The sequence below is a fragment of the Pan troglodytes genome, chromosome 22 (assembly GCF_028858775.2).
Source record: "Pan troglodytes isolate AG18354 chromosome 22, NHGRI_mPanTro3-v2.0_pri, whole genome shotgun sequence".
NCBI classification, from domain to species: Eukaryota; Metazoa; Chordata; class Mammalia; order Primates; family Hominidae; genus Pan; species Pan troglodytes.
The window spans coordinates 41,839,425-41,983,554 of NC_072420.2; the positions used below are offsets into that span (position 1 = coordinate 41,839,425).

General features: G+C 45.1%; 1 protein-coding gene and 1 pseudogene across 3 annotated transcripts; one reads left to right on the forward strand and one right to left on the reverse strand.

Moving 5' to 3' along the window:
* The first annotated feature begins 1,022 nt into the window (after positions 1–1,022).
* BACE2 (beta-secretase 2) lies at positions 1,023–110,152 on the forward strand. Of its 3 annotated transcripts, none has more exons than XM_001171642.7 (9): positions 1,023–1,547; positions 59,520–59,608; positions 70,761–70,977; positions 75,075–75,203; positions 76,633–76,767; positions 79,214–79,315; positions 84,310–84,459; positions 90,720–90,888; positions 108,930–110,152. In XM_001171642.7, the coding sequence occupies exons 1-9, from the start codon at positions 1,236–1,238 to the stop codon at positions 109,181–109,183; spliced, it is 1,557 nt and encodes a 518-aa protein (XP_001171642.1). In that variant the 5' UTR covers positions 1,023–1,235; the 3' UTR covers positions 109,184–110,152. The 3 variants fall into 3 exon arrangements, with proteins under 3 accessions (XP_001171642.1, XP_024208154.1, XP_024208153.1); XM_024352385.3 differs by lacking the exon at positions 1,023–1,547 and adding an exon at positions 32,802–44,331; XM_024352386.3 differs by lacking the exon at positions 90,720–90,888.
* LOC129138284 (placenta-specific protein 4-like) lies at positions 11,912–13,325 on the reverse strand (annotated as a pseudogene).
* Positions 110,153–144,130: the final 33,978 nt, after the last annotated feature.

The following is a 144,130-nucleotide window of genomic DNA, read 5'->3' on the forward strand; positions in this document are numbered from 1 at the left end:
AGAAGCGGAGGTGGGGGAGAAGGGCAGGGATCACAGCAGGGGGGACTTGTGGCCCTGATTTGGGATCCTGACAGCAACTTACTAGGTGGCCTGAGGGCTCGGTGCCAGGGGAGACATCGGGTTCCAGTAGCATCTGACCTGCATTAGGGACAGGGGCGCGGCGGAGGGGGCGAAGGGGGCGGGGGTGGGGGGAAGGTGGCTGGGGGGAAGCCCAGGTTCGCAGCTAGCTGGCGGGCAACAGAGGGAGTAAGGGGGGGCAATGAGGCTGGGGCCAGGAGCCAGCAGCAGCCACGCCCCCGACCTCCCCCGATTTTTAGGGAAAATTCTCCAAAGCTCTCGCATCCTCCTCTGCCTCCTTCCACCCTCCACCCTCCCAGCCGCCACTGAGACCTCTTTAAAACCACCCAGGGGCCGCCGGGGGGTGAGGCCGGGGAACGGGCTGGAGTGGGGGCGGGGGTTCGGGGGCAGCGGACGGGAAACGCCTCGAAAGCAGCCAGACCCGGCGACTGAAATGAGGCGGAGGAGCTTGGCGAGGGGAGGCGCAGGCTCGGAAAGGCGCGCGAGGCTCCAGGCTCCTTCCCGATCCACCGCTCTCCTCGCTGACCCCCGAGTCACCCCCGGAAGCTCCCGCCACTGCCGGGCGAATAGACCCCCGCGGACCCCTACGCGCGCGGGGCCGGGGCCCTAGTTCAGGCCCTCGCTGCCCCTTTAAGGGTTCTCGAAACTTTCCCCCCGGTATCAGATGAGCCTCGTCACATCCGTTGGCCGTGGCCGCTGGGGCGCTTTCCGAGGAAATTCGGGACTCGAGTTTCCCGGGGAAGAGGCGCGGCCTGAGCCCGGCGAGGGTGGGGAGGGCAGGCGCAGGTGGACCCCGGCGGCCCCCGAGCCCCGCTGTGACCTTGGCCGCGGGGGAGGGGCTGGGCCGCTGCGGGGCAGCCGCGGCCGCCAGAGGGGGCAGCGGAGAAGAACTTGCCCAACTTGGCGGCGCGGGCTGGGGCGGCTCTGCGCCTCCGCGCCCGCCTCCCCGGCCTCCGCCTCCTCCCCTCCCGCGAGCCTCCTCCCCTCCCGCGAGCCTCCTCCCCTGGGCCCTCCTCCCGTCCTCCCCGCCGCCGCCGGTCCCGGTGCGCGCCCATCCCTGCCCGCAGCCCCGCGCGCCGGCCGAGTCGCTGAGACGCGGCTGCCGGACGGGACGGGACCGGCTAGGCTGGGCGCGCCCCCCGGGCCCCGCCGTGGGCATGGGCGCACTGGCCCGGGCGCTGCTGCTGCCTCTGCTGGCCCAGTGGCTCCTGCGCGCCGCCCCGGAGCTGGCCCCCGCGCCCTTCACGCTGCCCCTCCGGGTGGCCGCGGCCACGAACCGCGTAGTTGCGCCCACCCCGGGACCCGGGACCCCTGCCGAGCGCCACGCCGACGGCTTGGCGCTCGCCCTGGAGCCTGCCCTGGCGTCCCCCGCGGGCGCCGCCAACTTCTTGGCCATGGTAGACAACCTGCAGGGGGACTCTGGCCGCGGCTACTACCTGGAGATGCTGATCGGGACCCCCCCGCAGAAGGTAGGGACCCCCGGCTGCTGCCGCGGGCTTTTCGGGCTCGTTGGAGGGAGGGGGCTGTCCAGAGACGCCTCCACGCGGCTTAGCGTCGCCCCCAAAGCAGCAGCTGTCCCCGCACAGAAGAGCGGGGAACGCAGAGGGGCTCGGGTGGGCCGGGGAGCGGGGGCGCTCGCTCTTGAGTCGCGGAGGACGGCAGCCCCCTCCCGGGGCGCACTGAGGGGTGTGCGCGAGTGTTTCAGAACTTGTGAGCTCCCCCTCCGCGGGGCTGGGCGGGAGAGGAGACCTGGAACTTGCCGCCTCCAATAACGTGATTTCCTTCTTGCGGGCGACACCTACTTCCAGCGGGAGACGGAGCGGTGGGCCTTGGGCGACGGGCTATTATGGGGAAAATCACCTCGTGTTCATACTCTCCCTCCCCCCCGCCCCCCCCACCATGCTGTCTCATTGCTAAAGAGGCTTGTGGCCGGCTTCCAAAGGCGCAGTACCCTTTAAAAAGGATTTATGCATGAGCTCAGCTAAAAGCAACCCGGTTAAGAAGTGGCTCGCTTGCTGCTCTGAGGAAGGAGCAGCGTCTCCCCTGCGCCCGCTTTCCTTTCTCGGAGTTGGTTTGTCAGCTGTGTCCTCGCTCATCCGGCGGCCCTGCCCCTCTGCACGGAGCGATGCATCTACACGCGGGTGTGCAGAGAGTGTGAAATGCAGTCCAGCTACCGGGAAAAAAACAGGGGCTGAGTGAGGTGTCCGGGGACCAAGTGGTATCCCGATTACAACACAAAAATAAAATCAAACAGCTTTCCTTATCTCTTACTCTGATGTTCATTTACTAACACTTTTTGTAGCAAGAAACAAATGTTCCCAAGCACAGTAATCTGAAAAAAAAAAAAAAATCCCAATTGATCTGCTTCCCCTCCTACTTTCCAACTATCTAATCCAAGTGGGATTTGAAGTCCTTTGCTCAATTGAATGCACTATTTGAAGATAGTTTATTTTTATTTTTAACATTGTCATTTGGGTTTTGATTCAGCTATGATTCCCCCATAAATAGAACATACTCATGACTTTTGTATAATTCTCATTAAATTATTCAAGACTTTAAGAGGAAAGACATGCCATGCTAATTCTTTTAAAAAAGGAAACTGCCGAATAACTTCTGTAGTTGTTTAATTAGTTTAGGGGGAAAAAAAAACCTTCAAAAGCGTATATTCAAACTTTGATTCTAGTTGCCTTTCATCTAAGTCATGGGAAGCCACGTGAGTGATCTTTGCCATCTCCAGGAGTGGATGGTTAGAGGGAGGGAATAGGAATCCCCATCAGCTGAGGGAGCTTAACTTGGCTGTAAGATGTGGTCTTGGTGCAGCCAACACGTGGGAACATGCGCCTGGTGCTGAGAACCTTGTAAATATGACAAGATATTGAGGAAGAACCTCTTCTGTGACCTACAGAGAATCTTTTGGAACAGGCCTTGAATGAATCCCCATTGGACATGTGTGCTTTGATGCGAGGGAATTCTCTCTACTAAAAGTAAATGTGGGTGGTCTGAGGGCTATGATAAAAGAAGCCCTGAAACCCTCCCTCCAGAGCAAAGGGGAAAGGGAGAAGCCTGAAGAAGGACTAAAAAATACTTAACTTTGGCAATCAAAAAAAAAAAGCTTTTATAAATAATAACTTGCCTGTTAATTAATTCAATGACCTTTATTTTAAAATGATGAGGTTTAATTAATTTAATTAACAGAAATGTATTGAGTACCTAGGCTCCTGTCTTTACCGTAGCCAAGGCAGTAGTTGGTTCAAGATTACTTCTCAACCATTAGCATGTTTCCAGGGAGGGCTGCTTCTACAGAGACAGATTTAATTTTTACATGTGATGGGGAATGAAATATCCTGTACCTCCCTCCTGGCTTGATTTAGCGATAAGCTGCTTTATAACAAAATCTTTCCGAATGCCTACTGTAAAGTCAGGCTTTCCTGACTACTGCATTAGGATTCACTACCTGCCTGTGTTGCCCTGAAATGTCTCTGACCACCAGCAGGGTGTCAGCAGCCGGCTAGAGGGGGCAGCAGTGAGGTGACTTCTGAACCTGGAGTGAGCTTTCCTGCTCTATTAATGGCCAGGAGTCATGCATTTATTCTCTGCTGATTCTCTGAAGCCTAAAATAAAAATTGCTTAGGTGGAGAGAAAAATGGAATTGTAAATTCAAGCAATAAATAACCAAGAATTTTTCAAGAATTAAGTAATAGTCATAAACAATGTCTGAAAGCTCAGTACGTGACAAGCACTGCGCTCTGTGCTTTAGGTGTGCTTTCCCAGGAATCCCCACCCACCACCCACCACCCCTCGGGGGTCTTATATGCATTTGGGGGTGGGAAAACTGAAGCTCGGAGAGACTGAATGACTTTCCAGGGCAACAGGGCAGGAAAGAGGGAGGGCCAAAAATGGAAGTCAGGGAGCTGAACCTCAGAAGCCAAGTTCTGAACCACCAGGCAGATAACGACTTCCTTCCCTTCATGCCTCCTGATCTCTTTGGTTTTGGCCTCAAACTACCCTTTCTAGCCAGAGAACCCTGAACTTACACCCCAAGGTGTTAGGAACTTATTGTATGACTGCAACTGGACCCTCCGGAACTCCGCGCTGTTCCCCCATCTCCTCTTTCCTTCAGCACTGCTGAATGAGCAATAGGATGAAGGGCTGGATCCAGGTGTGCACGGGAGAGGCCTTGAGAGGAGAGGTTCAACAGGAACCAGAGCCCTCCAGCTCCCCTTCTTTTATGGGAAAGTCAACTGTTGGAAGTGTGCTTGTTCCCCGAAGGCTTTAATCAGGAACTAGAGGTCCATTGTTTAAAGCCCAGTGACTCTGTGAGGAGTCACAGGCATGTGCCCGGAAGCCCGTGTGAGAGCTGCAAGGCGTGTGTGCTGGCAGGCAGGGCCACGTTGGCATGGAGATGACTACCAGGTTTGTGGCTGATCCCATTATGTGGGTTCTTTCGAACTGTAGAACTTTTGAACAGTTCTTTCAACCAGCATCTGCTTGAACCGTGCAATTTGGTCTTATTAATAATAACAGTCTTCTAAAGTAATTATAATTACAGCAATTTCTATTATGAAAAGAGAGACTTTCATGTTAACACAATAGCTCCAGCTGAAGACAGGAAAAGGTGTGCAGCCATATACCTTGTCATAGCTTCAGAAAAAGCCTTTGGGATTCTTTTTCTGAAAGATTTTCTGTCATCTCCACTAAGATAGGTAAAGCAGACAGCAAAACTATTCTCATACCTGAACACTTGAATGTAAAGGGCCACCTAATTATTTTGGCGAATCCTATTTTAATCATGGTGCATTCACTTGATTATCAGCCTCTTAGTACACAATTATTTGGAAGACTTGTATTGAAAATACGGATCGAGCATATGCAATAAGAGTTTGTGTTCTTCAGAAGAAGCCATCCAGGCTCCCCAAATGAAGCTGCCTGTAGGTGAGGCTGAAAACAAGAAGGCAATCCCAGCAAGAAGAAATCTGATGGAGCCACTTGAAATGGTAAACTATTAAAGACAATGAGAAAAAACAATTACTGAGGTTGAAAGAACAAGAAAGTCAAAGCCAGTTTGCCACCAGCTCCTTCGAGTGAGAAGTGGCAGCTTCTGGGCTTCAGAGAAAGAATTCATCAAAGACTGTATTACAGAGGACTGGGAAAGGTGAGCCAAGAAATCAGCTTGAAACAACAAGGAGGGACAGGAGTCTGAGAAATAGTTTATAAGATCAAGAGCTGACCTTGATTTCTTGCTGATGGAGTGTTGGACACTCAAAGGGCACGTGAAGCCCTGTGCGTGGCTCACCTCATTGTATCCTTGCAACATTCTGGAAAATGTGCACAACAATGTGACTTAATTTTCAGACAGGGTAACCGAGGCTTGGAGAGGCAGAGTAGTTTGTCCAGGGCCACACTAGTGAAGGCAAAGCAGGGTGGAGCTGTCAATCTGGGTCAGTCCAGCTCAGTCTTTGCACGTCACTGCCGTTCCTCCTTAGGTGCAGTGTTTTAGTTACAGTAACTTTTTAAGAAGAACTGTCTTCATGCTTCTGGAGATGATGTGGTTTGACAGGAAGCATCCTGGTGTGATTACAGGTCCTGAGCACTGTAGTGTCGCACCTGTGACCAGGAGCAAGTGTAACCTCCCTCATCTTCCCTTTCCTCAGCTGTGGAGAATCTAATTTCTGCATTAATGTCCTGGTCTCAAAACAATAGAAACTTGTTCTCACAATTCTGCAGGCCAGAGTTCAAAAAGCAAGGCGACAGCAGAAACACTGTCCCTCCGGAGGCTCTGGGGGAGGATCCTTCCTTCCCTCTTCTTAGTGTCTGATGGCTGCTGGCATTTCTTGACCCTTGGCCGCATCACTCCAATCTCTCCCCTCCATGTAAGTTTCTGTGGCCAAATTCCTCTCTTCTTATAAGGAGACCAGTCATTAGATTAGGGCCTGCCCTCCTGTAACCTGACCTCATCTTTACTTCATCACATCTGCATAGACCCACTTTCTGAATAAGGTTAAGTTCACAGGTACCGGAGTTACGTCTTCATCATATCTTTTGGGGAACATGATTTAATCCACAACAAGTTCATTCTAAGTTTTTCATTCTATGCATTTTTTTTCTTTGATTCTACCTCACCTTTTAATTGTTAATAATTTCAATTTGGGATTCAAGTGTAATTGTTATCACAGGCAATACACAAATGATGATTTTAGTGCTGTATTAATATGAAGCCTGTAGCAAGAGAGTGCCCTGGGGCTTATGGTGGGAGAAGGAAGACAGCAGTGTTTCTGCTTCCCTTCTGTACTTCTGTATTGTTTTTCCTGCTGGAGAGTAACTGCTTGAAAATTTAAAATGTCAGGCGGGGCGCGGTGGCTCATGCCTGTAATCCCAGCACTTTGGGAGGCTGAGGCGGGCGGGTCACCTGAGGTCAGGAGTTTGACCTGACCCAGCCTGGTCAACATGGTGAAACCCCATCTCTACTAAAAATATGAAAATTAGCCAGGCATGGTGGCTTATGTCTGTAGTCCCAGCTACTCAGGAGGCTGAGGCAGGAGAATTGCTTGAACCTGGGAGGCAAAGGTTGCAGTGAGCTGAGATCGTGTCACTGCACTCCAGCCTGGGCAACAGAACGAGACTCTGTCTTAAACAAAAGAATTTAAAATGTCCCACGTCATGTTGCACTAATTCTAGAATTGCTGAAATTAATGTATAATATGAGAGAAATCCAATGTGTGCAAGATTAGATCAATGATATTTAAATACCTATGAGTAATAAACACTTATGTTGGGATGGATGTAGAAAGCTTCAGTATTTCATGTTTTAAAGACATTATAAGGCAACCCCCTTATCAATCACGATATATTTAATATGAAACAGGTGCTTCCCCCCATACTTCCTGCCATACTCATCCCTGATCTCCTTGTGTGATCTCCTTGTTGTAGGTAGGCTGGCTTCACCTCCCCTTGCCTGCCCATTTTTCCTTTTTCCTCCTGGAATGATCCCAAAAGGATAAGGCTAGCTGTTGTGATGAGTGGCTTTTTTTTTTTTTTTTTAGACAGTCTCACTCTGTTGCCAGGCTGGAATACAGTGGCCCGATCTTGCTCTGTTGCCAGGCTGGAATACAGTGGCCCGATCTTGGCTCACTGCAACCTCCGCCTCCCAGATTCAAGCGATTCTTCTGCCTCAGCCTCCTGAGTAGCTGCGACTACAGGTGTGTGCCACCACAACCAGCTAATTTTTGTGCTTTTAGTAGAGACGGGGTTTCACCATGTTGGCCAGGATGGTCTCGATCTCTTGACCTAGTGATCTGCCCACCTCGGCCTCCCAAAGTGCTGGGATTACAGGCGTGAGCCACCGCGTGGCCAAGTGGCTATTCTTTTGTGGTGGTGGTACGTAGCTGCATTGCTCCCAGGGGTGGAGAGGGAGGAACTTAAAGGTGGTGTTTCTCTCCTTCTCCCTGGTATCTGACAGCATGCCTTGGGATTTATGTAACATCTCATTCATAGACTAGAGCAGGTCAAGCATTGGCCCCTGAATTCAGGGTCTACCTGTGCTGGAGAAGAGGTGGGGGGTTAGTGGGCACTGACTCTTGCCCCAACCCCACACTGGGTACAGCAGGAACGGGGTGGTGGTCCTCCTTGTTGGTGAGTGAGGTCCCTCTCCAGGTGACCTGAGGCTCCTATGACTGACTGTGAGCCTCTGCCTGTCCTTGAGTCCCTTGCTGTGTGTCATGGATCCCTCCTCTGGGTCACCCTGTTTGCCCAGCCTTGGTGAGACACTGGGGTTCATTGTATGTTAAGGTAGCAGATACTACCTGGACAATAGGGCATACCTGTGAGGCAGGTGGGCAGCCTGACACCCCTTCTGTAATTTCCCTGGGTATAAACATGTTTCTGGTGGAACCTGAGGAAGAGAGTGTCACCTCTTCTGGGTGACTTTCCTGGCCTGGCTCCCCTTCATCCTCTCTTGGCCTAGATGTACTATTTTGATATTTGACTATTGCTACTCAATACAAAAAAAAATGGTCACTTTTTTGCTCTTAGAATTCTCAAAAGAAGAGAGAATACTCTGGGAGTGCTGACATTAACCACATAAAGGAAATGAAATGAGTGTGTTTGTTTTGTGCTAATGCTTGCTGTCCAGCCCAGGCCCCGGGTGGGATGTTTTCAGATTTTTATTATATGGCAATCATATACCTGCACCTAGAAATATACAACCTCGGCGCTGCCACTGCAGGAAGACAAAGAGACTGTCTAGAGAGTAACGTGGCGATGCCCTGGGCAGCTCCATCATTCCAGGGAACCATAAAGGGAAGTGGGAATGCACACTCCATCTGTTTCATGCTAGGCTGAAAGTGGCAGGGGGAGAATTTACACCTGGCCTGCGAAGGGCAGCCTCGTGTTCCTACTTCAGAGCCCCAGCTTCTCCAAAGCCAGTGCTTGGGAAATGGCCTTGTTGGCAGCAGGCAGGAGACTGGTGCAGTGTGCCAGCTGTGCAAACCCCCACCAGACTGGTGCAGTGTGCCAGCTGTGCAAACCCCCACCAGACTGGTGCAGTGTGCCAGCTGTGCAAACCCCCACCAGACTGGTGCAGTGTGCCAGCTGTGCAAACCCCCACCAGACTGGTGCAGTGTGCCAGCTGTGCAAACCCCCACCAGCAGCACCCCCACCAGCAGCCAAAGAAAACAATTTCTAAAGCAGCCCCCAGGATTTCATGCCATGGGGGTGGTGAGGGGTAGGAGGAGGTGGAAAGCATTGAATCAGAAAGTTTTCCAGGTACCAGCAATGCCAGGGTTAATATGGTCTGGCTTGCTTTTCAGGTGAGCACCTGTAGCTGGCAGGAAAGTGGCTTCTTGGTGGAGGTGGGCATGAATTCCAGAAGCCTTGGAGAGACATCCAGAGCCCTTCCCACTACATCGTGCTGCCTCCTGGGGAAATTCCTAAGCTTTTTTTGAGTCAGAAAAGCCACTGACAAGCAGACAGAATTGTGTGGCTTGCGCAGTGATTGGAGAGCTAGGTGCTTTGGGTACTAGTCCCAGAGCTGCTACTTGTTGAATGTTGGGTATTGGAGAGAAGTCATTTGACCTGTCTGAGCCTCTGTTTCCTCATCTGTAAATCAGGGAATTTGAACAAGTGACCTCAGATTCCTTCTAGAAGCTCTAACAGTCAATGATATCATCTATTTCATTTGAGAGAATCTCCATAATTTTTTGCCCCCAGACCAATCTGCTTCAGTTTTGTGTGGGTGCAACACCTGGGGTTCTGTTAAAATGCAGAATCGGATTCAGTGACCGAGAGCAGAGCTGAGGGTGGCTGCTGCCAGCTCACAGGTCACACTTGGAGTCGTTGCTTCTTTCCCCAAACCAGCTGCTGATGGTTCCTGGAAAGAGCAGGAATACCTTGCAGAAGGGGCTAGAAATACAGATTCCCATATGCAGTCCAGACTTATTGGGTTAGCCTGTCTGCACCAGGACCTGAGAATCTGCATTTTATTATATCCCTTGAGTCCCCTTTAAGCAGCCACGCTGGCCCCAGCCATTGGACTGTATTTGGAGGCCACTGCAGAGGCCAGATGCTCCCCTGCTCGGCGGTTTCCTGTGCAGAAAGGCTGTGTTCTTTCTTCTTCCTAAATACTCTTCCTAGGTTAAGTGTTTCCTTCTCTTTGCCCATCTAGAAAATCTCCACCTCCAGCAGGTCGTGTTCCAAAAACTCCTCGTGTTGGGCAAGCGGAAAACACGCAGTTTTTTCTAGGGGTCTCATTCTGAGGTGGTGCTGCTGAAAATCTTGGTGCTGAACGTGTGTTTTTGAGATTTCCAGTCTATCACGGGGCCGCAAGGTGTAAATATCAAGAAAAATGAATTACTAGAAAGGCAAAGTGAAAAAGACATACAAAATACAAGTGTCATTCTTTTTATTCTTAGTTTGGACAGATACTCCATTCTTCTACACTGGTCCCACGGTTTCTGAAGCTTCCTGTAATGATCAGTGGTTACCTTGTTGCCCAAGTAACTGCAAATCCCTCCTCTACAAAGTGTGCTTGCTCCAAGGCAGTGCAAACTAGAAGTTGTTACAAATGGTTCCAGTAACAAATTCGTTTGGCGGCCTTTTCCCTTGAATAAGACAGTGGTTATTTTTGCTAAAGCAGAAAGGAAATGTGATACTATTGGGCTGTGTTTTGCCCTCTGGAGTAATCCTGCTTGGGGAAAATGGAGGCTTGTTCCAGAATGCAGAAATCCCTGTTAAATTAGGCAGTCTTGGGCTGGAGGACGTGTGCCTGCCTCCCCAGTGCCTCACAACTCACATCTCTAAAGGCCACTCAGGTGGGACACCATGAAGACATTGAAAATCGGCAGAAGGAAGGCAGGAAGGGGAGAGGATCGAACCTGTCAAAATAGATATTCAGAAAATCTGTGCTCTAAAATAAGGCAGCCCTTCCCTCACAGCACACTTATTCCTAATTTCAACAGGACTCTGAGTCTTGCCCCACAGCGTCACAGCCTACAGCAAATTAGAAACTGGGGTGGGGGGGGGATATTATTCCACCAGTAATACCCTTGGGACGGGGCACACAAGATGTTTGCCCTCCTACCTCTCTGTCACCTTCCCAAGAAAGGGTCAAGATGAAACAGTGTGCGTTTATGGTATTGCGAAAGTTAAGTGAGCTGCGGTGTATTAGAACCTTAGCCTCGCGCAGCGTCAGCCGTGTGGTAAGTGTTCCATAAATCTTCGTTTAGAAAAAGTGGCAAATTCCATGCTGCTAGTAAACAAAGGAGGGAAGACGGACAAAACGGAACAGCAACAACAGAAAACCCAAGAACTAGATGCCTAACAACCTGGGTCTGTATCTTGAAGGAATGTGCATCCTGTCCTCTGATTGCAAAGCCAGGCCTTCTGTGGCCCCACGATGCTGCCTCCTAGCCCTCCTAAGGTGGGAATGGAGCTTTACCCCTTGGTGGCAAACAGACCTGGCTCCATGGATCTCAACCTGGGGTGATTGTGTCCCCACCCCAGGGGACATCTGGCATCCTCTGGGGACATTTTGAGTTCTCACAACTTAGAGGGTGCTACTGGCGTCCTGTGGGTGGAGACTGGAAGTGCTGCTCAGCATTCTTTGCCGTACAGGGCAGCCCCCACAACAAAGAACGTTCTGGTCCAAAATGGCAACCATGCCAAGATTGAGAAATCCTGGTTACTCGACACAGCAGGTCGGCTGGCCTAGGAGTTGCTGCCCAGAGAGGCAAAGGGAGAATGTGCAGTGGAAACAGCTGCCCTGAGCATACAGGGCACGCTGACACCTGCTGATTCCCCCATACTTAAGGTCCTGTATTGTTCCTAACACCACGTGGATCTTCTTGCCAGATGCATTAAAGTGTGAGAAGAGTTAAAAATCACTTATAACTGGAGTGACTGGGGGTTAAAGAGGAGAAAAAATTTGAACCTGACTCAAAGGATGAGCATGTTTTTCTTTCTTTCTTCAGCACATTGGCTGGGTGTGGCAGCTCCATGCCTATAATCCCAGCACTTTGGAAGGCCGAGGTGGGAGGATTGCTTGAGGTTAGGAGTTCAAGATCAGCCTAGGCAACATAGCAAGTCCCCATCTATATATATATATATTTTAATTAGCCAAGCTTGGTGGTGCATGCCTGTAGTCCCAGCTACTCAGGAGGCTGAGGCAGGAGGAGCACTTGAGCTCAGGAGTTCAAGGCTGCAATGAATTACAATTGTGCCACTGCACTCCAGCATATGCAACAGAGCAAGACCTTGTCTCAAAACATATTTATTAAGCACCTACTGCATGTCAGGGCCTTGGTCTAAGCCCTGGTATGCAACAGTCAACTAGACAGAGAGAGTCTTGGCTTTTACAGAACCTCCCCTTATAAGGAAGACAGACTGTCAAGGAAGTAAACAGACTTTTAGAGGAGTGCTGTGAGACAGTGCAGTGTGGGAAGGGGTATGGGTGAAAGAATCCTGCTTTATAAGGGTGGTTATGGAAGACCTCTCTGAGGGTGCAATTTGAGATGAGATTGGCTTGAGGAGGACTGAGCCTTCAGAAGTTAGGGAAAGCGTGTCCCAGGCTGCAGCCAGGGAGGTGAAGACTTGAGGGTGTCAGGGTGAGGAGTGAGGGTGTCAGGGTGAGGAGTGAGGGTGTCCAGGGTGAGGAGTGAGGGTGTCAGGGTGACTGAGGGTGCCAGGGTGAGGAGTGAGGGTGTCAGGGTGACTGAGGGTGCCAGGGTGAGGAGTGAGGGTGTCAGGGTGAGTGAGAGTATCCAGGGTGAGGAGTGAGGGAGTCCAGGGTGAGGAGTGAGGGTGTCCAGGGTGAGGAGTGAGGGTGTCAGGGTGAGTGAGAGTATCCAGGGTGAGGAGTGAGGGTATCCAGGGTGAGTGAGGGTGACAGGGTGAGTGAGGGTGTCCAGGGTGAGTGAGGGTGTCAGGGTGCAGAGTGAGGTGTCCAGGGTGAGGAGTGACGGTGTCTAGGGTGAGTGAGGGTGTCCAGGGTGAGGAGTGAGAGTGTCAGGGTGAGTGAGGGTGTCCAGGGTGAGTGAGGGTGTCAGGGTGCAGAGTGAGGTGTCCAGGGTGAGGAGTGACGGTGTCTGGGGTGAGTGAGGGTGTCCAGGGTGAGGAGTGAGAGTGTCAGGGTGAGTGAGGGTGTCCAGGGTGAGGAGTGAGAGTGTCAGGGTGAGTGAGGGTGTCCAGGGTGAGTGAGGGTGTCAGGGTGCAGAGTGAGGTGTCCAGGGTGAGGAGTGAGAGTGTCAGGGTGAGTGAGGGTGTCCAGGGTGAGTGCACATGTGTGGTGAGGAGGTGTTTGCAGTGCTTCAGGCGCAGCAACTCTTTCATCTAGTTTAAAATTGTGCTCTGAGGTTAGATTTTAGTAGAACAAAGGCCTTACAAAGAATGTGAAAACATTATGCTTCCCTGCTTACAGGCAATTAAAAAGGAGAATCAAGCTGAGGGTGCCTGGTGTGGGGTGGGGTGGAGAAGACCACAGAGACTATTGTGTGTTTTATTCAGCAGTGTCCTGGGCTGCTTTCTCCAGAAATGGCCCTGAGACATGGATGTAAGTGTGGCTAGTTTACTGGGAGATGATCCCAGTGATGCAGGACAGGCGAGCCCTAAGATTGAAGCATAGCCCAGGAGGGTTCTTAGCTTTGCCCAGGAAGGAACTCAAGGGCAAGCCAGTGGTGTTAGCAACTTTTATTGAAGCGGCCGGCTGTGCACAGCAGCAACAGAGGCGCTGCTCCTTGCAAAGCAGGGCTGCCCTACAGGGTGTGCGCCCACAGTAGCAGCTCAGAGGCAGTTCTGCAGTGGTATTTGTATCCACTTTTAATTATATGCAAATGAAGGGGCAGTTTATGCAGACATTTCCAGGGTGAGGGTGGTAACTTCTGGGTTGTTAGGTCGTTGCCATGGAAAGGGCAGTAACTTCTGGGTGCTGCCAGGGCCATGGTGAACTGACTTGACACAGGTCGGTGTGTCCTATGGAAACTAGCATCTGCCCTGGACCTATTTTAGCTAGTGCTCAGTTTGGTCTGAGTGCCTGAGCCCCACTTGCAGAGTTGAGTCCCACCTCCTACCTCATTCCCCCTTCAGAGATTAGATACTCCTCCTTAATCTTAAGGGGGCTGCAGAAGGGCGGAGATCTGTTTTCCGTAACTACTTCCTGCTGAGTTTATGGACGTAGGCCCTGCCTAGCACTGGAGGAGTAAAAATCTCTGGATACCTGATCTAAGGAGCCCAGAGGCAGGACGATTTCATTCTCCGTGTCAGTGGACAGGATGGGCTGGAAGCCTTGTGCCAGCATTGTCTCTGGAACTGTGGTAATCTAGAATACACAAACTTTACTAAGAGGTTAAAGAAGCAAGGACCAAACATTTGTAACAAGACAGTTGTCAAAGGTCCTAGAAGAGGTGAAAAACAGGTGAGACTTGGGAAGGCACTTTTGATGGTTGACCAGATATAGTTGGGGGCAGTGCCCTGGTTATATCTATGTAACTAGGTAGCTTGCTCATAGATCTTTTGAATGTTAACCTCAACCTGTCCAGAGTTAATATATGTGCAGCAGGTTTTATTAAAAACTGCACAAGACTCCACCTTGTTCAGCTAGTAAATAATCCAATGCTAGTCTGTTAACAACAACTACATTTGCCAGAGTCTGGGGAACTCTTGAATTCTCTTTAATGCCTGATCTCCGTTGGTGGCTAAGGATTCTAGGATTTGAGCCAAGTTCTTTAGCGTTAACTCATGGTAGGCAAAGCCACCCCAGGGTGCTGCTAGTCCTATTGCCACCCTGATTCCTGCCAGAATTAGTTTTATTGCTTACTTATTTCTGATATTCTTGGGTCCTAGGGGTTATAGATTGTGACCCCTGGAGGGGTAAGAGTGGCCAACGTTCATTCATGTCAGTTCCGAGTTTTTTAGATACAAGGGAAAGCTATTCCTTAAAGAAGAGGTGACTCCTTAGGGAGTTGGAGTGGTTACAGGGTGTGACTTCTTCCCATTCATAGTCACAAACAAAAATGAACCCAACTGGGGCACCAAGAGAAGCCCTGCGGGGTGCGATGTTTATACTTCATTGCCAGGTTGGGTCTATAGAGATATTTTCCACCTGTTCTCATGGTGGTGGTTGAACAATCTTTGTTTTCTAGAAGAAGGTAGTACTGTCACCTTCCCAGATCAGGCAGTTGTTTTTCCTTTGTATGTTCCCATCCGGGAGAAGGTACCATATATGGTCTTTTCACTCACAAATGGAATCTCATTTACCTCCCCGTGGTCTTGGAAACTTGGCAACTAGAGTTGGACCAGAGCATCGCAGGGAAGCTTCCACTTTTGTGTCATTAATGTGAGAGTGGATGCAAATGTTAGAGTTATGAGTGCACTGGAGATATAGATGCCCAACTTCCCAGATTCCGATAATAGTGGTCAGGGCAGGGGGACAGCAGGGTTCAGGTGGGATCCACTAAGTGGGGAAGAGTTCCACTTCACAATAGGGGTTTGGGTATTTTGGGGTGCTATGGTTAGTTAGGAGGTCTGGGGACATGGTCCTGAGATTTTCCAGATAGGTCAGAAGATGAAACTGTCTATCCTGGGGGTGTTGATGACACATCTGGCAGCCATAAAGATGATTCTATGATGCTATAATTTTTGAAATATTTACTGTAGAATTTTGTCCACCCTCCCTGTCCACATACACACTAGCTTAGGTTAATTAGAAGAGCAAACAGAATTAACAGTGGCATCATGGTATCTGGTTGGGTCTTAGAGTAGCTTCTATACCCAACAAGCCCACAGGAGATGTTTCCCAGGAGGAGGTGGCTGGTTAAAGCCATAGAAAGGAAGTACTACAGTCAGGAAGAAGAGCAAGATTAATGCTCCTATTCCCATCTACAGCATTACATTACCTCTTCTGGCTGAGTGTTGATTATTTTAAATAGGTAGCAGAGGTCTTCCAAAGCTTTACTGATATTGGTTGTGGTTGTAGTGCCCTTCCTTTGTGCCTGTGACTCATAAGAAACAGGTTTAGTCCTGGATCTGTGTGCCCAAGTAGGTGTTCCCTGAAGTTTAACAGCAGTGGGGGTACTTAACAATACCTGATAAGGCCCCTTCCATTTCATTGTAATTGATTCTTGGGGTATCCCTGTCTTTACCCTGTCTTTAAGGTTTTAGCAAGACTAAGTCTCCTGGTTGAACAGGGGAGCTATTTTTTCCTTTGTGGGGAAGGACAGTATTTTATTTTTATATTGGAGGGCCTTTTGAACCTGTCCTAAATTCTAAAGGGGAGGGGGAAGGTTCATATAGGTAATTACTACAAGCCAAGACCACAGCAGCTCAACACATAAAATCCATAGACAAATCAGTTTTACAACCCCATTTCCTGGCTTCTAGTTCTTGGCTTCCATACTGCTCAAAAGGAGTTCAAGGGCCAATGAGTGCCCGCCCACCTCCACACTCATGCACTGTGCAGATGACTTACACAGACCATCTACAACATAGCTGAATTTCCTGACATGTTCTATACTACCTCTTTCTTAAAGTTATTTTACTCTAGGATAGGGAATTTACTATACAGGATTCCTCCACATATTAAATTACTCTTTCTTTATATCCTTCCTTGCAAAACAAAAAATACATTTTCTATTCATAATGTTCTTTACATCTCTCTTTTCTACTCACTGGTTCACTCATGTTTTGAACCTCCCGTTTAGTAACTTCCGGATTAGACAAAAAATTTTTTCTCAATAAAGAATACATTTCTTTAGCACATTTTATGGAAACCTAGGAAGGAAGAAGTCATGAACTTCACACTAGACATTGTTATTCTATAGCTGAGAACCATTCTACCATTTTATGATTTTAAACCACACATTAAGCATATCCCATTTACGTGTATTTAATTATTTCACTTTTAACTTTATCTAGATCACCGAGAACCAAGGTACCATGCAAAGCTGGTCACCATTTAAAGCCATTTTAACCATTTTAAAGCCTATGAACATCAGTGACTTACCTAGGTAAAAATCCTAAAGTTAAATTTTAGAAGATACAGGATTCTCTTCAAACTAATAAGCTTTCAGTAGTCTTATTTGTTGAATGTATGAGTGTTCTTTTATCTATAAGCCAGTTTGACAGCACGCTAGATATAACACACATCACAATACATGTACATATACCCAAAAACATATTAAATAAAATGACGTACACAAGACAACTGGATTCAAGTTATTTACAGAACTGGGACCCATCTACCTGGCCAAATTTTGTTTGCCCCGATAGGTATGGAAAACAGGAAGAGGCAGGACAGGGAATCCCATAGCATCAACTAAAAAGGGGAGGGAGCAAACTGCATTGCTCAAAAGGAGATTCTGGAGTCCCCAAGCCACTGGAGAGCACACTCAGTGGTGGAAATACCAAAGAAAAATGTTCAGGCGGCTGCTTATCTGCCACTGTGGAAAGCTGGCCTCTGGGACAGTAAACTTACTTGAGCTAAGCAGCTCACTGGGGCTAGTAGAAGAAGGTTAGCTCTAGTATTGATGGAAGCTTTTTGTTGTTATTGTTCTCTCTCACCAGAGCAGTCAGGACATTTGCATTGCCAGGGGCCCTTTTGCTTATAGTAGGCGCAGTGATTCTGGCCCAGGGGTCAGCAAGTCAGGCATCAAGTCTTGTCTAGGCATCCCAGATGCTAATTTTGTAACATTTTCTCAAGATGAGTAATCCTGAGGGGCAAGGGGGCTTAAAGTCACTGTTAACAATTGTACTTTTTGGCTATTTCTTTTTACTCCCCTCTTTTGCCCTGTCCCTGTTGTTGTAAACTTTAAAGGCTACGTTTAAGCGTTGTTTCATAGGACTTGAAGGTCCCATTGCTGCTTTTTGTAGATTCCTCCTAATGTCAGGAGAAGATTGAATGAGAAAATGTATACCCAGGAGAGCTTGCCCTTCTGGGGTGTCTGGGCCTGCATTAGTATATTTCCTGAGTGCTTCAACTAAAAGACCCTGAAACAGAGCGGGATTTTCATCTTTTCCCCGAGTTATTTCTTTAACCTTGTCATAATTGACTGGCTTAACCACACACTTTTTCCTCTACTTTTTTTTTCCCCACAGCACAGCAAGCGGATGACAGTATTTGTAAGTCGTGGCGATTTGAAGAACATAGTCAACGTAACAAACTCTTGTATAAGCTTTTCTGGTTTATCTGAAAACTGGCCAATTCTTTCCTTTTATAAGGTCTAATTAGACATGGAAAGTGGCATATGTACTCTTTGAGTGTTCCCTCATTTCCATCAGCTACTTCCCACAATGGACACAGGCTTGACCTTAGGGGCTGATATGGAGCCCCACTCCTGGTGTACTGGTTGGGCTCATTTTCTTGGGCAGCAGAGGGTATAGGCTAGGGCTAGTTGGATAAGGGGGAAAGGTGCCTGATGATATTGGGGTGGAATCTTTCATTAGAGAATTGGCGAGAACCCCCACTCAGGACTGGGGGACTGAAGAGACTCTGGGGAGGCTTATGAACTTTCTATGGGGAGCAGCTAGGTGGGGATCCCTTATGCATGGCATTCTAATGCCTGGAAGTAACGTGATCCAGTATAGAGCCATAAAAGCCTGTACATAAGGGATCTCTTCCCATTTTCCTTCTCTTTTACAAAATAAGCCTAATCGTAAAATATCATTATAGTATATAGAACCATGTTTAGGCCAGATATATTCGTCGTCTAACTTGTATTTAACCCAAATGGTGTTGCAATACAAAATGAGTTTCTTTTTCTTTAAGCCAAATTTGAATTTGCTCCAATAGCTTAAAAGACACCCTAGTGGCGAGTCCCTTGGGATGCTCCTTGTTGTCCCCATGCCTATATTAAGGATCTCTCTACAGAGGGTTTTAATTAGCCCAAGTTTAGCAAAAGCCTAGTTACTCTTCCCTCTTAAATTCCCGTGTTCTTTAAAGGTGTAAATATAGATAGCAAGGTGTTATAAAAATGGATTATGAGCTACAAATGGGCAGTCGAATGTTGAGCCTAAATTCCTTAGAGATCTAGAGTTGGGTGGAGAGGGGGGCTAAACAAATGGAGGAAGGGAAAGGGGTAAACAGCGTTGCCCAAGGGGAGACCCAGAGGCTCTGACTTGCTGAAGAACCTACCCAGTAGTGGAGATACTGAAAAAAATATTGGGCTGGCCACTTGTCTACCACTGTAGGTGGCTGACTGCCAGGCCAGGAGCCTGGGAGCTCCCAGTTCCTTTGACCGAGAGCAGCTTAGGCAAGGGAGTTATAAGACAGTACACAGGAAGGAGCTTGCAACTGGCTATTAGGAAAATAATACTCCTAACTTCAGCGTGGAAAAAGACAAGACCAATATTCGCCTAGCGAAAGGGGTATAACCCACAATCCTAGAGGAAATGTCAGTGCTAAAAACCCCAGAGCATCTGGAGGGTGGCCTATAATACCGATGCTGAGAACCCAAAATGCCTGCGTTTCAGCCAACAAGGATGCCCTCGCCAAAGCAGCTGTGCACAGCAGTGCCAAAAACCCTGGGGTACCCAGTGGGCAGCCAACCCCGTGAACCCAAGACCAGGTTACAGAACGTAGAACAATGTGACAACGTGACTCTGGTATCCCAGAGTCAACACAACAGGGGACCTCTCACAACCAAGTGTCCTGCCTTAAACAATTGCCCAAATACAATTAACAGAAAGACGAAAGCAAACATAAGACTCCAAACAAGACATACATGTTAGGACTGAAAATGAAACCGAAGTGGAGCAATAAAATGGAGTCAGAGGAGAAAGAACCAGGTGAAGGGGTGGCAAGAATGTGCTTCAAGGCACCTAAACCGTGGGGAACTGACCGCTTAGCCAAAGGCTTTTATTTCCTAGCTTACCTGATATTACTGGGGGAGGGTGCAAAGGGGACTCTCACCCATCCACAGAAGACAAAATGGCACCAGCCAGTTTTCCACATGGGACCCAGGCACAGGTCTCTCTAGGTTCCCCAGCTTGGGGGTGCTCAGCTTCTGTGTCGGGGGCTGGCTGGTTAGAGCAGTGGGTCCCACACGAGGCAGCTGTACTATGGACGCTTGGCTGTCCACTCAGTTTCACCACCTGCCAGGGAGAGATGATGGCTGTGAAAAGAGGCACTGGTTAGGGTTAGAGCTCGGTAGTGTTAGCAGCTCTTTATTGGTACTTCCTCAGTGTTACAGATCTTACATCCTCAATCACAGACTGCTTCACCGTCTCTTGCTGTCTTGCCAACTGCTGTCTCTTGTCTCTCACCAATTGCTGCCTCTCTGTCTCTGCTGTCTTGCCTCTCTGCCAATTGCCACCATCTCCGCTGTCCTTATCCCTTTGCTGGTTGCCAGATGATGCAGGACAGGCAAGCCCCAAGACTGGGGCTTAGCCTGGGAGAGTTCTTGGATTTGCCCAAAGATTCAAGGGTGAGCTGGTGGTGTTAGGCAGCAGCTTTCATGGAAGCAGCTGTGCACAGCAGCGCCAGAGATGCCGCTCCTTGCAGATCAGGGCTGCTCCATAGGCTGTGTGCCCTGAGTAGCAGCTCAGAGGCAGTTCTGCAGTCATATTTATACCTACCTTTAACTATATGCAAATTAATGGGCGGTGTATGCAGATACTTCTAGGATGAGGGTGGTAACCTTAGGGCCATTGGGTCATTGCCATGGAAAGGGGTGGTAACTTCTGGGTGTTGCCATGGAAACGGTAAACCGACATGGCATGCTGGTGGGTGTGTCCTATGGAAAACTGCATCTGCCCTGACCTGTTTTAGCTAGTGCTCAGTTTGGTCCTATGTCCAAGCCTTGCCTCTGGAATCAAGTCCCGCCTCCTGCCTCACCAGGAGTCGCAGGTAAGAGTGTGTGTCATGGAGGAGGTTATAAATGTGGGCCACTGAGACCCACTCCCCCCTGGGGAACTCTGAGAGGTGACATCAGATAGATTCAGCTGTGCTGACTAGGGGGCAAGGCAGCTGGGCCTTATCACTCCCTCCTGCCAACCATGGGTGGAGGGCAGCTCACAGGGGGTTCACTCTTCAGCATTTCTGGCTCAATAGCTGGCCAAAGAAGCCATCTGCAGAGAGTCACAGGTGCTTGCATTTAGAGGCTGTAGAGTCAAGTGCCCAGGAAGGGTGTGGCTGGCAGTTTGCTGTAGCTACTGTGTGCCTAGAACAGCCACTGTGTGCTAGAACCATGGCTGGCACAAGTTAGGATGATATTTGAGGAATGAAAGATCGAATATGTTCTACCACTGAACGTATTTGAGAGCATTATTTTGGCCCAGGAATCACAAAACAGAGTTTTAAAACTGTTCTTTAAAATCCTAACCTGCTAGCAGGCTCTAGAATCTAACTCATGAAAGCCTCTATGAGTTTGGAGTGTGCCTGTCATTGCTGTGTAGTTCCTTGAACTTTTATTGGAAGGTGAAGATGTGATGTGTAGATACTGAGCAAGAGAAAATGGTTGGGGGGCAAAGGGTGATCGTGTTTGAGGTTATAAACGACCACAAAACCGCCTTTGAGAGTTGAGTGCTCTGAACGTTAAGAGCTTGCAAACCCTTTAGAATGGCTGGGCTTTGTATGGTTGACTGGCAGCACAACAAAGTTGCAAGCAAGTGTTAAATTCCTGACCCACTACCACTTCCATGTAATCCATCAGGAAGTTTACCAAAGTATAGCTCCCACAGCTTTTGTATATATAAGAATTTACTATGTAGTAGTTCCTTTATATTCTGTATAACATCAGTTCTTAAGTACACACACATTTTAAAAGTACGTAATATTGTTATCATCCTTCCATTAGTCAATATATGTACATTTTGGTTTAACCCTGTAGTCCAGGGGCAACTTCTATGATCCCTCCTTCTTGCTTTTTGCACCCAAATAGGAGAGAAGGCAGTGTCATTCAGAATGGTCGGGCTGCAGGCACCTGTGGGCCGTGTTTATAGAGAGTGGAATCACTCTGTGCCCAGCAGAACCCACGTCTTCCCCTCCATGTCAGAGCTGGTGCTTCACTTGGGGCCTGCTCATCTCTGTCTCCATGGACATATGCCTCATTGCCTGGGTTTATGAATCATGAGGCTAAGTAGAGAATTGAAAACAACTCCCAATATTTGTGTTCAGGCCTAGGGAGAGGCAGGGTGTTCCATGGTTGGCAGGCCTATGCAAACCACCCCAGAGTCCAAGGAAGCTGAGAGGCCGAAGAAGAGGCTGCCAAATCCAGTTTCTCAGAAAGAAATATTTAATAGGGACTTATGAATGGAAGTCATGCCTGTGTCTAGAGTGGTGGCGAGACGAGATGGTGGATTCCCACCCATCACCCCCCAGACCCAGGGCTTACATACCATAGGGAAGGAATGTCTAGGGCAGTCGAAAAGGCAAGAATCCTATGTGAATCTGCCTAAGGGCAGGATTGCCTGAGCTAAGGGCAGGATTTACCAATAAGTACTTTCTCTTACATAAGGAACAATAGATAAGAGAAACCTTAGAAACCTTCCAGGAACTGGGGTCAATCAGAAGTCAACATGGTGGTGGGAATCCAAGGATGGAGTTGCTTTAGCCTCTCCACAGGGTCCTGCTCAACTTCAACCTTAAGCCTCATGTTCCAAGCCAGTGTCAACAGGATTCTTCCTGGGGCCACTGGGTTTTAGCACAGCCAATGGCACATTGGTTACTGTGGTTCCTTAGCCCTGTAATTGCATCAGAGGCCTGCCCAGAAGACTGATTGGAGGCCAGCAGTCTCGCTCCTGTGGCCAGGCAGCATCTTCTTGTGTCCCTCGAGAGTTTTGAAGGTATTTTCACATTATCTTCCCAATGCTGTTGATAAGTCTGATGCAATTGTAATTCCTGATTCACTGTATATGAACTGTTTTCTTTCCCTCCAGAAACATGTGAAGTATTCTTGACCTGGTATTTGGAAATTTCTTGTTGATGTGTCTTAGTCTGGATCTTTTTTAAAAAAAAATGCTGGGCACTTGGTGAATCTTTTCAGTCTAGAAACTCATAACGTTCATGTCTGAGAAATTGTCTAGTAATTGCCTGTTCTCTCTTCTTGGACCTCCCATTATTCAGAAGTTGCACCTTCTAGTCTGGTCTCTCTGCTTCCCTTGTCTGTCTTTTTGGTTCTTCTCTCCATTTTCATTTCTGCCACCCACATTTTAGTTTTCCGGATCACTTTCTTTTTCTCTGAATGCTTCTGTTTTTGTTTGTTTTTCACCTTATTCCTGTTTCAGAGTTGCACATCTTCTTATGTTTCTCTGAGAAAATTATGATTTTGCTTAACATTTGATTTCTGCTTCCTGCTTTTTATCTGTCTCCTCCAAGTTCCTTGTTTCAGTGTGTTTGTCATGGTCTTTGTGTCTCATGCTAGAGGCTTTCCTCACTATCTCATGATTATTGGCTGTCTGTTCATATTTAAAAGAGAAGCATTCAAATTTGATTGGAAGTTAAGGACTATATGGAGACAAGGTATAGAAAATATTTTCATTGTTTTATTAGTCAGGGTTCTGTAGGGGAACAGAATAGGAGATAGATATAGATAATAGAGATAGAGACATAGACATATAGATAAAGGGGAGTTTATTAAGTATTAACTTACACAATCACAAGATCCCACAGTAGGCTGTCTGCAAGTTTGAGGGGCAAGGAGAGCCAGTCTGAGTCTCAAAACTGAAGAATTTGGAGTCCAGTGTTCAAGGGCAGGAAGCGTCCAGTACGGGAGAAAGATGTAGGCTGGGAACCTAGGCCAGTCTCTCCTTTTCACATTTTTCTTCTGCTTTATATTCACTGGCAGCTGATTAGATGGTGCCCTCCAGATTAAGGGTGGGTCTGCCTTCCCCAGCCCACTGCCTCAAATGTTAATCTCTTTTGACAACACCCTCACAGACACACCCAGGATCAATACTTTGTATCCTTCAATCCAATCAAGTTGACACTCAGTATGAACCATCACAAGTCCACCCCTTGTCAACTTGAACCCATACACATCTGAGATCATACATAATCTTCAAATAAAGACAATAATAAGGTCATAATTATGCCTAACATATTACAACTATTCTTTGTACAACCTGAAACACACCAGTCTCCAACCCAAATACTATTACATAAAGTTAACAATACTTAAATGCTGATTTGAAGTCAGTAAATCTTATGTCACATGCTAAAGGAAAAAGGAAATAAAATCAAGATATTTTCTTAGTACAAGTATAAACATGCACAAACATGTTTTTAACAAAACAAGGAAAAAATACTCATGACAATTACAGTCCTCGTTTCTGCAGCTGGTCACGTGGTTGTAGCCGGTATTGATGACTGCCTTCTTCTACTACCCATTCTGTATTCCCTTTGCCTTCAGCAAACACCTTGGCAGGTTGTGATTTTTTTTTCCTGGTGGAGTGACCCAAACCTTCATTCCTGAAGGGTCTGGGCCATTTCTAGTCCTGCCTGGATTGGGCTGTTGTAGTTTCCCATTGATCTTAATCACAGGGCATGGTAATACTAAGAGATGCCCTAATGGATCTCCTGTATTCCATGAGTACTCTTCCTTACCTCCATTGTGGAGTAGTAGACTGATTTCATCTTCATAGTCTGGGTCAATCACCCCGGCCAACCATAACTCCCGTCTTAGTCTGTTGACTTAAAGGTAGGAGGAGCCCAGAGTGTCCAGGTGGCAATCTGAACTTCCAGTTTAATGGGATTGTTGTTGTGTCTCCTGGTGGCAGTGTTCCTCCCTCTGAAACTAAGACCTCTAGACCAACAGAACTTAATGTCATGGGAACAGGAAGCAAAAATTTTGCTACTTAATCACTAGGGGTGATTGTGAGTGGTGCCACTTCCACTTCCACCCCTTGATTCCTGGACCTGTGAATCCTGGCTATGGGAGAAACAGTACCATATATGGGACGCTGATTCAGAGCATACACGGCCTTCTGGAGAACTTTGTCCCAGCCATGCAAAGTATTGTCACCTAGTTGGCATTGTAGTTGTGACTTTAAAAGGCCATTCCAACATTCTGTCAATCCTGCTGCTTCAGGATGATGGGGATAACATGGTGAGACCAGTGAATTCCATGAGAATGAGCCCACTGTCGTACTTCTTTAGCCATAAAGTGAGTGTCTTGGTCAGAGGCAATGCTGTGTGGAATACCATGACGGTGGATAATGTATTCCGTGAACCCATGGATGGTAGTCTTGGCAGAAGCATTGTGTGCAGGATAGGCAAACCCATATCCAGAGTAAGTGTCTATTCCAGTGGGAACAAACCTCTGCCCTTTCCATGATGGAAGAGTTCCAATATAATCAACCTGCTACCAGGTAGCTGGCTGATCACGCCTAGAAATGGTGCCATATTGAGGACTCGGTGTTGGTCTCTGTTGCTGGCAAATTGGGCACTCAGCAGTGGCCATAGCCAGGTCAGCCTTGGTGAGTGGAAGTCCATGTTGCTGAGCCCATGTGTAACCTCCATCCCTGCTACCATGGCCACTTTGTTCATGGACCCATTGGGTGATGACGGGGGTGGCTGGGGAAAGAGGCTGAGTGGTGTCCACAGAAAGGGTCATCCTATTCACTTGATGATTAAAATCCTCCTCTGCTGAGGTCCCCCATTGGTGAGCACTCACATGGGATACAAATATCTTCACAATTTTTGACCACTCAGAGAGGTCCATCCACATCCCTCTTCCCCACATTTCTTTGTCACCAATTTTCCAATCATGCTTCTTCCAATTCCCTGATGATCCAGCCAAACCATTGGCTACGGCCCATGAATCAGTGTATAATCACACATCTGGCCATTTCTCCTTCCATGCAAAGTGCACAACCAGGTGCACTGCTCGAAGTTCTGCCCACTGGGAAGATTTCCCTTCACTGCTGTCCTTCATGGATGCCCTAGAAAGGGGCTGTAGTGCTGCAGCTGTCCACTTTCGGCTGGTGCCTGCATATCGTGCAGAACCATCTGTGAACCAAGTCCTAGTCTTCTCTTCCTCTGTCAGCTGATCATAGGGAACTCCCCATGAAGCCATCAGTGCAGGCTAAGGGAGAGAAGGCAGGGTGGCAGGAGTGGAGACCATGGGCATTTGAACCACTTCCTCATGTAACTTACTTGTGCCTTCAGGATCTGCTCGAGCCCAATCATGTATATACCACTTCCATTTGATGATGGAATGCTGCTGTGCATGACCCACTTTATGGCTAGATGGGTCAGAAAGTACCCAGTTCATGATAGTTCAGGTCACATGGTGACTTGAAACATTCAGTTTCCACTAAAGCCCAGTAACAGGCCAAGAGCTCTCTCTCAGAAGGAGAGTAGTTATTTGAAGAAGATGGCAGGGCCTTGTTCCAATATTCTAGAGGCCTCCACGGTTATTCACCTATGGAGGCCTGCCAATGGCTCCAATCAGCATCCCTATCTGCCACTGACACCTGAAGCACCATTGGATCTGCTGGGTCATATGGCCCAAGTGGCTGAGCAGCTTGCACAGCAGCCTGGACCTGTTGCAGAGCCTTCTCCTGTTCTGGACTCCGCTCAAAATTGGCAGCCTTTCGGGTCACTCGATAAATGGGCTGGAGTAACACACCCAAATGAGGAATGTGTTCCCTCCGAAATCCAAATAGGCATTGTGCTCTTTCTTGGTTGTAGGAGGGACTAAATGCAGCAACTTATTCTTCACCTTAGAAGGAATATCTTGACAAGCCCCACACCACTGGACCCCTAGAAATTTTACTGAGGTAGAAGGTCCCTGAATTTTAGTCATATTTATTTCCCATCTCCTGGCACATAAATGTCTCACCAATAAGTCCAGTGTGTTTGCTACTTCTTGCTCACTGGATCCAATCAGCATAATGTCATCAAACTAATGGACCAGTGTGATATCTCATGGAAACGAAAAGCGATCAAGGTCTCTCCAAATAAGATTATGACATAAAGCCGGAGAGTTTACTGTCCTACCCCTGAGGTAGGACAGTAAAGGTGTATTGCTGGCCTTGCCAGCGGAAGGCAAATTGCTTCTGGTGGGCCTTATGGACAGGAATGGGGAAAAAGTCATTTGCCAAGTCAATGGCTACATACCAGGTACCAGGAGATGTGTTAATTTGCTCAAGCAATGAAACCACATCTGGTACAGCAGCTGCAATTGGAGTCACCACTTGGTTAAGCTTACAGTAACCCACTGTCATTCTCCAAGATCCGTCTGTCTTCTGCGCAGGCCAGGTGGGAGAGTTGAATGGGGATGTTGTGGGAATCACCACCCCTGCATCCTTCAAGTCCATGATGGTGGCACTAATCTCCACAGTCCCTCCAGGGATGTGATACTGTTTTTGATTTACTATTTTTCTAGGTAGAGGCAGCTCTAATGGCTTCCATTTGGCCTTTCTCACCATAATAGTCCACACCCTACCAGTCGGAGCCAGTGTGGGGGTTCTGCCTGCTGCTAAGCATATCTATGCCAATTATGCATTCTGGCACTGGGAAAATGACCACAGGATGAGTCCGAGGACCCACTGGACCCACTGTAAGTTGGACCTGAGCTAAAACTCCTTTAAGTACCTGACTTCCGTAAGCCTCTACTTTACTGGAGGACCACAGTGACATTTTGGGTCCTCTGGAATTAACGTCAGCTCAGAGCCAGTGTCCAGTAGTCCCTGAAATGTCTGATCATCTCCCTTTCCCCAGTGCACAGTTACCCTGATAAAAGGCCAGAGGTCTCTTTGGGGAAGGATGGGAGAAAGATCCACTGCATACATTGTCGGTAATGTAGTGGGGTCCTTCCTCAAGGGGACCCGACCCCCCCTTCATTCAAGGGGTTCTGGGTCTGTAAACTAGCTCAAGTCTGGAAATTGATTGAAGAGCCATGATTCTCTGTTTTTATAATTCAAATTAGTCTTTTGGCCATTTGACCTAGAAGTTTTCTGCTTGTATAAATTAAGTAGGAATGCAGTAGGCTTCCTATCAATTTCACTTCTAGGAACACCATGATTAAATTAATTAACCAGTGCCAGAGCTCTACACGAGCCAGACTGTTCTGATTGCTGCTTTGCCTCTGCTGTCCATTAGGGTAGCTGTGCCCACCTGACCTTATCATATCTAGTTTTTGAAACATGGCAGGGAAAATGATTCCACGTAACCTGACCATATCAGCTGGGTGACTGAATAAAACACCTTCTCAGCTCACTTTCCTCTGGCCTGAAGCTTTTTGCTGTAGCTGCTTTTGCAACAAAGGACACAGTTGTAGGCAGTGGATCCTAAATGGAGGTTTCCTGGGGGACTTTAGGGAAAGCTTATATTTTCCTGATAAAACTGTCAAGTGTGGCCAAGATAATACTTCCCCCTGTTTTCTGACTTTAATGAAAATACAAGGCCCTCAACAGAGATAGCTGACTTCTGACTTTGGGAGAGAGGTCAGGGAACAGCAGTGATGCTGTCGCTGATGTTTTTGAGCTATTGGTCTGATATCACTAGAGGCTTCCTTTACATATTTGAGCCATCCTAGATCTATAATTTTCTGTTTACTTGTAGCCAAAAATATTCTAAATGTTTCACCCTCATACTTTTTGAGAAAAAAATAATAGCTTAATAATAATAAAGTACCTTAAGGCAATTTGCCATTCTTTTCCTTTCTTCAAAATCAGCAAAGCATGGCAGGACACATCTGAAAGTCTGTTTACTGTTGTTTTTGTTGATGTTATTGGCAGGCAGGGCACTTATTTCCAGCAGGGAAGAAGCGGACCCAGTTAAAGGGATCTAGACTCTGGTCGTCAGGAACGGGTCAAGCCCTTCACCATGAGAAGAGCACCAAAGAGAGTTAATATGGGGTTGACCAGAGGTAGGCAAAGGAAGGCCTGTGGGCCAAATCTGGCCAGCTACCTGTTTTTATAAATAAAGTTTTATTGGAACACAACCATGCTGGTTTGTTTCATATTTCCTGAGGCTGTTTTCACACTGCAATGGCAGAGGTGAGTGGTTGACACAGATGCCGTCTCACCAAAGCCTATGATATTTACTGTCTGGCCCTATACAGAAAAAGCTTGCTGACCTCTGGGTTAGACTGTCAGGTGGTAGAGACTAAGGAGGGAGTGACAAGTCCCTGTTGGCCACCTGAGGTTTTGTCTGTATCAGGAAGCTGCAGATGGGAGATGTCCAGGCAGTGGCTCAGAAGAACCCATGGAGGACCCATTAGGGGAAGGGTTGGTATGTGGACACCAGCCACGCCCAGGGTGAACCAGCTGTGCAGTCAAATACAGAACTTCCCGTCCCTTACACCTCCATTCTCTGTGTTTCAATTTTAGTGAAGTCACCCACACCCAGAGTGAACCAACCATGCAGTCAAATACAAAACTTCCTGCCCCTCACACCTCCATTCTCCCTGTTTCAATCCTGGTGAGGTCAGAGGCACAGTCATGAGCAAGGTGGGGAAACAGCAGTAAATCCAACCACAACACCTCTCCTCCCTGACTATAGACCGCCAAGCCTAAATCAGGCCCGTCACGTTGGATGCCAGATAGAAACTTTGATATGAGATAGGACTGGACTCAAAATGCCTAAAATCAAATGTATGACCACAAAGCTTTTTGAAAAATGTAGACTTTGTCCAAGATAGCATTCAAGGGTTGAGAAGTATAACTTACATGGCTTGTTAGAAAGCAGTTGTATGGCAAGAGAGGGTTCTATTAAATGTTATTCCATCATATAATTTCTATGGAGAGGAATTTGGAAATGGCTAGCAAAATTACGTACATTTATCCTTTGACTCAGAAATCCACTTCTGGGCTGGGCACAGTGGTTCATGCCTGTAATCCCAGTACTTTGGGTGGCTGAGGCAGGCAGATCACTTGAGGTCAGGAGTTTGAGACCAGCCTGGCCAACATGGTGAAACCCCGTCTTTACTAAAAAAAAATAAAAATAAAAATAAAAATTAGCCAGGCATGGTGGTCCATGCCTGTAGTCCCGGCTGCTTGGGAGGCTGAGGCATGAGAATTGCTTGAACCTGGGATGCAGAGGTTGCAGTGAGCCGAGATTGCACCAATGCACTCCAGCCTGGGTGACAGAATGAGACTCTATCTCAAAACAAAAAACAAAACCAAAAAAAAAAAAAAAAAAAAAAAAGAGAGAGTGAAATCCACTTCTGGAAGTCTATACAAACATTACACTGGGGAAAAATATGAAAAGCAATTCACAAGGCTATTCACCATGGCACGACTGTCATAGCCAATGATTAGAAATAACCCACATGTGCCTCAAAAGGGGACTGGTTGATTAAACTATGGTAAATCTACACCATTGAACATGATATAAATGATTAAGAATATCTTTAGATACTGCAAGTGAGAACAGCAAGGTAGAGAAACGAGGATAGATGTATACCACTGTTCACCTAAGAAGGTAGCATATGGCACATGGAGGTGTCTTTCCCAAGAAACTGCCCAGGACAAAGGTCTCCAAAGTTAGAGGATGCAGGAAGAAATTAGAATGTCTGAATTTGTTTTGCCTAAAGCAATAAAGAATTTGGCTTTGGTAAGTTGTGATAAACACAGGTAACCTCGTTTGGTTCACCTGCCGGGTGTCCTGGTCTTCGTTGACGGTGACACACTGCAGAGGTCTGGGGTCTAGGGATCGCTGATTCTGCAGCTCAGTGAGCACAACTGGTGCTTCCTCGAATGTTCTTTTGCTTGCACCCTGCTGGTGGCTTCGGTTTCCAGGATTTTGTATGGCATCAGTCTGGTTTGTCTTTTATTTTATCTTATCTTATTTTTTGAGACAGGGTCTCACTCTGTCACTCAGGCTGAGTGCCATGGCACGGTTACTGCTCACCGCAGGTTCAGCCTTTCAGACCCAAGGCATCCTCCCACCTCAGCCTCCCGAGTAGCTGGGACCACAGGTGCATGCCACCACACCTAGCTGGTTTTTAATTTTTTGTAGGGATGGGGTCTCACTATGTTGCCCAGGCTGGTCTTGAACTTCAGAACTCAAGGATCCTCCCACCTTTGCCTCCCGAAGTGCTGTGATTACAGGGATGAGACACTGCACCCAGCCAGCCAGGTTTTGTTTTTTTTTTTTTTTTTTTTAAGAAATACAGTCTCTAAAGATGAGTTACATGATTTTATTTCTCAGAAAGTCACAGTTCCAGATTTGCTGACATTTATGGTGTTAGCAAGTGGCTGGCAGTGGTATGGTACTTAGTAGATATTGAAAAAAATAAACACAAAACAGGTCCCTTTAAGATGATATTTTAATGCTAAGTGAGAAGCGTAACATCTCCTGCTATGGAGAGGTCGTCTGAGGATGATGGCTGTACATGTTTACATCATTAGTTGATTTCTACTACCAAAATGGAGTAAGTTGGCTACCTATAAAACACTTTTGAACCCTTAACTTGGAGACAGAATTTCCTACCTATGTAAAAATCTTTCAAATAATTTTGCTTGTGTTAAAAAAAAAATGGAAATAAGCCATACCTTCCGGTTAGTTTGCTAGTTACTGATTGACATTAGGAAATATGCAAATTGACTATTCCTAATCTCCATTTTACAAATGAGGAAACTGAAGCACAGATCAGCTATATGGCTGAGGTAACATCATTCATGAGGGCAGAGCCAGGATTTGAAAGCAAGTTGGCTGGTCCCCCACTGTGTGCCCTGAACCAGTGTACTAAGCTGCCTCTTGTGTGTTTTATAAATTTCAAAATGTATGTGATGTACAAAGGGAGGATATGCATAAGGGGTAGATATATACACACATAGAAGTTAAATACTCAAAAATACTTATTTTTATTTTTATTTTTGAGACAGAGTCTTACTCTGTGGCCCAGGCTGGAGTGCAGTGGTGCAATCTCGGCTCACTGCAGCCTCTGCCTCCTGGGTTCAAGCAATTCTCGTGCCTCAGCCTCCCGAGTAGCTGGAAATACAGGCACGTGCCACCACACTGAGCTGATTTTTGTATTTTTAGTAGAGGAGGGTTTTGTCATGTTGGCCAGGTTGGTCTTGAGCTCTTGGCCTCAAGTGATCCGCCCACCTCGGCCTCCCAAAGTGCTGGGATTACAGGTGTAAACCACTGTGCCCAGCCCCCAAAATATATATTTTTTGATGGGCCAGTTTATCCCCAAAGTTTCAAAGTCACTTGTCACTGAGAATTCTGAAGCCTTGTGGGGAATGATGGGCCTCGTCTGATTCAAGAGAGATTGCCTGTTTCTGAGTTGAGTCATAGTGTATCTGGGTACTCAGGCTAGATCCTAGAACATCACAGATGCTCAGGAGCGATGCATTCACCTGTCTGTTCCTGCCAGGGCTTTCTAGCTGCCTGCTTTAATAAGCTCCTCTACCAAAGCAGTTCCAGATAGAATTGAACAATCTTTTTAAAGCATAAATATCAGCTTCCAACAGGGGTCTCCATGCAGTCTCTACTCTACGGGTGGCGTATTTGACTCCTCTTTCCAGCTGGCTGGTGTGAACACACCCACTCGAGTTTCAGCACCACTGCCTTTTAGTTGTTTTGTTTTTTGTTTTTAATTTTAGTATGAGTACTGCTAGCAAAAACAGACTGCTTCTGGAGGGTCAACCGAATAACCATCACCCTTCTAGGCAACTTGGGGGATGTGTTGGTGGCTCTTTGTATGCTTTTTATTTTTTATTTATGTATTTATGTATTTATTTATTTATTATACTTTAAGTTCTAGGGTACATGTGCACAATGTGTAGGTTTGTTACATATGTATACATGTGCCATGCTGGTGTGCTGCACCCATTAACTCGTCATTTACATTAGGTATATCTCCTAAAGCTATCCCTCCCCCCTCCCCCCACCCCACGACAGGCCCCCGTGTGTGATGTTCCCCTTCCTGTGTCCAAGTGTTCTCATTGCTCACTTCCCACCTATGAGTGAGAACATGCGGTGTTTGGTTTTCTGTCCTTGCGATAGTTTGCTCAGAATGATGGTTCACCGCCTTCCTTTTTAACAGGAATCCTCTCAGAGGTCAAGGTGCTGCCCAGCGTCTGCTCCTCTTTCCCCTTTCCTCCTTGTGGTGCCGGGGAGGAGCTGGCTGCCGGAGTCCCTTCCTCATCTTCCTCCACCTGCGCCTTCCTACCCTCCCTCCCTGCCTCCTTCTGGAGGGAGCCCCAGGGAGGAGGGGAAGGCTGGTGAGGAGGAAGAACTGAGCTCTGCTGGCAGCTGCTCGGGGGTCTGCAAGATGCTGAGGATGCTGCAGGGGGTGGCAGTGGGGCTCTGCCCAGCACCCGGGCGGAAGCGTCTTGTCTGGGTGCGTCGGAGGAAGTAGTACCACCCAGTGTCCAAGGAGTGGTTGGTTGCCCAAGGAGTAGGGCATTTTCCTGAGACAGCTTCCTTCTGTCCTGTGCTAGGGAGGCGAGCTTCCAAGAGTGGTTCAGGCTTCCTTTTCTTCTGGCTTCTAATTCAGCTCAGAAGGGCAAGAGAAAAGCCAGTGCATGGATCCCACTCACCCTTCCTGCTTGTTCTAGCCGGGCTTTGATTGCCTCCGCACCTCCAGCTTCTGAAAGCAGGGCCTCTCCCAGCCGCCGCTCTCACTGGCAGGCAAGGTGGTGTGTGCCCTGCCCCTCAGGCCAGGGGCGGGGATGGCTGCCATTGTTGTAGGTCCCTTGTGCCCCGCTCACACCTCCACAAATAGCCCTTCCATCGAAACCTCTTCTTCCCACCTATGAGTGAGAACATGCGGTGTTTGGTTTTTTGTCCTTGCGACAGTTTGCTGAGAATGATGGTTTCCAGCTTTATCCATGTCCCTACCAAGGACATGAACAATGAGAACACATGGACACAGAAGGGGAACATCACACACCAGGGCCTGTTGTGGGGTGGGAGCATTAGGAGATATAACTAATGTCAAATGACGAGTTAATGGGTGCAGCACACCAACATGGCACATGTATACATACGTAACAAACCTGCACATTGTGCACATGTACCCTAAAACTTAAAGTATGATTAAAAAAAAAAAAACCAAAAAAAACCTCTTCTTGGGAGCTCTGGAGTAGAATTCTCTTTCTGGTTGGACTCTGATAAATACAGCTGGTGATCATTATTTCAGAATGAAATTTCGTTTAGTTTATGAGTCTGTCCAAATATTTCGATCATTTAAATTCAGATGTTAGTTTACCTCGGTTTGTAGAGAATGGACTGGGCTGTAGAAACTTAGAAGCCAAGCGAATGTGGACTCCGCTGTCTTCATTGCTATCTTGTTACTATGGATGTCGGATTAGGTGCACCCGTGAGGTCTTGGATTGAAACCCCATGTTCTGCATGTCTCAGGACCTCTTCCCTGCACTGTGCTAGCCCGGCCCCCTGTGATGGACTGAATTGTGTCCCTCAAATTTATATGTTGAAGTCCAAACCTCCAGTACTTCAAAATATGACTATTTTTGGAGATGGGGCCTTAAAAGAGGTCATGAAGTTAAAATGTGGCCATGAGGGTGGGCCCTGATCCAGTCTGACAAGTGTCCTTACATAGGACATGCAGAGAGACACCAGGGATGTGTGCAGAGGGACCGCCATGTGAAGAAGCAGCAAGAGGAGCAAGAGGACGGCCATCTGCAAGCCAAGGGGGAAGCCACCTGCCCACACCTTGATCTGAGACTTCCGGCCTCCACAACCATGAGAAGATACGTGTCTGTTGTTTAAGCTGCCCAGTCTGCGATGCTTTGTTCTGGCAGCCTGCACTGACTCACAAACCCACTTCTGACCTAGGCCCTGACTGGGTTCAAGCATGCACAGCCTGGCCAGCTCAGCCACTGTCCGCATTCACAGCCTCCTGCAGCTTCCACTGCTCAGGCATCCTGATCCTAGCCTTCTTAGTTGGCCATTGCTCACCAGACCATTTTATGTGGGCAGGAATGAGGAGACAAGGAGGGCCCTCAGGGACACAGTTGCCCCTCTGCTATCTTACCCTACCTGTCTTATCCTCTGGACCATGCAAAATGTTTATCTTATGTAGTCTTTTGTTCTTTGGTAAATGCCTATTAATATAACAGACACATACTTAGTATCCATGGTGTCCCAGCAGCCCCGCAGCTCTGATCGTAGTAGAGGTGGTTTAAAGAGAAATGCATTAAATAGAGTTGAGTTTGTTTTTCACAAATCAAGACACATCCCACTTGGGGCAAAGTCGTGACATTCAGGTGAACCTGAAAGTTATAGCTTCTTTTATAGCCAGTTATCCAAGGGCTGAAGCCATCGAGCTGCCTGCCTTCTGAGCACTTGAAACAAAAAGGATTGGAATGTTTGGTACAAAACCCAGCACTTAAAACCTATGAGGCTTTCAGCTGTGACTCTTACTGTCTCGCCTCCATCTGGGAAGTTCATTGATCTTCAAAACCTGGCAGGCTCCTCAGGGGAGAGAAGATTTAAGATGGAGCAGCCAGCTCAAATCCCTATTAGGTCCAAGAGCCAAGAGGCGCAACGCGCAGCTAGTTGGGAACATATGAACATCCTTCCAAAAAGCTGCAAGACTGTTGTGCGTGTAAATCTACGTTGAGGAAATTATGTGGTGAAATGGGTTTTTTCAAAGTTTGCACTTAGGCCCTTTTCCGAAGAAAATCTGTGTTGACAGTGGAGGGAGATAATGTTTGAGTTAATTGATGAGAGTTTTAAGCAGTAATCAATATTTCCCAAACTAGCAAACCCAGCATGTTTTAGGGTCATTTTCAATGATTAAAATTAAAATTTGGTTGTTTCAAAACTTTGATTGAATGCTAACCACTGGAGGCCTGGTGTTGGATGAACCAGAGCATACTGGGATGCTAAAAAATATTAAGTGCAAATCCCATCTCTGTCTGAAATTGGTTTTTGTATAATTCCTGTTTTAGAAAATTGTGAAATCATGTAAGACAGTTTTCACTATAAATTATTTTCAAAAGTCTTTGTGCTAAACGATCAGGCATGACCGTAGTGAGCTGTTTGTTATTTGTTATGGTTAATGCTTAGTTGCCATGTGCGGAAATTGATGGTTAGATGTTTGATTAGGGGATTGTTGAAGGTGGTGTGAGGGCTGAATATTGACCCCAGATGAGTTTTTGCGATGCTATCATGATGAGGAAGGAGCAGGAAATCATATTACACGACCAATGCTTGGAGGATTTCAAGGGGGTGTGCAGCCCACCCACCTCCACCCCAGAGGGATGCCATGGGTCCTAGGCAGGAAACACTCTACACTCAACAAGCTGCCAGCCAGGTGGAAGAGGGCATTATTGCAGAGGACAGGCTTGAGTCTGCTGGAAAGCAGTAGGGGATGGGAAGTATTCAGCCAACTGGACGTTTCCTGGGGACAGGCACCAAGTCCCTCTCACTAGCTGTTTATTTCTGGATAGGCCATCGCTCCTGGCACTGGTTAGACCCTCAACAAATACTATGGAATTAAACTGGAAAAGGGAGAACGTGGTGAAAAATATGCCCTAACATTGTAACAAGTCATAAGGTAATGCACTTCCCATCACTGAAAAACCCAGCAGAAACACTGTCACCTCTGCATGCTGATAGACAGCAGTGCGGTCACTGAGAGACGGGACCAATCGGTGCTCCCCAGACCTGGCTGATCAGCAGTTACATGGGGACCTGGTTAAACATATGGATTCCAGGCACCATTCTCTGGGCTGGAGATGTATATACTTTTTAAGTGTCTGAGGTGATTCCAGTGATCAGGCAGGACAAAATGATGACCCCCAAGATTTTCATGTTTCTTCATAAAATCTAGTGCAGTGACTGAGTTTGGTTATTGTTTTGATGGAGAAGTTACTGTAATCCACATGTGACTGCAAACGTTTGGCAAATCGATATTTCATGGACACGTGATACTTGTCTGGTCCTGTCCTAGGCACTGAGCATCCAGTAGGTGCAACAGTCACCAAAAATCCTGCCTTCTTGGAGCTTACTCTTTCATGAAAGGGACAGGCAGGACAACGTGTTGTAGGCATGGTGATAGAGACTATGAAAGGATGGTGATAGATGCTATGAAGAACATTACCACATGGGCAAAGGAGTATCAGCGGTAGGGAAGTGTCACAAGTTCCTAATTATCATGGCCAGGGAAGGCATCTTCAATGAGGGAGCTCTGGAGCAGAGACCTGAAAAAGGAGGGGTGGGAGAGCAAGGTGCTTGGGGAAGGGTGTCCAGGCAGAAGGAAGAGCCAGTACGACGGCCTTGAGGAGGAGCTGTGCTTGTGTGCTGGAGGAACCCAAGGCGGCCTGTGGTGGAGCCTGGTAGGTGAGCTGTGGGGAGGAAGGCTTGAGGAAGGCGGGGGAGTGCTATTGTTGAGAGTTGCCTGGCTGCGAGGGTGAATGAGGAGTGTGGTTTTGGAAACGCCAAATGGAGATGCCATTCCTAACACCCATGGGGAGAGCACCTGCAGCAGCTGATCATGCCTCTGGGCCCAGAGACACCTGAATTTTGAGAGTGTGCTACACAGAGGTGGCATTCATGCACTCCCATGGACTGAGCCTGGGGAGAGGAGGTGAGGTCCCAGCACAGGCGCTGGGACACCCCAAAACTTAGAGGTGGGGGAGGTGAGGAAGGGTCAGTAAAGGGCCCCAAGGAGGAGGAGCCTGGTGAGGCAAGATACCTGAAGACGGGGATGGGGCAGGGAGGAAAGGAGTTTTGAAAGACGTCAAACCCCTCAGCAGGTCAGCCGTGGCTGGAGAGGACATTGCTACAGAGAGAAGAGCTGTTTTTTGGGGGTGGTGGCCCCAAGCGAGAAAGGGAGGAGAGGACCTGGAGCCTGTGAGCTCACTCAGCTATTTCAAGGGGATTTACTGTGGAGGAGAACAGAGAGATAGGGCTGTGGTTGGAGGACAATGTGGGGTGAAGCCCAGGCTGGAGTGCAGTGGTGCAGTCTTGGCTCACTGTAGCCTCCGCCTCCCGGGTTCAAGCAATTCTCCTGCTTCAGCCTCCCGAGTAGCTGGAATTACAGACACCCGCCATCATGCCCGGCTAATTTTTGTTTTTGTTTTGTTTTTTGTTTTTTGTTTTTTTAGTAGAGACAGGGTTTCAACATGTTGGCCAGGCTGGCCTTGAACTCCTGACCTCAGGTGATCTGGCCACCTCGGCCCCCCAAAATGCAGGGATTACAGGCATGAGCCACTGCGCCCGGCCAAGAGTTTGCATTTTCTTTCTCAAGATGGGAGATATGATGTCCCATGTATAATAAGCGGGAGTGATCCTGGGAGAGGGGGAAAAACTGATGATGCAGAAGAAAGGGAATTAGGGGCATGCTGTCCTGAGTGGGCACTGAGTGGGGTGGTCCAGTGCCCATGGAGAGGGGCTGGAGCTAGGACCATGGGTGGTACCTGTCTCCACTGCTGCTCCAGCAAACATATTTAACACTCACGTTCAAGGGCTGTCACATGTATGTTGAAGACTTTGCCAAGGTTAATATGTTGCAATTTTTTCTCCAAGTCTTCTTCATTTTTCCTGTCTCTAGAATGTTCTGAAAGATTTCTTTATGACTTTTCTATACCATAATTAAAGAAAACGTCTGTATTTTGCTGGCCATAGAAGCCAAAGAGGGATGCATCTGTCATTTCTCTTCTGGGTTAGCATTCTTTCAAAATATCTGGACACCATAAAAATGTAGAGGTCAGTCAATAGAGATTTAATGCTTTCTTATGAGAAATTCCCTTGGAAGGGCTTTAAGAAAGTCTTTTTAGAAGAGAATAATATCTTTGATGACTATATGCCTATTAAAATACTTTTTTTTTCTTGTGGGTTTACCATGGAAAAAAACATCAAAGCCTTATATGAGCCACATAGAAATAGCCTGTTTCTTAAATGGCTGGCCTGAAATTAGCGAAGGGTAGCAAATTGAACACAATGGTTTTTCTGTGTTGCGCATTCAGTTTGGGCTGATCAGATCCCATGCAAAAAGATTACTGTAAAACGAAGATGAAATTTTAGATTTTAAGAAGATTTCATTGTAAAGCTAGGTCACAGCATTCCACATTCAGGTGAGTACTAGGATTTGTAGATTATCAGTCATTATCATTAACATACTCACATATAATTGTCATTGTTGCTAAGAAGTGTTTGCACCTTTTCAACACTTAGAAATTAAGTCACATTTTCTGCTTTCAAAGCCCTTAACCTTAATCAATATTTTATAATGTGTTTTCATAGATGAGATAAATTTGAGTTACCCCAGTTATAAGATGGTTACTCCTTGCAATTATTCTAGATATGAAGATTCATTTTGCTAAAATGTGGTAAAATTGCAAGGCCATTCAGCAGGTCAGTTTTAAATACAATATGATTATTATTCCATCATCTTTGTGCGTGATTGAAAATAACAGATTGTGTGATTGGCAATTCGCTTCCCCATTAGAAAATTTACCTTCCTACTTCTGTTGTGTCTTATATAGTATAATTATTCTGTTGCCTTGAAAAATATTATAATAAACAGAAGGGCTAATTTTTTTAAGCGTGTTGGGTGGCCGAGGAGAAATGAAATTTTGAGTGGAAAACCTCACATGAATTGTCTGTAGTTGCTTGTCCTTCATCCCTCACCAGTCCAAAAGCCAATTCCACAGGAATTGAAAACTGTTATGAAAGAGAAGCCTGGTCTTCCATCTTAACATCGGGTCATGAATTCAATGGGGAACACTGTATCTTCTTCATCTCTATGACTCAGGCTCATAGTAGCTGCTCACTTAATATTTATTAGAAATAAATATTTATTGAAAAAATGAATCTCCCCCAAAGAACTGAAAGCAGGGTCTTGAAGAGATAGTCACACACCTGTGTTCACAGCAGCATCATTCACAATAGCAAAAGGTGGAAACAACACAAGTGTCTGTGGACAGTTGAATGGATAAACAAAATTTGGTCTATACTTATGTTTTAGTTTGGGCTGCCCTAACAAAGTACCCTAGACTGAGTGGCTTATAAATAATGTCAGTGTATTTCTCTTAGTTCTGGAGACTGGAAACCCAAGATCCAGGTGCCAGCATGGTCAGGGTCCAATGAGGGCCACCTTCTGGGCTGCAGACTGCCTGCTCTTCATTGCATCTTCAGATGGCAGAAAGAGGGTGAGAGCTCCTCCGTCCTTTTTTATAAGGGCACTAATCCCATCCATGAGGCTCCATCCTCATGACCTAATCACCTCCCAAAGGCCCTGCCTCCTAATAGCACCACCTTGGGGATTAGGATTGCAACAAAAGGCAGAGGACACAAACAATCAGGTCATAACAATATATAATGGAATATTATTCAGCCTTAAAAAGGAAGACAGTTCTGGCACATGCTATAACGTGGATGAACCTTGAAGACCTTATGCTATGTGATAGAAGACTGTTACAAAAGGACAAGCACTGGATGATTCCATTTATGTGAAGTTCCTGGAGAAGGCAAATTCATAGAGACAGAAACATTAAGGGTGGTGTCTGCAGGAATGGAGAGTGAGGAGTTGTTTAATGGGTAACGGGTTTCAGTTTTGTAAAATGAAGTGAGTTCCTCAGGTGGGTGATGATGATGATTACACAACAATGTGAATGTACTTAATGCCATTGAACTTCACCTTTTTAGAAAGAGCTAAGATGGTAAATTTTAAGTTATGTGTACTTACCACATTTTAGAAAAAATGAATGTTAATATCTAGAATAATTGCAAGGAGTAACCATCTTATAAATTGCAATAACTTGAAAGTCTTGCCTTATCTCTTTCTTTTTTTACGTTTATTTAAAATTTTGACAAAATTTGAATGTTGGTAACTAGGGTAAAGTTAGCGATGTTCTTTTTCTGTAAGTTCAGGTTTGGAGTGGGTCTTCAATTGCTGTCATCAACTCTTGAGCAAAAGAGAACATTTAGTGAAACTCCAGAAACATCTTGAGAACTAAGACATTACACCTTTGATAAGAATTTATTCACGCTTCTTTAGAAAATGTGCAGGAAGAACTAATTTGTAGGTAAAATGACATGTCCTAAAATTTTGGGAAATGTGTAATGGGTTCTTAGGGGTTCTTTCGGGGTGGCTTTAGTTGTCGCTTGGGAAAGGAAGAAGCTAATTAACCCTGTTAATAGAAATGTTATTCTACTTATCCCTCTCCCCAACTATCATCAAAGTATGAAGGTCAGAGCTCTTTTGTCCTTTTTAATAGTTTGTTTTCTTAAAAGTGGTTGAGTGTGAATTTTCTCTTGCATGGGAAAAGGATCATTGTTTTTATTGGCATCAGTGAATGCGCTCACACATGACTGTTTAAATATGTCTTCATTCGTTAGTCAGTAGGATCGCATCCTGCTGGAAGACAGATTGTGTAACCTCAGAGGCTTCCAGGGAAACTCCAGTCCCAGGGAGAGAGTGGGACAGTGGCATGCTCTATAGAGAAAGCACCCCTTGTTCTCTCTCTCTGCCTCCCCAACCCCGCCCCACTGATCTCCCTCCTGGTGCAGGCTGTCTTCAGAGGGGCTGTTGGAGCAGAAGAAAACATCCAGCTCACCTGTCACTGAGTATCCCCTGTTGCAAAGGAACACAGGCTCTCTGGCCTCCAGCCCACATCTGCGGAAGCTTGGTTGGAGTGAGGCTGCTTACGGCTGCTCCCCTTTCAGTCCATGTTTGGTTTCTGCATCCAAGAGGCAGAGTGAGAATCAGACCCTGGTCGGGGGTGATCCCTGAAGGCAACGCAGTCATATGCAGTCTCTTGGCAAGCAGCCAGTGCTCTCAGCTGGGACACCCTGTCTTCAGGCATGCTGCTCTGTGGCCCCGCTTACAATGGTGACGTTGCCTGATTCTGGCCCTGGTTCTGCCTATCACTGGCCAGGCAGCCCTGAACCAAGCTCATACCGCTAGGGCCTTAGGAAGGGAGAGGAATGCAGGCAAAAGTCGTCTCCCATACACAGCTACCTAAGGAGGAACAGAGCCTTAGGATGTTAAGTGGAACAAACCAAGTCACCACCCACATGTAAGAATGTGACCACGAGCGAGAAAACCCACAGACACACCTTTCTAAGGGTGGTGGCCTACGGGATTAGCTTCTCTTTCTCTTCCAAGTGACTGCTCTCCCCACCACTTGGCCTCCACCAGAGGGGGATGTGGGCAGTGCACGCAGGACTGCACGGTGTCTTCTGCAGGGGTGAAAACAGTATTTAAAGCCCCTGTGACTGCAGGTGCCTGCACCTTCTGGGGGTGGGAGAGGGCGTGAAATCCTATCAGCAGGAAAGTCCATCCTTGCTGCTCCGCTCCACTCGCCCAAGCCGGGCTGGGAAGAGAGGAGAGAGGACTTCAGAGGTGCCCAGGCTATTCCCAGGGGGAGGCCTGTGTGGTCCCCGTTTGTTTGGAGATGATAAGGAGTCCATTCGAGGGAGGAGCTGCCTTCTGAACATGGGAGTGGCTGACACTACCTCTGAGGGTTTCAGTGCCTCTCCCGTGTCCAGAAGTCTTCTGATTCTGATGCAGGGGGCAGGATGGCAGGGGTACAGGGTAAGGGTATGAGGGCTCAGGGGCTGCTAAGGATGGGGGTGTTTGTTTTGTTTTAGTTCCTGCCACCCCACCCTGCCCTCTGCTCCCCATCTCTGCCTGGGTCACCCATCACTGAAAGATGTGAGTTGCACACCAAGGTGGCAACCAGAGGGAGAAAAACAGCCCCTAGGGATAGGGAAGGTGGGAGTTCCGTGGAGGCAGCACGTGGATCAGGAGAGCTGGGCAGCCAGGGGCAGAACAACCACCTGCCAGGGCGGGATTAAAAAGCAGGCATCCTCACGATAGCCTAGGATACCTTTGGATTGGAGCATTTCCAGCTGGAACGTTGCCCTCTTGCAGCCACGTACAGGTGGTGCTGACACTCAGGCCGCTCCCAAACGTTCTATCGTGCGGTTATGTCCACCCTGGGTTGCAGCCCATATGCACCCTGGGAGGACTGCTGAACACACCGCCAGGCCACGGAGATTGTGCACGCCACTGCCGGTCTGTGTCCAGACTAGCAGCAATAAGGATTCTGATTCTGATTAAAGCCCCTGTGACTGCAGGTGCCTGCGCCTTCTGGGGGTGGGAGAGGGTGTGAAATCCTATCAGCAGGAAAGTCCATCCTTGCTGCTCCCCTCCACTCGCCCGAGCCGGGCTGGGAAGAGAGGAGAGAGGACTTCAGAGGTGCCCAGGCTGTTCCCAGGGGGAGGCCTGTGTGGTCCCCGTTTGTTCAGAGATGATAAGGAGTCCATCTGAGGGAGGAGCTGCCTTCTGGACATGGGAGTGGCTGACACTACCTCTGCGGGTTTCAGTGCAGAGATAAGGAATGCCAGTCTGGTGGATAATTTGATGCGTGCCTTGTTCTGCAGAGTGATGTATTTGAGAAACAGCCCTGTAACGAGAAAAAGCCACACTACCCCTCTTTAAGTTCAAACACCACTGTGCCAGGCGCTTTTCTAGAGGCAGGACAAGGTATGATGCTCAGAGCAACACTCTTTATTAGCCCAGGGTACGGACAAGGGGGCTGAGGCTCAGAGAGGGTGGCAACCCTCAGATTCTGCAGCTAACAAGAGGTTGAGCTGGGGTTAGAATCTTGGTCCAGCACACCCTGAAGTCACTATCCTTTCCTGTATGGAGAAGACACAGGTGTATCCTGGGACCATGGCTAGGAAATGAACGTGAAACTCGCATCCTGTGAATGTTATGAAAGGACATAGTTCCCAATATGTTTAAGGGCGTTGGCTATGGGTTTGGGATGAAACCTCTCCCCGCTGTAGAAATGTGTCCTTTCTACTCTTCATAAGGGATGTGTGTTATTTGGAAAGTTTCAAAACTCAGTCAGGGAGGTCCCCCTCCCGCCTAACCAACCTATCACCCCAGGAACGAGGTTTCAGCTGCAGAGGTAGTGACAGCTCCCAGGTCCAGAAGAATTAGGATTTGGGGACTTGGATTTGAGTGATCTCTTAGGTTCTTAAAATGGGCCTCCTACACCCTAAATACTGCTCCCTCAACTTCAACCTCCACAGTTGGTATCAACCTGCTGTCAACTAAAAGTAAGCTCCTAAGCCCCCCACCAACTGAACAGACCTTCTTTTTGCCAAGGAGACCCCCCCAAAAAAACCTTAAAAACTTAGTTCTCAGCCATGATGGGACAGGAGATCAGACACACCTTGTTATACTTTCTCCCTTTTATGGTTTAGGCACAACGACTGACCAGTACTAATGTTAAAATAGAGAATAGAACAGACTGTTTGTGGCAACAAGATACCAACTTATAAGCAGCAACCTCAGGCCACGCCAGGCAAGGGTCGAGCCGCGTACTCTACACTTAGAGAACGGATTCTGTTCTCACGGCACAGCGTCTTCTTTTTCTCCAGCAGCTAAACACTCACCGGCCCGGAGATCAGCCAGATTCAAATGACTGCAGCTCATCCGCCCACAGACGCGGACTGACCCCATTCCACAGCCATGACTGCAGCTCGGATTGGGCAGGAGACTGACTTCAGGAACCTCCTCCAGATAAGAGACCCCTGACAGTGGACTGGCTCTGGTTGCTTTACAGAGGCTGCTCACTTGAGTGCCTTCAAGTCCTGAAAAGACCTTTTTGACATTTAGGGCCTAACTGTGATACACTTAAATGTTAAGACTCCAGCCCAGAGTGAACACAGGAGACATGTCACACGGATGTTCAATATGCGTGCATCAGGACCACCTTCATGAATATTCATAGTTCCTCCTGTAAACTGCTGAATATGTATGTTTAACCAACCCATTCAGCATAAAGCTCCTTCCCCAACCCCTCCTCCTTCAAAGTGCCTGTCTCTGGTCGTGCACAAAGGCACACTTCCTAGACTGCAGGATGGCCGCCTTGCACCTTTATAAGAAGGTATTCTTTTCACCTTCCCAAATGTATAAATATTGTGTTGATTTTTTTTTTTTAAGTGAACACTGCTAAATGCTAAGCATTTGGTAGAAAACCACCATGTTCCAGAATCAGGCAGCCAAGCCCATCCCCATTCCCCCCGCCCACCACCCCTCTCCCCCCTTCACTGCCACCATCCACTTGGCAGTTGTGGGTTTCCCAAGAGGAGCCCAGGTATCCATGTGTCTCTCAACATGTGTCTTTCTAGTAGGAGCCTGTACAGCAATAGTGAAATGGCTCACACTCTCACACATGCACACACAGCCAGAATAAATTGTATAATCAAGCTCCTCTTAGCTAAGTTCTGTAACATCTGTTTGTGTTAAGTGGTGCTCTTTGAAAATGATTCCCCCCTCCCTTTATAAAAACAACCTTAATTTTAGATTGTGGAGAAATGGCGCATGACAATTATTTTTGCTTTCTTCAACAAGATGTGTTTAAGTAAATGAGATTCATTTCTAGAACTGAAGCGCTGAAAGAGCCTGATTAACAGAATCAGTGCCTACAATCATATGTAATAACTGTGGGCAAACAGCCCCGCGTGGCTGGGCTGCAGAGGCCACTGCTGCTGTGGGTTCGGCTTGCTGGCAGACTTCAGCAGATGGGCTGCTAATATAATTAGGAATCGTTGTGTTAAATGAGCCATTATTTAAATTATCTGCTAATTTTCCTATCTATTAACCTGCTGAAATAGAGAGAGTAATATCTGAGAAATCTCAGGCTGCTAATCACTAACTAGATGAATCACCCAGTTTTTCCCTTTAATGCAACATTTTACCTTATTGCAGCAATTAGCAAATGGCTTTCTGTAGGGTTATTGCCCAGTGCATCAACCGGAGATTAAGAAGGGACAGTGGGAGACGTCCACAGTCTGTTTAGGTTTCATCCAGGTGGCAGATTGGTGGCTAGACCATGGCTTCTAGCCGAGGAGGCTCTTGGCTTTCTCGACCACTGTTTTCTTGTTTATTTCACAGTCTCTGCATTAAAGGATATTTGGCCTTCAGAAAGCTTCTCTTAGTCCATTTGGGCTGCTATAACAAAATACCTTAGACTGGGTGGCTTATTGATGGCAGACATGTATTTCTTACAGTTTTGGGAGCTGGAAGTCCAAGACCCAGGCACTGGCAGATTGAGGTCTAGTGAGGGCTTCGTGCTTCATAGAGTCAGTGCCTTCTCTCTGTCTCCTTACATGGCAAAAGGGATGAGAGAGCGCTCTCACGTACTTTTGTAAGGGCACTAATCCTATCTCTTAGGGCCCCACACTCATGATCTAATTGCCTCCCAAAGGCCTTGCCTCCTAACATCAGTACGTTGGGAATAAGGGTTCCTCATACAAAGTTAGGGGTCAGGGCACAGACATTCAGAGCATAGCAGAGCATAAGGTGAGCACTGTGTGAGTATAACTTCTCTCACTCTCCCTACCCTGAGACACTGGTAGGGGGCAGGAAAGTGAGGTAGGGGGGAGGAGGAGGTCAATACAGGGTGCACTCAGAGTGGGCTATTGCAGTGCAAGGACTTCTGGGGGATGACACAGAGACCACTCCAAACTGTTTGCCTGGGGAGTAAGGGAGCAAGGGTTTGGACCCACCAGCTGTTTATTTTTGGTCGAGGGCTGCTCCCAGGAGCATTCACTCCCTGGCACGTCAGACCTAACTTGGACACTAGATAATCTCACTCCTGAGGTTACAGAAGCTGAAGTGAGTGCCCAAGGAATATGGGTAGGCCACCAGCAATCTCTGCTGTCTTCTCGCTTCTAGCTTTGCTTATACTTGGACATTTAAGAGACAAGTTTGTGGTTATTTATATAGCAGCTGGGAAGTTGACTAAGTTTAGCCTGCCCTAGCCATGTCTAGAAAATCTAAATTAATTCTTTGCACACATGATTTAGGAGTTTGGCCTGTTGAACTTTCTCCAGCTACTTCCAACTTCTTGGCAGGTTTGTTGACCTAATTGGCATTCTCTCTGCTCCCAGGTGGGGGCTCATGGACATGCTTCCCCATCTGAAGGAACAAGTGATTAGTGAATTCCTATTAGTTGCAGGCACTGTGGGGACCATCAAAAAGAGACTAAGAAGAGCTTTGTCCTTAAGGAATTTACAAGCTCATTGAGAGGAAAGAAAGGAAACCGGGAAACATTTGAGGACAATAAAAGACACGAGACAACCCTGGACACCAAAAATCAGGGCATGAGCTGTCAGAGAGGAGTAAATCAGAGCTGCAGCTGGGAGGCCTTCTGGGGAATGCAGGACCTAGCATGGGTCTCAAAGGCAACAGCCTTTGTACGGTTTATCGTTTACTCTCAGCCAGCAGGCAGAAGGGGTGAGAGGTGGTTTCTACTTGCATCAAAACAAAATAAGGAATATCAAACCCCACAAATCATGCCATTGAAAAAAATGAGTAAGCTGGCTGGGCACATTGGCTCACGCCTGTAATCGCAGCACTTTGGGAGGCCAAGGCAGGCGGATCACCAGGTCAGGAGTTTGAGACCAGCCTGACCAACATGGTGAAACCCCGTCTCTACTAAAATACAAAAACATTAGCCAGGCTTGGTGGTGGGTGCCTGTAGTCCCAGCTACTCAGAAGGCTGAGGCAGGAGAGTCGCTTGAACCCGGGAGGTAGAGGTTGCAGTGAGCCAAGATCGCGCCACTGCATGCCAGCCTGGGTGACAGAGCGATACTCCGTCTCAAAAAAAAAAAAAAGAGTGAGCTTTGTCTGGGCAGGGCCCGGCATGGGGAGAAAGTTTTGACTGTTTCCAAGAACAGTTCTAAAGGATTCTTCCTGAAGAATCCTTTAGAATCAAATTGCTCCAGAATCAGCCATTTTCCTTGTCCAGAGGTTTTAGTGCCATGGGATGCTGTGGACTGTGTGTCCCTGGTCACCAGGAGCCAAACTCAGTTTACTCAGTTTTCACACCTTGCTGGCTAAAATTGCACGTGGAACCGGCGCTAGTGTTTATTTGCTCACTCACCGTGAGCCAGCACCGTGAGGAGCATGTGTCACAGCATTTACTTCTCACAAGCACCCCATGAGAATGGTCATCACCCCCTTTCCTAGAAGAGGGAGGGTGCAGAGAGATCTGGGGAGAGGAACCCACCTCTTCCAGGTGCCAGGCACTGGCACGTGAATGGTGGAGGGAGATTGGACCCCAAGCCCTGCGTGCATTCAGTCATTCTGCTCAGTGAAGTGTGGACAGAATTTGTTTGATGGGAGGGTAGAATTGTTCTCAAAGGGCTTGTGACACAGAAGGAAGATGTCCACATTCAGGACATGTCTAGTTCCTACCCACCTGTGATGTGTGCCTAACGGTCATCCCTCTTTTATAATTATTTTGTAAAATCTGATGACGCGGTTTTGGGCGGGGCTGCTGGAACTGGGGCATATTGTCAAGGAAGTCTATGCCAAAGACGAACAGTTTTCATCGTGGGGGCATAGAATTTTCACACATCTTCTGGAATAGATCATCTAAACTCTTTTACTCTCAGATTTTCTGTATAATTGGTAGGTGCTCAAGAGATTTGCTTTAGAAATGAACAAGCCACCTTCCTTTTGCCTGGAATGTGCATTTCTCCCACTTGCCCTTCACTGCATGAACGTCTCTCTAACCTTGACTTTCATTTATTCATTCAACAACTGTTTAGTGAGCACCTACTAGGCTCCCAGGCACTGTCTGAGGTACTGGTGACAAAGAGATGAGCCACATGTGGCCCTACTGTCAGCTCTCATGGAGGGCGCACTGTGCTGGGGACATTATCTGGAGAAGACAGGCTCCTGTGTGACAGTGATGCACCCAGGACAGGGGCACAGAAGCCTTGGGAACACCATGTAAAGTTAGAGGAAGAGGTATGGGGGGAGGGCAGAGATCAGAAGGAAGGACTGGAGGGGGCAAACCAGGAGGGCGCATTTCCAAAGCTTCACTGAGGCCTGGTCACTTGCGGCCAGCACTGCCTGCAGGCTGGACAGGTCAGGGGAGAGCTCAGAGATGACCGTGGGCCTGGAGCACGGAGGTCACTGGTGAGCTTGGCCGGCCATGGAGAGCTGAGGCAGAAGCTCCATCTCTGCAGGTGGAGGAGAGAAAGGGAGAAAGGAATTGAGACGGGAGGTGGCCCACTGCTGGATGCTTGACCGCGAAGGGGGAAGGAACAGTAGCTGGAGGGAGTGTGTTTTGGGTTTTGCCATTTTTAAGAAGGCGAGAAGAAATTAACCACTGAGTTCCTGCAGTTCCACCTCCTTAGGTCTCTGGCAGCTTGGATCACAGATGGTTTTTAAGGGCAGGTCCTGGTGGACGGGCCATTCTCCCTACTAGATGCTGCACTCTGCAGGGGCCAGGACACAGGCACCGTCATCTTTGCTGCTGTCACCCCATGCCCCAGGTTCAGCACAGCAAGGACCCACATCTGCCCTGCAAAGGCCCTCGAGGCCGCTGATGTTGGCGGCAGGGTTGGAGTAGTTAAAAGCCAGTGATTTTCAAGGTAGAAGACTCCATCCAGCTTCTGCTGGAAAACCGGTTTTTGTTAGTTGTGATTGTGTTCTGGAAAAATGGAATGTGACTTCTATGGGAGGCTCCCTAGTATCAGGAAGGAAGCAGGGAACAGGGGCGGGACGTCAAGATCTCCATGGGCTGTTTCACATCTCCAAGGCGTTTCTGTTTTCCTCAGATGTAAAGTGGGGATCTGTCTATCGTATGAGCTTTTGAGTCATTTTAAGTTATGCTTTGCTTGGAAGTTAAGAACATTCCCTGAATTTGAGAATATATATTTTCAATGACATTTTATGTAGCTGGAGGGACATGGCCCAGGGCTAGGCTGGTATGTGTGTGTGAATACATGCATACATGCACGTGAGGTTGAACCCAAAGAGGCAGGAAATAATTTTGGAAATTCCTAGAATAAAGGAAGGGGCAGATTAAATTGCTAGCATGTGGCATGAGGTGAGGAACCTGGAAGGAGCCCACAGCCGGGGTGTTTGAGTTTTCCGTTGTTTGAGAGCGCCTCGTGTGAAATTTATAGAGCAGGTGGCATTACTATTTTTATCTCTGTGGTTGAGGCTACTTGCAAAAGTGGGTAATGGTCTTGGCTAGAATTCAACACGAGAAAGGTCCATTTCCAGTGTCACCACGCAGAAAATGGTGGTGGCTCCTGTGGGCCGCTCAGACACATGATGTGATGTACAGCCCAGAGCGTTTACTGTGCCCTGGAGACTCAGCCCTTGCCTGACTCTGTGGCTGCCTTATTTATTTGGGGCCATTTCTCTCAGATCATATGCTCTAGGAACCATCATCGTGGTGACTGGCTTTGCCAAGCTGTGACTCTGAGTTGAGCCTTCTTGAAAACTAGCTTTTGCTGGAACTGCCACGGAAGATATGGTTGTGCTGAATGCCTGGGCAATGAGAAGAAATCACCTGTGTAAAAGAATGCAGTCCACACTTTGGTCTGACTTTCTCTGCATTTGTGTTCCCTGCCTCTGCAGAGGAGTGACACCCCCTGAGAGGCAGGACCGGGTCTAGGCATGTGAGAACAAGCTCCGGTCATGAGGCGACGCAGAGGCTGCGGTGGAGCTTCAGAGGGAGGGAAGCAGGGTGAAGCGTCTCTGGAGAGAGTCCCCCTGTCACTGGGGCTGCTGTGTGGAGGGCAAGTCTTGTTCCTGCCTTGGCCCTGTCTAGTTACGCAGTCGCAGTCAGCGTGGACGTGCGTTGCCAGCCTGACCGGCCGGGTGTGGGATCTCCTGAGCTACTGAGTGCAGAGTTGCCAGCGAGACCCAGAAATGGTTGTGAAACAGCTTCCACGATGGACAGTGGGCACAGGGAGGAAGGCTGGTCTTGTTCAGAAATCTGTAGCTGTTCTTTTTTTTTTTTTTTCTCTGAGATGGAGTCTCGCTCTGTCACCCAGGCTGGAGCGCAGTGGTGCGATCTTGGCTTACTGCAACTTCTGCCTCTTGGGTTCAAGCAATTCTCCTGCCTCAGCCTCCTGAGTAGCTGGGATTACAGGTGTGTGCCACCACGCCAGGCTAATTTTTGTATTTTTAGTAGAGACGGGGTTTCACCATGTTGGTCAGGCTGGTCTTGAACTCTGACCTTGTGATCTGCCCGCCTCGGCCTCCCAAAGTGCTGGGATTACAGGCGTGAGCCACTGTGCCCGGCCCAATCTAGAGCTGTTCTTATCTGTGACTTTTAATGGCCAAGAAAACATATTTCCTACTGTTGTGCAATTAGTTATTTTTTTAGGGCAATTGATGTTTCTTGCCTAACATCCACACTGTCCTCTTCTCAAGCCCTAATATTCTCTGATTTGCCTTGTAAAGGAATTTTTGTATGTTTTTTTTCTGTCTCTCCTTTACCTCTTTACCCCCCTCCTTTCCCTCTTTACCCCGTTTTAGCCAAGCAACTTCCAAATTCATCTCGCCTCCAGGAAGCATTTAAATCCCCAACACAGAGACAGTGGTGAACACTCAGGGCCCTGTGCCTTCCCTGTGGCAGCTCATGGCAGCTTTGGCGAGGTATCTGCTGGTTGAGCCTCGGTGCTTTCCAGCCTGGGTGCTGGACACGTTGTACTTTGGAGCCCCCTCCCAGTGATGGTTTAGGTCCCGGCCCTTGCTCTTTTCACATCAGCCATAGAAGTGGCTTTTGCTCTTGTGATAATCCTAAGCTGGCTGCAAAGAAGGTGTCACAGAGCCAGCTCTGCAGGCGGCGAGGAGGCCTGGAGGCCGGCAAGCCTTGAAGATGGACGGAGCAAGTAAAGGCGCCGGCCAGCAGCAAGTGAGTGGGAGGCCTGGGGACACGTCTCCATGACACAGCCTGAGGGCTGCCAGCCCCTACCAGAAACTGGGAGAGACAAGAAGGGCCCTACCCTGGAGCTTCTGTGGGAAGCGCAGCCCTGCCCACACCTAGATTTTGGACTTCTGACCTCCAGAACTGCCAGAAAATAAATGTATATTATCTCATGCCAACCAGTTCGTGGCTGTTTGTTAAGGCAGCCATAAGAAATTAATGTAAAAAGTGAGTCCCGTTTTCCAGGAAACTTTAATCAGACCAACCAATGTTAAGATATGTCAGTAAAACTACAGAACGATGGTTCTAATATAAACAATACAACTATAGAACTTTGTGGCTATGGAAAGAATTCTTCAGTATCCAAGGAGAAAAAGTCACGTGTAATGAGGAAAAATAAGACATGCTTTAGATTTCTCCACAAATACTCACTGTTGGAAGACACTGGAGAAACATATATATAAAGTGTTAAGAAAAAAAAATATGACCCAAATGCACAAAACCCAGGCAGATCATTCTTCAAGTGTAAAGGCCATGGATAGGTGCTCGCAAGCATGAAAGCCCTTGGGGAAGATGGTGTCCAACTTTGGGTGGGGCCCGTGGGAGGCTGAACAAAACCTAGCCATTGGGGAGCTGGGTGAAGTCAGAGACAGGAGGACTGGTAGGAAGGAGAGAACCTCTTTCCTTATAGAATGACTAAGCAACTGTGGGAAATATGGATATCAAAAACAAATCTTGAAAATATATAAACAACAGTGTAACCTATGGAGAGGTTGGTGGGACTCAGATTCCTGGTGACATATGTACATTCACCACCTCATCTTCCTTAATGGAAGGAAATTCTGACAGATGATAGATAAAAAATATTGGCAGGTAGGTAAAAAAGAAAGATGTTCATGCATTATGTAAAATTACAAAAGGCATATCATGAAAGTAAAAATAATGTTATAATCCAGCACTTCTTCCCATCGCTCCCTATCCTGGAGCACCCCCTGTCCCTTCCAAACGTCTTGATTTTTTTCTTTTTTTTGTGACAGAGTCTTGCTCTGTCACCAGGCTGGAGTGCAGTGGTGTGATCTCAGCTCACTGCAACCTCTGCCTCCCGGGTTCAAGCGATTTTCCTGCCTCAGCCTCCCGAGTAGCTGGGACTACAGGTGTGCGCCACCACACCCGGCTAATTTTTGTATTTTTAGTAGAGACAGGGTTTCACTGTGTTAGCCAGGATGGTCTGGATCTCCTAACCTCATGATCTGCCTGCCTCGGCCTCCCAAAGTGCTGGGATTACAGGTGTGAGCCACCGGGCCCGGCCAATTCTTGATTTTTTTAGAAGTGTGCAGAGTGGGGATCCCAAAAATATCATTCTAAGTTGCTAAATCAAGAGAAGAGGTTAAGATATATCACATAAAATTGTAAAGAAAATGACTAGAATAATTTAAAAATAGATGTAAAGCTTGCAGTTCACCAGAACAATTATTAAACACCAGAAATCTGTAAAGATGAAAAGAATAAAAGAAGAAACATTATAGCAGACAGTGTCACATAGGAAGAGATAGGATGAGGAAAAATGTGTATAATTGGATGCAAATTGATAAATTCATCTCTTAAAATAATTCAGTTTGGGGGAATGTTTAAAAAATGGTGCACGGATTCTGATATGCCTGCCCCCTTTGAGAATCAGCTTGTGGTGAGTTACTCATAACTTAGTGTTTATTATTTAAGAGCAGAAAAAGAGAGAACCCTGTCCTTCAGGAATATCTGGTTCAACCAGACTGACCTAGGGACGGATCTCCTTCACTTACTTTGACCTGTTACTGACTATTTGATACATACAAGAATTACTCAGCCTCCAACAATTTCTCTCCTGTAAAATCCATGTAAATGCAGATTTGCTTGGTGTCCTCTAAGTGGAAAAACCACACACTGATTTCCCTCTGCTCTCACACCACAACGATCAACACAGAAGACTTCCGGGACCAAATGTGTGGGGATTTCTCCTCACCAACAAACAATCGATCGGTTCTGCGACAGACACCAGCTGCGTATCCTCTAATTTAGTTCAGTTCCTACACTGTCTGCCTGGGGATGGCGTGGGACCCCAGAGTGAGGGCCCAGTCCCCCAAGACTGCCCCCAGCTTCCATGCCAGTTGCGAGCTCCGGGTCATTGCCTGTGCTTCTGATCGATCGGCTACAAATGGAAGATTTCCAGGATCCTATCCTTGGTTTGATTAATTTGCTAGATTTACTCACAGAACTCAGGAAGACACGTACACTGGTTTATTATAAAGGGCATTACAGAAGATACAGATGAAGAGATGTGTAGGGTGAGGTATAGGGGGACAGGTACAGAACTTCCGTGCCCTCCCTGTACACGCCACCCTCCGGGAACCTCAGCTGTCTGGAAATTTAATGAACCCTGTTCTTTTGGGGTTTTGTGGAAGCTTCATTATGTAGACATGATTGATGAAGCCATTGGCCATTGCTGATCAGCTTAACCTTCAGCTCCTCCCCACTCCCCAAGTTTGGGGGTGGGGCTGAAAGTCCCAGTCGTCCAATCCCGCCTTGCTCTTTCTGGTGACCAGACCCCATCCCGAATCTACCTAGGGGCTGCCAGCCATCAGTCAACTCACAGCATACAAAAACACATCACTTTGGAGATTCCAGAGATTTTAGGAGTTGTATGCCAGGAAATGGGGATGAAATCAAATATGTATTTCACAATCTTTCATGCCCTTTTGTACGTTTATGAGAAATTAGGATTAAATCTAACCCAAACTGTGGCTTTGAAACTTGGGGCTGTTGAGCATCTAATATTTGGATGAAGAACCAGATAATAAATTATTATATATAATACATTATATATATGTAAATGTATTTTTATATATGTGAGATTACATTCTATCTGAAATCAACCCAAACACCTCTGTAAAGGAGCAAGCTCTTACACATTTTCTAGGAGCTGTGTATTTGTAAATCGAAATTAAGAATAGCGCATTCATTTACTAAAACGAAGATGTTTAAAGTAACATTTATAGTCTCATTATTTAGAGTGCCTTTGCTGGCCAGGTGTGGTGACTCATGCCTGTAATCCCAGCACTTTGGGAGGCTGAGGCGGGTGGATCACTTGAGGTCAGGAGTTCAAGACCAGCCTGGGCAACATAGTGAGACCCCCATCTCAAAAAAAAAGTGTATTTAAAAAAAAAACAGTAGAGTGCCTTTGCCATTGTTTTAGATTCACTTCAAACCTTCATCCCCCAAATCTGTTTCTCTACCATTCGTAAAAGTTTTTGTGAACTTGATCTTCATTGGTCGGGAGGGAATTCTCCGAAGTCACAAAGTAGCTTTTCTTTTGAGAAAACAGGGGTGTCACCACAGGTTACAGCACTGCCCCTGGAAGATGCCCAGGACTGTCGTTCATTCCTCTCCACTATTTCCATGGCCTCCTGTAGGGGAAGGGGCAATGGCACTTAGTAGATCAGGGAAGTAGGAGCCTGACAGTTTCTGCCAACAGCTCGAAAACTGTGTGTGCAGAACCTACACACAGCTGGTTTGTGTGCACAGACTGCATTATTCTTGCTTATTATTTTGGAATCTGTTATCTTTGTACCAAGGGCAAAACGAGTGTCTTTGATTTTACCTTTGCAAATAATTTTGTTGTCGATTCCACAAATGTGTGAGTGTCGGCCGGGCGCGGTGGCTCACGCCTGTAATCCCAGCACTTTGGGAGGCCGAGGAGGGCGGATCACAAGGTCAGGAGATCGAGACCATCCTGGCTAACACGGTGAAACCCCGTCTCTACTAAAAAATACAAAAAAATTAGCTGGGCATGGTGGCGGGAGCCTGTAGTCCCAACTACTCTGGAGGCTAAGGCAGGAGAATGGCGTGAGGCCAGGAGGCGGAGCTTGCAGTGAGCTGAGATAGAGCCACTGCACTCCAGCCTGGGTGACTGAGCGAGACTCTGTCTCAAAAAAAAAAAAAAAAAAAAAATGTGTCAGTGTCTACTGTGTGCCTGGCCCTGTTACAGGCATCCATGGCAGACAGAGCAGCAAACAGCAAAAATCCTTGCCAGAGGGAGGCTTCACGCTGGTGGGGCGGAGGCAGCAGGAGCTGTCGGGACCCCGTGAATGGCATGATTGCGCTCCGGGCCCAGGCAGTGGCTGAGTTGGTTACAAGAATGCGCTCGGAGTCTGACTCTGGGTTCCAGCCTCAGCTCTGCCACTTACCCTTGTAGAGTTGAGCAAGTCAGACTCTCTGCACCTCAGTGTTTCCATCTGTGACGTGGAGTGAGGACTGTGCTGCCCTCAGAGCTCTGTTATGAGGTTGAAATAAGCTAATGGATATAAGAAGCACGTACAGCAGTGCCCAGCCCACTGCAGGCGGTGTTCAGTGTCTGCTGTCACTGTTATGTGAAAGGTGTGGTGTTATGGGAGGGAAAGGGATGCACAGGCCGGCAGGAGACTGGGAACAGCAGTTCTCCCAAAGGGCCAGCCAGGGTCAGCTTCGTGGAGAAGGTGGCGTTGAAGGAAGCCTGGAAGGGAGCGATGGGCCGTGCCACATGGACCTGGACCTGGGTATCCTGGGGAAGAGCCCCCACCCCAGCAAGGTGGCCAGGGGAAAGGCCCTGCCGCTGGGGGATGTCTGGGGCATTCACGGAGTGGCCTGGTGGTCAGCGTGGCTGGGAGGAGTGATGTCAGGGCATGGCGAGTGACTCAGCAGGCCATGTGAGGACTTCGCCAGTTACTCTGGATGATGTGAGAGCCATGGGAGGTGGAGGGCTGACTCCCTCTGACTTAACTGTAATAGGACTGTGGTGGCTGCTGGTTGGAAGTAGGCCTAGGAAGGAAGCAGGGACACCAGTGAGGACGAGGAGGGGATGACAGTGGTGTGGACCCCCACAGTCTCCTTGGAGGAGGTGAGGGGTGGGCAGGTGTGGGCCAGAACCTGAAGGTGGAGCCCTCGGGACCTCCTGGTGGCTGGATGTGGGCCATGAGGGGAAGGAAGCCCTAGGGATCACCTCCGGCATGGCCTGGCCTGGCCTGACCTAATGGAGCTGCTGTCTACCGAGATGGTCAAGTCCACCAGGAGAGCAGGGGTGGGGGCAGCTGGAGCTCAATTCGGGACGTGCCAGGCATGAGATGATGTCCCATCTCAAGATGTTTCCTGGACCTGCTGTAACTAAGTACACAAACTGAGAGCTTAAAACAACAGGAATGGGCCAGGTGCAGTGGCTCATGCCTGTAATCCTAGCACTTTAGGAGGCCAAGACGAGAGGATCACTTGAGCCCGGGAGTTCAAGACCAGCCTGGGCAACATAGTGAGACCCCATCTCTACAAAAAATAAAAATAAATTAGCCAGGCATGGTGGTGCATGCCTGTGGTCCCAGCTACTTCGGAGGCTGAGGTGAGAGGATCCCTTGAGCCCAAAGTTTGAGGCTACAGCAAGCGATGATTGTGCTGCTGTACTCCAGCCCGGGTGACAGAGTGAGACACTGTCAAAAAAAAACCCAGGAATGTATTCTTTCACAGTTCTAGAGGCAAGAAGTCTGAAATCAAGGTGTTGGTGGGGCCATGCATCCTCTGAGACTCCAGGTGGAGCCGTCCTTTCCTCTTCCAGCCCCTGGCCATGGTTGTCAGTCCTTTGGCATTCTTGTGGCTCCGTCACTCCCATCCCTGTCTCTGCTGTTACTTGGCACCCCCCGTGTGTCTGCTTTCCGTGCATTTTCGTCTCCCTGGAAGGATGCCTGTGATACTGGATTAGAGCTCACCTCCGTGGTCCTCACCTTCACTTGATTATCTCTGTAAAGACCTTTTTTTCCAAATAAGGGCACATTCACAGGTGCAGGGGTTAGGAACTTGAGCATCTCTTTTTGGAAAACACATCTCAACCCATAAAAGATGACTATTAGCCAGCCAGGGAAAGGTGTTGAATAGGTAGAGCACAGAGTGCATGTGCAGGCCAGGCTGAGAGGTACACTTGGGGGTCGTCAACATGTGGATGGCATTTAAAGCCTTGAGACTCAGTGGGGACCCCAAGGGTGTGAGTGGATGGATCCCAGAAGTGATTCCTGAGCTGAGCCCCGGGAAAGTTCAGCAGGGTGGGGAGATGAGAAGCACCTGTCCGTGAGACTAAAGTGAGGAGTCAGAGAAGGAGGAAATCAGGAAAGTGTGGGGCCCCGGGATCCAGAGTGAAGAATATTTCCAGGAAGAGGGAGCGAGACTGAGTCAGATCCTGCTGATGGGTCAGCTCAGAGACAAACACTGGACCCAGCTAAACTGAGGTCCTTGGCAAAATTATTTTATAATTGTTGATAAGATAATCCTAGGCAAAAACTTGCCTATTTTGATTTTTCTTTTTTGAGATGGAGTATCGTTCTGTCACCCAGGCTGGAATGCAGTGGTGCGATCTCGGCTCACTGCAACCTCTGCCTCCTGGGTTCAAGCAATTCTCCTGCCTCAGCCTCCCAAGTAGCTGGGACTACAGGCGTGTGCCACCACGTCTGGCTAATTTTTTGTATTTTTAGTAGAGATGGGGTTTCACCGTGTTAGCCAGGATCCACCCACCTCGGCCTCCCAAAGTGCTGGGATTACAGGCGTGAGCCACTGTGCCCATCCGATTTTGATTTCTTTAGTCTATAGCTTTTTAAACCTGTTTTTCAACCTTTTGGGCTATATCTACGTGGTCTGTGTTTATTTCTAAAAGAAGTGTTCATTCTGTAAACAACTGGGCATGTGTCTGGACTTGGGATAGATGCTGGGCATAAAATGATAAGTAACATACACACCTGCCCTGAGACATCGTTCACTGGGGAAGATGAGTGAAACAGTGGGATACAGGGCAACAGCCCAATAGCATTGGTCCCTAGGGGACTGCAGATTAAAACCACAGTGAAATACCTTTCCACACCCATTAGCATGGTTCACATTGAAAAGACCAACACCGCCAAATTTGGGGGAGGATACAGAGCAAATAAACCAAATGGCCCATGGACCCATCGCTCATGGGAATATAACTTGGTGGACCCACATAGCAGACCTGTTCAGCAATTTTCTTTAAAACAGTAAAAATGTATCTAGTCGGCTGGGCGCGGTGGCTCACGCCTGTAATCCCAGCACCTTGGGAGGCCGAGGCGGGCGGATCACGACTTCAGGAGATGGAGACCATCCTGGCTAACACGGTGAAACCCCGTCTCTACTAAAATTACAAAAAATTATCCGGGCTCGGTGGCGGGCACCTGTAGTCCTAGCTACTCAGGAGGCAGAGGCAGGAGAATGACGTGAACCTGGGAGGCAGAGTTTGCAGTGAGCCGAGATCATGCCACTGCACTCCAGCCTGAACGATAGAGCGAGACTCCATCTCAAAAAAAAAAAAAAAGAGTATCTAGTCTATGATCCAAAAAGTTTCACTCCTAGGTATTTACCCAAGAGAAATGAAAATATATGTCTGCAAAAAGACCTGTACAGTGTGTCCATAGCTGTCTTATTCATAGTAGCCTCAAAATGGACACAACTCAAGGGCCCGTCAAAAGCAGAGGCAAATCATGGTGTGTCCCTGCATAGTGAAGAGAAACAAAGGGCTGATGCAACATGAGGACGTCTCAAAGACAAGTTGCACTTAAGAAGCTATGCTAAAAAAACAAACACACAGAAGCCTACATCATTACGTTTATAGAATGTTCAAGAACTGATGAAACCAGTCCATGGTCACAAAAGCCAGAAAGTGGTTGCTTCTGGGGACCAGAAGGGAAAGGGGCATAAAGGAACCTTTTGAGGTGAATAGAAGTTTCTGCATCTTGGTTTGGGACACATGCCAAAACTCACCAGGCGCACATTTAAGATCTTGCATTTTTATTATATGCAAATTATATCTCAAATAACCTAAAAAACAATGCTTGTGACAGGCGTTCCCAGGTGCCGTGCATGGAGGTGAGGGGCCACCACATGCCAGGAGGAGGCTGGGAGGCATCCTGGGGAGGGGAGGTCACGTTGGATCGGGGTTTCCAGGCGAGATTTGGAAAAGCAAGGGGAGGGTGAGCCCAGTGGAGGGCTAAACCTGGCCGAAAGCCCAGAGATAAGAAAGAGCTCAGCCTTGGTTTCAAGCACCAGCGGCCTAAAAAGGAAACCCAGTTATTTAACAGAATCCATTCTGTTATAAGGCTCAGTGTGTACCTGAGACAGGACCATTTTCCCCTCTCCAGTGCAAGCTTCTTCATGGACTTTCTTCAGATTTCAATTTTATAATAGCTTTTTCTATTCTCCTCGTCAGTATACTTTTTTTTGTTCCAACTGATAAATTATTCTTGCTACTTAGTTTTAAAAACATTATTCAAGAGTATTGCCTTATTAAAATAACTTGATGCTTTCTATTTTTTTTTTTTCTCCTTAAAACATAAAAGCTACAGATTCTCGTTGACACTGGAAGCAGTAACTTTGCCGTGGCAGGAACCCCGCACTCCTACATAGACACGTACTTTGACACAGAGAGGTAAGCGCTGGCCCCTTGGCTGGTGTGCTGGGCCGGGGCACTGCACGATCAACATGCTTCAAAATGCACCAGAGTATGACAGCCAGAAAGCTGTTTCATTTTAAGGGGGATACCGATATGTATGTGTATGTATACACACATGTGGACATGTGTATGCATATGTACATGTTCATTCCATCCACAAATCCACAGCAGGAGTCTCCTCATAGCCTTCACGCATTTACATGAGATTCATTTTCTAAAAATCCAAGTCAAACACAACTCCTTTAGTTATCCCAAGTCGCAGGGAGCTTGTGACCCTTTGGTGTTTATTGCAGCAGCTTTAGTTCTGCAGTGGAGGTGGGCTGGAGCAGGGGACAAGGTCTTGGGAGTCTGTGAGGCCACTCTGGCCGAGGGTGTGGGTTTGCTTCCTCAGCTGAAGGGAAACATGGAAACCCACCTTCGCATAGTTCAGTAGGGGTTACGGTGTGGTTCATGGAAGCCATTTCTGTGGGTTGGTTTGCAATACTCATTTGGAAGAGTGAGTTTTGTGAGCACAAAGTATTAAGGGCCAAGACTGGGGTTGCACATGAGCAATTATGGGGTGGAGTTGAGAAAAAAAAGTGGAGCCTGATGGAGGTCTCTGGAATAGAACAAGCCTTGCCCATGCAGGCTTCCGAGCAGCCCTGGGTGGGGTTGTGGGGAGGCCCCCAGGGGCTTGTGGCAGCCTTCAGCTCTGCGGGAGCCCATGGGGTCTAGAGTCACCGCCCTCTGTGAACTGGAAGCTGCTCTAATGCTGTGCACGTTTTGATGCCACAACTATTTTTACGATTCTGAAATTTAAATTCAACAGACAGCCACGTAAATTTAAATTCAACGGACAGAACAGGTAAATTTAAATTCAACGGACAGAACAGGTAAGCTGACATGCTGGTTTGTTTTTTAGGGTCACGAACCATCTAGAGGCTCGGAACTGTCACATTGGGTTTCCCTACTGTAAATTCTTTTCCTGACTTCCCTTTCTCACTTTCCTTATCCTCAGTGTTTTGTTCTGAGAAATAAAGGCCAGCTCTAGTTGGGGACAAAAGGAGGGGGAAAGAATAGCTGAAGTCTTCTGAAAATGCCAGGCAATTTAATAAAGCAAGATGATTTGCTGTGTATGAAAGAAAGCATAGAGGAAACCCTGTATATCTATTCTACCTACACCACATCCTGGGCTCCACTTTGGTGCCATAAATGATGGGGCCTCCTGCACGTATGGCTGCAGCTGCTTGCTGGGGAGAGAGCTGTGGTGGCCAGTGCTCTATGAGGCTTCAGAAAAATATGGCTGGCCCCTCCCTCAAGGAACCTATAGCTTGGTTTATGGCTTCATGTGTTGGTAAGCTTTCTTCATTGATATTCCTGGATACAACTCCTGCCTATGATCACTATGTGTCCAGCTGTTGCTATAACCACAAACGTGTGTAGAAGTCGTGGTGGTGTTGCTCTCTGTGTGTGCAGCAGAGGTTTGGTTTACGATGGCTTATGCTGCCCCTTCCCACTCAGATCTGCAATCCATCCAAGTCCTCAGTCCCCAAACAGCCCTCACCTCCAACTGTTCACTCTGGACTGCTCATCATGGAACAGGACTTGGAGTTGGTCCAAACCCCTCATTTTGATTCCTGCGGCACAGGAGTTCAGAGAGACAGGGGACTTGCCCAAGTTCAAGCTTTGAGGCCAGCAGTCCCCAAACCTTCAGCCAACACCTGCTTTTTATAACAAGTGCTTTGTCATTCCCTGAAGTAAATGCAAAGGTCATATGACTTATCTACATACACAGCTCAAAGTGCCCTGACGTAATATGGGGGGAATACAAGGGAAGTAATGTATAACCGGCTAATCAGTACCTCAGTACGTGAACACTCCGGCTCCGTGGTGCTGGTAGACCACACAGTAGGCAGATGCTGGAGGTGAGTTAACGTCACCATGGACATGTACACCCAGTGTAGACTGATCAAGGCAAGCTGACTTAGACTCACACACCCCAAGCAGCTCAGCTTGCTGTCTTAGACTGTTGTGCTGCTATAAAAGAATACCCAAGGCTGGGGAGTTTATAAAGAAAAGAGGTTTATTTGGCTCTTGGTTCTGCAGGCTGTTCAAGAAGCATGGTGCCAGGCTCTCAGGCTGCTTCCAGTCATGGTGGAAGGTGAAGCAGAGCCAGTGTGCAGAGATCACATGGGAGAGAGGAAGCAAGGGTAGGGGAAGGACGTGCCAGCCTTTTTTTTAGCAATCGATCAGCCCTCCCTGGAGCTAACAGAGTGAGATCTCAGTCATTATTATGGGCGAGGCACAAAGCCATTCTTGAGAGATCCGACCTCACCACCCAAACACTTTCCACCAGGCCCCACTTGCTACACTGGGGATCAAATTTCAACATGAGAATCGGAGGGGACAGATATCCAAACTCTATCAGTTGCTGATATGATTTTCCAGAATGGAAAAGAATCTTAGGAAAGTTCCAAGAAAAACAGAAAGAGAATCAGCTTCCCTGGATTTCCATAGTAGCAAATATGCAATGTATACTAAACCTGTGTAGAAAAGATGGTATGCACATGTGAATGGGAGGTGCATTCTATGCTCATATGATCCAGCAGATTTCACCCATGTTGATGCCCAGCGCGACTTTGGAAAGTGGTGTGGGACGGGAACAATACTTCATTTTGCATGACTGCCCTTCACATTCCAGGATAACCAGCATGCTTATCAAACACACCCCCAAAGTTTCCAAAACTTCCCCTAGGGGACAGGACCTTCCCCATTGAGAACCGGTTATCTGAATAGTCCCTGATGGTCCCAGCCCTGTGTTGTTTCCACTGCTGGGCTCTAGTCTGTATGACACGTTTTCCACATTTCCCCCTCACTGGGGCTCAGCACACGGGGGCAGAACCAACACACGTGGAGCTTGCATTTCCTCATTTAGCAATTCTTTCCCCCTTAGAATAGGTGTTTCTCTCATCATCTGTAGATGCAAGATACAATAGAAAGAAGCAGTAAAGCACAGTAAAGTCAAGGTTAGGGTGATGTGGATGGTTACTTTCCAGATTTAAAGGGAACCACGCAAGTCAAGCCCTGTGGATGGCTACTTTTTTCATGGCAGATAAATAGCAGTTCTGTGGCAGCCGCTCATCGCCAGAGTCCATCAAGGTCAAAGTATGCTTCTCAATCCACACATCCTTTCACTATGCAGAGGCAATTGTTGAAACCTTCAAGGGTAAATAATACTCTGCATTATCAAGACTATGTGCAATATTTCATCAACCGTAGACAACCCAGCATCTTTCTCAGCTCCCTTCAACTGTGTTCAGTGTTTGGTTGAGCTGTGGTTCTCTTTCAGGCTACCGTGGGACACATCTCTCTTACTTACCTGCTAGCCCTGTTTTGCATTCAAGTGGCAGATGGTTCCTGTTTTCCATCCTTTGGGCTTCTCTAGTCCATATGCGTTTGATGAATATGAAAACTGGGATCATCCAGAACTCATTTGATGACTAAGCCTTCCCTCCTGCTAATCTCACAAGATAATTCAGGATTTCTTGCCACCATTCTGACCACTCAAGGTTCTGATCTGTTTCTTCTTTTGTGGGTAAATAAAAAGAGAAAGAACACACCAGTGTCTGGGGAAAGCCCCTCAATGGTTGGTTTCACCCCATTGCCACTTCCACCATTCAAATTCAGCGTACCTTCCTTATTTGCGAGTACTGCAGAGACTGACTTATTACATATAACACATCACTCACCTTTTGGGTGTCTACCCTGGTACCGCCTTTCTTTTCAAGAGACCATTCTTCAACAGAACTGTAAGGTTTCTTCTTGGCTGAATCAGATGTGACGCATCCCACTTCTGCGTTTGAGGCGAGTTCTATTCCTTCAGCTGCATCCCTGCTACCATGCTTGCTTTGCAGATTAAATTCTTAGATTGATATTAACTTGTTTCCTTTTATCTGCTTTTTACATGCTTTATTATGGTTGATATGCTTTATGATTGAAAGATATGAATATTTTCTTTCAATGTCAATTATGTATAATTAATTTGTCTAATGCTTTCATGTAACTTTAGAGTTGGCCTAAGTTATACTTTCAACCATTGTATTTGATGGGAGCCAAGAGACTGTCCTTTTGCCTTCTCAATTTTTGACAAAGGTTTCTTTTCTGAGCTGCAGCTCTCTGCCCTGTGATGTGTCTGTATTTGCTTGTGCTTCTGATCTCTCTTAGTTATAATAAGGTTCTGGTTGGGTTTGTCCGCCTCTGATTCACGTCCTCAGTCTTTGGATATTCAGGTCTAATGCTTCCTGAAACATGTTACAGTAATTGGAGATTTGGCGTGGGGTTCTTTGACAAGATCTCTTTGATTTATGGAATGAGATGTCAGGCTACCATTAGTCATTTGTGAGCTCGTCTTTATCAGAATCCATCTTTTCATGGTGGTGAATGTTCCAGTGAGTTACTATAGAGCAAAAAAAGAAAAAAAGAAAAGAAAAGATCATGTATTTTTTAAATGTACATCTTTTTTAGCCAATAAAATCTCACCTCCAGCTAGTTGGCTTGAAGAGAGATCCAGTATACTCATCCCTTGACCCTCCACGAATCTATTCAGGAGATTAAGTATATTTCCATTAAAATGTCTCCTTACTTCTGTACTATATCCGGGTTGAAGCTCACAGAGCAAGAGACCAATTTATTTTCCTCAACTAATGTTTGTAAGGGACTTCTTTAAGGAGGCTAAACTGGATACAGACCAAATGGCTTTCCATTCAATGAGGACAGATATTTTTACCTGATTATTGAGATCATTTCTCAAGCATGTCCATCATTTGCCTGGTAGAAGGGGACTTGCTGTTTTGGAGCCTGTGAGCATTTAACGTTATTGAGGATGTTGATGAACCACCAGGCTGGGCAGGCTGAGCTGACCCTGAACCTAAGGGGGTCTCATGCATTCAGGTCTGGTGACTTCGAGAATCACAGAAGATTAAGAGGGGCATCTGGTCACCTGGGCCAGGACAGTAAGCCCACTGGTAGATTTCAGACCCTGAGAGCCCCAGGGAAGTCCTGAGCAGAATTCTTTAGGAGACTCAGCATTCCCTGGGTCGAATGACTTAGGAGAACCAGAGCTGACCCAAGGATTGAACTCTAGAATTCTGCACATCCACCTTCTCTTTTCGTGTTCTCTGCAACCAACAGCAGGTTTCTTTTGAAATAATAAAATGTTCTGTAGCTCTTTTCCCCTCAGTTCAATTGATTTCACTTTTTAATCCTGCATTCCCTGAGCACTCTTATCAGAGGCAGAACATCTTCTGAATTTGGTTCAAAGTGTTTTTATTACTGTGAGCGGGCTTTTTCCTGGCCACCCACATCCCTGATTGATTGATGTTTCTGAGCACCCAGAATGGACATTGCCAAGGAGAAGCCCATCCAGGTTTCTTGCTCCATGTATTTAATTATTGTGCAGAGCAATTGAGAGCCAAAGCATTTTAGTCGCAAGAGGTGGGACGTTAGAAAATGAAGATGAAGGCATGTTTTTCATTTAAAGTGCTGGAAACTCTACGCTAATAATAACCCCTAGAGTCACTTATGAATGATTCTTCTCTGGGGTTTTACTCAGAGGTTTAGTTCAAGGAACCCAGAGAATATGAATATGAACTGAGAATTACCTTTTTTTTTTTTTTTAACATTATCTAGGACTGTGCTTTCTACAAGGCTAGCCACAAGTCACATGTGGCTATTTAAATTTAAATGAACGTTAAATAGAAGTTCAGTCTTTCAGTTGCACTATAATCGCATTTCAAGTGTTCATTAGTCACAAGCGGCCAGCGTATTGGGCAGAATATTTCTGTCGTCACAGGAGGTTCTGTTGGACAGTGCTGGTGCAGGGCAGAGAGGAACTCTGCCGTTTAGACACCGGTTGCACAAGAGCTTGAAGCGTCACCACCTCTCCTTGACCTCCTTAGCTGAGACACCCCACACACACTTGCTCCTTTCATGGGGTGGTTGGACTTTAGAATGAGACAGCTTTAGATTCAGTAAGAGTAGCTCCATAGGAGCATTTTCCAGAAAACAAACAAACAAACAAAAACATCCTGATGATATGCTTTGGGTGCAAATCTCATGTTGAAATGTGATTCCCAGTGTTGGACCTGGGGCCTCAGTGGAGGCATTTGGGTCATGGGGACAGATCCCTTATGAATGGCTTGTTGCTCTCATCAAGGTGATGAGTGAGTTCTTGCTCCGTTAGTTCACATGAGAGCTGGTTGTTTAAAGGAGCCAGGCACCTCCTCCTCTCTCTCTTGCCCCAGCTCTCACCATGTAATGTACTGTGTCCCCCTTCGCCTTCCACCTTGAGTGGAAGCTTCCTGAGGCCTCACCAGAAGCAGATGCCAGCAACATGCTTCATGCACGGCCTACAGAACCATGAGCCAAAATCATACCTCTTTTCCTTATGAATTATTCACCCTTGGGTATTCCTTTATAGCAATGCAAACATGGCCTAACAGACTGGAATTTTTTTTTTTTTTTTTTTTTTGAGACAGAGTCTCGCTCTGTTGCCCAGGCTAGAGTGCAGTGGCGCGATATCGGCTCACTGCAAGCTCCACCTCCCGGGTTCATGCCATTCTCCTGCCTCAGCCTCCCGAGTAGCTGGGACTACAGGCGCCCGCCACCACACTTGGCTAATTTTTTGTATTTTCAGTAGAGACGGGGTTTCACCGTGTTAGCCAGGATAGTCTCGATCTCCTGACCTCATGATCCACCTGCCTCGCCTCCCAAAGTGCTGGGATTACCAGACTTGAATTTTCTAATAATAACTCATAGCCTGAAAAAAGGCAGCAAATGATTAATTATAATAATAGCAGCTATTTTGTGGCATATCTCCTGTGTTCCAAGCTTTTGTTCTACATGCTTTACAATATTAACTCTTTTAATCTGCGTAATTAACTTCACGAGGGATGGTATTATATTATCACCATTTTTTAGTTGAGGAAACTGAGGCATAGAGAAATAAATAACTTGGCCCTGGGTCACACAGCTAATAAAGGATTGAACTCATATTTGAACCCAGGCAGTATAATTCCAGCTGCCTCTGCTGTCTCTGGAAATGACACCAAAATATCCAGAGTGCTCCCTCTGTAAGGAGACCAGCAACCTGAGCAGGAAACTAGAGAAGACATGCTAAATAGATATGCAGGCTGGTTCAGGTTCTTACTAACACTACAAATTCTACAGTTTTCTATAGCCTGGACAGAGTGAAACTAAACTTTTCAAAAGGAAGTCATAGCATTTTAGACTGTTTAGGAAAGATACAATTACTCTACCAGGGCCGGGCAAGGTGGCTCATGCCTGTAATCCCAGCACTTTGGGAGGCTGAAGCAGGTGGATCACCTGAGTTCAGGAGTTTGAGACCAGCCTGACCAACATAGTGAAACCCCATCTCTACTAAAAATACAAAAATTAGCTGGGCATGGTGGCATGCGCCTGTAATCCCAGCTATTAGGGAGGCTGAGGCAGCAGAATCGCTTGAACCCAGGAGGCGGAGGTTGCAGTGAGCTGAGATGGCACCATTGCACTCCAGCCTTGGTGACATAGCGAGACTCCATCTCAGCAACAACAAACGATTACTCTACCAGACCAGGTAGTATGGTTTGGCTGTGACCCCACTCAAATCTCATCTTGAATTGTAGCTCCCATAATTGCCATGTATTGTGGGAGGGACCCAGTGGGAGATAATTGAATCAAGGGGGCGGTTTTCCCCCATACACTGTCTTCGTGGCAGTGAATAAGTTTTACGAGATCTGATGGTTTTATAAGGAGAAATCCCTTTCACTGGCTTTCATTTCTCTCTTCCCTTACCCATGTAAGACATGCCTTTCACCTTCCACCATGATTGTGAGGCCTCCCCAGCCACGTAGAATTGTGAGCCCATTAAACTTCTTTTTCTTTATAAATTACCCAGTCTTAGGTATGCCTTTATCACAGTGTAAAAACAGACTAATACACCAGGAGTTGGCAAACTCTAGCCCATGAGCCAAATCTGACCTGCTGCCTGTTTTAGTAAATAAAGTTTTATCAGAACACAGCCATGCAGCTATGCAAGTTTACTTACACATTGTCTGTGGCTGCTTCCACATTACGTTTGAGAGCTGAGTAGTTATCACAGAGATCCCATGGCCTACAAACCTAAAACGTCTATTATTTGTTTCTTTATGGAAAGAAATTGCCAACCTCTGTTCTAGATCGTATTCTCCAAGCATTTCAAGATAATTAGTCTTTGTATATTTCTGAACTTGAGGAATGAACCCAAATTGTCAAAATGGACTGAATAATTCAGTATTTTTATTGCTATTCAACATAAGCGTGTTCATCTCCTCCCATGTGGCAGGCACATCTGAATTTATATTGGCACTAACACTTGGCATTCCGCCAATCTTCAAATACCCCATTTCAAAGACCTGACTGCATGTTACCTGGGTAATTTCTGGTGGATCCCTTAGTGCTCTAAGGACCCTCTGTGGTCACTTTTCTGTTTTTGTACCTGCCCATTGTCGGGAGATCTGTGCACAGAAAACATTCACTGAATGCCTCTCTTACTTTATGATCACAGTGGAGTGAACCAAGATAGTAGGCAAATATTAAAAGCCAACCATCTTTATATTCTGTACCCCATTATGAAGTTAGAATCAGCTGTTTCCCCCAAATCCGTTTGCCAGACCTTCATAAAATAACATATTTCTCCTGATTATAAAAATAATGCATACAAACATGGAGGGACCTAACCACAAGAACAGGAGTCCTCCCACCTCCAATCCTGCCACCCCAGCTGGCCACTGTTAATATTTGAGTGTAATAAATAGTTTTGAAGGAGAGTCTGTCTCATTGACGTATTTTTCTTTTAACTTTTTCTCTACATCATTTAAAATTTCTTAGAAAAAGAAACATTTTTCCCTTGGCACATAATAGCGCATCATATGGATATGCTGTAATTTACTGAACTGTTTCCTTGTTACTGAGCATTTGGATGGTTTCCAGCTGTTTGCTGTTATACATAAAACATCACGACCATCCTGGCACATGAACCTCTGTCTGCTTCCTGGGTGTCTCCTTAGGGTCAGAGTCTCAGAAGTGCAGTTACTGAATTAAAGATAGTTAACATTTTTGATGCTTATGAGATATACCAAGAATGAGTTAATGAATAAAAGGCCAGATAGGGTGGCTCATGCCTGTAATCCCAGCATGTTGGGAGGCTAAGGTAGGAGGATTACTTGAGCCCAGGAGTTTGAGGCTAGCTCGGGCAACATAATGAGACCCTGTCTCGGCAAAAAAAGAAAGAAAAATATTAGTTGGGCTTGATGGTGTGCACCTGTAGTCCCAGTTACTCAGTAGGCAGAGGTGAGAGGATCTCCTGAGCCCAGGAGTTCAAGGCTACAGTGAGCCATGATTGTGCTATGGCACTCCATCCTGGATGACAGAGCAAGACCTTTTCTTTAAAAGAAATAATAAATGAATGAATGAATGAATGAACGAATGATCATGTCATCTCCAAACTTCTTTACTGACCTTAAGCAAGACTGCACTAGTTCATGTAATCCCACAACAAAGACTTATTAACACGTGTTAATGTTCACAGACTGATTATTAAAACAGAGTGAAATCAAGCCTGCAGGCGAGGATCGCTTTAGTATGATCTACTGGGTGATTTGATATTTAGCTTAGAATCGTGATCGTTTTCTTAGGAGGAGCATGGTTTGAGTTCATAGACATTTGCCTAGAGATGTTTCTTAGGTTCCTTCCTATATTCCAGCAGTTTTCAAACTCAAATGGGCATAGGAATGACCTTACAGGGTGGGACTCCCCAGGGCCATGACACCTGCTGTCCTCTCTCCACAGTGCTCTACCCCTAGAGAGCCCCAGGTCTCACTGTCTTCATTCAGGTCTCATGCAGACATGGTTGGATCCAAGAGTTCTCTCCAACCGCTGGGTCACTTGAGGTCCCCTTGCCTGCTTTGTTCCCTGGGTGGCTCTCGTCCCCATAACCACCATTCCCGCATTCATTATCTCTCCTCACTGCAGCATAAACTGAGGGGGCAGGACTTTCGTCTGATCTTGTGAATGTCGTTCTGCGTCAGTAGCTCTTACCTCCAGGGCCACGTGAGTGTCAGGCTCTCGGTCATGTCACAGTGATTCATGTTCTGGCATGCCATTAGCGTCACTGCCCATATTTTGGTGAGAGTATAATCACCTTTGGGGCATTGAGGGAGAACCTTGAGAAGGACCTGTGACATGAAGGACCTGGGCTTCAGCAGGTAGGGCTTGGTCATTATTTGTCACATGAGTTGTATGTGTGAACCTGAACTCCAGCTGCTGCGGGCACAGGCTGGTGGAGCCTCCCTCTGGGATGCCGGCACCTACCCGTGTCACACAGCAGGAGCGCAGCAGCCCTGCAAAGCCGGAGGGCCAGGCAGGTGCCAGATTGGGTTGTGTCCTTCAAAGGGTCGTGTCCTACGGTGGCCAAGCAAAGCACCTGACTTATAGGGTTTAACTTGGGTATAGGGAAAAATTAAACTCAAGCCACATGTTTACACCAGTGCATCCCTTCCACATGACATGGAAAACACTGTTACCAAAACATTAGCGATTATGTTTTTGGGGGAAGCTGTCGCTTTGTTAACATTGATGCTGTTCATGATAAAGAATGGCTTACAGGCTTACAGTAGACTTTCTGTGTTTAGGATAGCTGCCTTGGACATGGCAACCTTATCTTCATGGTTCGGGAACATGGATACATAAGAGAATACAAGGGGCTTAGCCGGGCGCAGTGGCTCACGCCTGTAATCCTAGCACTTTGGGAGGCTGAGGCAGGCAGATCACAAGGTCAAGAGATCGAGACCATCCTGGCCAACATGGTGAAACCCCGTCTCTACTAAAATTACAAAAATTAGCTGGGCGTGGTGATGTGTGCCTGTATTCCCAGCTACTCAGGAGGCTGAGGCAGGAGAATCGCTTGAACCCGGGAGGCGGAGGTTGCAGTGCGCAGAGATCACACCACTGCACTCCAGCCTGGGTGACAGAGCAAGACTCCATCTCAAAAATAAATAAATAAAAATAAAATAAAATAAAATGAATACAATATGCTTTTCTTTTCTTTCTCCAGGTCTAGCACATACCGCTCCAAGGGCTTTGACGTCACAGTGAAGTACACACAAGGAAGCTGGACGGGTTTCGTTGGGGAAGACTTCGTCACCATCCCCAAAGGCTTCAATACTTCTTTTCTTGTCAACATTGCCACTATTTTTGAATCAGAGAATTTCTTTTTGCCTGGGATTAAATGGAATGGAATACTTGGCCTAGCTTATGCCACACTTGCCAAGGTAAGGCTAATCCATGGATTTAAGGAAATCAAATAATAGGATGAGATTCTGAAAATCAGTCATTAAAGGGCTGACACATGAGTCTTGGGCTGTTCTTGGAGACAGTGAGAACCACGTGGTGGAAACAGACCAGCATTCACACAATTATATTTCCAAGCATTTTTTAAATTGAAGGTAAACAGCATGATTCTTGGAACCTCCCTGTAAGACAGACTAATAGCATTAACTTTTTGTTTTATTTTCGTTTTATAGTTTAAAATGTTAACAGAATTTGAATCATGTAGATTGTGGTGTGTGTTTAGGAGTTTTTACTAAGGTGGGATTAAAAGAAAACACATTTATTAAATTCATACGTTTGCGTGAAGATGGAGCCTGCGGACGGCCCTGGAATGCAGGCAGGGGGTGCTGCCCTCCGCCAGGCTGGGACGTGGCCTGTTTTCCTGGCTCTGCAGGGGACACCTCCGAGGAGACACCCAGCATGGGAATATGGGCAGCCTGAAGGCATGCCCTGGGGAGAGCCAGCCCTTCCCAGTGGTGCTGAGCCCCAGAGGAATTGTGGAACCCTGCTCTTGCCATCACCAGAGCCTCCCCACATGGGGAAAGACAGAATTGGATGTTCCCCAAATATTTGTACTTGGGGCCTACCCAAAGGAAATATGTCTGTATGCAGGAGGAGGGAGGCAGGCAGGGGAATTTCCACCTGGAGGCATTGCCAAAGGCAGGCGGGAGTAGACGCTAGGGGTGAGTGCAGGGCTCCTGGAGTCCACATGGGTTTGTATGTTTATTGCGGCATTATTCACAATAGCAAAGACTTGGAACCAACCCAAATGTCCAACAATGATAGACTGGATTAAGAAAATGTTGGACATATACACCATGGAATACTATGCAGCCATAAAAAATGATGAGTTCATGTCCTTTGTAGGGACATGGATGAAATTGGAAATCATCATTCTCAGTAAACTATCGCAAGAACAAAAAACCAAACACCGCATATTCTCACTCATAGGTGGGAATTGAACAATGAGATCACATGGACACAGGAAGGGGAACATCACACTCTAGGGACTGTTGTGGGGTGGGGGGAGGGGGGAGGGATAGCATTGGGAGATATACCTAATGCTAGATGACGAGTTAGTGGGTGCAGCGCACCAGCATGGCACATGTATACATATGTAACTAACCTGCACAATGTGCACATGCACCCTAGAACTTAAAGTATAAAAAAAAAAAAAAAAAAAAAGAACTGCAGAAGGAGACCAGCTCTCCTGGCCCTGTACCTGGGCACCACGCCCTGGCCTCACCTTGCTCAGCGTTAGGCTTGGAACCAGAGCTACATGTGGAAGGAAACAGAAGTGATTGCTGGAGCAACAGGCCCCCACTGTCCCATGAGGATAATCTTCCCATCGTGGAAGAGCATTTGTTCCAGCTCAAGTTTATGAGCAGATGGGGGTGGGGTGGGGAGGGCATGAGGAATTTTACAGCCCTTGGCCTCTCCAAGGAGACAGAATCACAATTACTGAGAGCCTATTAGGCCCTAGGCTGAGAAGATACAAGATAAGATGTGGGTCACTGAGTGCTCAGGACTCCCCTGTGAGGCATACTTTGTAAGGTCGTATTCTCCCCATTTTCTTAAAGGTTGTATTCTCCTCATTTTCTTTTTCTTTTTACTTTTTTATTTTTTTGAGAGTCTCACTCTATTTCCCAGGCTGGAGTGCAGCAGTGTAATCTCAGCTCACTGCAACCTCTAGCTCCCGGGTTCAAGTGATTCTCGCACCTCAGCCTCCCAAGTAGCTGGGACCACAGGCACACGCCACAACGCCTGGCTAAGTTTTGTATTTTTGGTAGAGATGAGGTTTCACTATGTTGGCCAGAATGGTCTCAAACTCCTGAGCTCAAGTGATCCATTCACATCAGCCTCTCAAAGTGTTGGGATTGTGGCATGAGCCACCGTGCCTGGCCTTATTCTCCCCATTTTCAAGATGTGGGGATTGAGGGTCAGTGAGCTGTTGCCCCTTTGAAGTCAGGCATGGAGCTTCTCACTGTCTGCAGAGCCAGGGCTGGCTCATGAACCTTTTGTCCTCTGTATCATAGATAATTGCAGACGGATGAAAACTTGCGTTCCTAAATACATTTTCAAAATGCTTTATCTGTATGTGACTGGAAATGAAAGATGTATATGACTGGTTTTATGCGAATTGTTCCGAAGATGATAGAGTAAACCTAAATTGCCTGGAATTAATAATATGTAAAGATTCTGTGAGAACAGACCCCTTCGGGGTTTGCTCAGACCTCCCGACTCTCCGTGCGACATTTTATCTTTTCATTTATGAAATTCCAAGATTACTGACAATTGGCTTCCCATTTCCAGGGTTTGAGGAGACAGCAGTAGGACTCAGGAAGCAGAGTGTGGCTGGGAACAGGGCCTGCAGGGTGAGCTGGGCGGACTGCCCACAGGGGTCTCTGAGACAGGTGGGCTGAGCGCTCTGCAGTGGTCAGGTTGTGTGGTGGCCCCTGGCCCATTCCAGGGGCTTCCTGTCAAGGCTGTGTCAGGAACACCCACTGGGCTTCTAACACTATAGCTGCCTGGGCCCCACTGCTGCTGAATCAGGTTCTCTCAGGGTTGGTTGTGGGCACCTGGATGCTTTTAAGTCCCTAGAGGGATCCCGAGGCACAGCCCTAGTGAAGGACTTGCCAGAATGATTGCAGCTCCTTCGCTGTGTGCCAGGTACCACTCCAAGTGCTTTATAGGTATTGGCCCATTTAAGCCCCAGAGCGGCTCCAGGCAGCTGCCCTTATCCCTGTTTCACAGGGAAGGAAGCAAAGGAACAAGTCACTCGGCTGGCAAGTGGCAGAGCCTGTCTCCCATCGTGTTTGCTTTGCTTTACCGCCTCTCAAGAAGGTGGGTAGAACACCAGCTGGGGGCACCCCCAGGCCCACCCTATAATCCCAAGAGGTGATTTTGTCTCACTGGTTGACCCAAACGCCCACAAGTGTTCTGACAGAGATTGCATATGGAAATCGTGCTAGATTCTGCCTCGGAATTCTGCAGAAGCTGAGATGAAACAAGTAGGAGGTCAAACACAAATGGACTACACCAATGAGAAGATCTGTATCTATTCCATGGTGGAGTTCCCCTCTCACTCCCTCTGGAATCACAGTTTTAGTTCTCACGGATAGTAAATAATCATTCCTGTGAAAGACCATGGGCACCCAGGGGATGCCTATAGCGTCTGTGCTACTATAGTTAATTACATTTTCATCAAAAACTAACAACTCAGGGTCACCAACTCCAGTGTCTCCCAGTTGTCAAAGCCAAAATCTAAACTCAGGTCTATCACTGACTTCCTACATGACCACCGGCACCCCTGGCACACCGGCACCTCACAGCTGTTTACAGACCTTCCCGCTTCCCTTTGAGTCTCTCTGGAGAAATGAGGGCATCCTCTGTATGTCTTGCTGGATGTGAGGGAGACACAGAGCACACGAGGGCTTCTGAAATCTGGCCTTGGGGGAATAAGAAGCCTTTTATGCTTCTGGAGTATAGATTTGTGCCTTTCCTGCTTCTTTCCTGCCAGAGTTCATCTGGCAGAGCTAAGCCTCACCCCAGGCTCTGGGGTCCGGGGGATACTGTCCTCCCAGGTCAGCCACCTCTCATTTGCATGGTGGACAGCTACGGCTGACAGGCAAACAAAAATGTCTGTGGCCATGGCAGCTCCTAGAGAAACTCTTCTCTCCTTACTCTCAAATGCCTAAGATTAGGATCCACCACCTGCCACGGTAACCTACTTCCAAGGCTTCTCACACCCCCTCACAAGGCAGTCATGATGATAGATGTGACTGCGTCGAATGGCTTCCAGAAATATGATCTTATTTGTACAACAGAGCCGTGCCCAAAGGAAGAATGCCAACCAGTGGGAAGCTCTGCTGGGGCTTTCTGAATTCCTAGACCCAATCACAAGCTGGTGTACTGTTGAACCATGAAAAAATTGAGTATAAACACCAGGAATGTCTGTGGAACGTGGCGTCTACACTGGGTGACCCATGTCTACACTGTGAGTCCTAAGCGGGTGCCCCTCTCTGTCGCCCTCCCGCAGCCATCAAGTTCTCTGGAGACCTTCTTCGACTCCCTGGTGACACAAGCAAACATCCCCAACGTTTTCTCCATGCAGATGTGTGGAGCTGGATTGCCCGTTGCTGGATCTGGGACCAACGGAGGTAGTCTTGTGGGTATCTTTTAGTCTTAAAGGGGCGAAAAATCACAGATGGATGGGCTGTTTTTTTCTGTTTTATTAAACACCTGAGCAGAAATATTAGGCATGTAGGTGTGCGTAGGTACTGTAAAACTTTCATCCTCCTTGTAGTAGATCTTTTTAGAAATGGCTAAAATTAGGCAATCCTTTATGTCATCCTGCCATCTGGAAGGATGATTCTCATCGCTTCTCCGAATTCCATTAAAACTTTTCTTTACTGCCCTTGGAAGGGCACTGCTTTCTGTGGGTGGGGGAGGGACAAGTGAGGAGCGGTGGGGGGTGTGGTGAGTGGACCTGACTGTGGGTAGGGGGCCAAAGGAGAGTTCATAAATTTGGCAGGGAAACAGGGGCCCTTGTAGATCCTTTCTCTCTCTCTCTCTCTCAACACACACAGGCACACACACACCACAGCACACGTGTTTGCTGCTGAAACAGAATCAAGGCCGTCAGCACTACGGAGGTGCTGCAGCCTGAGCTTCCCTCCAGGGGCCGGCACCCAGACGTCAAAAGTAGTAGGGGACAGGAAGAATGCACTAGAAGGGGGTGCTGCCAGTCCCTTTGCTGTCTGACTATGAGAGGCAGGATCTGCACCCCGGTCCTCAGCTACTTTCATTTGCTACCATTTCCAGGCAGAGGACAGCATAGGATTTATGAGGAAATGTTTTATGATTTTGCACAATGAAGCTTTGATCAGGGAAGTGCTTGATCTTCTGTTCTCTGACCTCCAAGGAACTAAATAATTGTCAGTCAGTGTGGTTAACTGTTTTATTGCATTTCTTTGAAGGAAAAATCTCAATATTGTAAAGCTAAACTTGTATGTACTTTCTTTGGATAAGAGAAACCTCCAAAGCATCTTGATTAGATGAGGGCCTAATACCATCTGACCTTTGCAGACGTGGACCCATAAAATTCCTTGTTTTATTTTATTTTATTTTATTTCATTTATTTTTTTTTTTTTTTAGATGGAGTCTCGCTCTGTCGCCCAGGCTGGAGTGCAGTGACGCGATCTCAGCTCACTGCAGCCTCCGCCTCCCTGTTCAAGCGATTCTCCTGCCTCAGCCTCCTAAGTAGCTGAGACTACAGGTGCGCGCCACCTTGCCCGGCTGATTTTGGTATTTTTAGTAGAGATGGGGTTTCACCATGCTAGCCAGGCCGTTCTCGAACGCCTGACTTCATGATCCGCCCGCCTCAGCCTCCCAAAGTGCTGGGATTACAAGCGTGAGCCACCGCGCCTGGCTCCTTGTTTATTTTTTAAGCATTGATATTTGTTTCATGACATTGTCACGAAGTAGAAGCCCTGATTGCAGTGAAGTTTCTCTTTACAAGTGCATGCGTCTCTGTGTAACCTGTTGATATGTCTGTGTATTTTTTCTCTTATACCTGTAAATATTTTCTGTCCCAGGTCTTGGGTGGAATTGAACCAAGTTTGTATAAAGGAGACATCTGGTATACCCCTATTAAGGAAGAGTGGTACTACCAGATAGAAATTCTGAAATTGGAAATTGGAGGCCAAAGCCTTAATCTGGACTGCAGAGAGGTATTTATGCTATGGTCTCTGTTGTGTCTTTCTGTGTATGTCTGGGTCCCTTAAATATGCCAGCTGGAACCCGTAGATGCCAATAGAAGGTACATTACCTCGTAAGATAAAGGCTCATTACATGAAAAGATGCAGGGCCTTGCTGTACAGTAAGTTGAAATCAATTAATTGTCCTCCCTCCCCACCCCAAATATTGCATCCTCCCAACCACTTATCTTCATAGGGCAAAATTACCATTAAATGGTGAGTGAAGAGGACTATCTGAGCTACACCTTTCACCATTCATTCATCTTGGATTGATGGTCCCTAAGCTCAGTTTAAGAGGTTGAAATAAACAGATTTTTAATCAGTGTAGGACAGAGAGGGACGAAAATTAAGCAAAATGAAACCGAAAAGATCATCAGCTTTTTATCCTCCATTCACAGCTAGCCTGGCCCCCAGAGTACCCAATTCTCCCTAAAAAACGGTCATGCTGTATAGATGTGTGTGGCTTGGTAGTGCTAAAGTGGCCACATACAGAGCTCTGACACCAAACCTCAGGACCATGTTCATGCCTTCTCACTGAGTTTTGGCTTGTTCGTGACACATTATGACATTATGATTATGATGACTTGTGAGAGCCTCAGTCTTCTACAGCACTTTTAGAATGCTTTATAAAAACCATGGGGATGTCATTATATTCTAACCTGTTAGCACTTCTGTTCGTATTACCCATCACATCCCAACATCAATTCTCATATATGCAGGTACCTCTTGTCACGCGCGTCCATGTAAAGAGACCACCAAACAGGCTTTGTGTGAGCAACAAGGTTTTTATTTCACCTGGGTGCAGGTGGGCTGAGTCTGAAAAGAGAGTCAGTGAAGGGAGACAGGGGTGGGGCCACTTTATAAGATTTGGGTAGGTAGTGGAAAATTACAATCAAAGGGGGTTGTTCTCTGGCTGGCCAGGGTGGGGGTCACAAGGTGCTCAGTGGGAGAGCCTTTGAGCCAGGATGAGCCAGAAGGAATTTCACAAGGTAATGTCATCAGTTAAGGCAGGGACTGGCCATTTTCACTTCTTTTGTGGTGGAATGTCATCAGTTAAGGCAGGAACCGGCCATTTTCACTTCTTTTGTGATTCTTCACTTGCTTCAGGCCATCTGGACGTATAGGTGCAGGTCACAGTCACAGGGGATACGATGGCCATGGCATAGCTTGAGCTCAGAGGCCTGACACCTCTGAGAAACTAAAGATTATAAAAATGATGGTCGCTTCCATTGCAAATCTGTGTTTATTGTCAAGAGGCACTTATTTGTCAATTAAGAACCCAGTGGTAGAATCAAATGTCCGAATGTAAAACAAAATACAAAACCTCTGTGTGTGTGTGTGTGTGTGAGTGTGTGTGTGTGTGTGTGTATTAGAGAGGAAAAGCCTGTATTTGGAGGTGTGATTCTTAGATTCTAGGTTCTTTCCTGCCCACCCCATATGCACCCACCCCACAAAAGAACAAACAACAAATCCCAGGACATCTTAGCGCAACATTTCAGTTTGCATATTTTACATATTTACTTTTCTTACATATTAAAAAACTGAAAATTTTATGAACAAGCTGTTATATTTTAAATTAAGTTTGTTTTTACACTGAAAATAATTTAATATTTGTGAAGAATACTAATACATTGGTATATTTCATTTTCTTAAAATTCTGAACCCCTCTTCCCTTATTTCCTTTTGACCCGATTGGTGTATTGGTCATGTGACTCATGGATTTGCCTTAAGGCAGGAGGATCGGGTCACCCAGGACTCATTCCATCCCTGGGTAGACTTGCCTATGCAGCTGTGCCCGTAGTGGTTGGGGTGGCTCATCTGGTGTTGGCCACTGGTGTCCATTCTCCTCCCTCTGCCACATGAAGAACGTTGCAGGTGGGGACAGGGCTGGCAGCGCCTGTGTGTGTCTCAGTCTATGATGCACTGTGGCCCTGGTTCTGTTCCCAGTGCAAATATGGGATGTCTGTTGAAAAATTGTCCATCCTTCTCTTCGTTAGTGAGGTCATAGAGAGTTGATTTGTGTACAGTTTGTACAAATGGCTTTTAATATATTTCAGCCTCAAAAGACAAATAGGTCTTCCCTCTGCCCTGGGGCAGGAGTGCAGGTCCTCAATGAAGGAACTTGGGCACCTCTGAGTAAGGAAAGAGCTGTGCCTTGGGAGGGCTATTGATTTGCTAATTTGGGCCATGTCCCCTCCCTTTCCTGGGCCCATTTTCTTGTCTCTGAAGTGAGCGTGTTGGGTTGGAAGACCCCTGGTTCCCCAGTTCTGAGAACATGAATGAACTACACAGTCCATGACGACTGGTGTGGCTGCCTGGATTTGTGTGTAACAGACAGATGGTGATGGCGGCTGGAGCCACGTGGGGCGGGGAGCGCCACTGTCACTCACGCACCTTTCCCTTTCTCTCCCGGTTCAAGTATAACGCAGACAAGGCCATCGTGGACAGTGGCACCACGCTGCTGCGTCTGCCCCAGAAGGTGTTTGATGCAGTGGTGGAAGCTGTGGCCCGCGCATCTCTGGTGAGTCCTCGGGACACTCACGGGTCCCCGAGTTACGAGTTACAGTCACCTGCTGAGGAGCAGCACTGCGTGTTCTGAGCATCTCTGAACTATTGCGCCATGTATTTCAAATTTTCATATTGTGTATTTGTATATTTATGTGTAATAGTATAGGTGTAATATGTAAATATATTTTATATGTATTTAAAATCTTTATATTTTGAAGGGTTTTGTTTCAACTATTACTCGTTAATTTCACAATCCCTTTCTTTGATGTTAGCAAATAGTACCTTCATGAACCTCAGAGGACTTGGATCTGAATGTGCAATGCCCTCTAGTATTTCAAATCATAGTTCAGTTGGTATAGTATTTTTTTAATCTGCAAAAAACAATACTTGGGTAATATAACTATGTTAGAGTAAACAATAAATCAAGAATAAATTTATAGCCTTTAAAACAAAACAAATAAACCAAAAATTTTACTCCTTTTTGGCTTTCATCCCTGCACTGGTATCTTAACTTCTGTTTGTATAAAAGAATACCATTTTTTCACAGAAGACAAAGAACAATCAGCCAATCTAATAATTATTTTATGGCCATGCTCTGAAATACAATTAAAATTATGATTGTGGACAATATGCCTTTTCGGGACCTGGCTGTTGGTATTTCTGGTGTGACCCCAACTTTCCAGTCAGTTCAGGGCAATAAACATTGGATACAGGACAGCTTTGGGGATGAAATAGAATTAAATTTAGTGTAGTTTTTGCCACTTTTAGCTGGATGCCTGGCGAGGGGTTTTGTGCCCTCTGAGAGCCTCCGTATTCTCAACTGAGGGGTGGTTGTGAGTTTTGGGTCAAATGCTTGGTGTTTAGTAGATGCTTGGAGCTTCCATGAAACATGCAACCACGACGTTGCTGCTATTTGTTCAGATGCGAGATGAACATGACTTCTGGCTGCCTGAGTGTTCTCATAGCATCTGGGCCTTCCCTGTGAGATCGTCAGAAAGTGTTTCCTGCACAAAGCCTGTACTGCGGCCCTGGCGTGGGGCTGATTGTCCCGCTCCTCTGCTGTGATGGCTGAATTCAAAGAGTGGCCGATAGGACCACGTATGGCGGGTGCCTTGTTAACAGCTCATAGCAGAAACGTGACAAGCAGGAGAGGGCTTTGGGTTGTCCTGAACTTCAAACACCTGTAACTGCTGCGGGAAGAGCGGCACGTGGATGAAACGGACACAGAGGGGGAATAAGCAGGAAAGGACGCGGGCTCTTTTTGAAGCAGCAGGTCTCAAGGCGGCCAGCCACTGGCGCAGCTGCAGCTGAAGCCACGGCAGAGTCTCCATCTTTCCCACTATCTGCTGAATCAGAGAAAGTGGCAGGTGACATTTTGAGTGCCTTAAATTTAGAACGCTTGCTGAAAATCAGACCCTACTTAAAATAAGGAGCGATACCCTCATTTCTTAAATAGTAAAAATACCCTCAGCAGAATTAACGGGAGTATCTTCCAACTTCATATCCTGAATGGAAAAGTCTGTCCACCATCCCGAGGACGTGTTTGAAGCGCAGTGTGAAAATCCAGCAAGTCGTGGACCGGCCCAGACCCCTGTGCCGTGAGAGGCGGGGCGGCGGGGCTGTGGGGCGCTCGCACCCCGAGCTCATCGTGGCATGCGCTGAGCCGAAAACCACGAGGTAGAAGGAATGAGATCACAACATTTGTTTGCGTTGTCTAAAATTATCCTCTGATTTCATTCGGTGCCTGCGTCAGGAGGGAGGAACATGGGAAGGTTGTTTGTCTTGGGCAGGGAAAGCATAACAAGGGCGCGTTGTGTGTCTGTCTTACTGTCTTTGGACCAAAGCTGTGTTTGTTTTTCTTATCTACCAGTTCCGGTAAGCCAAACCTCTTGGCGTGGGTTTCCTTCTGGTTAAGGGGAGGGCTGGCTTCAGAGAGTGAAAGACAATAAAAATGTGGAGCTCTGTCCCCTGGCAGGGATTGTTCAGATGGGATTCTAGAAATTAAGGGTTTGGAGTTCTGTATTTAGAAATGAACCTGGAGCAGGGAGTGTTGTACAAGGTGCAGCCCATGCAGAGGCATGGAGACCTGGGCTCGTTCCGACCCTGCCGCAGTGCCCGCGTGGCTCAGGCCCAGCGCCTCTCTAAGGAGGAAATCCAGACGCAAAATAATACCCACTTGAAGATGACTTCTGACTTTAAAACTCTGTGATCTGAGGGTCGAAACTGGCTCCCAAGGACACGTGGCTTCACCCCCAGGGAGGCTGCCAGACTTTTGGTTAAGGACCATGGCTCTGGGGACAGTAAGTCCCACATCTAAATCTGAGGTGAGCTCCCCAGGCCAGTTACTTGGCCCCTCGGAGCCTCATTGTCCACCTGCCGTTGGAGCTGGTCATGGCACTATCATCTGAGCTCTGTGCCCCGTGTCCCGCTGCAGACCTGGCCACCGAAACTCTTCGCCAAATCCAGCAAAATGACCATCCCACCTCTTTTGAGCATGTCTGAGAAGGGGCTCTCCCTGTGATGCACATCTTCAGTAGACTTCGCTTTTTTACAAAGCAAAGATGCATTAATGCCAGCATTAGAAATTTCACAAATCAATCACAAATGGTCTGAGTGGAGAACATGGGATGGACGAACCAACCACAGGGTGCTTTCTCCCCAGCTGCACGCCCTGGTGAGGAGGGCAGGTGTCTGCAGTGCGCGTGGTTACGTGGCACGTACCACCCCTGAAATTCAGTGCGTGGACATCGGCAGATGCATACAGGGGCACCACATGTTTTTTCAGTTGTGGTCTTGGCAGCGTTCTGTCCCATTTTCCTGTCTTCTGTTCTAACTATCCTTTTGGTTTCTATAAGACCCTTCTCCCTCCTCCTTGGACTCTCCCTGTCCCTGTGCCCCTCCTCGTGGAGCCTCTTTTTCTGGCCTGAGCCACCTGTTCTTGCTGTACACCCTCCTACGTGATCCCATCGTTCGCCTCATCGATACCTCCTGTTCACCTGTCAGTGCCTCTGGAGTGTGTGTCTAGCCCAGGCCCATGCCCTGGAACTCAGGGGACTCAGGACTAGTGAGCCCCACAAGTACACTTGGCCTCAGGGGACTCAGAACTAGTGAGCCCCACATATACACTTGGCCTCAGGGGACTCAGGATTAGTGAGTCCCACATGTACACTTGGCCTCAGGGGACTCAGGACTAGTGAGCCCCACATGTACACTTGGCCTCAGGGGACTCAGGACTAGTGAGCTCCACATGTACACTTGGCCTCAGGGGACTCAGGACTAGTGAGCCCCACATGTACACTTGGCCTCAGGGGACTCAGGATTAGTGAGCCCCACATGTACACTTGGCCTCAGGGGACTCAGGACTAGTGAGCCCCACATGTACACTTGGCCTCGGGGACTCAGGACTAGTGAGCCCCACATGTACACTTGGCCTCAGGGGACTCAGGACTAGTGAGCCCCACATGTACACTTGGCCTCAGGGGACTCAGGATTAGTGAACCCCACATGTACACTTGGCCTCAGGGGACTCAGGATTAGTGAACCCCACATGTACACTTGGCCTCAGGGGACTCAGGATTAGTGAACCCCACATGTACACTTGGCCTCAGGGGACTCAGGATTAGTGAGCCCCACATGTACACTTGGCCTCAGGGGACTCAGGATTAGTGAGCCCCACATGTACACTTGGACACGTGAACCACATCGATGTGCTGCAGAGCTCAGCCCTCTGCAGATGAAATGTGGTCATGGCATTCCTTCACAGTGGCACCCCTCGTTCCCTCCCCACTTCATCTCCCATTCCTGTCTGTCTTCAGCACCTGCCATGTCCAGCCGGCAGATTCCACCGCAGCATCTTCTGCAGCACCCCCGACCACACACCTCCCCAGCGCCTGCTTGGCCCTCCAGCCCAGCTCCCCCCTTTCTTCCTTGGGGAAGCTCCCTGGACAGACACCCCCTCCTTCCAGCCATGGCTTTTTCCTGCTCTGCCCCACGCGGGACCCTGCCCTGGATGTGATACAATAGACACATCAGACACAGTCCTTCCTCAGCAGCCGGCAGACCCAGGGTGGACTGCTCGGAGCCTGCCTGTGAGGTCACACAGGTGTCGTTAACTTGCCATCTCAGCAACTAGTGAATATGGGCAGATGCTACCTTCCTTCCGGTTCCCTGGTGAGAGGTACTGGTGGATGTCCTGTGTTGCCGGCCACCTTTTGTCCCTGGATGCCATTTATTTTTTTCCACAAATATTTCCCAGGTCTCTTCTGTGTGCAAGGTATTAGGGCTGCAGCGGAGGCCAGGCCACAGATCTCTGTCCTGAGAAGACTTGGATTCTAGTGCAGGAGACTGAAGTGTTTCACACCAATCAGTGTAAATTGTTAACTGCCACAAGGAGAAAGGCCAGGAAGGAGAGGGGCATGGTGGTGTTCTAGTGTTGCAAGAAGAAGCCAGGGAGGGCTTCCTGGATGAAGTGGCATCTGACCTGGGATCTGGAGGAGGAGAAAAATGTCCCAAAAGAGCAGAGAGCCCACCCTAGGCTCTGCACCAGGAGGCAACTTGCTGGGCTTATGCAATTCAGAGGGCAAGTGATAAGCAGAAAGTCCTTGGGGGCCACAATTAAAATTTCTGTCTTCTAAAGGGCCTCTGCCCTCTGCTGTGTGACCTTGGGCAAGTTACTTCACCTCTAGTGCTTTGGTTGCCTCATCTGTAAAGTGGTGAGGATAATGCTATCACACTGGTTGAGAATTGAAGTAATTATTGCTGCAAAGGGCTTATAAGGGTGTCTAATACTAGTACTAGTAGGTACTTCGTGTGTCTTGACAATTTTAATCATTATTATTTTGTCATCACCGTCACTCTTCCAGGGGACTAATGTCCCTGCTGTTCTGTCCAAATTAAACATTGTTTATCCCTGTGGGCATCTGGCGAGGTGGCTAGGAAAGCCTGGAGCTGTTTCCTGTTGACGTGCCAGACTAGTCATGGTTTCTCATGTGATCTTGTTTTGTCTAGATTCCAGAATTCTCTGATGGTTTCTGGACTGGGTCCCAGCTGGCGTGCTGGACGAATTCGGAAACACCTTGGTCTTACTTCCCTAAAATCTCCATCTACCTGAGAGACGAGAACTCCAGCAGGTCATTCCGTATCACAATCCTGCCTCAGGTATGAACTTGGATTTGTGCTTTGCTCTTTTTCTCATGCAAAAGAGAAAGCACTCCATGCATGACACGTGTATTAGATGTCACACCTGCATTAGATCTCTATCACCACAATAATGCTGCAAAAGACAGCCACACATATTACTGCTCCTGAGTCCAGGCAGGGCGGTGTCCCTTGGCCGGGCTCACTCACGTGTCTCTACTCAGCTGGTGGTTGGCTGGGTCCCGGTTGGCCTCCACCCAGGCTGGTGTAGGATGGTCTCACTCACATATCTGGTGGCGAGGTGGATGGAGGAACAGAGCCATGCGTTTCTCTCCATTCAGTGTCTGAGTCACATGTGGTAACAGGGACCTGGGAGAGAGAAAAGAACCACACAGGGGCTCCTGAAGTGTCAGCCCAGAACTAGCCACTATCTCTTCCATGATGCTGCCCAAACAAGCCCAAGGCTAGCCCAGATTCCGAGGATGAGAGAAAAGATGCCCCTCGCACTGGGAGGAGCCATGGAGCCGCATTGCCAAGGGTGTGGCTACAAGGAAAAGGGAAGACCTGGAGACATTTTTGTCACACCTACCACATCACCCTTATACATTTTTCCTGTTCACGTATAAAGAATAAAAGTGGGCTGGGTGCGGTGGCTCACGCCTGTAATCCCAGCACTTTGGGAGGCCAAGGCAGGCAAATCACCTGAGGTCAGGAGTTTGAGACCAGCCTGGCCAACATGGCAAAACCCCGTCTCTGCTAAAAATACAAAAATTAGCCGGGCGTGATGGTGCATGCCTGTAATCCCAGCTACCCCGGAGGCTGAGGCAGGAGAATTGCTTGAACCTGGGAGGCGGAGGTTGCAGTGAGCCGAGATCACACCACTGCACTGCAGCCTGGCGACAGAGTGAGACTCTGTCTCAGAAAAAAAACAAAAAAAAAAAAAGAAAAGAAAAAGAAAGAAAAAGAAAAACTAGATTGCCCAAGGTGAAGACATCATTTTTTTCCTATACTCCCAGTACCCACTGACTCCCTCTTTATCCTGCACGTCTAATGAAATGGACCACGTCTGTCTTCCTCAGTCCCATTTCTCACCTCTTCCTCCTCCCCTCCGTTACTGAGCCCTCGCGCGTGTGGCTCTCACCAGCACTTCTGTAACCTGCAGAGTGCTGCTGTGCTCCCGAGCCCCCACCCTCTCTTCTTTTTGAAACTGTTGTCAGATCAGTCTTCCTAGACCACCACTTTCACCCGAGCCTCCCCTGCTGTGAGTAAGCAGTGCGTCCCCATGATTTAAATGCTCAGGGCTCGCTCCTGGCATCGCTGTCCATGGCCTCCCACCAGACCCCTCCTAGTTCCTCAGTGTTTTCAGTGCACCCCAACCCTCTGCTGGGTGGCCACTGACCCTCAAGGCCTCTTGCCTGCAACCGTCTCCTAACCTTTGTTCACCAACCCCCCTGCCTGAAATGCCCTCCCTTCCTTACTCCGCCCGTATATCCAGATTCTTCCCATCCTTTAAGACTCAACTCAAACAACCCAGCTTTTGTTGAAACCATACCGAGCAGAATAACCCATTTGTGAGGTTGCACCTCCCACTCAGCACGCATATTTTCTGGTCTGCTCATCTGGCATGGAATCTTATCTTTAGGGTACGTTTTATGCTGTTGCCTTTTTCACTTGACTTCTGTTTTCTTAACTTCTATTTCGTTTTCAATTAATTATAAATTCCTTGAAGGTGAGAGCTGTGGGGGTAAAAGATTGTCCTTCCTTCCCCAACGCCACCAGGCCATGGAGGGAAAGTACATCAGAACTGTTTGTGGAATGGACACATCAATATGTCTTTGTTGCAGTTGATGAATTTGAGATAAAGGGAATTGGACTGCAGGGACAAGGAAGGAGGCGTAATTTCAGGAGAAAAAAAGTAAATGGTACTACTGCCTTTTCCCATTTTCATCTTTACGTTGTGGGGATGTGCTTTCCAGTAAAGGAGAGATCTTGGGGAAAGGATTGAAAACTTCAGGAGAGATTCAGGCCGACAGGAGATACCACGCTCTCAGGAGAGGCTTGAGTTACACGCTCAGCACTGCCCTTCCCTCACGCCGTAACTTTGAGCAAAGCATTTAGCCCTGCCTGTGTCTCTTTAACTATAAAGGAGAAATAATAATACCTACCAAAGACATTTTCAGAAGAATGCAGTATCCTTGGATGAATGGCACTGCACTGAATGATATTACAATGCTATGTTTTCAGCATCTTTAAATCATCTTTAAAATCATGTGCTCTTGGCCGGGCGCAGTGGCTCATGCCTGTAATCCCAGCACTTTGGGAGGCTGAGGAGGGTGAATCACAAGGTCAGGAGTTCGAGACCAGCCTGGGCAACACAGTGAAACCCAGTCTCTACTAAAAATATAAAAAAATTAGCTGGGCTTGGTGGCGGGCACCTGTAATCCCAGCTACCTGGGAGGCTGAGGCAGGAGAATCGCTTGAACCTGGGAGGCAGAGGTTGCAGTGAGCTGAGATCGTGGCACTGCACTCCAGCCTGGACGACAGTGTGAGACTCCATCTCAAAAAAAAAAAAAAAAATCATGTGCTCTTGATGATTACATTTTGGCTAGTAGAGCGGCAAAATGTGGACATTATTTCATCAGTGTGGTGTGTAATAATGTCAAAACCCAGTTTGAGGACCCAGGTGTGCACTGCTGAATAAATGTCAGGCACCAAGGACTCGTAAGAAGCAGGAGGAGAAGGCAGGCATTAGGGGGAAACCTCAGTCCAGGCGGGTCACAGCCGGGAAGGCTTGCTTGGCTTCCTCAATAGCTTTTAGGACCCAGCACTGGGCAAGCTCAGGAGCAGAATGAGAGCGGTTTGGGAGCATTTCATCTCATTTGCACATCTCTGCATAAGAATTCATTATTGCTTTGACTTATAATGGTAGATATTTTTTGGTTGTCTTTGACATGTTCAGATTTTTTATTTTTAAAAATCCACTTTGCCTGCTGTTTTCCTGATTTCTTACTCAGCATCACATTCCACTTGCTTTCCATTCCCTTTCTGGGAGGGGACTCCAGTAGGAAGCTGGGAAAGATCACCTGGTGAGACCCCACACGCTCCATGTTTCCCAGCAGAAAGGCTCTGCCCAGCAGCCTTTCTAACACCAAGGGAAACCGCCAGGGTTCTTGTCCTCAGAGTTTTAGGATGGGGCCCTACCTGGGACCTCTCAAACATGAGCCCTAATAAGTGGGCAAACGATTGCTCCTGCAGAAAAGAGTCAATTCGAAAGCAATTACTTTAAACTTTGTCTATACCCAACACTATTTTCCAAAAGCCCATGGGCTGAATCCTATGTGGCCTCTTAAAAAACAGCAGCTGCCAGCCCACAGGGGAGCTCTAAGGTTTCTTCACAGCTTCTACTTTATCCCTACTTGACCTGCTCTTCAGTGTGGTCACATGGCAGCCCCTCCCTGCTGGTCTCCTCTCAGTCTTTTCTGCTCCCTCCAAAATCACCCCTCACAGTCCCTCAAACCCCCTACAGCCAGAAGGCCCAGGACTCTGTGTATTAGTGTGTCTGCCTGTTTCATCCAAGTCTTTCTTCCTGTCTCTGCCCTTTAAGGCTAATCATTATTCACAGGAAGGTTCGTTTTCTTACTCATTTTGCACTCTTGCTTTTCTCCAAACAGGGGCATTTTGTCATACTCAGCTGCTGTACTCTCTAATTGCCTGCATTTGAATTATTTGCTATTCAAAAGCCAAGAAATTGTTACTGCTGGTAGGATATTCATTTGCTCACTGATTGTGTTCAGGTTTGACCCATTTCCCCACATACTCTTGGCTCCAGGGATATCAATGGCCGACTCATCTTCATTTAACACTGCACAGCACCTGTGGGAACTGGCCCTCCTGAACAGCAGAACTTCTGACCCACAGATGCTGTCTTCTCTCTGATGTTGATTACTTCTTCCTCTTTTCACTGAGGAAATTGTCCTGCCTCCGTCAGGCTGCCTACTTTTAAAACTCTGTCTGCCCGAGGGGCGCATGATGGGCTCTGGGCCAGCTAGGAGCCATTGCAGTGGATCCCAAGGGACAAGGACAGTGAGGACTTGGCCTGAGTTGGGCGAGGGAGTGATTTGATTCTGCTTCGGTTTCACAGGAAGGCTCACAAGGGTCTGGTTACAGTCTCCATGCAGGCTAAGAGAGAAAAGGACTGGCCCAGCACTATAGGGCCTGAGTAACTGGGTGAATCATGAATTTACTGAGACAGAGAACTGTGGGAGAGGTCTGATTTGGGGGGAACAGCCAGCATTCAGGTTTTACAGGTTACACGGGAAATGCCGATTGAGAGGTGGGCAGGCAGGCGGACACAAGCATGTGGCAATGGTGGCCCAGGTCTGGGCTGGAGAGGAGGAGTTGGGAGTCTCAGGCTAGATCACGGGGTGACCTAGGGCCATGGGGTGGGGCCAGATGGGTCACCCAAGGAGGGAAGATTGAGAGGAGGCCAGAGCCTGAGAGTGCTCCGATGCTTGCAGGGGAGGAAGATGAAGGAAATCCAATACAGTGCCTGAGAAGGAGCAGCCAGGGAGTTACGGAGAAGAATGCAGCCCTCTTAGAGTCCAAGTGAAGAAAGCGTCCCCACGGACGAAGTGATTAGTGGTCAGCAGTACCCATAGAGGGTGTCTGTGGGGGCACTTCCCGCCCTATGGTTACTGCCTGGTCCCCCTAGATTGGAAGCCTCGAGGGAGCCGGGACTGTGTGTCATTCACCGTTGTAGTGCTGGTGCAGAGAGCAGCATCTGAGCCATGTGAAGTCCTCAGCGGATAACCGCTGGGCAGATAGCCAGATGGCCAGATGGACATGAGGACTAAACTCTGACTTTTTTTAAAATTCTCTTGCCCAAAATTCCTACCTAAGGGGCCTGGGGAGTCCGCTCTACACACCATAAAGTTTCACCAGAAGGGTTTTATTTAACCTTGTATAACATGGCCTGCTTTCCAGCCTAGCTCTGGCATAACATCACATAACAAATAAGGAAAGAAATCAAAATATTTTAACCCCAAATATATTTCCTTTTCATATTTTGAAATTGCCCTGCAGAGTTGTCTCTTGTGAGAAAAGTCTACATTGTATAGAGAATCCCCTTTTCCCTTTTTTTATTCTTTCCAGATCTAGAAGATAATCAACTAAGAGTCAGGCAACCTTTTTTGTTTGTTTGTTTGTTTTGTTTTGTTTGTTTAATACATATATACTTTAAGTTCTGGGGTACATGTGCAGAATGTGCAGGTTTGTTACATAGGTATACAGGTGGCATGGTGATTTGTTGCGCCCATCAACCCGTCACCTGCATTAGGTATTTCTCCTAATGTTATCCCTCCCCTAGCCCTCTACCCCCTGACAGGTCCTGGTGTGTGATGTTCCCCTCCGTATGTCCATGTGTTCTCATTGTTCAACTCCCACTTATGAGTGAGAACATGTGGTGTTTGGTTTTCTGTTCTTGTGATAGTTTGCTGAGAATTATGGTTTTCAGCTTTATCCATGTCCCTGCAAAGGACATAAACTCATCCTTTTTTATGGCTGCATAGTATTCCATGGTATATATGAAGGCACCCTTTTAAATTCTGTAAGACACATTTCACAACCTCTTTTCTTCACAGCCTGCTAACTAAAAGCTTCCTCTGCACAATAAAACTTTGGTCTCTTAATCCAAACATTTCCTTTCCATTGATCCCAGGTTAGATAAACTTAACCAATTATCAACCAGAAAATTTTTAATTTACCTCTAGCCTGGAAGCCCCACTTTGACTTGTCCTGCCTTTCTGAACCAAACCAATGGACATCTTAAAAGTATTTGATTGATGTCTCATGTCTCTCAAAATTGTATAAAACCAGGCTGTGCCCTAACCACCTTGGGCACATGTTCTCAGGACCTCCTGAGGCTGTCTCATGGGCCATGGTCACTCATACTTGGTTCAGAATAAATCCCTTCAAAATATTTTACAGAGTTTGACTCTTTTCATCAGCAGACAGTTGGACAGACGTCTTCTGGGTGTGTGCACCTGTGTGTAACTCCAGGTGGTGTATATGGGTCACCTGTGCTGTCACTGATCAATAATATTGATCACCATGCTTTTGGTCTTCTCTCCTCCTGGATGGCAGGGTGAGATCATCTTTCTTCTCCCGTGACTCCCCCCAGCGCCTGGGAGGGTCCTGAGCATGCGTGTGACCTCAGCGATTTTGTGATACTGCCTGATTTGTGCTTTTTCTTGTTTGTTTGCTCTCTCCTCTCCGACAAACAGCTTTACATTCAGCCCATGATGGGGGCCGGCCTGAATTATGAATGTTACCGATTCGGCATTTCCCCATCCACAAACGCGCTGGTGATCGGTGCCACGGTGATGGAGGGCTTCTATGTCATCTTCGACAGAGCCCAGAAGAGGGTGGGCTTCGCAGCGAGCCCCTGTGCAGGTGAGCGATTCTGGCATCGAACAGGGATCCCTGACAAGAGTCCTTTATGTAAATGTACTGACTTGGAAGCAATTCTTGATGGCAAATCAATTACCATTGAATTGTTTCACTCATTCCTATCACCAGTGATCAAAATCTTCTCAATAAAATGGGTCATGGGGTTGCTGAGAGAATTAAATTACATCATCCATGTGAAACTTCAGTGCTTGGCACATGGGAAATGCTTACTGAGTGTGAGTCCTGATAGTCACTAGGAGTAAAAATATGCCTTGAAACCTTGGAGTTGAATTGCAATTTTTCGACAGTTAAAGCAAAATGAGTAAGGAAGAAATTTCACACATAAGCTGTGTACATTTATTTGTCCATAAAGCTGTCCTCATTTTGAAATAGGACATGAACACCTATCGTTGCGATTTCTTGAAATCCTAATATAATGAGACCAAGGAGCCCCCGTTTCTCGTGGGATTCCTTTGAAAGATGTGTGAGGGCGGCCCGCAGCATGACTCTGCAGTCTAGCTGGAGGGTTGGCAGGTCTTCAGAGAAACCAGGAGAGCATGAGAAAGTCAAGAGGATAGATAAACCCCATAAGCTTGAAAATGTCTTCAGACTTCACGGTTTGCTTGAAACGGAGTGCTCACACCGCACACGGCTTAATGGGAGGATTAGGTATTTCTGACTGAGAGTCCAAGCCTGCAAGGCAGAGGCAAATCACAGAAGTGGGCATGAGATTGAATTGCCGGAGACAAGTGGAGGAAGAGCCTAAATCAGAAAAGTGGTCAGGAGAACTGCAGCCTTTCAAAACAAGATGTCAAGAGACTGAAAAAAAAATGGTACATTGGATTTGAAGTCAGGAGCAGAATGAAATTCCAAAGTTGTGCTGGTGATATGTGAAAGGAGAGAAAAATTAAGTGTGAGGTCAAAAAAGAATCGATGACAATGGGGTAGAATAGAACAAAATTTGGGAATCGATAGGGAAATACAAGATCACCATGTGGTTGAAGGAAAGGGGGTTTTGTAGGAATTTGATGGATATGAGACGCTGTTGGAGGACAGGTGAGAGTGCTGGGCCATCCTGGGAGCCTCAACTCAGACCTTCACTCTGATCTCAACACAGGTGAAGAGCTGCCAGGATGAGGTGCACAGGCAAAATGCCAAGTGATCACAGCTGAATTATTCCAGGAGGGAGAGATTTCAGTTACTATTTTTTAATGCCTAAAACATGGTCTTAAAACAGGACTCCTGGTAAATAAAGCAGATAAAGGATGCTTCATTAGCTGGCTTTAGCAGAGTGGCCTTTCAGAAAAGTAAAGTAACAATTTAGAGAACAGAAATATTAAAAGGAAAGATTGCATGTGGACTATTAGGCCAATTCATATTCTGTATAAATAAAATCATCCAACCCAGTGTATGTATATGACACATCATGTCATGTCTTCATAAATATCTGTGCCGACGTATTTCGCTTTGCATTTGTGAGCAGACTTGGAACCCTTCCCATTGTCATGTTTTTTATCTTTGCTATGTGTAAATGTTTACCTTATGCATGTGCAATAACTCTTTTAGCCTGTTCATTTATCACTGAGTGAGACCTTTCTCTGTGGCAGCAGGTGGGACTGAAATATCACTGAATTTCCTAACTGTGACTATTTTACTTCTTTTTAACCAAGGGAATCTAAGAACTTAGGCAATTTTGCCCACAATTTCTGTTCTCTCGTTAAATATCATTAAAGTAGAGGCTACTATGGCAACAGCTGTTAGAGGGTCCACTTAATACTGCAGAATCTAATAACCGTTTGTTTTCTAAGTGAATTACTGTTGGAAATGGTGTAATATTAGGCGTCTCTAGGCAGGGCAACTTTTTTTTCCCTGAATTTCACTGTGAGTTATTTGCTAGATGCTCTTATATACACCTTTTGTTCCTTTTTTAAAAATGTACTTGAGGTTTTGGTATTTAAATGTTAGATTTTACCAGCCATGGGAAAATACACTGATATATGTCCCCTCTTCCATGTGGATTGTTTCGCCATTAAAGTAATTACTTTCCTCAGGGCTGCAATTAAAGGCCCCAGACAGTGCTCGATAGAACTCTAATAAATGGAATAGCTATGCTGCCTTTCTTTTTTTTTTATGTGTTTTTCATTATAAAATGTTTAAGTAACAAAAAAACCTTAAGTTACAGAAAATCATATACTATGTGTGCATTTATGGAATATCTAGATTTAATATTTTGTCATATTTTCTTTAAAAATTTGTCTTAGAAATAAAAAACCAAGTATAGCTAAAGTTTCACCCCACCCCCTTCCCCAGCATTACTCATTATCCTGAGATTAGTGTATATTCTTATCTGAATTACTATACATTTATAATTTTACTAGATGGGCATGTGCACCTTCTATTAATTATCTATTGCTATGTAACAACTTACCCCCAAATGTCACAACTCTCTATCACCTTCTGCAGTTTCTTTCTTTCTTTTGTTTTCTTTTTTTTCTTTTTTTATTTTATTTTTTATTTTTAGACAGGGTCTTGCTCTGTCAATCAGGCTAGAGTAGAGTGCAGTGGCATGATCAGGGCTCACTTTAGCCTCAACCTCCCTGGTTCAGGTGATCCTCTGACCTCAACCTCCTGAGTAGCTGGGACTACAGGTGTGCACCACTGCCCTAGATAATTTTTTGTATTTTCTCTAGAGGGGGTTTTGCCATGTTGCCCAGGCTGGTCTCCAACTCCCAGGCTCAAGTGATTGACCCCCCGGCCCCGCCGTGGCCTCCCAAAGTGCTAGGTTTACAAGCATATGCCACCACACCCAGCCTGTCTTTGTTTTGTTTTGTTTTTAAAAGACAGGGTCTCACTGTCTTACCAGGCTTGAGTGCAGTGGCATGATGTTGGCTCAGTGCAGCCTTCACCTCCCAGGCTCAAGCAATCCTCCCACCTCAGCCTCCCAAGTACCTGGGACTATAGCATGTGTCACCATGCCCAGAAAATTTTTGGTATTTTGTGTAGAGATGGGGTTTTGCTGCGTTGCCCAGGCTGGTCTTGAACCCCTGGGCTCAAGCAATCCTCCCACCTTGGTGTTCCAAAGTGCTGGGATTACAGGCATGAGCCACCATGTCTGGCCATCTCGTGGAGTTTCTTAGGGCCAGGAGTTGATGAGGGACTTAGCCGGGTGTCTCTGGCCCTCCATTGCTCATGAGGCTGCAGCTGTCTGAAGTCCATTGTAGGAGCTGGTTCCAAGCTCACTGTTGTGGTGGCAGGAGCCCTGCTTCCCTCACCATTTGGACCTCACTCCAGGACTGCCTGATGTCCTCTGGTCAGCCCTGAGCAAGTGATCCAAGAGAGCATGACGGGGCACCCAGGATAGAAACCCCAGGTTTTCATCACCTAATCTTGGAAGCAGCATGTTCTCACTGCTGCCCCACTCCGTTGGTCGCACAGAATGACCCTGATATGATGTGGGAGGGGACGATGCAGGTAAATGCCAGGAGTCATCCGCAGTCATCTTGGAAACATCCTACCGTATACTTATCACAAAACCTAGGTTGGTTGATTTGTTTGTTTGGTTTATTTTTTTTATTTTTAAATTTATAGGAATGCTGTGGTAGTGTGTATCCTTTGTCAACTTGACTTTATTGTTTGACATTACATTTTATAGATTTTCCATATTGATATGAGTCCTAGATTATTTGTTTTGACTGCATACTATCTCACTTTATGAATGTACCCAGATTACCCATTTTTATCTTAATTAACATTTGGATTATTTCTGTATTGGCAATTATAAACCGTACTGCAGTGAACGTCTTGGTGTAGGTGAATGAGATCATCTAGGAATGGAATTTCTAAATGATTAATTATGCAACTCTTCAGTGTTATTGGCTACAGTCAAATTTGTCTTTAAAGTAGCTGAAACATCAGCAATATATGAGAATTTCCATTCCCTAAAAGCATGACTGTATTTGTTTTGTCTTTGTGTTTTGCTAATCCATGTATGTGCAATAGTGTCACATTTTAGTTGATTACTTTCAAGATCATACAACTTTGGATATGTTTTTGGGATGTTTGAGCTTCTTCTCTGAGGGTGAATTTTTCTACTAATATAGTGCACACATTTTTCTACCCATACTTTTTACTGATAGACATGAGTTCCTTATATTTCTGAGGTATTAGTTTTTCTGAGTTATACTATCTAGTCTCCCTGACTTTTTACTTTGTTTTGGTGCCTTATATTTATATATATCTTTAATTTAGTGAAATCAAATTTACCAGCATTTCTCTCATGAATTATGCCCTGTGCCTTATTTAAGAAATACTTCTTTAATCCAAGAAAATAGGGATTTTTTTCTTCTAAAGATACTGTATACTTTTTTCTTATTTTCTTCCAAAATGTGAATTAGGAAATTAATTTATATAAGGATGTTCCATTTTCTCAGCATCCTTATTGAATATATAATGTTTTCCCCTCTGATTTTTCCAATTTTTTTATTTAAAAAATTTATATACAGAAAAGACTAAAAATAATACCATGCTGTTCTGCATATCAACCATCTAGATTTAGTAACTTTTAACATTTTGCCATATACCAGTATGTGTATATAGGTGAGTATGTAGTTTTTGCTGAGCCATTTGCAAATAAGTTGCAGATATCATGATTTTTACCCCTAAATATTTCATTATGCATTCTAAAAGTAAGGACATTCTCCTATATAACCACAATACCATAATCACACCTAAAAAATTAATAATATTTGCTAAATATCATGACTACGTAGACCACATGCAGATTTCCCCAGGTGTCCCCAGAATGTTTTCATTAGCTGTTTTGCTTTTTATTTTGTTTTGGAAGGCCAGTTCTCTTGTAGAATGTATCATATTCAGTTTTATCTATTCCCTAATGATATACCGCATTGATTTTGCATCATATTTCCTTGAACTTAAGTCTAGAGGCTTAATTAGACTTGAGTTAAATGTTTTTTTGCAAGGTATCTAATGAATTTTAATAGCATCTTTGTCATGTACCAAGTCCCCATTTATGCCTGAGCCTACTTCTGAGCATTCTGTTCCATTCCACTGGTCAAGTTGTCTATCCCTCGGCTAAGCTATATAGTTTTATTTATTTTTTTTTAGTTATAGGACAATATCTGGCAGGGACTTGACCCTTCTTATTCTTCCTCAGAGTTCTCTTGGCTACTTTTGCCCTTTTATTCAGCTTGTCGAGATCCCTGAAAAACCCTGTTGGGATTTCTGTTAGAACTGCATTGAACTTACAGAATTAACTTGAGAAGAAACCAAATCTTTACCATATCAAGTTTCCCCTATGAATGTACCAGATCTTTTCATTTATTTAGGTCTTCTTTTATGTCCTACTCCAGTATTTTGTAATTTTGTCCAAAAAGATTCACACATAGACTTATTCCTATGTACCTCTTAGTTCTTACCACAAATGAGATTATTTTACATTGCATTTCTTGTGAGTTGTTGGGAATATGGGTATGCAATTTTTATATATTATATATTAATCTTCTATCCAGCCACATTGCTAAGTTCTCCTTTCTAGAAATGGTTTTTAGAGTCGTTTGAATTTTCTATTAAAATAGCCATATAATCTGCAAATAATATATTTTAAATCACTTGTAGTTGTTATATCTTTTATTTATATTTTTTGTGATGCCCTCTGAGACAACATTGAATACAAATGGTGATAATGGACTTTTTGGTCTTTTTTCTTACTTTAAAGAAAATATTTCTCATTTCGTACCATGGAGCATTATGCATAGGATAGGTTTGTGGAATTTCCTTCTCAGTCCTAAATTTAGGGATTTCCAGTTTCTGAAAAGTATTCAGTATGAATGGAAAAGCTTTTTGACAATTTCCACATTAAACATATGCCTACTCTATAATCAACATTCAACATTAAGCATATGCCCACTCTAGAATCCAGCAGTTGTCACTCTTAGGTGTATGCAAAGGAGAAATGAGTATGTAAGTGTGCTGAGACTTAACCAGAAGGTTCATAACAGCTTTACACATAAAATAACTTAAGTAATACATACTTTAGTAGTTACATAAATACATAAAACCATCACTTTTATCAAAATAGAAACATCCCAAAAGTCAACCAAAGGAAAACAGATAAACAATTATTGACTTGCCATTCAGTGGAACACTGCACAGCAATTTTCTTTCTGCTGAAGAGTGTGCTTTTGGATGTCTTTTATAAAAGACTGTGAAAGATAAATTTTATTTTGCCTCAATTCCGAATAACAATTTAGCTATACATGGAATTCTAGATTGCCTGTGTTCCCGTAGTGTTTTGAAGATTCAGTTTCATTGTCCTCTGGCTGTGATGATTGCCGAAGAAAAGACCCTAGTTGGTCTTAACTGTTGTACCTTTAAGGGTAATCTGTTGCTTCTCCTTAGTTACCGGTAAGACTGCTTTTATTTTAAATTTCCAGTGTTCTGAATAGTGTGCTGAAGTTTCACCATGATGTGTCTAGGTATAGGGGATTTTCCCATCGTGCTATACCCTTTACACTCTCTGAATCTGACAACTCATGACTTTTGTCATCAATCTTAGAGAATTCCTAGCTGTTAACTCTTCCACTATTGCCTCATGCACATTCTTTCTAGTCTCTTCTTCTGGATCTCTCATTTCAAGTAATGAGATTTCTCATTATTTATTTCAGGTCCCTTGACCCTTCATTTATGTTTTCCTTTCTATCTTTGCTGCATTCTGTGTAATTTCTTCAGATACATTTTATATTGGCCTAATTCTCTGTTCAGCTATGTTCAATCTACTATTTAACATATTCATTGAGTTTTTTTAAATACTTTTACTTTTTATTATTTTTATTGTTTTTGGATTCTTTAATTGTCTTTGGTTTGGGGGTCTTTTTTTTCTTTTGAGTTTTTCATTTCGATGACTATATTTTTCATTTCTAGAAATTGTATCTCATACTTTTCCAAATATACCATACCTGGGCACAGTGGCTCATACCTGTAATCCCAGAACTTTAGGAGGCCAAGGCAGGAGGATCGCTTGAGTCCAGAAGTTCAAGACCAGCCTGGGCAACTGTGTTAGTTCATTCCCATGCTGCTATAAAGACATACCTGGGACTGGGTAATTGATTAAGAAAAGAGGTTTAATCGGCTATGGTTCTGCAGGTTATACAGACTTCTGCTTCTCGGGAGGCCTCAGGAAACTTACAATTGTGGTAGAAGAAGAAAGGGAAGTAGGCACGGTCTTCACGTGGCCAGAGCAGGGGAGAGAGAGAGAAGGGGGAAGGTGCTCCACACTTTCAGACAACCATATCTTGTGAGAACTCTATCATGAGACAATACTAGGGGGTGGTAGTAAACCATTAGAAACCACCCCCATGATCCAGTCACCTCCCACCAGGCCCCATCTCCAACACTTGGGATCCCAATTCAACATGAGATTTGGATGGGGACACAGTGCCAAACCATATCAACAACAAAGTAATACCCTGTCTACAAAAAATCAAAAGGTTAGCCAAGCATGGTGGAGCATACCTATGGTTCCAGCTACACAAGAGGCTGAGGCAGGAAGATCACTTGAGGCCAGGAGGTCAAGCCTGCAGAGAGCCATGATCATGTCACTGCACTCCAGCCTGAGAGACAGAGCAAGACTCTGACTCTAAATAAATAAATAAATATGCCAGTTAACTTTTCTATAGTGTTGTGTAAAATTTTATTGTGACTTGGATTTTCTTTATCTTCTTTTTAGTTTTTATTTAATTTAAAAGGCTAGGTAATATTTAGAAGGTATGATATAGCACATAGTCCCACTCCCTCAGAGGTAATCATACTAATGCCTAAAGTCCTTCCTTTTTTTTTTTTTTTTCAAGCCTCATAGTCTATTATATGGGTGCACCTAATTTATTTAACCAGTTCATTATTGATAGGCATTTAGGTTGTTTTAAGTCTTTTGTTGTTACAAATAATACTGCAGTGAACATCATTTATATATATCATTTGCATATATGAAAATGTACATCTAGGTTAAATTATTAGAATTGCTGAGTTAAAAGGTATACACATTTGTAATTTTAATGAATATCACTTCGTTACCTTCTATAGAGCTTATACTCATTGATACCTGGCCATACCTTCTCTTGTAATGTAGATGATAACCTACTTGGAAATTTTGGTCATCTGACAGGTGAAAAATGATGATCTCAGTGTAGTTTTAATTTGTGTCACTTTCTATGAGTGAGATTGAGTTTCTTTTCAATGACTAAGGTCACTGTTTGTCCTTTTCTATGAACTACCCACTCATATCTTTGCCCATTGTTTTCTGTTGGATTCTTTTTTTGTATTAATTTGTAGGAACTCTTTATGTAATGGAGTAATTAACCATATGCTTGGAGGAAAAAGAACCTATAATTTCTGTCTCAATTGTACATTTTTAAAACTTTGCTTATGACATGTTTTAGTGTAAAAAATGTTTACTTTGTATATTTAAATAGTTTGATATTTTGCTTTAAGGGTCTTGGGACTACTGTTATCTTTTAAATGGCTTTCCTCACTAAAAGTGTTTTGTGACTTATTCAAGTACTTTCATGTTTGATTTAACTTGGCATAGAATGTGTGGATTAAACTTCTTTCCTCTAGGATAACTACCCCATTGTTATAACATTTATCAAATACTTTATCTTTTTTTTACTTTAAATCCTAAAATTACTGCATACCAAATTCTAGTAAATATTTGGGAGATGTATATCTGTTTCTGGATTTTCTGTACTATTCCATTGATATATCTTATAGTATTAGTTCCTTTTCATTATTCTTTTTTCAGAATTTACAACTCTTCTTTCTTAATTTTTCTTTTCTTTTATGAACTTTTGAGTCAGCTTGTTTAGTTTTTTAAAAAATTGTATTTTAATGGGTTTTTAGTCACTTTAAACACAGCTATGGTATAATCTTGTGCACGTTGTTCTATTTTTCCATCACCGATGGGGAGTTCATCTTGTTTTTGTGTCTGCTGGCTGCTCTCTCATAGTAGACTTTTTTCTCATTTGCTTTGCAATTTTTTGTTGTGAGCTTATATTTAGAGGGAGCACACTTTTTCTTCCAAGAGAGTGCAGTGTGCCTTGGGCTGTAAAGTGTTGCTGTAAAGCAATTTTGCATATGTTTCTGCTGACTGTCCGCAGACCATGAGAATCTTGGGATTTGTATACCAGGTTGTGCGAATTTAGATGCCAGCCACGTTTGAGGTGGAGGTTTAGGGGCTCCATTTCTCATGGGAGAGTTTCTTGCCCTCCTCCCCCAACCTCTTAGCCCCTGAGCTGAGCCAGGCTTCCTTGGTGGTAGAATTTCCCGGCTCCTTTCACCAATGGGCAAGGCTTGCACAGGCATCTTGACCCCAGTGCCCACCTCCTTGGTGCCCAGGGTCAAGTCTCTCACCCCTCCTGGTCATGGGAACCCCAGCCTTAGGGCCCATTTCTGGTTGAGGAATGTCTCTTACTTCTGGACTCAGCTATAGAGTTAAAAAGTTATATTTTATCCTCATTCCTCTTTGTTGCAGCAGGAAGAGGTTCTACCTTCACACCAGTCACTGTTTGAGGACCCCACATCTTTGGAAGCTGCCCTTCTCTCACAGTGTTTGTGTGTGTGTGTGTGTGTGTGTGTGTGTGTGTGTGTTCATGGTCATTTGTGTTTGTCCGATGACACTTAGCCTAAGGGTTGGGGTGGGGGGAGCAGTGAGTGGGAGCTCCTTGATTAGAATCTCCTGGGACACTTTTTCAAAATACACCTGGTCAACATCCTCACGCCCTTTTCCAGCCAAGGCACAGCAGGATGGCGGTGGGTGGGAAGGTGATGGGTATTTTGGAAAAAGTTCCCCAGATGCTTCTCTTATGCTTCCCCTGCCTCTCCTCAGCCCACTCCCACCCCTGCTGAGAATCATTACTGCAGTCAGATTGGCTGGAGGTCAGGGTGTGTTATGGCTCGGGCCAGCGTCTCATATCTGACACGGATACTAGGGACTGGAGCACTTTCAACCGCCTCTGTGTTGCTGGGCCAAGTGTCCTACGGCTACGAAAATAATAGAGTGTTAAAATTGACAACTCTCTGTTATTTTAATGTATCCAAAGCTTATGAAATACCACCCATCTCTTTTTATAGATTGAGACATTTAGCACCCAAGAGCTGTATAGATCTCAGCTTGTACAACTTGAGGCACATGATGGATTATGGCAGCCATTTGACTGTGAATTTTTCTTGCTGCAGGTTGAAAGTGGATCATCTGGTACATGCTCATGTTTAAAAATAGCAAAGTTAGCTGTTAAGGGCAGAGTTTCAGAGATACTCCTCTGCCATCTACTTAGACTATAATCAAAAGATACCAAAGCCAGGGGACCCCAAAGGTGTAGATCAGGCTGCTCTGTTTCTCATTTTACAGAAGAGAACACTGAGGGCCCCAGATTTTCTGTAGCTTTCACATGGTTGCAGAAAAAAAATCTGGCTCTGGGTCCAGAACCCCTATCCTGAAACTCCAGAATGTTCTTCTAAGTAAACCATGCCTACTCAGAAAGCATCTCAGTACCAGATAATCAGTGTGGCGGGACAGTTCTCATTATTTTGTATGCTATAGGGAAAAAGACCTGACCATTATAATTTTTATCCTTGGTAAAATTATAGATCTTCCACAGGCACTCATTATCAACCAGATCCTGACCTTTCAGAGAAAATACACAATTAAAATTGTAACTCAAGACATTGATGAAAGAGTTAAAAATAACAGTTTAGTAACAGTGGACACTTAGGTAGCACCGATCTTAGCCCAGGACTGTACTAAGTGCTTAACATCTATTAACTTGATTGTTCTTACAAGACTGACTGGTAGGGGCTGTTATTACCTTCATTTTATAGATGACAAAACTGGAGGGCAAAGAAGTTAAGTAACTTGGCCCAGATCACACAGCTTGTATGTGGGAGCTAGGATTGGAACCCCAGAAGTCTGGCCCCAGGTTCATGCTCTCACCCACTGCATACAATGGCCTCTCATAAATCAATCCAGTATAAAACATTAGAATCTGCTTTAAAACCATAGAATTAGTAGCGTAAGTAATAAATGCAGAGACCGTGCAGTGAATGGCATTCCGGGAAAAAGCCCCCAGAAGGAATTTTAAATCAGCTTTCGTCTAATCCTGAGCAGCTAGTTAGCAAATATGAGAATACAGTTGTACCCAGATAATGCTTTATGTCTGACCATCTTAAACTGGCGCTGTTTTTCAAAAACTTAAAAACAAAATCCATGACTCTTTTAATTATAAAAGTGATACATGTCTACTCGGGAGGCTGAGGTGGTGGGAGGATGGCTTGAGCTCAGGAGTTTGAGGCTGCAGTGTGCTACTATCATGCCTATAAATAGCCGCTGCATTCCAGCTTGGGCAACATACCCAGGCCCTATCTCAAAAAAATAAAAAGTAATACATCTACATTGAAGAAAATTAATTTTATTGGGTTTTTTTGCATTTTTATTATACACAGCACATATGAAAAAATGGGTATGAACTCAGGCATTCAACTGGAAGAACAGTACTAAATCAATGTCCATGTAGTCAGCGTGACTGAGGTTGGTTTGTTTTTTCTTTTTTCTTCTCTTCTCTTCTCTTTTCTTTTTTTTTTTTTTTTGAGACGGAGCTTTGCTCTTTTTGCCCAGGCTTGATTGCAATGGCGTGATCTCAGTTTACTGCAATCTCTGCCTCCCGGCTTCAAGGGATTCTCCTGCCTCAGCCTCCCGAGTAGCTGGGATTACAGGCGTGTGCCACCACGCCTGGCTAATTTTGTATTTTTAGTAGAGATGGGGTTTCTCCATGTTGGTCAAGCTGGTCTTGAACTCCTGACCTCAGGTGATCTACCTGCCTCGGCCTCCCAAAGTGCTGGGATTACAGGCATGAGCCACCGAGCCCGGCCTCGGTTTTTCTTTTCTAATCTCAATGAGATTATAACAGATGTGCTATTCTTTGACATGCTTTGACTATCTTATTCTTTTGACTTTTTGAAACAGCTTTGTTGGGATATAATTGGTGTAAAATAAACAGTTCATGTTGAAAGGATACAGTTTGATAAGTGTTATATGTGTGCACACCTTGAAACCATCACCACAAACAAGGTAGTGATCATATGCATTGAGCTGTTTTCCCTGCCTCCCAGGTCCTGTGGACCCCGTGCCATTCCCAGGAAACCCACTGACCTGCCTTCTGTCACTGTAGACTAGTTTGTATTTGTTAGAATTTTATATAAATGAAATCATACAGTATGTATTCCATTTTGTCTGACTGCTTTCACACAATAAAATTATTTTGAGGTTCATCTATAATGTTTCATGTTCAAAAGTTCATTTTTATTGCAGATCAATTAGGCATTATAGTTTCTTTATCCCCATACACCTGTTGATGAACTTTTGGATTGTTGCCAAGTTTTGGGTTTTTTGGCAATTATAAATAAAGCTGCAATCAACAATAGCATGCAAGTCCTTGGACATATATATTGTTTTTTATTTCTCCTGGATAAACACCTAGGAGTAGAATCGTTGAGTTACATAACATGTATGTTTCACTTCTTAAAAAGCTGCCAAACTCATTTTCAAAGTTGGCTGTATCATGTCACATTCCTGCCAACAGTGTATGAAAGTTCCAGTTGTTAAACACCCTCACCAACATTTGGTATGGTCAGTATTTTCATTTTAATAGGTATTAATATTTAGCGGTCTCATTGTGGTTTTAATTTGCATTTCCCTAATGACTAATAATCCTGAATAGCTTTTCATGTGCTTTTTTGCCATTCATGCATCTTTTTAAATGAAATGTCTTTTCAAATGTTCTTGCCCATTTTTGTATAGGGTTGTTTGTTTTCTCATTGAGTCCTCAGAGTTATTTATATATGAAGAATACAAGTCCTTTATCAGAAATTTGGCTTGCAAATATTTTTGCCAAGTCTTTTTAGTCTGTTAATATTTTCTATTAAAGAGGAGAAGTTCTTACTTAATTTTGATAAAATCCATTTTTTTTCCTTTTACAAATTGTGCTTTTGGGTACTATAGCTAAGGAATTTTTCGCCTAACCCCAGGACACAAAGATTTTATATATATATAATGGAGATGGGGTCTTGCTCTGTCACCAGACTAGAGTACAGTAGTGTGAGCATAGTTCATTGCAGCCTCCATCTCCTGGCCTCAAGTGATCCTCCTACTACAGTCGCCTAAAGTGCTGGGATTATAGGCATGAGCCACCACCATACCTGGCCACAAATGTGTTGTTTAGTTTCCAAATAATTAGGGATTTTTCCAGAAGCTTTCTGTTATTCTAATTTAACCTCAGTGTGGGCAGGGAATATAGTTTTTATGAATTGAATCTTTTGAAATTTATTGAAACTTGTTTCATCGTCCAGAATATAGTCTATCACAGTAAATATTTCTTGTGCTCTTGAAAACAATGTATATTCTGCTATTATGGGTGGATTAGTTTATAATAGTTAGATCAAGTTAGTTGATAGTGTTGTTTAGGTATTCTATATCACAACTTATTTTCTGTCTACTTGCTCTATTATTGAGAAAGGGATATTGGAATTTCTGACTATATTTGTGGATTTGTCTATTTCTCTTTGCATTTTCATCAGTCTTGTTTTATGTATTTTGAAACACTGTTATTAGGTACAAAAACATTAGGATTTTTATGTCCTATTTATGAAGGAAACAGTTTATCGTTATGAAACTACTATATTTACTTCTAGTAATTTTTTTGATCTGTATCTATTCTGTCTAATAATATAGCCACTCTGGATTTCTTTTGATAAACATTAATATGATAGTTTTTTTCCATCTGTTTAGTTTTAACATTTTGAGTCTTTATTTTAAAAGCGAGTTTCCTGTAGGAAGAATATACTTGGATCTTGCTTTTTATCTAATTTACTCTGTTTTTTAGTTGTGATGTTTAGGCCAGAGATCCACAAACAACAGTCTATAGGCTGAATCCAGCATGTAGCTTATTTCTGTATGGCCTGTGAGGTAAGAATAGTTTTTACATTTTTAAAGGGTTGAAAAAATCAGAAAGAAGCTAACCTAAAAAGCTTAACATATTTACTATCTGGCCCTTTACGGAAAAAGTTTGCCAAATGCTGGTTTAGACTATTTATATTTAATGTATGATTGATATGTCTGTGTTTAACCAGTAACACAACAAAGAAAACTATTTTTCTTTTTGTCTCATTTGTTACATTTTTTCCCTTTTTTCCTTTTTTGCTGCCTTCTTTTGGATTATTTTCTATTTCTTTATATCTCCTTGGCTAGTTTATTAGCTATAACTCTATATTGTGAAATTTTAGTGGTTGCTTTAGGATATGTAGTGTAAATTTTTTAACTGACCACAGTCTACCACTTCATATAGTCTAAGAGCCTTACAACAATAGACTTCCATTTCTTGCCTTTGGTCCTTTGTGCTATTGTCATCCGTTTTATCTATGCCTATATTATAAGCCACCCAGCACATTGTTATAATTTTTGCTTTAATTGATTATCTTTGTAAATATTTAAAATTAAAAGTAAAGATTTTATAACTACTATATAGTTCCCGCTTCTGGTGTTCATCATTCTTTTGTGTAGATTCAAGTTTCCTTCTGATGTCCTTTTTCTTCTGCTTGAAGAACTTTCTGTAGCGAAAATCTGTGATGAGTTCTCTCAGCTTGTGTATGACTGAAAACATTTTTATTTCTTCTTCATTTTTAAGATATTTTTGCTGGGTATAGAGTTCTCGGTTGACAGGGCTTCTTCTACCCCCCCAGTACTTTAAAGATGTTACTCTATTGTCTTCTAGTTTGCATTGCTTCCAACATGAAATCATCTATAATCCTTATTATTATTCATTTGTACATAATATTTCTTTTTTCTCTCTCCTTGCTTTTAGGAAATTTTCTCTTTATCACTGGTTTTCAGCAGTGTGCTATTATAATCTGTCATGTTTCTTGTGTTTGGGGTCCTTTGGGCTTCTTGTGTCTGTGGGTTTATAGTTTCATAAAATTTGGAAAATTTTTGGTTTTTTCAAATATTTTTTGCCTCACAATCCCTTCTTCCTTTTGAGTACTCTGATTACATGATTTAGCAGCTTGATGTTGTCCACAGTTTACTGATGTTCTCTCTCTCTCTTTTTTTTCAGTTTTTTTCTCTGTGCTTCATTTCTATTGTTTTGGTTTTTTTAAAATTCATTAGTCTGTTTTTCTCAGTGTATAATCTGCTCTTACAACCATCCAGTATATTTTTCATCTCACATATTATAATTTTTATCACTAAAATTTGATTTAGATCTTTAATATCTTCCGTGTCTCTATTTAACATGTTTAACATTTTCTCTGGCATCCTGAGTAGAATACAGTTATAATATCTTGATATCCTGCCTGCTAATTCTATCATCTGTGCCATTTCTTACTAAGTTCCAATTGATTGATTTTTCTCCCTATTATGAACTGTGTTTTCCTGCTTCTTTGCATAATTAGTGCTATAGAATAAATGTTTATGTCCTGCCAAAATTCTTATGTTGAAACCTATCGGGGGAACCTGCTCCCGATAATTCAACGTTATTTCACGTAGGTTCTTTTCTATTTCCTTAAGTGTCAGCCGGTCTGAGAAATAAAGGGAAAGAGTACAAAAGAGAGAAATTTTAAAGCTGGGTGTCCAGGGAAGACATCACATGTCGGCAGGTTTGTGATGCCCCCTGAGCTGCAAAACCAGCAAGTTTTTATTAGTGATTTTCAAAGGGGAGGGAGTGTACAAATAGGGTGTGGGTCACAGAGATCACATACTTCACAAGGTAATAAAATATTACAAGGCAAATGGAGGCAGGGCAAGATCATAGGACCAGGGCGAAATTAAAATTGCTAATGAAGCTTTGGGCACGCATTGTCATTGATAACATCTTATCAGGAGACAGGGTTTGAGAGCAGACAACTGGTCTGACCAAAATTTATTAGGCGGAAATTTCCTTGTCCTGATAGGCCTGGGAGCGCTATGGGAAACCGGGGCTTATTTCATCCCTTATCTGCAACTGTAAAAGACAGACATTCCCAGAGTGGCCATTTCAGGGACCTACCCCTAGGAACACATTCTTTTTCTCAGGGCTGTTCCTTGCTGAGAAAAAGAATTCAGCGATATTTCTCCTATTTGCTTTTGAAAGAAGAGAAATATGGCTCTATTCCGCCCGGCTCTCAGGCAGCCAGACCTAATGGTTATCTCCTTTGTTCCCTGAACATTGCTGTTAGCCTGTTCTTTTCTCAAGGTGCCCAGATTTCATATTGTTTAAACAATTTGTGCAGTTAACGCAATCATCACAGGGTCCTGAGGTGGCATACATTCTCAGCTTACGAAGATGATGGGATTAAGAGATTAAAGTAAAGACAGCATAGGAAATCACAAGAGTATTGATTGGGGAAGTGATAAATGTCCATGAAATCTTCACAATTTATGTTCAGAGATTGCAGTAAAGACAGGCGTAAGAAATTATAAAAGTATTAATTTAAGGAACTAATAAATGTCCGTGAAATCTTCACAATTTATGTTCTTCTGCCATGGCTTCGGCCAGTCCCTCTGTTCGGGGTCCCTGACTTCCCGCAACAGAAACCTAATCTCCAAGGTGATGATATTTGGAGTAGGGAGGAAGGTGATTAGGTCATGAGGGCAGAGCTTTTCTTTGTAAATGGAATTACTGCCCATTATTAAAGACGGTCCAAGAGAGCTCCCTTGTCTCTTCCACCATGTAAAGACACAGCAAGAAGATCATTATCTACAAACCAGGAAATGGGAGTGTAGATTGACTGCAGGGTGCATCCCTCTGTTCTCGGTGTTGGCAGGCTCTTGTTCATTGCCTTTCTTTTTCAGTGCACTTAGGAAAGCCATATCATGACAGAATCCACATTAGCAAGAAAATGCAGTCACTTTGCAAAGTAATCAAGCCTGTTTTCCTCTGATTTTAAAACCATTCTTTTCAGGTCATTATCCCATTGTTATTTTGACTTTTTCTTTCCTCAATCAAAAAGGGTATTATTTGGTAGCTCTGAAGATCTTGAGGCTTTAGTTATAGAAAAATCAAATTCTTAGCAGTGTTATTTTCTGGTGCCAAAATATTCATTTCTGTGATTAAATATAGGAAAAATGGGCAATGAGGCCTATTTCTTTTCCGTATTGCAAGTAAAGCTTAAGATCCCATATTCCTGAAAGGGGCAGAGAAGCCTAGTGTAGGCAAAGGAAGTCTACGGATAATCCACAAACTGGCTTTAAGAAATCATCTCAACTTCCTTCTTGCTTTGAAGTTATTCAAGAGTCTCTAGCAGAAGTCACCGGGTGAATTTTAACTGTTTCTCTTTTGTCACCAGTGATGTCATGAATTAGGTGTTGCATTCACTTACTGCTCCTGGCTGTTGATGAGACCTAGGATAAGAGTGGGGCAGGGAGGGTCTCTCAAGCCAGCCTGACCCCGGGAGGTCTCACAACCCACTAAGACTATGAGTCAGGCTGATATGAGGTCCCTATCTGTTGTAGAATCCATGGTAGAGAGTGAACTCAGGTTGACTCCACCAGGGAAAATTCCCCATGACATAGGCAGGTCCAACTGAGCTTTCTGCGGTAAATTCTCCTTCTCTTTCTCCTCTTTTTTCATCTCCACTGAGGAAGCACAACCCACACAGCTGTTATGACCAGGCGCTGACCTGCACTCTCACCTGTGTAGTACTGCAGTGTCGCTGGCCTTCCATGAAGCACAGGGTGCTTCCATATGTGCCCTGCTGCAGTTCCCCTCCACACCTAGGCTCAGTACCCACACACCTTAAAACATGCCGTCATTCCAGTTTGCAGGGACTGGACCCCCAACGGCACGCTGAGCCGTGACCCCACTCAGTGCTTCCTGAGCTGTCTAAGCCACTGGGACCTCACTGGACTTTAACTGTGGTTTAATGAACCAAGGGGTTCTGTCTGTGTCCAATGTGAGAGGTGGACTGCTCATTTCACAGCTGTGGATTTTCCCTTTCTGTCTCCCCAGAAATTGCAGGTGCTGCAGTGTCTGAAATTTCCGGGCCTTTCTCAACAGAGGATGTAGCCAGCAACTGTGTCCCCGCTCAGTCTTTGAGCGAGCCCATTTTGTGGATTGTGTCCTATGCGCTCATGAGCGTCTGTGGAGCCATCCTCCTTGTCTTAATCGTCCTGCTGCTGCTGCCGTTCCGGTGTCAGCGTCGCCCCCGTGACCCTGAGGTCGTCAATGATGAGTCCTCTCTGGTCAGACATCGCTGGAAATGAATAGCCAGGCCTGACCTCAAGCAACCATGAACTCAGCTATTAAGAAAATCACATTTCCAGGGCAGCAGCCGGGATCGACGGCGGCGCTTTCTCCTGTGCCTACCCGTCTTCAATCTCTGTTCTGCTCCCAGATGCCTTCTAGATTCACTGTCTTTTGATTCTTGATTTTCAAGCTTTCAAATCCTCCCTACTTCCAAGAAAAATAATTAAAAAAAAAAACTTCATTCTAAACCAAAACAGAGTGGATTGGGCTGCAGGCTCTATGGGGTTCGTTATGCCAAAGTGTCTACATGTGCCACCAACACAAAACAAAACCAAGCCTTGGCTCGTTCTCTTCTCTCTTCAATCTCTGGAAAAATAAGTACATATAGTTGATAACCCCTCTTAGCTTACAGGAAGCTTTTTGTATTAATCGCCTTTGAGGTTATTTTCCGCCAGACCTCAACCTGGGTCAAAGTGGTACAAGAAGGCTTGCAGTATGATGGCAGGAGAATCAGCCTGGGGCCTGGGGCTGTAACCAAGCTGTACCCTTGAGACCTGGAACCAGAGCCACAGGCCCCTTTTGTGGGTTTCTCTGTGCTCTGAATGGGAGCCAGAATTCACTAGGAGGTCATCAACCGATGGTCCTCACAAGCCTCTTCTGAAGATGGAAGGCCTTTTGCCCGTTGAGGTAGAGGGGAAGGAAATCTCCTCTTTTGTACCCAATACTTATGTTGTATTGTTGGTGCGAAAGTAAAAACACTACCTCTTTTGAGACTTTGCCCAGGGTCCTGTGCCTGGGTGGGGGTGCAGGCAGCCTTGACCACGGCTGTTCCCCTCACCCAAAAGAATTATCATCCCAACAGCCAAGACCCAACAGGTGCTGAACTGTGCATCGAGCAGGAAGAGTTCTATCCCCAAGCTGGCCACTATGACATATGCTTACTCTTGCTTAAAATTAATAAATCATGTTTTGATGAGAAAAAACTATTCTATTTCACTAGCTTAGTTGTCTCTTTTTCCAAATCTTCTCTGGAAGTAGGTTGGCTATTACCCTGTTGGGAAACAGGGAAATGGCCTGATGCCCCTATTTCTGACCAGCTGTCAGGGAAGGAAGATGCAAGATGTGCAGAAGACACAAGGTAACGTCTACTTATTCCCGTGCTTCGAAACCGTGTGTTTCCCTTTGCAGAACTGGTTAGCCTCAAGCATACCCATCCAATCAGCTTAAATTGTTTAGCAGTTGACCTCTGTGCTTCTTCCTTTGGGGGTGTTTAATCTTTGGTAACAGGTGTGCAGTGGTAGCCTTATTTCGGGGGGCAGTCCCTACTTTCTGTCACTTATCGAGGCCTTTGCCAAAGAAAAGTGGAAGCTGTTTCCTTGACATAGCCTTATATGACCTGATGTCATTAGAAGAGTTAAAAGACAGTATCCCCTCTCTCCTGCTTGTGTGCCAAGTTCAGTGTTCCCTTTGCATTTCTTTTGGGGTGGGTTGGCTATATTACAGAATTCCACCAAAAGTGCTAAGTGTCCCCTCCTGCAGAAGTATCGTTTGTATTCACAGTAGGCTACGTGTGGATGTTTCAGCCATCTGCTCTGCTCCCTGGGTCCCCGGGTCACCACCATGCTGAGAAATATAGGACTCTGCCAAAGAGACGTGGAGGCCACGTCAGCTTGTCATGGTGTCCTGGAAGACTCTCCAGCAGCCAGAAGAACCTTCTGCGCTGTTTTCACTAGAGAAGATTTGAGTTGCAGCCTCTTGGAAAGAACATGACGGCACGGAACGGGAGGAGGGGGCTCTTGTATCAGGGCCCGTTGTCACGTCTGCTCTCAGCTTGTTGAAAACTCATAATCTCAGAATGCATTTCACACGGAGAGATGTCTGGAAGTCCAATTCTCATCCCATTGGCTTTTTCCGTGGTTGCTGTTTTGTGGGCCGCTTTGCACAGGAGTGAAGCCAACACCCCTAGATTGTGCCTTCACCCTTGCTGTGAAAAATTCAAAGCCCTGAAATAAGAGGAGGGAATCGCAGACATGCCCTGATTAGTTTTCCTGCTTATTTCTTCATACAGGCATCTTCTATTCTGTTGTATTGTGTTAGGTTTCAGAGGCGGGGAGCTTCCTCCTGCAGCAGATGAACGGGCATAGTTCTTAAAATACAGGAAAGTAACAAGTGAGGTTTCCAGGTAGAGTAGGTGAATGAAGTTTGCCGTCATGCTCTGTATTTCATATCAGATTTCTTTATCTTTTCATATCGCATGTCATTGGATGTGACATTTTGATGAAAATACTGAAACTACAAAAGCATAACTTCGCAACAAGAATGAGATAGACAATTGAATGTGGGACATTTTTCTGGCATGTCTTGCTGCTGAGAATCGGACTTCCAGTCAAAACCCTGTTAGTGACACCCACCTCCTCCAGTTATGCAAATTGATGCTTAGCTTGGCAAGCTTTCAAGGAGGTTTGCTTGGAACAGGAAAGGAATTAACAACCCTTTGAGGGTGTCATTTTTACCTTGTAATACACTGTGGAAAATTCTGGAAGATGGTCCTTGCCTGAAAAGGTGCAACTTAGCATTAGGTTGTTATCAGAAACCTTGTCAAGTCTGATGGGAAATGAATAGATGCTGCTTTATTTTCTTGATAACGTCTTTGGAAGTCTGAAATAAATCCTGCCTTCAGTAACTGAAACCGTTTATTAAAAATAGCAAGAAACAAGATGGGGACCAATTCTATTTTTATTCTTGGGAATTTGAAAGAGCCACAAGTTATTGGTGTCCCATCTCCCAGCATATACTGTACACTATTTGGTATTTCTCCTGAACCAAAACCAAGTACTTAGCACTCAAGAAACAGATGCCCTGTGTGTGACCGAGGGGAGTGTTTCTCTACAACAGGTTCCACTTCTGAACACTTGGAAGGACCTTGCCTGATTCATGGTGAAACACAGAGATTTTGGTTGGAGATAAATTTGGGGTCAGTCACTGTTCAAAATTGTGAAAGTAGTTCCCAGGAAGACAGCATTAGTGACTCCGCAGTGCTTTGGGTAATAGATTTTGAAAAGCAATTGTGAGTTGGGGATTCCATCATTTCATTTAAGAGGTGAAGAGGGATTTAATTATTTAATACACCGGGTGCAAACTTGTTAAATTCCTCTTTCCCTGTCCCTGCTTGGTGGAGCTGCCACGTGTGGTTCAGTTCTAAGTTCTGGACTAGTGCCACTCGATATCATTGGGAATAAATCGTTGTTCAACAGTCTGCTCCACAAACAACAGTAATTGAATTTCAGACTTTATCCTGATTAGTGGAAATCAAATAATGGAGTGGAATCCCCATGTGTTTTCTCTTGCACAAACTTATTAGACTTGATTAGAAAACTGTTTGGAGGAAAAACTTGCCACTAAGTTTTTTGGTTGTTGTTTTGTTTTTTTTGAAAAACGACGCAACACCATAAAGTGTAAAATTAGGGGTTCTGGCCAAGAGAGGTACTAGATTTTTTTAATGCCGAGAAAAGTCCATGCCACAGAAGTTATTGTGTATGTCTCTAGGGAGCTTTAAGAATTTCACATTTGAACTTTACAGCCGTTTACCAATTAAATGGCAAGGTGGAAAAATACATTTTGAGAGGGGTAGAAAGAATAAGAATATAATTAAAAGTATGCTAACAAAATAAGCAGTACATATTTTTTTAGAAAATGCAGTTTAGGCCAGGCACGGTAGCTCGTGCCTGTAATCCCAGCACTTTGGGAGGCCGAGGCAGGTGGATCACCTGAGGTCAGGAGTTTGAGACCAGCCTGGACAACATGGTGAAACCCCGTCTCTACTAAAAATACAAAACATTAGCCAACGATGGTGGTGCCTGTCTGTAATCCCAGCTACTCTGGAGGCTGAGGCAGGAGAATCGCTTGAACCGGGGAGGCAGAGGTTGTAGTGAGCCAAGATTGCGCCACTGCACTCTAGCCTGGGCAACAGAGCAAGACTGCGTCTCAAAAAAGGAAAGAAAATGCAGTTTCATTCCAGCCATCCTTAGATTTCTTTTCCCCTTAAAGTGGCTGAATCCATTGGAGATGTGATTTATTTTGCAGGTCCACCAATTCCAAACTTCAGGAATATTCAAGCAGGAGTCATGTGTAAGTGACAGCTTTGACAAAGAGAGAGACTGTGGCTGGGTGGCCCGGGTGTTGCCCACGCGGAGCAAGGATTGGTTCATTCAACGGATGGAGAGTACAGGATGGCTGGGACCTGGGAAGTTCCAGAATCTGAAAAGAGGGCAGGGCAAGAAGGAGCCAGAAGAGAGGTCCCACCCCTCAGTTGGCAGTGGGGCACGGAGGTCCACATCAGCCAAGAACGTCCCCAGGATGCCGTGGGCACCTCATTTCACCCCACGTTTTTGGCACAGTCTACTTTTTAGGTATTTTGTAAAGGAACTTCTCAGGATTGATTATTTGCCAGAGGAACAATTAGGCCAAGAGAAACTTGCTTGACAGCCATGTGTAAAACACGTCTGTCCTAATCAAACTAGAGATGCCTCAAGGCCCACGCAGGACACAGGCAGGTTCAAGGTCATGCACCTGGAAATTTGTAGGGGAGGGTCAAGCAACTGAGGCCAAAGGGGGCCGGTAAAGTGGCTTCTGGGGTCTGAGCATCTGGAAGGCTCCTGGCAGCAGTTACCTGACAGTGTCGTTGAGGGGCACAGCAGCTGGGCCCTCACCGTTTCCGCCAGCTCTGCTGAGCCAGCCCAGCCCATGCATTCCGAACATCCGACAGCTTCTCTCTCCAGAATGTCTTCTGTCAGAGACTTCCAGGAAAGGAGCTCCCTCCTGTCTCACTGCTTCAGCGTGGGAGCCCTGCTCCCCAGGCTCCACGTCCCCGGAAGGTCCATCTTGTCCTGGAGCACACCCAGCCCCATTCAGGGTCAGTGCAGGAGGGAACAGGGAATCTGCATTTCAGTAAGCTCCACAGGTGAGGCTGCAGAGCACAGACCACGGCTTTCAGACGTGAGCAGGCTCCCTGGGCTGTTGGTGTCGCCCTGTTAGCCACATCGGTGGAATGTGGAAGGCAGAACATAGCCACGCCGCTTAGTGCTGCCAGCGAACCTCAGGTTGCATCAGTGGCTGGAATCTGTCACAGCTGTTGGGGATACGTAACTCCCACCAATAAATCCAGTATTTTCTTCCCTGCCCTGAGCTTCCTCTGGGTTTCTTATCAACAGCTATTACACACAGATGTCCAGTGCTTCTAAACTAAATTGTACTGTGTAACTTTTTTTTTTTTTTTTTTTTTTTTTTTTTTTTTTTTTTTTTTTGAGACGGAGTCTTGCTCTGTCTCCCAGGCTGGAGTGCAGTGGCGCCATCTCGGCTCACTGCAAGCTCCGCCTCCCGGGTTCACGCCATTCTCCTGCCTCAGCCTCCCAAGTAGCTGGGACTACAGGCGCCCGCCAACACGCCCGGCTAATTTTTTGTATTTTTAGTAGAAACGGGGTTTCACCGTGTTAGCCAAGATGGTCTCGATCTCCTGACCTCGTGATCCGCCCGTCTCGGCCTCCCAAAGTGCTAGGATTACAGGCGTGATACTGTGTAACTTTTACATCACACTTGTGTGCTTAAAAAGCACACCGTGGGTAGTGACTGGGCCAAGAGACATCACAAAGCTTCCTGATAAATTTGAATCTAGCCACTGCAAGAGCGACGTGCGGGTACCTGGTCCCTGATGCTTGGGTGCCCCGTTGAGCCTCGGGTACTTCTTGGACACTATTGTGAGAGCAGCCATCCTGGTATCTCTGCCAGCATCTTAGGGAACGGTGTGATGGTAAAATATCTGTCTCTCCTCTGGGAATCAGGGCAGCCCTGAGAAGTGAGCAGTTCCCTTTACAGATGGATAATTGTTTGTGTAAGACCAACCAGATAAAGTCCAAACTGTGTAGAACACACGTGTGCCTCACACATAGCCATCTGAGTAAAATATTTTTTCCAATGTAGATTTATAATTAGAAATGACAGGTTTATAATATAGACTTCAGTAAGTTGGGCACAGCTGTCACTTTCGTGGTATCAATAAAAGGCTAGAAACCTTGAGTGTCCTTGGCAACCTAGCCTTTGACATTGATGTTTTTCCATAGGATTTTCTTCATTTGGGTTGGAATAAAAATGCATTTTTATTCACAAGGCACGGACAGATAAGAATATCATAAGCAGGGAAGTGTCTCCAAAGGTCAGGATTTATGTTTTTCTGTTGAGTGCTATATGTGGATGTTATTGCAAGTTCCCTGATATGAGTATGGTTTCGCTTGCTACATTGTGCCTATTAAAGTAAAATTTTACACAAGCCTTGCATTTCTAAGATTAGTGTTCCCGAATGAAATGTTAAGAAAACATTAAAAGATTATCTCTTTTTAAGATGGAGGAAAAAAAGTGAACAAAGCTAATTAATCTATAATGAAAATTGCACAAAATAACATTTCTTAACAAATTTAATACAATTTTGTGTTCTTTGTTGCTAGTGGTATAAAACGAGATTTTTTCCCCTCATTTTTCTCATTGTAGATGTCATCTCTCACATTTATATCAGTGAGGTTTGAAATTCTGTGTAGCAGTTACTCAGCACATATGAGAGGGCAGCGAATGAATGAGATTTGTCATGTGCTAATAAAAGCTGAATTTTTGTAATCTAAAATGATGTATTTTCTACTATTGCTGTTAATTTGCATTGTTAAAAATTCTTCAAGTTTAATATGTTATGTTTAGTCATTGAAAGCGACCACTCATTTTTTTCTTAAAGTTGATGCCTTTTCTGCTGTGCTAGAGTCAGTATTTTGCTTCTGGCAGGAGAGCTGCAAACTGTGTATCCTCAAACAGATGCAAAAAGTAGTGCTTTGCAAAACGTTTGTTTTCTGTTTATCTCAGATTAACATCCTTTAATACAAGTTTCTTAAGTGTAACTTGTATTTCTGAAAATTCTTAAAATTATTTTATATTTCCCTTTGGGAATTTTGCTCTATTTCCAGCACGCTGATTTGATTTAAAAATGTAATAAGACCAAGAGTTGGAGTAAAGGGATATTCATTCCATGTTAAAAGTGGCTTCATAGCTACTGACAAATGTCTGAACTATTGTCGTGCCCTTCAAAACTGGAGTTTTCTAAAATAATCTTATTTTTATACTTGTATGTTCCAGCAATTTAAGATATATACCATTGAAAGGGAAATAAAACATTTTTGTTTATTTGAATAAATAATACTCCCAACCTGTTGCTTTTGGAATGTTTTGTAAATACTTCTCTTGGGTCACATGTCTGGCGGTCCATTACGTCCACTCCTTCATTGTGGGTTCCTGGAAAATGTCAAGGATAAAATGGAGTGGAAGGGAGGGTTCAGGCTCAATCATTAAGATGCAAAACATGCTGAAGGTGGGGAGGGTAAAGTGCTTTAGAATCTGGAAACCCTACAGGTGGAAAGAAAACACCTGTAGAGAAGAAACTCTGTAAGCACATTTCAGCGGTCTTAAGGATGGGACAGATGGTTTAGCTTGGTCCTGGGGACTGAGGGTGACCAGGTTGGCAATGCCTGTGCGGTCACTCCCATGATCACCCTGCAGGGAGATGGCATTCTACCATTTCACAGACGAGAAACCATCTCTGAGTCACCTGCCCAGAAAAACACAGCTAAAAAGTGGAGAGGAACCCAGCTCTGTTCCCCTCCAACAGGCCAGCTCTTTCTCTGCACTACACTCTGGTCCATCCGCCATCCTGAACCACACTCTCAGAGCCTAATGCATCACTTGTGCCAGAAGAATCCAGTCTAGTGGTCAGTCTCTAGAGAAGGGTGTGCACCAATATGGGCACAGCAGAAGCTCTTAGTGAATGAAATGAAGATCATCCATGAGCCATGATCTAGCTGCTATGCCAATCCTTTAAATGTACACTGCTTTCAATGACTAGACACTTTTTGTCTGACAATATCCAAATGAGGAGAAAAGAAAGAATCTCCAACCATTAGGAGGTAAAGTGATAGTTACTGGAGAAACAGAGTAGAGTATCTGCTTTCTAGTAAGAAGGAGATGATTTATCCTATTTCGCCATCCCTAAGCTGGAGGGGACATAACGGATGGGATTTTCACGAGTCTGTCACTAGGTGGTGGTGTTGTAAAGCGTTGTGGTATACATAACGTTTGTGCCTCTTTCCCCATTCCGTGTAGCTTTCACAAAGCAGCTTTTTATCAAGTATGGGTATGTAAGTAGACTACATCCCAGAGCTTTTTCATTCTGTGCTTTATAGAATCTGAAAAATAGGCCAGCTAGAGGTGTGCTCAATCTTAGAGGCAACCCCCAAATACACATTTCCAGCCCTGGCCTCTACCTGGGTTTTTAGACTTGTATCTCCAAGTTCCTTCTGGACGTGTCTGCTTGGCCAACACTGGGAAGGAAACTGAGGCACAGAGGTGCTATAAAGTCTCCAGGTTCTTCTGGAAATGACAGCCAGATTCAAAACACCAGTGTGTCCGGTTACCAGGCACAAGCTCAATCATTATGCCATTGCCTTTTTAAGGTTAAAGATTTAAAATTACATATGCTAAAATCAAAATGCTACGAGGAAAAAATTTGGGGAAAATATTTGTAACAAATATAAGGGCAGAAGCTGACATTTATCGAACAGCAAATTCTGGCCATGCATCCTGCCATTTCATTCTCAGAACAACCCACAACGAGGTGCACGTGGTACTAAAAACATTTTAAAACCCAAGGTCTGAAGACGGAGCTGCTCCCAAGGACAGGCTCGGGGAAATCAGGAGGTCCAGGGAGGGGAGAATCTCACCCCACAGGATGAGATGCCACAGGCCAAAGGCTTAAGAGTCATCGCAGTAAAAAATGTAAAAACAAAAAGACCCACTGTCTTCAGCATACACAGATTGTACGAAATAAGCCAAATGTATTATTTTCTGTATTTGATGCTGTGATAGCTGGAGCCCTGTTGACCCTGAAAGGACTGCCTCTCTCAGGGTTGGCTAATTCTAAGAGAAAGTCAACGACTCCCCTGGCAGCCTGCCTTTTAGATGGAAACCCCCCGATCCAGAGCAGACACCCATCCACCTCCTCTCTGGAGCTCTCACACTCAGGCCATATCCACCTGCCCTCATCACCCCAGAGCCAGGTACCAGACAACTAGGCACAATTTCCCTGCCCAAAGCCACTGAAATTATTCTAACTAGCCAAAGCTAAGCCTGCTTACCCTGCCTCTTCCCTTTTTTCCTACAGAAACCACAGTAAAGCCTCCTGTTCCGTCTTGCCCCATCCTTCGGCCTCCTGACTACCCCTGTGCTTTGCTGCGTGGCCCTCAGTGGCAGCTGTGCCTTCTGTTTTTTGGCATCTACGAATACAAAGAGCTTCTTTCTTTATGACAGTCATTTCTGTGTCTGTGTGCCTTATTACACCTCATTAAAACAAATCCCAGATACCCTTCAAACACCAAGAATAGAAGAGTGTTAGAGTCCAGTAGAAAAACATGCAAGGGCTGTCAACCAACAGCTGGCCAAAGTGGGAATACAAATGGCCGAGAAACTGAGAAGTGTTCAATCTCATTAATGTATGCATAATATGTAAGTAGTTACAGATAGAATGAACAAAGCTTTTAATTATTAATAGATGTCCAAGAGGTCACCAATCTTCTGCTTTGCTGATGGAAAGTGTAAATCAAAACAATCATTTCAAAGAGCCCTAAAAAATAGCCAAGTCATCTTTACATCAATACTTCCTTTAGAAATCTCTCCTAAAGAGATAGAAATATGGACAAAATGGGATAGGGTATACAGCAAAAAAAGCAATTTGCTGAATATGCCAATATTTCATTGATTTTTAAAGGGAAATATCATATATGGATGTGAGAGTATAGAATTTAAGAGTGTAGTAAGTACATGAAATTCACACTAATCTATTACCCTCAAATTAGGACTCATACATAAAGGAGATGGCTTAAGGATTTTAAAATTAATTTTATTTTGTATTCAAGTAATACGTTGTAATGGTTTATTTTATGTGTCAACTTGAATGAGGCATAGGGTGCCAGGATATTTGGTCAATTATTATTCTAGATGTGTATATTAACTCAGGCCACCATAACAAATGCTATAGGCTGGGTGGCTTAAAAAAACAGAATTTTATTTTCTCTAATGTCCTTGAGGCTGGAAAGTCCAACATCAAGATTCAGTAGGCTCCTGGTGAGGGATCTCTTCCAGGCTTGCAGGCAGCTGCCTTCTTCCTGTGTCCCCACATAGCCTTTCCTTAGTGTGTGAACATGGAGATCTCTCTGTTGCTCTTTCTTTTCTCATAGGGTTGCCAATCCTATTGGATTAGGATCTCATCCTTATGACCTCATTTAACCTTAATTACTTCCTAAATGCCCTATCTCTTATGCAGTGACATTGGGGTGAGGGCTAGGATTTTTGGGGGCACACAATTCAGCTCATAGCAGTGTGTCTGTGAGGGTATTTTTGGATGAGATTAACATTTAAACTGGTAGAATGAGTAAAGAAGAGTGCCTTAAGGCAGGTGGGCCTCATCCAATCACTTGAAAGCCTAAATAGAATTTAAAACACCTGACCATTTTACAAGCCCAAACTCCTCCTGCTTCATTGCTTTCACCTGGGACATGAGTCTTCTACCTTCAGACTCAGACTGAAACTCCAGCTCTTCTTGGGTCTGTAGCCTGCCAGCTTTTGGACTGTAACTTACACCATTGGTTCTCCTGGGTCTCCAGCTTACAAACTGCAGATCTTGGGATTTCTTAGCCTCCATAATCATGTAAGCCAATTCTTTTTAGTCAATCTCTCTAGAGAATGATATAGATAGATGATAGATAGATAGATAGATAGATAGATAGATAGATAAATGATAGATATTCTGTTTCATCTTATATATGTTCTGTTTCTGTTTCTCTGGAGAACCTTAACTAATGCATACAGTTAGTCATTATTAAACATTAAATAGTTTCAAGAAGCTTATCACGAGGTGTCTACTGCCTCACTTCTCCCCACCTCAAGGTCCTACTGTGTAGTGGTAGTTCCTCCTCCACCAAATCTTCTGTTTGCCTCGATGGTTGCTTGCATATTTCCAAATTGTATATTCATGCTGTGTTTGTTATCTGGTCAGCCAATAGCCTTGATTCCATTGATTTAGTAATTGCCAATTTGAGCATTTTCTAAATTCCTACATTTATTAGGCCCATTGCCAGACTCTCCTGATCCCATCTATGTGTCTGTTTTTGCATCTGTGCCTGCAGTTTTTGTTACTATTGTTATTAATGTGATCTTTAATGTGTAGCTGGCCAGTCTCCCCCAGTTAATCATCTTACGTGATATTATCACAAATGTGTTCATCTAGATATCCTTTAGAAATACTGAACAACTTTCTTTAAATTCTCCTTTTGAGATTTGTTTTGGAGTTTCACTAAATTTATAAATGAATTTAGAGAAAATTTACTTCTTCACAATACTGAGCCTTCTAATTCAAAAGAAAGGTATACTTCCATGTTTAAGTCATTATATGTCCCTCGGTAGAGTTTATTTTATGTAGCTCCATGCCTATTTCTTGATACCTTAATTCTCAAGGATGTGGGATGTCCTGTTGTCATGAATGGGGGGCCTCTTTACATATTAGGCACATACTAGCTGTGTGACCTTAGCAAATTATTTAACCTCTTTCTGCTTCAATTTCTCAGCTGCGGTATGGGATGAGCAGTAGTACTGCATCACAGTGTTGGTATACTAATTAGCTGAGCTAATTTTGTAAAGTACTTGGTATAGTGTTTGTCACAGACGCACCACATGTGATGGTTAATTTAAAAAAAATAGATTAAAATTTGCAAATTCTTTTTCCAGTTTGTTGTATCTTTTGACTTTGCCTGTGTTTGGTTTTTTGTTTTGGCCTTTGAAAAAAAGTATATACATATATACATTCAAATATGCTAAACATGTTTTAATAAGGATAATGGATTTGGGTCCACTGGAAAGGGCTTCCCAACTCCAAGTTTCTAAAGAAACCCTTTCCTGTTTTCTTTTAGTATATTTATAATTTGATTTTTAACACTTTAATCTGTTTGGAATGTATGCTCAGGCAAGATGTGAGGTACGATTTTACTCAATTGTTGAATGGTTTGCCCTGTTGTTCCAACATTATTCTTTAAATAATTCATCCTTTCCATTGGTTTGACATGAAACTTTATCACACACTTAATCGTTGTGTTTGTTTGGGCTTCTTTTTTGACTTTATTTTTCCACTTACACTTCTCTTCCTCTTGTCTGTCCAAGCACTTGCCAGCACTAGGCTGTATTATAGTTTAAAAATTAATACTAGCCATCATGGCTGCTTCATTCACATTACCCTTCTATTTCAAAATTTCCATGGATATTTTTATTTTTTCATATGAGCATTTAAATCAGCTGTTATACACTCCCCTAACAAATATTTACTGTAATTTTATTGGGATCACATACGTTTATAATTTAACTTAGGGAGACTTGACACCTTTCTGATGTTGAATTATCCTGTCTAAGAAGGGGAAGTGTGTTTCCATTTGTTAGTTTTTCCCTTTTTGTTCCTTAAGAGCATTTTAAAGTTTCCTTGATTGCTATCTTGCCAATTTCTTATTAAATGTATTTGTAGGTATTGATCTTTTTGGTTGTTAATGCAAATGAGGCCTTTTCTTCCACTAAATCTCCTAACTGGTTGTTGTTTGTGAATACGAAAACTGGTGATTTCTATGTATTAATTCTTACTGTGTTTCTTAGTAAATTATTTTGTTTGAGATTTTTCAGGTATTTTGGAGTGTCCAGGTATACAATTGTATCATATGCAAATACCCATAGTATTTCTTCATTCTTTCTAATTTTAGACCTCTGTTTTCTTTCTCCTATCTAATTACATTGTCCGGTATCTGTAGCATAGTGTTTAATAGTAATGGGCATTTTAAAAATTTTGTTCCTAGCTTTTTAAACTGGTACTAGTGGCTGAGAGATATATAACTTATTATGTTGAGGAAATAGCCATTTATTTCTATTTGATTGAGAATTTTATTAAAAGTTTTACAATTTTATTAGATGTCTTTCATCATCTATGGAAGACATCTGATTTATTGAATAGATTTAAGAACATGTTGAATTATATTACTAGACATCCTAATATTGAATCATGTGCATTTCTAGAATAACTTCTGTTTGGTCATGATATCTTTTAATGTGCTTAAGATTATGCTTTATTTAGCATTTTTCTAACTGTAATTGCAAATTTAGTTGGTCTGTAGTTTTCTTTTTCTGTCGGTGTTGTATGTCAAGTGTCACTGTTTGCTTCATAGAAATAATTTGGATGTTTTTCCTTTTTTCTAGGCTCTAGATATGGAATTATGTACTCTTTAAAAATGTGGTAGAATTCCCTTCAGACACTCTCTGGTCCTGGTGTTATTTTGAGAGGCAGTGCCTTGATGAGTTTCTCTGTCTTCTACGGAAATAATCTGTTCAGATTTTTTATCTCTACTGTATCAGTTTTGATAAATTATATTTTCTTATAAAATTATTCATCTAAGTTTCCAAATTAAGCAGAACAGTGTTATGATTTTTTAAATTTCTCCTGCTTTTATAGTTGTTTTCCCTGATTTCCTATATTGTATGTTTTTATGCACACACACACTCTCTCTCTCTCTCAAATTCTTAGCTCATGACTTATCTATTTTATTAAGAATTTTTTTCCTAAAGGTTTAATTCATTAGTTCTACTATTTAGTGCTCTTATTACTTTGTTTTTGTTTTTATTACTTTTGACTTGTTTAGTTTTGATTGATAATTCACTTGTTTTCATTCTGTTACACTGGCATAAGCATTTATGGCAATAAATATTCCTCTACGCACTGATGTAATTGTTTTTCAAATATTCTGATATGTCTTTATTTTCTAAAAAGTCTACATTTCTTCTGTTTATTTTCTCTTTCACCAAAGAGGAGTTTAAGAGACATTTTTGAAATTTTTTAATGGAAGGTGCTTTTTCTTTTCTGGTAATTTCCACTCGAGTTGCCCTGTGATTATAAGTGTGGTCTATAACAGTGGTCTCCAACCTTTTTGGCACCGGGGACCGGTTTAGTGGAAGACAGGTTTTCCACGGGTGGGAGGTGGGGGATAGTTTTGAGAAGAAACCGTTCCACCTCCGATGATCAGGCATTAGTTAGATACTCATAAGGAGCCTGTAATCTAGATCCCTCGCCTGCGCGGTTCACAACGGGGTTGCGCTCCTATGAGAATCTAATGCCGCCTCCGCTGATCTGGCAGGAGGCGGAGCTCAGGCGGTAATGTTCCCTCGCTCACCTCCTGCTGTTAGGAACCAGGCTGCTCACCTCCTTCTGTGCAGCCTGGTTCCTAATAGACCACAGACCGGTACCAGTCCACGGCCCGGGGTTGGGGAACTCTGGTCTATAACAGGTCCAGGATGTGGAACTTGAGATTTTCTTTATGGCTCAGCACAGACCAGTTTGCATGTTCTGTGGGTACTTGAAAAGAAGGTGCATTCTTTCCTTCGTGGTAGATAATTTGAACTATATCCATTGATGTTATTCTATTATGCTGTGTAGCTTTGCCATATCTTTACTCTTTAATGTGATCTGTCCTGGACTGAGAGAACTGACGCCTACTACCAATGTGTTTTTATCTGTTTCTGTTGCACTCAGCTAATCTCTGTGTTATAAACATTGCTGCTGTATTGCTTTGTCCATACGTATTATGTGTTATAGACCTAGGAATCTCTCCTTTAAAAAATAAGGCAAAGTGCTTCGCTTTGAAACATTTAATGCCTTTGGTGTGAATTACTCCTTGACTGGAATGAAGTCTCCAGACCTCGCTCTGTGGTTGTTTGCAGTGGCATCCTAGGAAGTACCCATCCCTTTATTTCTTTTCCTATTAATTCCCTCTTTCACCATGGAATGATGGACCAGCTATTCACAGGAGGCTCCACAAGCGCAGAGGGTGTAGGCGGCCTTCCAGTTTCCACCCAACCTTCCAGGCGTGTCTTCCAATAGTCCCCGTGTCTCTGCGGCCAGGGAGACAGTCTGTCTTCTGGGAACCCAGAGCATGTGCGTGTACGGTTGCAGAGCCTAACTCTTCTGACTCGGTGTCCATGAACCCCACTGCCCTGCAGCCCCGCTTGCCTGCTTTTCCATTCCCACTGTGAGAAGGAGAGATACGGCTTTGACGTTTCGTGCTGAGCTCCTCACTAGGGAATGTTTTTGGTGCCTTCTGAGGCTGGGCGCTGCCGAACTCTCTGACCACTGGCACCCCCATCTCCTCGTCCCCTCGTCCCCTCCCCACGCTCTCCGCCCCGCCCCAGGGTTGCAGCTCCTGCACATCCTTTGCGCTCTGCGCCTCCCTCTGCCCCCGAGTTTCACTGGAAATGCAGCCTTTGGGGATCTGTGGTTCGTTTTGTTTTGTTTCATTTTTCTTGTTGTTCTTCTGGGATTTCCAAGAGAAGGGAGAAGTTGCTAACTTATATGTGATGTTTACACTGGAAGTTTTTATTGGATATATTTTGCCCTTCAGTACTCATCGTATATTTTTTGTATCATTTTAAGGTTTTTTTCTACAGGAATGTTTTAGTTTGGTTATTTAAATGTTTTTAACTTTTTATTGAAACTTGGATAATGATTTATTACAGAAATGCTCGTAGCTGTGTTATTCAAGGTGGAAAAAAATTGAGGTGATCTAAGTGTCCAACAGTAAAGAAATCAAGTAATTGTTACACACCCATAGGGTGGATTATTCAGTAGCCATTAAAAATAGACTTTAACCATTTTAAGGTCAGGAAATAATATTATTATTAAAAGAAAAAATATAAACTGTCTATGCAGTGTGATGCACAATTTTGAATGCACACTTCCCACACACACACACACACACACAGAGAGAGAGAGAAAAGAAAAAAGACCAAAGACCAGAAATAAATGTACCAACAAGTCAAAGAAGTGAGGTTAAAAAATTACAAGTAATCTAAAATATTCTTGGAAAAAGTCTGTATTTCCTAAAAATATATCATTTTTCCAATCAAAATATAAATCAGCCTATTATCATCTTCCTGGCCCCACATTTGATCTCGTTCCTGTTCCACTCCCTGTCTTGGTGGATGGTGCCCCAGCCCCCATAGCCTGGGATGGAAGCCTGAGTCATTCCTGCCTCCTCCGTTCCCTTCACTCCCCATACCTGACTGGTCATGAATCCTTTTGGTTCTGCCCCCTAAACAGCTCCAGTCTTTGCACCTTCACTGGGATTGTTCTAATGATCTGTCTTCTGATCTTGAGTTAGTTATTTTCTTATTTATCTCCCAGCCTTTATCCTCTCCCACCTTGATACCACTTCTCCATGGATTGTGCCAGTACCAGCCTAAACACTTCCCATGGCTCCCTGCAGCCTACAGGAGAAAATGCAAATTCAACCACTCAAGGCCAGCCCCAGTCTGACTCGAATCTACCTCTCCCGCCACACACCTGCTGCACTCCTGTCTCTAGGGACTCTGAATTCTAGCATTGAACCTAGAGTCAAGAATGACCATCAAATTCTGTCAGCACTGGCCACACAACAGACTCTGAGCAACCAGCACAAATCCTGGCCATGCCAGCTGCCATGGGTGGCCAAATCTTCCCTGCCTAGAACCTAATAGATGCTCAACAGACATGGCTTGAACACATGAGGAATGGAGGGAGGTGATTCAGTCTGATGCCCCTTTTCAGACAGAACGAGTGTTAAGCCATGCTAGGAAAATGATGATGTCTCAGCTTAGAGTTGTTAAAGAGTAGAAACCCCAGATTCCACATGGCTGATACACAGCAGGGGAGCCCTAAAATTGGGGCTTAGCCCAGGAGGGTTCTTGGCTTCGCCCAGCAAAGAACTCAAGGGCGAGCTGATGGTGTTAGGCAGCAGCTTTTATTGAAGTGGCTGTGTGCACAGCAGCAGCAGAGGTACTGCTGTTTGCAGAGCAGGGCTACCCTGTAGGCAGTGTGCCTAGAGTAGCAGCCCAGAGGCAGTTCTGTGGTCATGTTTATACCCACTTTTAATTATATGCAAATTAAAATGTGGATTATGCAAAAATTTCTAAAAATAGTGTGTTAACTTCCTGGTCATTTGGTCATGGCCATGGAAAGGGGCGGCAACTTTCAGGTGTTGCCCTGGCAATGGTAAACTGACATGGCACTGGTGGGCAGGTCTTATGGAGAGGGGCTTCTGCCTCTTTCCTGTTTCAGCTAGTCCTTAATCTAGTCCTTCATCTTGGTTTGGTGTCCAAGCTCTACAGAGTCAAGTCCCACCTCCTACTGAGAGATGAAGCCAGCTGGGCTTCTGGGTCGTGTAGGGAACTTGGAGGAGGGAACTTGGAGAACTTTTCTGTCTAGCTAAAGGATTGTAAATGCACCAATCAGCGCTCTGTGTCTAGCTAATCAGCGTTCCGTAAAAACGGACCAATCAGTACTCTGTAAAATGGACCAATCAGCTCACTGTAAAATGGACCAATCAGCTCACTGTAAAATGGACCAATTAGCAGGATGTGGGTGGGGCCAAATAAGGGAATGAAAGCCTGCCACCCCAACCAGCAGCGGCAACCAGCTGGGGTCCTCTTCCAGTCTGTGGAAGTTTTGTTGTTTCACTCTTTGCAATAAATCTTGCTGCTGCTCACTCTTTGGGTCTGCACTACCTTTATGAGCTGTAACACTCACAGTGAAGGTCTGCAGCTTCACTCCTGAAGCCAGCGAGACCACGAACCCACAGGAAGGAAGAAACTCCAGACATACCTGAACATCTGAAGGAACACACTCCGGACACACCATCTTTAAGAACTGTAACACTCACTGCGAGGGTCACAGCTTCATTCTTGAAGTCAGCAAGACCAAGAACCCACCGGAAGGAACCAATTCCGGACACACTACCTCACAGCAACCATTGCAATACCACTTAATGTTTTGATTGAGCAGTGTCAGGTCAGGGCATGCTCCTGTGTTATCTCCATACTTGTCCTTGCACTTTCGCTTTTCCCTTTCATCCTTTCAGCAACTTCACTGGGTAGCTAGAACAGACAGTATCATGTGTTATAGAAAACAGAGGCTCTATCGCTCAGTGCTTTGCTGGGTGCCTTTCCAGTCAGGATGTCCAAATTGGTCAACTGACTTGTACGAATCTTATTACTTATTAAATCCTTGGGAATCTCAGAGGCATATACTTATTTCAGTTGTAAGATTATTTCTTTATTCTGTATTCACCAACCTTGTGCACTGTTGCTTCATTTCCTTGGCCCATGCTTTATATGATTCAAGTTTGAGTTACCATCTTCCTTCTGTGAACTTTTATGCATTAAGGGCATCCCTTCTTTCATTGGTCAGCTGACCTGTGTGTAGGTAAGGAGGAAACATTCAAATAGAAATTTGTATCCTTGGCCCTGAACACTAAACTACCCGCTGAAACAAAAGCCACATTCTCTCCTATGAATCTCTAAATCAATGCCTTGTTTATGGATCTCATTTTCATTCACTCAAAACTTAGGGCATCAGTAAATGGAGGAAAAAAGACGATAAAATACTGAAATGAGTGAAAGTCAGGAAACTTAAATCGCAGTCTTGTTGACGTAGGAGGGAGAGAAGGGGCTAGAACAATGGTCTACAACTTCTCTCTTTGTTCTTGCTCATGGGCACTTTCTGCTATTGGCCCTGAACTCTCTCTTGCCTTCAAGTCTCACTAGATTTTCCTTGCACAGAATTATCTAGGTCAGGGCTTCTCAGAGTTGAATGTGTATGTGAGTCACATGGGGATTTTCTTAAAATACATATTCTGATTCTGTAGGTCTGGGGTGGGCCTTCCTGACGAGTTCTGGGGCAATGCTGCTGGTCCATGGCTACCCTTACCAAGATCTAGGTTACAATTCCTCCCCTAGCCCCACCTTCACTAAACTGTCTCCCTGGTTACTGCCACTCATCCTTCAGGCCCCAGCCAGGCCTCACCTCCCCCTGGAAGCCCTCCTGGTCCTCCTGAGGTGGGATAAAAATCCCCGCCCTAATGATATTGATTAGTTTGGCCTATATCTGAACCTGCCATTGAACACTGTTTCACCAGGGTCCTGCACCATGCCTGGCTCCTGAAAGATACTCAGTGACTCTTCCGAATCGAATGAATGAATGATTGCCTGTATGTTTTGCTCTGTGCTTTCTACAGTCTCATTAAAACATTTTCAGTCCCCATACAGTAAAAATGTGAAATGTGCTTGTGTGTGTGTGTGTTTGGGCATGCATGTGTGTGAAGATCCATTTCTATACCATGCACTCAGCAAAGACACACTGATTTCATTCTTGCAGAGCTGCTGCTATCCTCCCCATCAATCCACCTGTGCCTTTCAGCCCCTCCCCTGCACTCCCACTCTCCACCCTTCCACCTGCACTTAGCAGGAAAGAGCTCCAGGAGGAGGAAGAGCATGTCTCCATTTGTCCCCTTCCCCTGTGCACAGGTGGCCTCAGGTGACTCCTCTCCTGATTCCTAACATGTGCAGCCTCCCTTCAGTTATCAGAAGGCATTTGTTTCTCTCATTTTCTGAAACCAGCTCCAGTGCTGAGTCCCAGGCTTGCTCTTCCTAAGGCTTCTGTGGAGCAGCCGTCTACCAGATACGGGAGGGGGCGACTCTAACAATTCCTTCCCTGTAAGATGGGAATACTAACACCCACCTTACCAAGATAGCCCAGGTGTGCATGGCTCAGATAATAGTTTTGCTTACCTTCCTGTCCCAGCATGTAGCACATTGCCTGGCAGATATCAGGTACTCAACAAATATTCTTTCACTGAATATATGGATGAAGGAAGAAATGAAAGCATTTGGTAAGCTGAACTCTTAGAAGAAATCAGAGGTATTAATACAGGCAGTTTTAATGTCTTTGAAAGAGAAGAGAATGAATCCAATCAATAGAACTGCCTCCCAGGTGTAGGAAAATTGAGGTATTCCTCTTGGTTCTTTACTAGGGAAACCACAAGTAGCTTTGTAAAAATGCAGTGACTCAAGTTGTCAGAGGGAGAGGAAGAAGGAAGAGGTGGTTCCTCCCATCGTCATTAAAATAAACCTGGTTCTTTACCTATTTGCTCACTCGTTTATTCTGTTAGTCCCCAAATATTTGTGGAGTGCCAGTGTACTCCAAACCCTGTCCTCGGCCCTGGGGATTCAGTTGGGAAGCAAAGGCCCTGTCCTCATGGAACATGAGTCTAGCAGAGAAGGGGGGTCACACTCCAGGTAATAAACACCTTAACAAGTGAATGTCTAAAATAATGCCAGGTGCCATAGGTGCTATGGAGGAGGGAAAAAAGGCAGAGAAAGAGGAGAGTGATGGGGGGGGGTGCTAATTTAGAGAGATACCCCCATGGCCAACATCCCATCCCATCCCACCCATTATTATGGTCCCTTTCCACAGCGTCCCTCACAGCCTGCTCTTTTGTGACTTTTCCCATCTTGGAGGCTAACCTTGGTAGTGACAGCCCAGCAGCCATCATCTGCACAAACATTTGGGGGAGGTTGGAGGAAACTCCAGGAACTGGCCTTTCAAAAGCCAGAGTAGCATGCCAACAGGCAGGCCTGCCCTCTGCCCCACCAGCCCTGCGGTGGGTGTGGTGACAGGCTATGCCCTGCAGGCTGGGACTCGCTTCCGGGTCCCCTTCTCACTCACGCTTCTGTGGCAGCCCTTGCCCCACCAAGAGGCAACCCTTGTTCATATACCAGGAAGCAAGGGTCTGGCAGGAATGCCATTTGGGAGGTGTCTAGAAGGGCAAAGTATTGAGAAGTGCATTTTCTCAGTAACAGCAGCCAGCTCACTCACCCCACTCCCTGATTAGGACATCATTAAGGTTTCCTTTCATTCTGCCCTCCTTACCTCCACCCATTCTACCCAACAAGGCCCACCTCGGGAACGCCTTCATCTTCTCACCTGCCTGCCCTGCCAGTCACTTGGCCTGAGCAAGCTCTGCTTCTGTGAGCCAAACACCATCTCCATCTTCCTGTCAGGAGGTTGAAGTGACCTTTCCAGGGTCCTTTTCACCTTGACATTCTATGACTCTGATCTCATATTTTTTAAGATTCAGATGGTCAATTGCTCTTTTAATAAACTAACCCTGTAAATAAGTATTTCCAGGAAGAAAAAAATGCCTGTGACCTGGCAGTCCTTCTCAAGCTTTGCACACACATCACAGGGGATCTTGATAAAATGAGGATTCCAAAGTGGGGAGGCATTCTTCTGTTCTAACAACCTCCCCAGTGGTGCTGGTCTGGGGACTATACCTTGAGGTTCAGGAGTCAGTATAGCCTCTTTCCTCTCTTCCTTTGTTGTTAAACTCAGTGGTTCTCAACCAGGGCAATTTTCCCTCCTAGGGAGACACTGTCAGTGGTCACAGCTGGGGCATTGCCCCTGACCATCTAGTGAACAGAGATCAGGGATCTGCTCAACCTCCTACCATGCACAGGACAGACCCCCCACAGCAAAGACTCATCCAGCCCAAAATAGTGCTCAGGCTGAGGAACCCTACATACTAACTCAGCAGGTCTAATTCTGTCTATACATTACAGTCCCTAGAGTTCTTTTAAAAAATATAAATTCCCAGGGCCCCTCCTGGACAATGATGTTAGAATCTCTGGGGGTGGCACCTTTGTTCTGTATTCTTTAGATGTTCCCTATGATTCCAATGTGCAAACCCAGCTGAGACCCAACGGCCTCAACCAACATTGACTCCAATGGAGGAAACTGTGGGCTGTATAACAGGGTTGGTGTGTGGGAACTTTGTATGTCCCATACAACTGCAGAGCATGCATTCTGTTAACAGCAGCTGCCATGGTGTGGAGCAGCCTGAGGACAAACAGCTGAGTGGTCTGCTCAGTCAGGACCTGGGGAATCTGAGGCCTTTCCCAAGTGTGCTTGGTGGTTCTGACTGGGCCCTGATGCAAAGGACAGGGCCAAGGCCCTCATGTGTCCCCCTTTCCAAGAGACCCACTCTACCCTAAGTTTATCACTATTGGCTTCAGGTAGCATGGAGACTACAGGACATTTTTTTCATTTTATCTTTATTAAAACTATGAAGGTGGACAGTTAATCATCATCTGAATCATCTGATCATACAGGTGAGAAAAATCAGAGTCAGAAAAAATAGGTGAACTAGCCAGAAAAGTAGCAAAGCTGACATCAGAACCAGAATTTACAAATTCAAAGCAAATAGGCCACAGCCATTGTAGAAAACAGTATAGAGGTGTCTCAAAACTTGACAAGTAGAACTACCATATGGTTTCTGGCAATCCCACTACTGGATATACATCCACAGGAAAAGAAACCAGTATGCTAAAGAGCTGCGCTCCCATGTCCACTGCAGCACAGTCACAGTAGCCAAGATTTGGAATCAACCTAAGTGTTCATCGACAGACGAATGGATAAGAAAATGTAGTATATATACACAATGGAATACTAGTCAGCCTTATCAAAAGGAAATCCTGAACCTAGAGGTCATTATGGCAAGTGAAATAAGCCAGGTACAGAAGGACACGCTCCACCTGATCTCACTGATATGTGGGATCTAAAAATCTTAAACTCACGGAAGCAGAGAGCAGAACAGTGGTTACTAGAGGCTGGGCATAGAGTTGGGGAGATGTTGGTCAATGGATACAAAATTTCAGTTAGACAGGAGGATGAAAATGATAAGTATGTGAGGTCACACATATGATAATTAGCTCAATTTAGCCATTTCACAATGTATGCATGTTTCAAAACATTGTGTTGTATACCACAAACATACAATTTTTATTCATCAATAATACCTTAACTAAAGAGCTGCTGCACAGCAAAATAAACTATCAACAATAAACAGAGAACCTACAGAATGGGATAAAAAACTCACAAACTGCATTTGACAAAGGTCTAATATTCAAAATCTATAAAAACTTAAATAATTGAACAAGCAAAAAACAACTCCATCAAAAAATGGGCAAAAGACATGAACAGACACCTCTCTAAAGAAAACATACAAGTGGCCAACAAACATATGAAAAGTGCTCCATATCACTAATAATAAAAAATGCAAATCAAAACCACGGTGAGGTACCATCTCACACCAGTCAGAATGGCTATTATTAAAAAGTAAAAAATCAAAACAAAACAATAGATGCTCTCTTGGCTGCAGAGAAAAGGGAATGCTTATACACTGTTGGTGGGAATGTAAATTAGCTTAGACATTGTAGAAAGCAGTTTGGAGATTTCTCTAAAACTTAAAACAGAGCTACCATTCAACCCAGCAATCTCATTACTGTGTATATATGCAAAAGAGAACAAATCCTTCTACCAAAAAGACATATGTATTTGCATGTTCATTGCAGCCCTATTCACAATAGCAAAAACATAGAATTGACGTATGTGCCCATCACTGTTGGATTGGATAAAGAAAATGTTGTACATCTAGACCATGGAATACTACATAGCCATAAAAAAGAATGAAATAATGTCCTTTGTAGCAACATGGATGCAGCTGGAGGCCATTATCCTAAGCAAATTAATGCAGGAACAGAAACCAAATATTGCATATTCTCTCATGTGTAGGAGCAAAACACTGGGTACTCATGGACATAAAGATGGTAACAACAGACCCAGGGGACTACTACAGTGGGGAGGGAAGGCAGGGGGAAATGATTAAAAAATGAATTGTTTGGTACTATGCTCAGTACCTGAGTGGTGGAATCATTCATACCTCAAGCCTCAGCATCACACAATATACCTATGTAACAAGCTTGCACATGTACCAGCTGATCCTAAAGTAAAGGTTGAAAAAAAAACTTGATTGAAAACTGGCACAAGATAGGGATGCCCTCTCTCACCAATCCTATTCAACATAGTGTTGGAAGTTCTGGCCAGGGCAATTAGGCAGGAGAAAGAAATAAAGGGTATTCAATTAGGAAAAGAGGAAGTCAAATTGTCCCTGTTTGCAGATAACATGATTGTATATTTAGAAAACCCCATCGTCTCAGCCCAAAATCTCCTTAAGCTGATAAGCAACTTCAGCAAAGTCCCAGGATACAAAATCAATGTGCAAAAATCACAAGCATTCTTATACACCAATAACAGACAAACAGAGAGCCAAATCATGAGTGAACTCCCATTCACAATTGCTTCAAAGAGAATAAAATACCTAGGAATCCAACTTAAAAGGGATGTGAAGGACCTCTTCAAGGCGAACTACAAACCACTGCTCAACAAAATAAAAGAGGACACAAACAAATGGAAGAACATTCCATGCTCATGGATAGGAAGAATCAATATCATGAAAATGGCCACACTGCCCAAGGTAATTTATAGATTCAATGCCATCCCCATCAAGCTACCAATGACTTTCTTCACAGAATTGGAAAAAACTACTTTAAAGTTCATATGGAACCAAAAAAGAGCCCACATTGCCAAGAAAATCCTAAGCCAAAAGAACAAAGCTGGAGGCATCATGCTACCTGACTTCAAACTATACTACAAGGCTACAGTAACCAAAACAGCATGGTACTGGTACCAAAACAGAGATATAGACCAATGGAATAGAACAGAGTCCTCAGAAATAATACCACACATCTACAACCATCTGATCTTTGACAAACCTGACAAAAACAAGAAATGGGGAAAGGATTCCCTATTTAATAAATGGTGCTGGGAAAACTGGCTAGCCATATGTAGAAAGCTGAAACTGGATCCCTTCCTTACACCTTATACAAAAATTAATTCAAGATAGATTAAAGACTTACATGTTAGACCTAAAACCATAAAAACCCTAGAAGAAAACATAGGCAACACCATTCAGGACATAGGCATGGGCAAGGACTTCATGTCTAAAACACCAAAAGCAATGGCAACAAAAGCCAAAATTGACAAATGGGATCTAATTAAACTAAAGAGCTTCTGCACAGCAAAAGAAACTACTGTCAGAGTGAACAGGCAACCTACAGAATGGGAGAAAATTTTTGCAATCTACTCATCTGACAAAGGGCTAATATCCAGAATCTACAATGAACTCAAACAAACTTACAAGAAAAAAACAAACAACCCCATCAAAAAGTGGGCAAAGGATATGAACAGACACTTCTCAAAAGAAGACATTTATGCAGCCAACAGACACATGGAAAAATGCTCATCATCACTGGCCATCAGAGAAATGCAAATCAAAACCACAATGAGATACCATCTTACACCAGTTAGAATGGCAATCATTAAAAAGTCAGGAAACAACAGGTGCTGCAGAGGATGTGGAGAAATAGGAACACTTTTACACTGTTGGTGGGACTGTAAACTAGTTAAACCATTGTGGAGGACAGTGTGGCGATTCCTCAAGGATCTAAAACTAGAAATACCATTTGACCCAGCCATCCTATTACTGGGTATATACCCAAAGGATTATAAATCATGCTGCTATAAAGACACATGCACACGTTGTTTATTGCGGCACTATTCACAATAGCAAAGACTTGGAACCAACCCAAATGTCCATCAATGATAGACTGGATTAAGAAAATGTGGCACATATACACCATGGAATACTATGCAGCTATAAAAAAGGATGAGTTCATGTCCTTTGTAGGGACATGGATGAAGCTGCAAACCATCATTCTCAGCAAACTATCGCAATGACGAAAAACCAAACACCACATGTTCTCACTCATAGGTGGGAATTGAACAATGAGAACACTTGGACACAGGAAGGGGAACATCACACACCAGGGCCTGTCATGCGGTGGGGGGAGGGGGGGAGGGATAGCATTAGGAGATATATCTAATGTTAAATGATGAGTTAATGGGTGCAGCACACCAACATGGCACATGTATACATATGTAACAAACCTGCACATTGTGCACATGTACCCTAGAACTTGAAGTATAATAAAAAAAAAGAAAAAAAACTTGAAATCTTTTGTTTCCTCTTTAGAAAGATGGCAGACATTTTTATTGAGTGGATTTTAGAAATTTTCTTGTCCTCTTTTAAAAAAGTGTGTGTGTGTGTGTGTATGTGTATGTGTGTGAGCACTCTACTGCTCTTTGCTTGGCTTCAGAAAGGAAAAGGAAGCTTTTGGCTCCCTTCTAAAAGGGGTATTTCCATTGAAAGAACAAAATAAGCCAAGTTCATTGGCACAATTGTTGTAAGGTGATGCAACCAAAGAGTTTTGGATTTGCATTACTAATTGGGTATGCAGTATTGTGTTCTGCAAACAAGATGGAGAACAAACTATGAGAAGGGAACAAGTTTAGTGTTTTTATTTCTCTCAGAAAACTGCTTTTCTCCAGCCAAATCCTGTGCTGATTAAATACCCATATAATTTACCTGTCAATGTTGATGGCCAGGATAATTGGAGGTTTGGCTTCAACCACTCTTTTGGATTCTTGTGATCTAAACTCCAATTACAATTATTGGTTGGAGCCAAGAGCATTGTTATATGTGACAAATGTTCAAAAAATGTTAGCTTATTATTACTCGCAGTTGAGTACAGTTTGAGGTCCTTGAAGATCAGATCTTCAAAAACAGAACATTGATATATAACACATAGGTATGGAAGCATCCACTCGAGTAGCCATTGCAGCAAGTCATTTCACTTGAGATTCTGTTCCCTCACTTCAAAACAAGGGCTTGAGGAGCAGACAGCATATAGGGGCTCCTTCCAGCAAGTGAAAGTTATGTTGTTCTAGATTTTGATTATCACTGTAATGGAGGAAAAAAAATGCCCCAAAGGAGTTGACCTAAGGGAAACCTAGACATTCTACCAGCTCTGCATTTTAGCAGGCATTTATTGAACACATACAGGCATACCTGGGAAATATTCCTGATATCCTGAGATATCCAGGAGATATGCCTGACATGGAGTATTTTTATCATATATTTGTTGGTCATTTGTATGTCTTCCTTAGAGAAGTGTCTGTTCATGTCTTTTGCCCATTTTTTAAAATGGAGTTTAAATTTCAGACTGCTGCAGTAAAGCAAATAACATAAACAAAATAGTTGTTTATGTTATATTTACACTCTACTGTAGTTTATTGAATGTGCAATAGCATTATATCTGGAAAAGTAATGTACATACCTTAATTTTAAAATATTGCTGAAAAATGCTAACAATCAAGTGTCTTCAGCCAATCATCATTATTCTGCTGCTGGAAGGTCTTGCCTCAATGTGGATGGCTGCTGACTAATCAGGTTGTTGAAGGTTGTGGTGGATTTGACAATTTCTAAAAACAGATAACAATAATGTTTGACTCTTCCTTTCAGAAAAAATATTTCTCTGTAGCATGCAATGTTGTTTGATAGCATTTGGCCCCCAGTGCAAATTCTTTCAAAACTGGAGACAATCCCCTCAAACCCTGCCACTGCCATATCAACTAAGTTTATATAGTATTCTCAATCCTTTGTTGTCATTTCAACAATGTTCACAGCATCTTCACAAGGAGTAAATTCCATCTAAGAAACTATTTCCTCTGCTCATCCATAAGAAATAACTCCTTGTCTGTTCAAATTTTCTCATGAGGTTGTAGCAATTCAGTCACATCTTCAGCCTCCATTTCTAATCCTAGTTCTCTTGCTGTTTCCACCACATCTGCTGTAACTTCCTACACTGGGGCCGTAAACCCCTCAAAGTCATCCATAAGGATTGGAATGAACTTCTCCCAAATTCCTCTTAATGTTGATATTTTAACCACCTTTCATGAATCATGGATGTTCTTAATGGCATCTTGAATGGTGAATCCTTTTCAGAAGATTTTCAATTGACTTTTCCCAAGATCCATCAGAGGAATCACTCTCTATGGCAAGTATGGCCTTATGAGATGTATTTCTTAAAATATGAGACCTGGAACAACCAATCAGAGCTCACCTCCTTGGCCAATCAGGGCTCACTTGTATTAACCAATCAGAGCTCAGCTATATTGACCAATCAGGGTTCAGCTCTGTCAACCAATCAGAACTAAATAAGTTTCAAGCCTTCATTTGCATAAACAGACCTGATTGGCAACTTGGGAAGGCACTTTTGCTATGAAACCTGGGCCTTCCCTCTGTTCTCTGGAGTGCATCTTAATTTTTACACGTGTGGTGCTGTCTCCCCAGTTTGCAAATTTTTCACTGGAATAAAGTGTCTTTTCTCCAAATTTTTTTTTTCAGAGAACTTGTTCACACAGGGTTGTCACAAACCTTCAGTTTGTAAAAACTACATCTGTAAAGCACAATAAATAGAAGACAAATTAAAAAAGCTATGCCAGTATTTAATTCCTGAGTGTGCATGCAGAGAAATAAACACAGATCCTCATTTCCAGGAACCTACAGGCCAACAGGTGCAGCTGGCACCCAAAGGAGTCCTCAAGCCCAGTTTGCAAGGAGTACATGAAAGTGCTGTGGGGGTGATGGATGGCAGGCAACGCCAGAAGCGTTTTCACAGAAACATGGAAATTCATTTCACAGGACCTCAGGAGACACCCTCAGACCCCATGTAATGTTCCCAGGATCCCAGCAGGGAAGACCCGGGAGCTGCGCACCAGGGACCAGAATAGCGAGGAGAAGTCACCAGACCAGACCTCACGTGTGTGTGTGTGTGTGTGTGTGTGTGTGTGTGTGTGTGTGTGGCGGGGGGGGGGGTTGTCACAGCCGGAAAGGGTAGATGGACACGAGGGGGGAACACACGGCAGGGGAGGGGCGCAGCAAAAAGAGGAGATAGACACGAGGGGGGCACACCACAGGGGAGGGGCGCAGCGGGAAAGGGGAGATGGGCACAAGGTGGGGACACACCGCAGGGGAAGGGCGCGGTGGGAAAGGGGAGATGCACCCAACGGCCACACCCAGGGTCTGAAGGCTGGAGAGGCAGGCCATGTAGACCAGATCTGCTTCCTGGGGTCTACTGGCGGAAACTTCCTCATAGACTGGATTCGCGACTGCGCTGTTCCCGTGATCCACTGCGCCTGTGCGGGCGTCTGGCTGCGCTCGGCGGGCGTGGCTGGGGCACCCTGGCGCCATCTTTTTCCAGCGCGCGAAGGCAGGAGCCCGAGACTGGGTGAGAGGACGCGGGGCTGGCGTGGGGAGGGGAAGGATGGACGGGGCAGGACGCGGCCGCCTCCATCTGGGACCCTGAGCAGCCCGAGGGAGTCGCCCCCGAAGGGCCCCAGGTTGCCTGCACCGGCGATTTCCCACGTGCCCAGGCACCTCCCGTTGCGGCTGCGCGTGCAGTCGCAGACAGCCCCCAACTCCCCTCTAATTCTCAGCCCCTAGGAGACCCGAGCCTGGCACCCATCTGCACTCATCCCCAGACAGGGGATGGGGCTGCCTGGGCATGGATCCCAGGCTCTGGCCCAAGGCCTCCTGGCTTGCCCCGGCCTGCAGGCAGCGGGTGGGCACTCAGGGGCCTCCGACCCCACACGGGCGACCAGGGACTGCATTCCCAGCAGAGGATTCCAGAACCTACTTCAGGGGGAGGGTGACGCCTGGGGATGGGATCCTCCTGCTTGTCCCTGGAAACATTGGGAGCCATGGAGGCTTTCATCTGGGGCCAGTAGGAACGTTCCCTGGGGGCAGCTGAAAGGCATCTGGAAAGAAGTGACCGTGGGAAGGGAGACCAGCTAGGTGGATGCTATGGTCAACCAGCAAAGGCAGGGGCTGCTGGAGTGAAGGAGGAGAATTTGAGATCCAAGAAGGAAGTGGGATCAAAACAAGGAAGCACACAGTTCCAGGGAGAGATTGGAACTGAAGGGATGACGTGTGGAACCTTGTGACCTCCGCAACACGTTTTCCTCCTTTATTTGACCACGTATATTTTCATTGCTCCAACAATGCAGAAAGGAAATGTGTACAAAATCATGAGTTTCCAGGCTTGAACCTCTTCATCTCCTGGAACCACACTCCAGATGGGTAGAGGTCTGCAGGCTGAATGAGAGGGGAGCGACGTTTTCAAGCACTTTACAGGGAGATAGAAAAGAAAGTGGGGTTGGTGCGGGTTCCATGCAGAGGTATAGGCGATATGCCCTTGGCTTGAGGAGTGAGGACATGGGGATCAGTAAAGGGTAAGGAGCAGTCCCATGCCAGCCCAAACTACCAACACGTGGCCACTCAGTCTCACTTAGGAATCCCATGGATTTCAGAAATACGTTCTGTTTTCTTCTGTTTAGCAGTCTTGGACTGTCATATACATATACTGCTATGAGTTTTTGTTTTGTTTTGCCTTCTTTCTCAAAGGATTTGTGCTTAAGAAAAAAAAACCTGTTTTCCTTGGAATACAGGCATATTTGGAAATATTGCAGATTTGGTTCTAGACCACTGCAATAAAGCCAATATCACAATGAAGTGTGTCCTACAAACATTCTGGTTTCCCAATGCACATAAAAGTAATGTCTACATTACTCCATTAAGTGTGAAATAGTATGTCTAAAATACAATGTGCATACCTTAATTTTAAAATACTTTATTGCTAAAAGTGCCAACGTTCATCTGAGACTTCAAAGAATCATAATCTTTTTGCTGGTGGAGGGCCTTGCCTCAGTGTGGATGGCTGCTGACTGATCAGGATGGTGGTTGCTGAAGATTAGAGCGGCTGTGGCAATTTCTTAAAAGAAGACAACGATGAAGTTTGCCACATCAATTGACAAAAGGTTTCTCTGTAGCATGCAATGTTGTTTGATAGTATTTGACCCATAGTGTAAATTCTTTCAAAATTGAAGTCAGTCCTCTCAAACTCTGCCACTACTCTATCAACGAAGTTTATGTAGTATTCTCAAACCTTTGTTGTCATTTCAACAATGTTTACAGCATCTTCACCAAGAGTAGATTCCATCTCAAGAAACCACCCATTTCACTCAATCATAAGAAGCAATTCCTCATCTGTTCAAATTTTCTCATGAGATTGCAGCAATTCAGTCACATCTTTAGGCTCCATTCTTAATGCTAGTTCTCTTATTATTTCCATCATATTTGCTGTAACTGAAGTTACACTGAAGTCTTGAAGTATCAAACTTATCCATGAGGGTTGGAATCAATTTCTTCCAAACTCCTTTTAATGTTTTATTTTGACCTCCTACCATGAATCACAAATGTTCTTAATGGCGTCTTGAATGCAGAATCCCTTCCAGAAGGTTTTCAATTGACTTTGCCCAGATCCAACAGAGGAAACCCTTTATGGTGGCTGTATTCCTACAAATGTATTCCTTAAAATATAAGACTTGAAAGTCAAAATTACTCTTTGATCCAAGGGCTGCAGAATGGATGTTGTGTTAGCAGATACAGAAACGACATTGATTTCCTTATATGTCTCCATCAGAGCTCTTGGGTGACCGGGTGATTGTATTAATAAATGAACTAATGTTTTGAAAGGAATTTTTTTTCGAAGCAGTAGATCTCAACAGTGGGCTGAAATATTCAGTAAACAATGCTGTAAACAGATAGGCTGTCATCTAGGCTTTGTTTTTCCATTTCTGGAACACAGACAGTAGATTTAGCATACTTCTTTTGTAATTTTTATAGATTTGGGGGTACAAGTGCAATTGTGTTACCTGGATGTTATATTGTGTAATGGGGAAGTCTGGGATTTTAGTGCATTCATCATCTGAATAGTGTACATTGTATGCAATAGGTAGTATTTCATCCCTCACCCGCTTCCTCCTTCCCATTTGACATGCTTCTTAAGGGCCTTAGGCATTTTGGAAAAGTAAATGAGCATTGGTGTCACCTTAAAGTCAGCCCCTAACAAAAGAGTTAGCCTGTCTCTGAAGCTTCGAACCAGTCATGGACTTTTCCTCTCTAACTGTGAAAGTCCCGGATGGCACCTTCCAATATAAGACTGTTTGTCTACATTGAAAATTTGTTAGTGTAGCCGCCTTTATCAATGGTCTTAGCTAGATCTTCTGGAAGACATTCTGCAGCTTCTGCATCAGCACTTGCTGCCTTACCTTTCACTTTTGTGTTACGGAGATGGCTTCTTTTCTTCAGCCTCATGAACCAACCTCTCCTAGCTCCCAACTTTTCTTCTGCAGCTTCCACACCTCTCAGCCTTCACAGAATTGAAGAAAGTTAGGACCCTGCTCTGGATTAGGCTTTGGCTTGAGGAAATATCATGGTTTACCCAGAGCAATAAAACTTTCTCCATATCAGTAACAGGGCTATTTCACTTTCTTATCATTTCTGTTTTCACTGGAGTGGCACTTATCATATCCTTTAAAAACTTTCCTTTGCATTTATAACTTAGCTAACTGTTTGGCACAAGAGGCCTGGCTTATGGCCTCTATTGGCTTTTAATATGCCTTCCTCACTAAGCTTAATCATTTCTAGCTTTTGATTTAAAGAGAAATATGTGTGACTGTTTCACTTGAATGATTAAAGGCCATTGTAATGTTATTAATTGGTCTAATTCAATATTGTTGTATCTCAGGGAACAGGCTCAAGGAGAGGGAGAGAGATGGGGAATAGCTGGTTAATGGAGCAGCCAAAGCACACACACATATGGATGAAGTTCACTGTCTTCTGTGGACACTGTTCATGGCACCCCCAAAATAGTCACAATAGTAACATCAAAGATGTCTGATCACAGATCCCCATACCATATATGATAATGCTGAAAAAGTTTGAAGTATTGCCAGAATTACCAAAATGCGCCACAGAGACAGGAAGTAAGCACATGCTGTTGGAAACAAAAGGCACCAGTAGACTTACTGGAGGCAGGGTTGCTAGGATCCCTCAATTTGTAAAAGATGCAGTATCTGCATATGAAGTGAAGCACAATAAAGTGAGGTGTGCCTGTATTTCAAGATGTGTGTCATATAGTTCTTTTTTATACATAATCCCTTATATAAGTTGTTTCTAAATCAACACCGAAATTCAGCCAGTTTTTCTCTTGATGTCTTACGACAGTGAGAGATAAAATAACCCATTAACATAACAACCATCGTGACCACTTATGGGATGCCTCATTTGCAACCAGGATTATTCAAGGTACCTTCTCTCCATTTTCTCACTTAATCCCCACAACCACCCTATGAGATGAGTGTCACTGCCCCTGTTGTGTAGATGAAGAAGCCAGGCTCAGAGAGGTTAAATGGCATGCCCCAAACCACCCAGCCATGAGGGCAGAAGTAGAGGTTCTGGGTAGTGCTCACCCAACTTCCATGCTCTTCCTCCAAACAATCTGTGCAGCTGCCGTCAGCAGAAATGGCTTTATCAAGAGTGAAAAGCAGTAGCAAAGGCAACGAGTTTGGGTGCCAGTCTTTTGATTGTTGGTTTTTGTTTTTCTTTTCTTTTTTTTTTTTGAGACAGAGTTTCACTCTTGTTGCCCAGGCTGGAGTGCAATGGTGTGATCTTGGCTCACCGCAACCTGTGCCTCCTGGGTTCAAGTGATCCTCCTGCCCCAGCCTCCAGAGTAGCTGGGATTACAGACATGCACCCCTACACCTGACTAATTTTGTATTTTTAGTAGAGACAGGGTTTCACCATGCTGGTCAGGCTGGTCTTGAACTCCTGACCTTAGGTGATCCGCCCGCCTCGGTTTTTCACACATTTTGCAGTCCAGGCGAGGTGCAAATAAACAGTGAAATGGTCATCAGGTCCCAGGAGTAGGGTTGGGACAAGTAGGAAGAGAAGTGGTGGCAGGGTCACACAGACTCTGGGAGGTCAGCAGAAGCATGTGGATCTTTCCTTGCCCTTGACCTGGTGACCTCCCACTTTGGATTCATCTTCACAAAAGGAGGTATGGGATGTGTTACTAGGACCAAGAAGACTCTGATGCAGGGTCTCAACTTAAGAGACCTAGGCTCTAGCTGAGTGGCCTTGGGCTACACACAGACTTTGTGCACTTCAGTTGCCTAATGGGTAAAAGACAGGGTGGCCAGGGATTTCCACACTGCTCAAGTGAGCACACAGCATCATCCGCCTTCAGGACTAGCTAGTTAGATGATCCTGTAAACTGTAGTACTGATTTATATTCTACTTTTGGTCAAAATCTCTTTTCCAACTGGAGTCTCCTTTTCTGACGAATGGACCATAATAGCTTCAGCCTCCCCTTGGAGCTGTTTTCTTACTTCTGTGTCACTCAAGTTCATGAGAGTTGGGTGCCTTTCCTTCCCACAGTGGGTCACCCATGTGCCAGGGTCTCTTCCTTGCTAGGCTTGAGTTCTGCTTCCGCTTCTTCCTGTCCTCCCATGCTGGCCACGAGCATCACGATGATGCAGAAAACCCATAAGGGACACATGGAACTGTAGGATATACACATCCCCAGTCACAGTTGCAGATCAAACCATCTAAAACTTTGGATTCTTCCCAAAACCTGCAGTGTATGTTTCAGGGTGCACTGCTGCAGCTAAGAGTGTGAACCCACACCTCTCCAAATGAGAGCCATGGATTTTCTGTACAGACACATTTGGCACCTTCAGGAGACTCACAGGGGAAACAGTTTGCAACAGCTTTACCGGCAGAACCAACAAGACCATTTTAAAAACTTAGACGCATTGATCTGAATATTTGATGGCTGTCCTTCCTGAGGGCAATAGTCACGCCCCAGTGCCAGATACCATCAGGCTTGGGAACTGGACATTTGCATTACCACCTGGTCCACCCAGGTTGTTTCCCAGAACAAAAGGGGAGCAACCCAAAATGGTGACTTTCCCTCTTTCAGGAGAGCTCAGTTTACCTTTGCCTGCCTCTTCTGGCCCCATTCAGCCTCAGAAATTTTTATGTAGGCTAAGCTTTCTGCCAAGCCAGAGTTCACAGGTCTCTGGGTTTCTCATCCTCCCAGCCTGGTGCTGCAGGGAAGTGACTGACAGAGCTATGATTCAGGAAGGAGGGTGGGAGTTTCTACCCAAAGGCAGCCTTGCTCAGCCTCAGCATCTTCCTTGTCTCTTGGTTCTCTTGCTCCAGGAGAAGCCTGCGGTCTCTCCACTGTCCTGCCAGTCATCACCCTGGCTCTCCATGGCTATGTTCACAATG

What these genes read in the sequence shown, in the direction of transcription:
- BACE2 (XM_001171642.7), top strand. Translation starts at nt 1,236, where the DNA reads ATGGGCGCACTGGCCCGGGCGCTGCTGCTGCCTCTGCTGGCCCAGTGG. An exon ending in CTTATGCCACACTTGCCAAG is followed by an intron (nt 70,978 to 75,074) that starts GTAAGGCTAATC and finishes GCCCTCCCGCAG; the next exon opens with CCATCAAGTTCTCTGGAGAC. An exon ending in GTATCACAATCCTGCCTCAG is followed by an intron (nt 84,460 to 90,719) that starts GTATGAACTTGG and finishes TCCGACAAACAG; the next exon opens with CTTTACATTCAGCCCATGAT.